The sequence below is a fragment of the Cupressus sempervirens genome, chromosome 6 (assembly GCF_028749045.1).
Source record: "Cupressus sempervirens isolate cs-2001-9-10 chromosome 6, ASM2874904v1, whole genome shotgun sequence".
Lineage (NCBI taxonomy): Eukaryota > Viridiplantae > Streptophyta > Pinopsida > Cupressales > Cupressaceae > Cupressus > Cupressus sempervirens.
In genome coordinates, this window is record NC_143123.1 from 662354802 (window position 1) to 662498980 (window position 144179).

Consider the following 144179-nt stretch of genomic DNA (forward strand, 5'->3'; position numbering starts at 1 on the left):
TCAAGTCGACTCAAATACAAACTAGAATAACCAATATTCATTACCACAGTTGGCTATAATCCATAGGTAAAATAATTAAGCTTTACATGCCAAAATAAGAAAATCCTTTGGTAGTCGACCTAGCTTGGTAGAAATTGATTCTAAAGTGATTTCCAGTGTTAATCAATAGGAGCTATGTTAACACTGTGAACTTACAAAATTCCTTTGGTAACTAAGTAAAATCGGTTAATACTAACTCTTTTCACTTTTCCTTTTGTTAAATGAGTGAGCTCGATTAACACTCTTTTTTGCATAACTTCCTTCGACACTTGAGTGAGCTTGATAGATACTGCCTTCTATTTATAACAAACTCAGGAATGCTTGGTAGACTTAGGAAAACTAACTTCACTGACCAAGTGAACTCGGCATGCATAGACTGTCAACTGATATGACATTTGTGTAACATCAGAGACAACACACAATTAATCAATTATATCCAACAACTTTATCATGTGAACTTTGATAATATGGTTAAAGTGAGTAGAAAAAAGAAAGTGAAAGGCTTACCAAACTTGCATAAACATGATAATGCTATGTGCAAACAACATCAACTTTATTCTATTTCCTACTAGAACTCCATCTGGGTATGGATATTCAAATTATACTTGGTCAATGCCTACTATTTTTATAGGATGATTATTGTTATGCTTATGGAGTCCAAATCTTATGCTTTTGATATGCTCAAATGGTACAAAGAAAGAGTTGAGAAAGAGATTGTAAATAGTTGAAATGTTTGAGATCTGATAGAGGAGGTGAGTTCATGTCTGATGAATTTACTAACTATTGTATTGAGCATGGAATTAAAAGGCAATTATTTATATCTAGAACACCACAATAGAATGGTATTGCAAAGAGAAGGAATATATCTATTGTTTATTGTGCTAGAACACTACTAATTTAAAAAGGGGTAGCACAATATTCTGGAGAGAAGCTATAAGCAATGCTATTTACACCATCAACCAATTTAAATTAAAGAAAGGTACAAACAAGACACCATATGAACTCTAGTATGGTCACACATAGGATATAAGTTATTTAAAAATCTTTGCATGTAGGTGTTATATTCATAAAGATGTAAGAAATGGGAAGTTTGATTCAAAGGGAGATGAAGGTATATTCCTAGGATACTCTACTAGGAGCAAGGCATACAAATATTTGAATAAAGTGCTAATAGCATTATTGAAAGTGAAAATGTTAGAATTGATGAGTTTTTATATTAGAACGATGAGGAGAGCAAGAAAGAACTTGAAGATTACAAAAAAATTGTTTATGTAAAAGATGGAGCACTCGATACTATACTTGAGCACCAAACTAAGTCAATGTAATGGTACATCTAGAAACAAAAAAGAGCAACCAAGATATTTCCTACATTACCCGAGCCATAGATAAAGCACCATGGGCACAATGTTGAGCCCCAACCGACTGATGATAATTTTGGACAACACATAAATGAGCCTATTTAAGTGAAGTATGTCAAAAGGAATCATTCATAAGATCAAATCATTGGACACAAGAGTGTTAGAGTCATGAAAATGAGTTAGTTGAGAGACAATATGTGTTTAGTTATTGAATTTGAGCCTAAAATTTTAAAAGATGCACTTAAAAATGATGGTAGGATCAATGATATGAATGAGGAGATAGATCAGATTGAAAAGAACAATACATAGACACTTGCATCAAGAACTAGAGACAAAAAAGTGATTGGAACTAAACAGATATTTAGGAACAAGTTGAATGAGAAAGGAGAATTTGTGAGGAAAAAAGTTAGACTTGTATGTAAAGGTTATGCATAGGAATAAGGAATTGACTACAAAGAAACCTTTGCACTGTTACTAGACTAGAAGGAGTGAGAGAACTATTGGTATATAAAACTTACAACATATTCAAAGTATATGAAATGGACATTAAGTCTACATTCTTGAATGGAATTATGGAGGAAGAATTCAACATTAAACAACTTGAAGGATTTGTGGAGCCAAATCAGAAGCACTTGGTATGTAAACTTAACAAAGTCTTGTATGGATTGAAATAAGCACTGAGAACATGGTATGAAAGATTGCATTCGTATCTTATCAGAATTGGATTTGTTAGATTAAGAGATAATAGTAACTTGTACTTGAAGAGTGAAGTTGAAGATAAGGTCCTTATAGCATAAATATTTTTTGATGATATACTATTTGGAGGTAATGGTTTATTGTGTAAGTCATTTGTTGATCAAATGAGTAAAGAATTTGAAATGTCTATGTTTGGTGAGATTAATTTATTCATTGGTTTACAAGTTCATCAAACAAAAGGAGGAATATATTTGACTTAGTATAAATACATAAAGGAGATACTGAAAATGTTTGGCATGGATGCGTTAGGACCAGTTAGCACTCCTACAGTTACTAGATGTAAATTGTCTGAGGACAACTCGGCTAAAGTAAATGAGACACAATATGGATCAATGATTGGAAAGTTGTAGTATATAATTTATAGAATAATTAATATTATACATGTAGTTGGGATAGTTGTGATATTTTCAGCCAATCTTAAGGAAGAACATATGACTACAGTAAAAAGACTATTCAAATATTTGAAAGGGACAAAAGATTTTGGATTATGGTATAAGAAAGAAGGTGATTTTGAGATAAGAGACTACACTAATAGTGATTGGGTAGGAAATGTTGATGATAGAAAGAGAAAAAGTGGAGGATCTTTCTTTTTAGGAGAAATATTGGTAACATAGATAAGCAAGAAGCAAAGTTGTATACACAATCTATTGCTGAAGTTGGGTATGTTGCTACTACATTTAATTGTTCAAATATTGTATGGGTCAAGAAATTGTTAGAAGGTATGCATGAGGAAGTCACATAATCAGTTAGTTACTATCTATTGTGATAATACAAGTGGTATAAACATATCAAACAACCCTTTGATGCATCGAAAAACAAAGCACACATCTATAAAGTATCACTACTTGAGGGAGGAAGTTCAAGAAAAATAAGTCAGACAAGAGAATGTGAAGTCAAAGGAATAGATACTAGATATATTCACAAAGCCATTTCCTAAGGATTCTTTTGAGTACCTAAGAGGTAATTAGGGGTCCTTCCCCTATCCAAGATTCATTAAGTGAAGATGCATGTTGCATCAATTCATGGAAGATCAAAATATCTTTATGGAGTTGATGTAGGCATTCACTCTTTAGGAACAATTCATAAAGTTGTAAAAATATTTGTACTGAAGAATATCTAATCAATACATGCAATGTACAAGGTATAATGACAAGGTTTTATAAGTTTCACATTGAAGCTTATAGATACCTTTAACATTTTGTCAAAGGGGGGTGATTGGTGATGTGCATATGAAACAATCTATCAGAGAATCTGAATAAGTTAAAGGGGGAGATGTACTACATGTGAGAGATAAGTAAAGGAAGATAAACAATTAAAGGAGTAGATGTATGTGTACAAAGTTAAGAATAAATCAAAAGAGGAGTATGAAGTCTGGGAGAATGAATGATTTGCAGATGCTACTGAATAATGAAGTATTTCCTAAGGGGGAGCATATGAAGTTGCAGACTGAGCAAGAGAACCTAATGTAGAGTACCTAATGAAGTCAGAGAGCTATAGAAATTTTGTTATTTGATTATTTGTTTCATAATGTCTTAATGTAATATGTAATAATGTGTTGTCACCAATGTTAAAGGGGGAGATTGTTAGCCCCAACTGATAATGTTGTTAATGTATGTGAAAGAGTCATATTAGTTATTATTATTTTCATTGATGTCAAGCCTTAATTGGTTAGACATTATGCTAATTCAGTAAAAGTGCCATATCATTCAATTTATTAAGAGGAGTTGAAGAAATTATAATTATGATGTAAGTTTTGATAAGTGTGTATATTTCAATGGGCACTTGATGATTTGGAGTGACAATAACATGTTGGTTTTATTTTTTTACATAAGTTCATTGAGTGTTGAGATAATGTATATGAAAGATAGTTTGATTGGTGTATGAAGAACCTTAGTACTAAATGAGCAACTACAATTGTCACCAAGCACATATGAATGAACTAAAGGAGGATGTAGTATTAATTGAGTTTAGTAGTGACTAAGAAAATGTAATGTTAACCAAGAAAGGAAAAGAAATCATTTGGAGAAGAATTAATTTGAAGGTTGACATTTGATGAAAATAAAGATTATTCAAGAAGTTTTGAAGATAAGGATAAATTTAGTTATGAGATTTATGCTTGGAGAAATTCAAGGAAGATCTAATGAAGGAGAATTGATGATTTGAATTGAAGCACAAAGTTCAAGGTGAAGCCATGATACCCAATTGTCTAGATTCAATTAATCCTAACTAGATGGAGATTGGAGGATTGTGATGAAGTGGAAAAAGATGGAAGAATTTGATAAAGTGGTAAAAATATTTCTATTTAAGGTATGAATGCATTGTTCATTATTTCTTATCAAGTTGATAGCCAAAGGATAACCAAGCAAAACTACATTGTGAAGATCAAGAAAGAGAAGCGCTAAGTTGAAGTGTATGTGAGTGGATCATCCAGAAGGAACAAAATTCATAACATCATAAGCATTCACTTAGTATACTCATTCAACTTATCAATTAACTCACTTAATCACTTTACTTCAAATTGTTAATTCATTGTTATGTTATAATCGTCTGATAGTAATAAAACTTACTTATTACTAACCATTAACTTAGTTGTTACCTCATTACAATAAAATGAAAATAACATGTAAAAAGACTTGCAACATAACAACATTCACATTTTAGACACAAAGATTTTTAAAGTGGAAATCCTGTAATGGGAAAAACCACCTGGGACCGGCAATCCAAAAAATTTACTCTTTTGAAGTGAGCTTTTCTAGGAGCCAACCTTGATAAAGGTTTACATGCACATTGTTAATGTGACCTTGTTAGAGGATTTACACCAAATATCATCTAGACCTTGTCACTCGTTGATCTTCTCTAAAGAGTGGGCTTCTCTTAAGGATTTATAAATAGAACTAATCGATGTTACCATATAAGATTTCATAGACTTTTTAGGTCCACTCGATTAAGAGATTTTTTTGCTATAATGATTAGAAAGAAACAACACAAATGATTTGTAGGTATAACACTACCTTGCTTATTTGGATATCCTTTCTTCTCAGTATCCTTCTAATCTCTATCTTATGATCTATTTATTATGTTCTCTTGACTAATTGATTCATTCCTTCACTCTTTCTCCTTCATTTCAAATTTGCTCAGTGCACCTGGCTCTACTTTCAACTTCAATAATTTTACACTTTGATATTCTCCCTAGCATTTTATTAGCACCCAACCAACATCATCAACAACTCAATCAACAACCAAAAAACTTGTTGAACTTCTCCTTAAATAGTCATCTTTTTACTTCTAGATTCTTCTTGTTATTATTGCTTAATCATGATCCTCAATCTCATATTTATACCAAATCAAATGTATCTAGACACTTGACAAATAGAACTTTCATAAAAAATTATATATATCCTTATCATTATTCAATCCACATCATTAGATCTTCCTTGCATTTTATCATTCATTGATCTTGTAACAAACTTTGACACATGCCTGCTTCGATTGTTGTGCTGGTCAATGGGAGCTCTACTGAATTTTTTAAACCCTCTAGGGGGCTAATGCAAGGTGACCCATTATCTCTTATTATTTTTACTTTGATGGTTGACTATCTGGGGAGATATATTGGGAAGTTGGTTTCTAAAGGGGAATTCAAGGTTTGATACCTTCGTCTTATCTTCTTATCTATTCTCATGAACAATTTGTGGATGACACCATTTTCCTTAGAAAAGCTGAGGTTAGAGAGGCTAGGAATCTTAAAAAGGCTCTTAACCTTTATTCCTTAGCAACTGGTCAACTGATTATTTGGAATAAGAGTTTATTATTTTTTACTAACACCCCAGCTGCTAGACATGGTAAGATTGTTATCATTCTTGGTTGCTCTATTGGTTCTTTTTCATGTACCTATCTTGGGTTACCTTTGGGATTGAATCCTCCAAAAAGTTTGTAGGAGGATCTTATTAAGAAATTCAACAAGAAATAGGCTAGGTGGAAAGGTAATTTACTAAGTCAATTTGGTAAAGTTACTCTCCTCAAATCCTATCTTCAGAGTATTCCTATAAATGCTTTGAGCCTTTTTAGGATCCCAAGAAAATTTACTAATGTATTTGACAAAATTCAATGGAAATTCCTTTAGTTTGGTATAGAGGATAAGAAGAAAAAGGCTTTAATTTCTTGGGATAAGATTTGTAAACCTAAACTGGAAGGGGGTTTGGATATAAGATCTTCCAAAAGTATGAATAAAGCTTTATTAGCTAAACAGGGTTGGAGAGTCTACCATGGTAACAAGGAATGGAGCTCTATCTGGAAACATAAATACCTTTATGAGGCTCCTTCATTTGCCGATTTTCTTTCCTAACCTATTGTTCCTTCTTCTTCTACAATCTAGAATGTGGTTTAGGGAGCTAAACATATTTTAAACAAAGGTTGTGAATGGAAAGTGGGTAATGGGAGTAAGATCAGGTTTTGGGATGATGAATGGCTTCTAGATCATCCTCTAAATGAGGATTTTGACGATAGGACTTTTATGGATAGGTGCAAACATGTTTATGGTGATTTTTGGAGAATTGTTGGGATCGGAGTAAATGGATCAATATTGATGACATTAATCAGGATTTTTTCAGCACCCAATTGGCCTTGAATGTTGTTAGACTTTACCTTCAAAAAGAAGATGCTTTGGTTTTGGGGATTGAACTGAGAGGATATTTCAAGGTCTCTTCTGTGTTTAGATTAGAGGATAGAGGAAATCCTCCTCTATGGGCTAAAGCTTGGATTAAAGGGCTTACTCCTAAAATCAATGTCTTTTTTGGACTTTGCTTCAAAAAAAAATCTTAACTCTAGATAATTTGCAAAAGAGAGAAGTCTACTTGGTGAAAAGATATTGTCTCTGTAAGAAGGACTTTGAAGACAAGAACCACCTTTTTAAAATTGTTGTTTTAGCTAGAATGTTTGGAACTATCTTCTCAAATACTAAAATTTAAATTGGGTTCAACACAATGATATTGATCTTTGTTTTCAGGGTTGAACTTGTCCTACCAATAATGATGATATTGGTTTTCTTTGGAATATTTCTCTACCTCATCTCCGGTGGGGAATCTAGAAGGAGAGGAATGATAGAATTTTTAGAAATAAGGAGACTCCTGATTGGGTTCTAGGTCATAATATTATCAGAGCTATAAAAGAGAATTTCAAAGCTCAGAGGAAAATGTCTGATGAGATTAAAATAAGTAATCCTATGAATGCCAAAGGAACTACTACCAAACAAAAGGATCAGAGACAAAATGTTAAGTGGAGATCTCCACCTATGGATTGGATTAAGGGAAATTTTGATGGCTTTACCAAAGGGAACCCAGGAAAAGTCGGATGTGGTAATGTTTTGAGAAACCATTACAGTATGATTGTGGATGTCATTGCAATCCCTATTGGGAAGTCTACTAGTCATAAAGCTGAGGCAACGACTGCTCTTTTCACTATAAGGATGCTTGTGGAATCTGGTTTTTAGAATCTTTAGCTAGAAGGAGACTCTCTTAACATCATTAACATGTTGAATAACAAGAGCCCAATTAGCTGGAGTATAGAGGGAAGTATATTGGAAATAAAAGAGTTGTTGATGAAATCCTCTTCATAATCATAACTCAACCTTTCCTCTAGGTGCTATTGTTACATCTTTTGATCAAATCCTCCTCATCAATCAAATAAGTGATAGTGCTTAAATCATATAAGTAGTTGTCTTACCAGTAATTACTAGGTTTGACATCAGTGACAAAACAATGATTAAAACATTCTCAACAATCTCCCTCTTTAATAGTCTTCTTCAATTTGTTTTCAACAATCTCCCTCTTTGGCATTGATGGCAAACAAAACTGATCAACCAAATTAACTAGGTTAAAACAGTGAGACCAACAAAGTACCGAAAAGAAAATAAGTCCTTGTATTGAAATCTCCCTCTATTAGCAACTTCCATCTTTTGAATAGGTTTCAAAACTCTTCCTTATAACTCCCTCTGAATTACTTCTTATATCTCCCTCTTATTAGGTAGATGTTAGGATTTCTCTTTCTTTGTTCTCCTAATCAATAACTATCTCCCTCTTAGGATCAGCTAACATATTCCATTTCTTTGTCTAATCAATAAATATCTCCCTCTTTGACAACAATGCCAAAGACTTGTCATCTTAACATGTAGATATAAGCTTTTTAGTTTCTCCCTTTGTCACCTTTCTTGTGACTGATTTGAAGTTTCAGCTCTTTGACTACTTTAGGTAGCTCCTAAAGTAAGATCCATTGCATCAATCTATAACATATGAAAATCAGCTTGTTTGATGCAGGGCACTCCTTTTGTTACTTAGATAGCCTTTGATATGGGTATCACCCCTTGTTTACCTCTTAGATACTCATGAGCATCCTTAGGTAATGCTTTTGTGAAGATATCAGCAATTTTCTCTTTTGTGTTGACATATTCCATCTTCACCTCTTTATCTTGAACTAACTCTCTCAAGTAATGATACTTGATTGCAATGTGCTTAGTATTTATGTGCATCGTAGGATTCTTTGATATGTCCATAGCACTTGTATTATCACAATAAAGTGTCACTAGTTATGTGATCTCTTCTTTCATACCTTTGAGTAACTGTTTGATCTATACAATGTTTGTACAATTCACAACAGCAACAACATATTCAATTTCAGCAGTAGATTGTGAGGTGCAATTTTGTTTCTTGCTAGTCCATATAACCAGCCTCTTGCCTAAGAAAAATGCTCCTCCACTGGTGTTCTTTCTATCATCAATGTTTCCAACCCAATCAGCATCAGTATAGGCTCTTAATTCAAATTTCTCATTTTTCTTATAGTATAGACCATACTCCTTTGTTCCTGTCAGATATCTCATTATTCTCTTTATAGCCATCAAGTGATTCTCCCTGGGATTAGCAGAGAATCTTGCAACTATCCCTACAGATAATGTAATATCAGGTCTGCTATGTACTACATATTGTAATTTTCCAATCATAGACTTGTACAATGTTTGATTCACCTCAGTTGAATCACCATTCTTTGACAACTTGTGTCCTATCACCAGAGGTGTACTTACTAGTTTGGAATCCTCCAATCCAAAAGTTTTAAATATTTCTTTGACATATTTTGATTGAGTGATGTATATACCATATTTCATCTAATATACTTGCAAACCCACAAAGAACTTGATCTCTCCAAACATATACATCTCTAATTCTTGCTTCATTTCATTTGCAAAAGTCTTACATAAAACATCTTGTCCTCCAAATATGATATCATGAACAAAAAATTTAGATAACAAAATACCTTTGCATTTCTCTGTCTTCATGTATAGATTGTTGTTATCATCAGTCCTTTTAAATCCAATCTTCAATGAAGTCTCTCATACCATGCTCTTGGTGCTTATTTCAAACCATGTAGAGCTTTGTGTAATCTACATACCATGTTCTTATTGTTAACATCAACAAAACCTTCTGGCTGTTCTATGTAAACTTCTTCGTCTAATATGCCATTCAGAAATGCAGATTTAACATCCATTTGATAAACTTTGAAACCTTTGTATGTAGAATAAGCAAGTAAAGTTCATACTCCTTCCAATTTTACAACAGAAGCAAATGTCTCTCCATAGTCAATTCCTTCTTCTTGTGCATATCTTTTGTAGACTAATCTTGACTTGTTCCTTGTGACTTCACCATTTTCATCTAGCTTTTTTTCTAAATACCCACTTGGTGCCAATCACATTTCTATCTTCTGGTCTAGGAACTAGAGTCCATGTTTTGTTTTTCTCAATTTGTTCAATCTATTCTTCCATGGCTTTACTCCAATCTACATCTTCTAATGCATCTCTCACTTATTTGGCTTCCTTCATACTCAACAAACATGTATCATTTCTTAATTTTTTTTTTGACATTGGTCTAGCATCTTTATCTCCAATAATTTGTGTAGCAGGATGATGTCTCTTGACATATTTGGACAATCTTGGTTTAGCTCTAGTTTTTTCATTTAGTCTTTCAACTTTAGAGTCACTGTGTATATCTCTATTAGGTAATTCAACATCTCTTTCATGTTCACTAATCTCAGAATTAGAATGTGCTTCAACTTCATTTTATAACTTGGCATCTAAATGCAGCTTAGTTCCTAAATGTAACTCAACATTTATAGTATGTGACTCCGCAGTCATTGAGACTTGTTGTTGGTTTGTAGCTTGATTTGCAACATCTTCTTCAGCAAGCATACCTTCATAAAAGTATACAAATGATTTGTATTCTTTTGATTCTTTCATAGGTTCAGCCTCATATACTTCTATATATTCATTAAAATTCACATTTGCACTTTCCACAACTTTGTTAGTGTTAGTATTTAAACACTTATAAGCTTTACTTCTTGTGGAATATCCTAAGAATATACCTTCCTCACTTTTTGCATCTAGTTTACCATTCCTGAAGTCTTTAAGAATATAACATTTACTTCCAAATGCCTTAAAATATTTCACATTAGGTGAGTATTCAAAAGGTGTTGAATGAGTACCTTTCTTGATTTGTACATGATTCAAGGTATAGATAATTGTACTTATAGCTTCTCTCCAGTATTTCAAAGCAGCATTTTTCTCCATCATGAGTGTTCTAGCATGGTCCATTATAGATATGTTCCTCCTTTCAGCTATTCCATTTTGTGGAGGGGTTCTAAGGGAAGATGTTTGTCTTTTGATTCCTTTGTCATTATAGAACATCTCAAACTCATTTGATGTGAATTCTCCTCCTTTGTCAGATCTCAAACACTTTAGACTTTTACATGTTTCCTTCTCAACTCTTGCTAAGTACCACTTAAACATTTGAAAAGCATCAGATTTCTATTTCAAAAACATAACTGTCATCATTCTAGAATAGTCATCAACAAGAAGCATAATGTACTTATCTCCTTTGTATCTTTGCACATCAATTGGACCACACAAGTCAGTATGAACAATCTCTAGTATTCTTTTAGAGGTATGAGCTTTACTCTTAAAACTTGACTTTGTCATTTTGCCTAACTGACATTGTTTGCACATTATATTATCAGGCTTCTTTAACTTAGGCCAACCTCTAACTTTTATCTTGTGACTGATACTAACCATGTTATCAAAATTGACATGACACAACCTTTTATGCCATAGCCATACATCATCAAAATTTACAACTAGACAAGTAGCATCCTCTATATCAAGATAGAATAAATTACTCCTAGTTTGATCACCCTTTCCAATCAATTTCCTGTCAGTGTCATATATCTTAGCAAAAAAAAAATTCAAACTCAACCTTACATCTTGAATTATTCAATTGTGACACACTTAAGAGATTATAGTTAAGTCCTTCAACATAGTAAGCATTGTCACATAAAATCTTATCTATGAGCTTGATAGAACCTTTTCCTTTTATCAAACATGGTGTATCATTACCAAATCTTACACTATTTCCATCATAGTAATGAACTTACTTTTATCTCCAATCATGTGATGTGAACACCCACTGTCAATGATCTATTTATCATTTTTTTTCACACAAGTTACAAGTACAGTTGCCTCATCTTCATCAAATTCATCTTTCATTGCAACATACACCTCTTCATCATCATGTTCATCAAATCCATCTCTTATTTCTTCTTCAGTAATATAGCAAGACTTCTTGCCCTTGTCTTTGTAGTCCTTGTTGTCTTCATCTCTTCTACTTTTGTACTTGTCACCACCTCTGTTGTTCTTCTTCTCTAGACATCTAGTAGCAATATGACTAACCTCATTACAATTGAAACAAATGCTAGGTAATTTACCTTTGAACTTTCCTTTACCTCTGTGGAATCTTCTTGCCAGTAGTGCTTCAAGTTATTCTACATCCTCCTCATCTATATCACTATTACTAGACACATACTTTATCTGTTTCTTCTTCTTCTTCTCATCAGGTTCCTTCAATGACACCTTATCTTTGAAAGTAGATTCAATTTTCTCAGGTTTGTAATTATCAAAGTTAGATAACACAAAAACAATGAGTCTACCTACCAGACCTTCAAGTGATAGATTATTCCTTGGTATACATCTTAGTTCTTGAATTGCAGAAACTCTAATAGCATATACAAGCAACAGTTTCCTTAAAACTTTTCTTAGTACAGTCTCATCATATACATTACCAATAGCTCCTCTTATTACATCAACAACTTCTTTTATCCTTGCAACATATTGAGCAATATTTTCACCTTCTTCCATTCTCATATCATCAAACTTACCTCTGAGACTTTCAACTTTGGCTCTTAGAACATTTGCATCTCCTCCATAGATGGTGGTCAAGGCATCCCACATTTTCTTTGCACTGTCAAGACTTTTGATATCATCAAATTCGACATAGCTTAGAGTAGAGGTAATGTCCAGCATTGTCTAGTTATGCTCTTTCTTCTTTTTCATACCCTCAGTTATTGGGTCTCTAGCAAGATCAACATGATCAATGGTAATGGTAGATTGTGCATGATCTCAAAGTCCTCTAAGGTGTAGCTTCATCAAAGTTTGCCATGTAGTAAAGTTATCAATATTAAACTTGGGTACTTCTCTTTTGATATCTTGATCTTTGTGCTTTTAGTACCTTCAAACTAGTAATCTTAAGCAAATGACTCTTATACCAATTGTTGGAATACTTTAGAATAATTGAGAGAGGGGGGTGAATCAATTATCTAAAGTTTGGGTGTATAAATAAAACTTTTCACAGCTTAGTGAGCCCATGAAACATTTATCATCATGCATGCATCCATAAGATTATGCAATCACTTAAAACTTGTAGGTTACTATTAAATCAACTAGCAAAAATGTAAACATGAAACATAACAAATTCATCAACACACTTGACACAATGATTTACGTGGAAACCCAATTTGGGAAAAACCACCAGTAACATGCTACCCTTTTTCACTCTTCTGAAGTGATGCCCTGTGAAAGGCCAACCCTGTTAAAAGTTACAATACACACTGTTAAATGTGACCCTGTTAAAGGATTTCAATCACCCTATTAGGAGTGAGCTTTGTTAGAGGACTTTAGACCATTCGCTTGGAATGCCACCTAGTTAAAGGATTTACAAATGATTGTTAGGTCAACCTTAATCCAAAGGATTTACCCTAGATGAATACAATTATTAGAGAGTAACAATAAGGCTTGATATGATAACAACTTATAACTCCATTTGCATATTACAAATCTCTATTCTAGTCCTCCATTTTGCTTGGCCTTCACACATTTTAGCTCTGATAGCTTGTTCACCCTTCAAGTATTCATACCCTTAAGCCTTCTTGCTTAACATGCCAATGCAAACTCTTCTCTTAGGTCAGCTGATGAAGCAAAACTCTTGACTCCTTGTCTTCCTTAGGTTCTCGCACATGACAACCTTTGCTTCATGACCAGCCATTCCTATATATAGGAAATTAAGATATTTTGCCACTCATTTTCCATTATCCAATTTAGGGTTAAGACAGACTAGGTAGGATTCAATGAATCTACCCCATATTCCATATCTCTTCTAGAAACTTCTCCTTCAATCCTCTTTGAATTCCCCTCAAAATGGTTTACCTTGAATTATGTGCCACTAGCTCATTAATCTTATCTTCTACCTGGTTCACACAATCCAAGAAAACAAATTTGTTGGCTAAGAACCATTGAATTCGTGATCTTTAAAATAATACAGTCACTTGGCATTATCTGGCTTCTAATGCTTGGCACATACTACATTCCTCGATATCCTCTATAAAATCACTTGGCACGAACTAAATTTTACTGGTACTCGACATCAACTAAACTTTACTCCACATCCACTATTTTGTTTGGCATACACTAGAATATACTTTTACTCAGCTCCAACTAATTTTTTCCTTCGCTTGCACTGATTTTGCTCAGCACCTACTATCCACTCGGTCAAGCTTGGTAGACAAACTTTGTGTAACTTGTTCTTCTAAATTTCTTAGTGTAACTAGCCTTTGTAACCTCAAGTAGATTATCAAGACATCACGTTATCATTGTCTCAACTGATTCTTGTACTCCTTTACATAATCATCTCAACCTTTCCTCTAAGTGCTATTGTTACATCTTTTGATCAAATACTAGTCATCAATCAAATAAGTGATAGTGTTTAAATCATATAAGTAGTTATCTTACCAGCAATTACTAGGTTTAACATCAGTGACAAAACAATGATTGAAACATTCTCAACAATCTCCCTCTTTAATAGTCTTCTTCAATCTATTTTCAATAGGTAATTTATGGGCTGACAACACAAAAGGCTATTAAGCAAGCACCTAAGGAAGCAGGTGAAGACAAATAAGAGGAAGAGGTATTTGAAGCAACCAATGATGAATCTATGATGGAAGTACACGATGAAGGCACTATAGAGGCAATAGTTGAAGAAGAGCAACAACAAGAACAGAATGTACTAGAAGTACACATGTCGAGTGCTAGTCCTCAAGAAGATATAGTAAAGGTTAAGGATGTGTCTGACACCACCATTCAAAACATCAATCCCTTAATAGAGGAGGATATGTAGAAGATAATGACTGATTCCACCACCAAGGCACAATTATGCAGTCATCCTATGTTGGTGAGTGAGGATGAGATTAAGAAGGTGAAATTGGCATCTACAGGGGAGAAAACATAAGCATTATCAAGTGCCCCCTCTCAATCTATAAAGGTGAAACCTATAATGTCTATTGTAGTATACCACAGGAAGGAAACATTGCCTTCACATATCAGCACCAAGGTACCAACAATTATAATAATTGAGAAAGAAGGGACACAAGTCCAAATGGGTCAAGACGCCAATCCTACACCTACATTACAAGCAAAAGGTGGAGAAGAGATCAAAGAAAAGGAGAAGGATAGGACTAAAGATTCAGTCTTGACTATGAAGCTAGAGGAAGTAATAGCAATACAGACACTGGTACTCCTACTCATAGCCAAGCACTTCACAGGCCGAGTACTAAAGCTACACCTTTGTAAGCATCAAGGCCAAGTCCAAGCACATTTACTAAGGTTGATGAGGTGACATCCTATGGTGACATCAACTTAGATGAGGTGATTGAGTTACCAAAGTATGATCTTACAACAATCATAATAAATCAAGTGAGCATATTGCAGGATGCTCTAGCAAGGAAGAAACACTAAAAACTACTTAGAAGGGAGAACAAGTAGAAATAAGCACTTCATGGCATCAAGGACATATTTCTAGATGCATTTAGCCTCCCTGCACTTGATGAAGATAAACCAATCATTGAGTATTTTGCAAATATTGTAGAGAAGATCAATGATGAAGACCTAGATACCAATGTCAAATTATTGGAATGGTCTGAGAAGAAATTTCAAACAAAGGTGGATGAACAAATATCTAGTGCCATTGCACTACACCAGGTTGAGTTAGCAACCAAGATTGAGGTGTGAAGAAGATGTTGGAACACATTTTCTTTCTTTACAATAAGTTGTTTGATGTTCCCTTGTTCACACAAGAAGTGCAGAGACATATTGACCATCTGGAGGGAGATCTAACGAAAATAGGTAACATTCTACAACAATCTCCTGGTCAAGGTCAGTCTCATTTCAAAAAAAAATTTCTTAGCACAAGGTCAGTTAGTAGCTTTACATGCTCAAGATGCAAATATTAGGACTACATTGATCAACATCCAATCCATGTTAGTCCCTCACATGGAGGTGTTACATAAGGAACTAGCCTATGCAGAGACATTGTTGAAGAAAGATCCCCATCTTTCTACACATGAAGGCTTAGTCACCCTTGATGTCGAGTTAGACATACAGATAAAAAAATCTCTTGAGGTAGCATGTGATAACTAGGATGCTTTAGTAAAGATAATGATGGAGGTCCATAAATCTTTCTTGGACAAACACACAATTCATGTACAACCCATGACATAAGTGTCAAAAGGGGGACAATGAAGAAAGGGGGAGAATGCATGAAAGTAGAGATAAGTTTTTGGGGAGACCAACTAAAGACTATAGAGATAGAGTTAGCATAACGAATCTACTCAGTAGGAGTATTCAAAATCAAAATCACAATAGAATAATCAACTTAGGGGGACTTACAGAATTTTTTTTGAGGTATGATTATTAAGTCATAAGTGTTTTGCAAAATTTTTGAAATTTTGAAATTTTGCAAAGTCAAGTACTAAAATGGAGATTATCTGAGTTATGCTCAAAGGCTAAGGTTATTCATGCATGACAAGTGCTTTTGCCACTCATGTCAAATGGGGAGATTGTTAATCTTAGATTGGTTTTGACATATGAATGACAACACACTTAAGTCATTTGCTTAGTTCATGTCGAACAAGTAGTGTATGTTGAGCATAAGTTTTCAAATATACAGTATATGCCAAGGTAACTAGTAAGTGCTAAGTCACTCAAGTGTCAAGCAGATAGTAGATGCCAAGTCATTTAGATGTCAAGTGATCAATGGATGTCGAGTCATTCAAAGGCCGAGTTACAACATTGAAGACACTTCAAGTGCCAAGTAAAATAGTTTTGGACATAATTGTTTGTAATGACAGAAACTTCTATCTAAACCATTTTTTAGCCAACTTAAGGATTGTTTTACGATTCTAAGATGATAAGGATGAATCTACATTATGAATCCCTATGCAGTACATGCAGCCAATCAATTGAAGGGATGTTTTAAGTGTCAAAGTGGGTGAACCACAATCGTTGATTCATACCTAACCCTAAAGTCACCTAGGTCTTATTAAGGAGGACAAACTCTAAAGTTTGTATGAATGTGGAAGGAGCAAAGAGAGAAGTTTGCATGTGCAACAGAGAATTCATGGTGGCTAAGGAGTTGTGAATTGAAATACATTATAGAACTAGTTAGAGGAGAACAAAGAAAAGGAATTAAAGGATGGAAGTGATAAATCTGATCAAAGAGGATCAAGTACACATCAGGAAAGAGGTGATCTATTATCTAGCAGCAAAGTGCTAATTGAAGGATCATTGTTGATACATTCTAGCAGATGGATCAGTTAAATCTCTTAACAAAGTAGTCCTAACAGGATGTTGTAAATCCTTTAATAGGGTGCTTACTTCATTGTAAGTTAAAGTCCTTTAATTAGGTACACTTTTAATAGGGTGTTGAAATCCTTTAACAGGGTAAGATCTAACAATCTTGTAAGCTTTTAACAAGGTAGACCTTTCACAGGGTAGATCATAGTTTATGATTAAACATTGTAGCCTTCATTGGATACACTTTATTACTGCAGCAGTGGAGATTTATGGGGTCATCCCTACCCTAGTTTTACCTTCTCATTGGAGGGTTTCTAGGTAACCAAATATCTGGTGTCATATATGTGTTGAATATTATTTGGTTTCATACTATGGATGAATATGTTTAGCTAGCTATTCCAGTTTACATGCAAATTGTGAGATGGATGTGTGGTGAATGAATTTATGGTTAAAGTTTTGAATGACTAATTCACACCCCCTCCCTCTCAGAGTTTAATCTCCTTATTCTATTTCCAACATACAATATTTTAAAAATTGATTGTAGTAGAGACATGCTCAACTTCAATAGTAGAATGCAAAATACAACCCTGTTTCTTGCTTATCCATGTTATTAATCTATCTCCTAAAAATTAAGCTCCACAACTTGTGGTCTTTCTATCATTCACATTACTAGCCCAATCAACATTAGTGTAGACTTCAAGATTAAAGTCATCATCTTGTTTGTACCATAGGCCATACTCTTCAATTCCTTTTAGATATCTTCTTCACAAATATCATGTGTGTCTTTTTTAGATTATATGAAAACCTTGCAACTATACCAACAATATGTGCAATGTTTGGTATATTATATATAACATATTGTAGTTTTCCAGTCATGGATGTGTATTGTGTTTTATTTAACTCTCCAGCAGTGTCTTCCTTTGATTGTTTTACTCTAGTCACCATTGGTGTGTTGGCTAGCTTAGACTCATACATCCCAAAAGTCTTCAAGATTTCTTTTACATACTTAGATTGAGTTACATATATATCTTTCCTTATTTGATGAACTTGTAATCCAATAAAAAATTTGATCTCACCAAACGCTGACATCTCAAATTATTTACTCATTTGATGAGAAAATATCTTACACGACATGTCATTTCCTCCAAATATAATATCATCAACAAATATTTCAACAATCAACACCATATCATTAGATTCACATTTCAAGTACAGATTACTATTCTAGAAAATCTAATCTTAATCAAATAGGAATGTAACTTTTCATACCATGCTCTCAGTGCTTGTTTTTATCCACATAATGCCTTGTTCATCTTTCAAACCATGTTCCTTTGATCAAGTTCAATGAGTCCTTCAAGTTATTCAATATAGACTTTCTCTTCAAGTATATCATTTAGAAATGTAGATTTGACATCCATTTGATAAAATTTGAACTTCTTGTATGTGACATAGGCTAACAATGTTATTACTCCTCCCAAGACTACCATAGGTGCAAAAGTATCACCATATTCTATTCCTTCTTCTTGTGCGTAACCTTTACAAACTAATCTTGCCTTGTTGCTTACCACTTCTCCATTTTCATTCAGCTTATTTATGAAAATCCATTTGCTTCCAATCACACTATTGTCTACACATCTTAGTACTAATATTCATGTATTGTTATTTTCAATCTAATCAATTTCTTCATTCATAGAATTTAACCAAATCTCATTATCCAACACGGCCTTAATTGTTCTTGGTTCAAAATTAGCAACCAAATAGGTATTGTCTCTTAACATACTTCTTGTATGTATTCTAGTGCTTGTGTCTCCAATAATTTGTTTAGGGGAATGATTCTTTCTCATTGTAAGAATTTGCCTTAGGAAAAAATTCACCCAAGACCAAGGAACTCAAACACAAGCACAACAGTAGACCAAAGAGAGTATGATCAGAATGATGATATAATATTCATTTAATATGAATAAAAGTACACTAGGAGTGCAGGTATATAAAGGCCTCTGGAATGCTTCTAGAATGCATAGAAGTTAGCAACATGATAAGTCATACAACCAGGCACATATCCACCAGATATGGGTTATCCTCCATTAAGCACATCAGTAAGTGTGATGATGAGAGGATAAGCCTACAAAGGTGTAGCATGCAAAATAATGTTGTAGACAACATGTGCTAAAATGGGAGTGTGAATAATTGTGTTGTCTACATGACAACTTAGTTAATTATGCAAACTCCAGTGTTGTAAACATCATGTGTTGAATTAGAGTTGCTTACTCCAGTGTTGTCAACATGACAACTCATCAGAGTACGCAAACTCCTAAGTGTAGCACCTAAATAAATAATAAAATAATGCAATATAATAAAATAGTGCATTAACCTAAGTAAACTTAAGTAAAGTGTAAACAGTAAATATGTATTTACACCAACACTCACATATTTGGCTAGTATAGGTTTAGTTCTTTGATTTTAAATAAATTATCCACTTGATAGGGATTCAACTTCTTGTTCAAGTAGTATTGTTTGATGCTCAAGTAAAGAATTATGTAACTTGGGTGATATTGTATGGTTCTTGGTGGCTCTCTATTATAGGTTAGGTAGTGTGTTTGTTGCCTCTTTATACACATACACAAACTTGTTGTAATCTGTAGGTTCCTTCTTACTTTCCACATGGTTCTTCTCTACAAACTCATCAATGTTTACATTTGCACTTTCAAACATCTTGTTAGTAGCTTTTTTCAAACATTCATAAGATTTTATCTTAGATTAATAACCAAGGAATATAACACCTACTTCCAAAGATTTTGAAAAAACTTACATTCAGTGTATGAGGTCATACCAAAGTTCATAGGGTGTCTTATATGTTCCTTTCTTCAACTAAGTATAAACATCAATGCTAACAACTTCTTGCCAGAATATATGAGCAACCTCTTTTTCAATCATCAATGTCCTTACATAATCCACATTTTATCTATTTCTTCTCTCATCAATTCTATTCTATTATGGTGTCCCCAGTGTAGATAACTAACTCTTAATACCATTCTCAACACAAAAGTTAGTGAATTTAATAGACATAAACTCACCACCTCTATTAGACCTCAAACATTTCAAAGATTTGCTATTTTCTTTCTCAACTCTATATTTATACCATTTGAACATATCAAATGCATGTGATTTGACCTTCATGAACATAACATTCATAATTCTAGAATAGTCATCAACAAACAATATGAAGTATATGCCGCCATAATAATTTTACAAACCTATTGGTCCACATAGATCAATATGCACTAGTTCTAGGATATCATTTGAAGTATGTGTTTTGCCTAAAAAAATAGATTGTGTCATCTTACCGAGATGACATTCTTTACACATAACATTCTTGGGTTTTTGCAATTTTGGTAAGCCTCTAACTCTTTTCTTTCTACTGACCTTCACCATGTTCTCAAAGATTACATGACACAACCTTTTATGCAATAATGAGACATCCTCAACTTTAGAAAATAATCACATCTCAACATTAGGATCAAGATAAAATAATTGGGGTCGGGTTAGGCCCCGAGTGGGGTTTTGGGTGCAGTAGCCCCGAAATTTGTTTTGGGGCTATTTTATCAGTTATTTTCCCGTGGGCCGACATGTTGTAGTTATTCTAACCCTTATTTCGTAAGCAACAAAAATCTTCTATAAAATGGCTTAGGGTTAGGAATTTCATAATGTATGATGAGATTGTAGCTTCTTGAGATGGTATTAAGTTGCAAGGGATTACAAATTGTAATATGGTTGTAATCATTGGACAATAAGAATATTAGACTCATTATTTGGTGGACATAGCTAGGGATTGGGTGAACCACATTAAATTTGTGTTTCTTGTGTTCTCTTCTGTGTGATTATTACTTTTTGATATTGGTTATATTTGCATGTGTTATTATTTATGTCCCATTAATCCTAAAAAGTGGTACCAGAGCAAGGTTGTTGTTAGTTATCCTCTATAGGAAGGTCTCACAGTTGAGTGGAAGTGATGGAAGACAAGGATAAGTTAAAGGTTGAGAAGTTTATGTTGGACTAACTGCCAACATTCCCCTTCGAGATTTGTGACATGGCTTAACCACCTCATGTGTTTTATAAGTCTAGTGGTTCTATTGGGCATTGACAGGTCAATCTTTTGGTGCAATGGCAACTCTCTCTTGTAACAAGTGGTATCAAAGCTTGGCCACAGGTTTGAATCTCCTTGGGTAATGCTGAGGGGAGGGATTGTTGGACCAATTGCCAAAATTACCTTTGAAGATTCATGACATGGCTTAACCACATCCTGTGTTCTATAAGTCTAGTGGTTGTATTGGGCATTAATAGGTCAATCTTTTGGTGCAACGAAAACTCTATCTTGTAACAGTTTGATGGGTAGAGCTTTCAGTTATGGAAAATACAAATGGAGGATTATCTTTATCAAAAGGATTTATGGTAGCCATTGGAAGGAAAATCCAAAAAATTGATAACTATGAGAGATGAGGACTAGGATATTTTGGACAAAAATGCAATTGGAAGTATTTGTCTATGCCTGGTGCAATCGATGGCATTTAATATTACAAAAGAAAATATGATTAAAGAGTTGATGCAAACCCTTGAAAGGTTGTATGAAAAACCTTCTACTTCAAAAAAGGTATTTATCATGAAGCATTTATTTAATATGAAGATAATAGACAGTGGACCTATTGTAGATCATTTAAATGAGTTTAATACATTTACCAATCAATTATCTTCTGTAAATGCTAATTTTGATGAATAAATTAAGGCTCCCTTGATTTTGTGTTATTTGGTTGAAAGCTAGAATGGCTTGGTAATGTCTATGAGTGATTATGTTTTTGAATTCAAGGCTTTCAAATTTGATGATGTGATTGGTGTTATTCTAAGTGAGGAAACTCATAGGAAAAGCTCAAGTGGATCTACATCAGGAAGTTTTTGAAGGCAAAAAGAAGTGGCATAATGAATGAGAGAGGAAAGAGGAAACAATTCTGAAAATCAAGGGAAATCAAGAGAAAAATCAAAGGGGAAGAGGTCTCAACCAAGAGGACCAAAAGATTGTTAGTATTGTGGGGAACTAGGGCATTAGAAGAAAGATTGTTGGACTCAAAAGAACAATGGAGACAAACAAGAAAGGAGCAAGGAGGAAATTATGGTAAGTAATAAATCCAAAGAGGATGATTTGCTTCTTTCTTTAGAAAGAGTTGATGATTCTATTAGAAAGTAAAGTTCACCAAGATAACTAAGAGCGGGGGGGTGAATTAGTTATCCAATCATTAAAAATTTATCAACCTTATTAATCCTTAACCATGTGAACAATATAACCAAAAATCATAAGAAGATAAACATACACAATAAAACCAGATATGTTAACTAGGGAAACCCTTTATCAAAGGGAAAACCCCAGTGGGGATGGTACCTACAAAATGATGTACTAATATAAAAGTTCCTTGTATTAGGATAGAATCTATTAGGAGCCAATGAAATGCATTTAGTACATATTAGTCCCTATTAGGAGATTTCCAATCCCTATTAGGAGATTCCAACCTTGTTAGGAGTTGTGTCAACCCTATTAGAAGTTGTAGAAGGTAGATGGACCCATTGTCCACACAACTTCAAGGGAAAGTATTGCAAGAATTAATGTTGATGATATTCATATGGGAGAGTATTGTAGATATGTTACTATGGTGATATGTTACATTCATGACTAAGTTCGTCATTGATGTCAACATAGCAATTTTTGTGGTATCTAATAGAAGAACAGTGGAAAGATCAAGTTGGTACGGATGGCTAGTTGAGTATTCTGACTATCTGAGCTTATGGGAGATACTTTTAGTATTTCATATATACATTTAATGTTGAAAGAAGAAATATAATTCTAGAAGACGTTATGTAAGTTCTGGTGATGTTTGTTTTAAGGTAGAGTTTACAAAGGCATGTTCTGGTAAACTTGTTATATCTCTTAGCAGAGTAGTTATTTTGTGAATCAAGGTTAGAGATTTGAAGATGACATGTTGATGATGATGTGGCTAAGATTCCTTATCATAATATTGTGTGTATGGAAAGATATTCAAGTTGAAAGGTGAAAGATTTATGTTATCACTAAGTGTAACGTGTTCTTAATGTAGTTGTATAATAATTAATTGAGAAGGTCTAACAATTGACTCAGGGAATTGTTTTGAGGACTTGGTATAAAGGAAGGACATTTTACTTTATCAAGTATGACAAGGAATTATATTGATGTGAAGAGATTGTAAGCAGAGAGAGCAAAATGCAAAGTTGAGCAGAGTAGTGTGGAAGTGAAGGAAACTTCATTGTCATGGTTTTGCTGAGTGATCCAAGGTTTGGTATATGGATCCAAGGTTTGTGACTTGGTCTATGAGGTCTGACAGTGATTGGTTTGGTTAATAGAACAAAGGAAAGAAGAACATAATAGTAAATTACATGTTTGAGCACTGAGCTCTTCTTGTAGTTGAAATTGCATGTTTGGGCAATGGGCTCATCTTGCATACATTATACCACAACTACTAATAGGGATTCAAAGTCTCCTAATAGGGACTCTATGTACTAAATGTTGTAATAGACTCCTAATAGGGTCCATCCTCTAACAAGGAATATTTATATTAGTACATCATCTTGTGGGCATCATTCCCACCAGGGTTTTCCCTCTGATCAAGGGTTTCCCTAGTAAACATATCTAGTGTAATTATCTATGTGCATTTTATTATGGTTGTTGTTTACTTTTGTTGAATGGTTAAGTTTGCTTAAAGAAGATAAATGTTTTAATTATTAGATAACTGATTCACCACGCCACCCCCCCCCCCCCCCCCCCCCCCCCACTCCCCCCACACCCTCTTAGTTATCTTGGTGGACTAGAACACTGAACTCATTGTCCAAATGATCTTTGTATTATTCCTTATAGAATAATATAAATGAATGATCTCAAAGTCCTTTTTCCTCTTGACCAGGCCAATTCTCTTAAGATATTTCAATCATTTTAAAATTGCACAATATTGTTGGGTCACAGTCTTTACAACTTCTCACGTGTGACCTCTGACCTTGAGCACTCATTGATGTCATCATCAGGTTGTCCACTATCACTGGCTAACTTCACTCATCATGATTCTATACATGTCAAGAAATACAATCCAAACATCATAAACCACTTATCAGGTACTTTATCTACAGATTTTCTTTTGTAATTCTTAAATAACTCTCGCATATCTTCAACTTTCTATATGTGCACTTGTCCACTTCATCATAACACAATGTAGAATATGTTCTCAAATATGCATGACCTGATCATCAATATGCAATCCATATGACCTCATTCTCTATCTACTTATTTAAGTGTTCATAGAAATAATACTATGTTGACATCAATGATAAATATAGTCATGAATGCAACATGTCAATCATGTTATCTATCTATCCAATGCTTAGAATATTCCCCCATAGGAATACCATCATCATTCATGTTAACAATCTCCCACTTTGGCATTGATGACAACATAGATGAAAAACATCTAAGTTCCAAGAATACCAAATCAAACTCTATTGCTAAAGTTTCTCTCTTCTTTTCAAATCTTCTTCATTAATCAAATCTTAAACTCACATGAACATTGTTTTTTGTATGCTTCTTCACTCTTAGGATTGACATCAATTGTTCACACTCTAACTCATAGTAATAACTCTCCATTCTTATCTATTAAATTACATGGATGGAAATAAATTATTCACATCTTCTCCCCCATTGATATAAACATCAATATTTCTCCCTATTTACATCTATCACTTTCAATAGTGCTTCTCCCCCATTGTTACACATCTCCCTCATGCTATCAGAAGATGTCTTTCGTGTACAAAATATTTCTCCAATCTACAATACTTCTCCCCCATACATAGGAGATGTTTTTCATGCGATCTCTCCCCCATTGACATCAATGAAAAAGGCTTCATTATGCCAATCATCTGCTCCAAGTCTTCAACTAGCTCAAGTGTCCAAATATATTATTTTTTACTAACTACCAAGAGTCCCTGATGACTCTCCTCATCACAGATACTCCCCCATACAAAAAGTATTAGCATTTAATCCAAATAAGAAAGAGTGCTTTGTACCACTAGATTGATGCACTTTATGCATCATCTACTTAGAAGTAGGCAGGGGCATAACCCCAAGCATTCCTCGCAAATACTCAAATGTATCTTTGGGAAAAGGGTTCATAAAGATATATGTAATCTGCTCTTTTGTACTCACATATTCTAATCTAATTTATTTCTCTACAAATTTCTCTCTAAAAACATGATACTTAATGGATATATGCTTAGTCTTAGAATGCAACACAAGATTCTTAGACATACTTATTATACTTGTGTTATCACAACGTATGATAACAGGTTCTAAAAACTCTATCCCAATGTCCTTCAATGTTTGCTTCATTCACATGATTTGATTACAATTTTTTTTGTTGCTACATACTTTGATTTTTCTATACTCTATGAGATACAGTCTTGTTTCTTTCTTAGCCAAGAAACCAATCTTCCTCCAAAGAAAAATGCTCCACCACTTGTACTCTTTCTGTCATCCATACTGCCTACCCAATATACATCAATATATACACATAAAGTAAAATCACTTGATTTTTCATACCATAAACCAAAATCAGGTGTACCCTTCAAATATATGAATATTCTTTTTACTATTGCATAATGTGCTTTCGTATATCTTCTTGAGATATTACTACTATGCCAACTGCATTTTCTATATCTGGTTTGGTGTGAGTCAGATATTGCAAACCTCCAATCATAGATCTGTATTTTTTCTGCTCAAATATAGGTATCTCATCTTTTCTAGATAATGTGTGACTAGTTATCATGGGTGTACCAAAAGGCTTACAACTTTCCAAGCCAAATCTTTTCAATAAGTCTTTCAAATACTTATTTTGTGATAGGAAAATACCATCATTATTTTGCACGATTTGTAGACCTGAGAAATATTTCATCTCACCAATTCTACTCATCTCAAATTCATTCTTCATTTCATCAGCAAATTTATCACTTGCTTAATCATTACCTCCAAAGATTGTGTCATCCACAAATATCACAATAATCAATAATTCATTCTCAATTTCTTTCAAATACAAATTGCTAGATGTCATACCTTTAGCAAATGCCAACTTTGCCAAATATTTGTCCAACCTTACATGTCAAGTTCTAGGTGCTTGCTTTATACCATATAGTGATTTCTTTAATTTATATACCATGTCCTTTTCTTCTATCAAAATTAATCCTTCAGGCTGCTCAATGTAGACTTCTTCTTCAAGTTCTCTATTCAGAAATGTTGACTTTACATCCATCTGATATAATTTGAACTTATTACTTGTTGCATAAGCCAAAAACATCCTTACTACTTCAATCCTAGCAATAGGGGCAAATTTATCTTCATAGTCTATACCTTATTGTTGTGAATATCCTTTGCATATCAATCTTACTTTATTCCTCACAACCTCACCTTGTTCATTCATGTTGTTTCTGAAAACTCATTTAATTCCTATAACATTCGTGTCTTTAGGTCAAGGAACCAATCCCCATGTCTCATTCTTCACAATCTAATCTAGTTATTCCTTCATTGCTTGAATCCAATTATAATTCTTGCATGCCTCATCTACACTCTTTGGTTCAATTTAAGAAATCAAACATAATTCTTCATGTACTCTATTTTTTTTTTTCATAACTCCTTTTTCTTTGCTTCCAATAATTTGATTAGCAAGGTGATTCTTTGCTAAATTCTTGTTGGGTACAGGCGTTACTATTTCAACTCTTGCTTCTTCTCTAGGTTCAAATCTTGGTTCTTCTCTTTGCTCAATAATTTGAACATCATTCTATAAATCATTTTTAGTCTCAAATAAAACTTTAATATTATTTATAATAGCTTTGGGATTATCTTCTTCTTCATTAGAATTATAATCCAACATTCTCTCTTTAACTCCAAACTTTTCATCCACTTTTACATTTTTAAACTCAACAATAGTCTTAGTTCTTTGATTAAAATATTTATAATCTTTTCTTTTCAATGAATAACCAAGGAACATACCTTCATCACTTCTTGCATCAAACTTACCAATATCATCATCTCTCTTTATGTAATATTTACTTTCAAAAAATTTTAAATACTTTACTAAGGGTGCATGTCCAAACTATAATTCATAGGGAATCTTGTTTGTACCTTTTCTAATCTGCACTATGTTCATTGTGTATACTATTATATTGACTTCTTCTCTCCAAAATGTCTTGGGTACATCGTTCTTGAACATCATGGCTCTTGTTGCTTCTATTACAGACTTGTTTATTCTTTCAGCAATCCCATTTTACTTAAAGGTCTTAGGTGTTGACAGTTGTCTCTTGATGCCATTTATTTCAAAAAAGGTATTAAAATCATTCAAGGTAAATTCTCCACCTCTATCTGATCTTAAACATTTTATCTTTATTCACAATTCATTCTCAACTCTGTTCTTAAACAACTTAAACTTTTCAAATGCATCAAACTTTTCTTTAAGAAATGGTACCCACATTATTCTAGTAAAATCATCAACAAAAATCATAAAGTACCTTTCACCATAGAATCCTCTTGTTCTAGTAGGACCACTTGAATTTGTACTAACAATCTCCAATTTTGTTGTGGTAGTGAACTTCTTGCTAGGAAAATAAACTTTCTTCTTCTTATCCATAACACATTCTTTGCACACAACATTAGTAGGCTTCACAATTCTAGGTAAATATCTGACAAAAAATGTACTACTAGCCTTCACAATATTATCAAATTTTATATGACAATATCTTCTATGCCATAACCAACTATTATCCACCTTTGCAACCAAACATGTCATCTTTGTAGGGTTTAATTAAAAAACATTACCTTTAGACCTTGTATTAGTGCCAATCAACTTACCATCTTTATCCTTGATAATGCATGTCTTCTCTATAAATTGTGTTAGTGTAGTTTTTTTATTTCCTAGTGGGTTATTTACTTTTCCCTGTATTGCTAGTTTTTTCCTACACTTTTTAATAATCTTGCTTAGGTTAATAAAGCATGTCTTATTTAGAAAATGGTTGTGAGGTGTTACCTTCCTACATATGAGCATCCATTATCTATCTTAGGAAGATACTTTGCTATCTTTAGTCTGATAGATGGTTGCTCCTCATTGGTTAGTGTTGCCACCTCCTCCCTCTTCCTAGTCTATATAAGCATGCTACCTGGCTTGTATTTGGGATCTATTTCATTTGCATCCTCTTAATGCTATTTTGCTTCCAACATTTGCATTACTCTTTTGGAGACTAACTCTATATTGCTATTTTGATTTTATCTATTGCATTCATAGTTTAGATATCTATTCTTTGCACTAGTTTTTTGGGTTATCAATCTTTTCAGATTCTAACATGGTATCAAAGCTTTTTTATGTGCAAGAGTAGATTTTAATTTCTTTATTTGAGAGATTTTTTTTGGCGGGGGGGCTAATGAATCTTATTGTAGTTTTATAGAAAAATAAATTATGCTCTTCTCTTACATCTTCAGATGATCTTGAGAATTAGAAAAGTTTGATAAAAACATTTTTTCTCTGGGGTTTCAATCTCAAATCTGACAACCAACATGCATATTTGAAGTTTTAAATCAGTATTGCAGGTTCTAACATGCCATTGATGGACTTAGGAAGCTGATCTAGTATTTGCATATCATATTTTGGTTGCTGGGGTCGTTTCTTGATTTTTGGAGCCGTTTTTAACTGTTAAAGGCGTCTGATTTACACTATAGCAACATCTTCTGTACATCAGCAAGAAAATCACTTTCTGGGTTTTGTTCGTAGCACCAAAAAACTATCTGGGTATCTTTTAGTTTTTGCATGCAAGTTCTATATTTTATAGAATCTAGCACGAAAAGCTACAGCCATACCCCTCTCCATTGGCAATCGCAGATTTGAATGCAGTTTTCAAATGTCTCATTCTTGCTCATACGGACTCCAATTTTGATGATTCTTATTATGACCTCGGCTATTTTTTTGTGCTCTATCCACTAGTGGAGTTGTTTTTTTATTTTCATGCATAAATTCTTCAAAAATTGCAGATTCTCGGTCGTGACTGTGCACAATTCTCGTTTTAAAATTTTTGGAGGATCATAACTTTCTCATACAACCTCGTATCAGGGTAATTTTTTTTTGAAAGTGCATGATTTTTCAAGTAGATCGCAGTGGTGCTATTTGTTTCCTTGATTATTGTGCCCAAGTTTTGCTTTCAGCATATGCTCTTCATGAGGGTTTGTAATGCATTGAAATCAAGACCACTAAATATTTCTTTCTAGTGGTAGTTGTAAATGCACTAAAATAAAGTGTCAAATCATATTTCTTTCGGGGGGGGGAGGGGTTCTTTGATTGAGTAAAAAGGGGGGGCATTATCATGGTTGGGTTCTCTTTTTTTGGCATTTCTTCATCATGGATCAAACAAATATGCCCATCCTAACTCCATACAATTAATTTGAGTGGAAATCACGCATGACAATTCACTTAAGGAAAGTTGGATTAAATGGGATAACTATGGACTTGAAACTGAACTTGCTAAAGATGAAGACAAGCCTAAGTGGTTTAACAAATGTGATGAGGCATATGGAACATTGTGTTTGTCTGTTTCTCTTGATTTGCTATTTCAGATTAAATCTTTGAATACACCAAATAAAATATGGTTAAAGCTAGAAACACTATTTGGTACACAAGATTCAATGAGGGTTCATATGTTGGAAAATGAACTAATTAGTTTAAGTCCAGGCAATTTCAACACAATCCAAGATTTCTTCACTAAATTGAAGTCACTAAGGTTGTAGTTAAAACAATGTGGAATTGAAAAGAAAGATGAACAACTGATTCTTAGTATTCTCTCCAAGCTAAGTTCAGAATATTCTATGTTTGTCTCTACCTTCTATGCTACTAAGGGTGCACTTGGTACTCAATTCACCATGCCATCTTTAGATGATTTTGCTGTTAATCTCACTCGAGAACAGGACAAGCTAATCTGGATGGGCACTCTTAAGTCCTCTAAGTCACGTGCCTTGGCTGCTAACCAAGGCACAAACAAACAAAAAGGAGAAAGTAGTAACAACAATAGTAAGGACAAGAAACAAAAGAATAGTAAGGAGGAGAAGAAGGATTAGATACCGGTTGCTTCAAAAGCAACTATTAATACACCATCTTCTAAGGGTGATAAGCCTAAGAAAGAAAAGGTCCAATGTGCCTATTGTAAAAGATCTGGTCATGATGAACATAAATGTTTGAAGAAACAAATTGATCGCTTGACTCACATTCTTGAGAAGAATAATATTAATGTTCCTAAGTCTACCAAACAAAGTTCAAATGAAGGGTCTAACAAGGCAAAAGAAAACAACAAAGGGATAGGAAATGACAAGGCTGTTGTTGCAGTTACATCCTCACCATCCACTTGGATTCTTGATTTAGGTGCTTCACACCACATGGCTTCATCTAAGGAACAACTTGCATCCTTGGAGCTATGTATTATGCCTTCTATTTTGATGGGTGATGACACTCCTATTGAGGTGTGTGGGAGAGGGTTTGTTGATGTGGGGGATGACACATTCCATGATGTTCTTTATGTACCCTCATTGTCAACTAATCTCCTATCGGTATACCAGATCACTCACACAAGTTTAGGCAAATGGGTTGAGTTCACTCCTGATTCAATAGAGATATGCGAGTTGCACAATGATTCTACAATTGTAGTTGGGAGAGTAGATCATCAGTCATGACTCTATCTATTTTCTCACTTTGTTCCTAATCCTCCTTTGATTGTTTTGCTCACTCACTCTAATGATGGGAGTAACTTATGGTATGAGCGGTTTGGCCATCTTAACTTCCACTACTTGCATCAGCTTAACTAGTAGAGCATGGTCACAGGGTTGCCTTCTACTTTGATATTGGAGTCACTTGGAATACATGACAAATCTTTTGATGAGTCAGATTCACTTGAGCAGTCTTTTACCTCCACTTCCAATGTAGAGAGTGATTCAGATGACTCACCTCCTTCCTCTCCAAGTCATTATTCACAGGTTGATGATTCTCCAATAGATTCTCCATCTTCTTGTCCACTTTAGGCTAGACAAACCTTGCAGTCTATAGGTAATTGGGTTAGGGATCCATCAGACACTAGGTAGACTCGTTTGCAATTCCAGGATGCTACACATATCTTTATTATTACTGCCTCAGATCCACTGTATTTTCATGAGGCTTCTAGTATTCTTGAGTGGGATACAACTATGTAGGAAGAGTATAGTTCCTTGAAGAGGAACCACACTTGGGATCTTGTCCTTCTTCTTAAGGGAAGAAAACTTGTTCGATGTAAGTAGATCTATCAGACAAAATTTGCAAGCTTTGTTGGGAGTGCAGGATGCTTCATCTTTTGGGGGGGCCTCTTCCTCTCACTTGGAGTCCTGATTTTTTTTGGGGAGTCTCTTTTCTCTCTCTTTCGGGGGACTTTTATGTACATGGGTACCTCATCAGGCCTAACTTGTTGGGACCCATTTCTACATTCACCTAAGCTTCTCTTATTGGGGGGTGTTAGTGTAGTTTTTTTATTTCCTAGTGGGTTATTTATTTTTCCCTATATTGCTAGTTTTTTCCTACACTTTTTAATAATCTTGATTAGGTTAATAAAGCATGTCTTATTTAGAAAGTGGTTGTGAGGTGTCACCTTCCTACATATGAGCATCCATTGTCTATCTTAGGAAGATACTTTGCTATCTTTGGTCCGATAGATAGTTGCTCCTCATTGGTCGATGTTGCCACCTCCTCCCTCTTCCTAGTCTATATAAGCATGCTACCTGGCTTGTATTTGGGATTGCTTTCATTTGCATCCTCTTAATGCTATTTTGCTTCCAGCATTTGCATTACTCTCTTGGAGACTAACTCTATGTTGCTATTTTGATTTTATCAGTTGCATTCATAGTTTAGATATCTATTCTTTGCTCTAGTTTTCTAGGTTATCAATCTTTTCAGATTCTAACAAATTGCAACTGATAACCTTTATCAACCAACTATCCAACACTCAATAGGTTATGCTTTAATCCATCAACAAAATAGACATCATCAATGTTAGTCTTTTCATCAAGAGTAATAGATCTATTCCCTTGATATGACAAGTTGCATTGTTACCAACTATGTTAATTCCTCCATCATGATTACTAAACTTAACATATTTATTCATGTCTCAAGTCATATGATACAAACATCCACTATCTATAATCCAATCAATTCTCTTTTCAACTTACGAAACTAGGGCTTTCTCTTCTCTAACTTCTTTTTTTGGATTTTCTTCTTTTATAGCTAAAAATCCTAACTCATCATCACTCTCATTCTAAACTCTTTTTTCAGACTCATCATCTTCATTTACATACAGAAAATCTCTAGGATCTCTAGACTTGAAATTATTCTTCTACTTTTTTCACTTGTAAGGCACTTAGAAGCATAATGACCAAATTCATTACAAGTCCAACATTTAAAAATTCTCTTACCATCTGGTTCTCTTCTTACAAGTAGGGCAATTACTTCTTTACTCTTTCTATCCTTCTCATACCTGGATCTGTTTCTACTAGCATAGTCTCCACTAGTACTTACACTTCTTGATAAAGAGAGATGAACACTTAATACACTAAAGGCTATTTCTATTATGGGAAAATCTCCAGATTGCTTCAAGCTCACTTCTACTACTTCCAATCTTCCAAGTAGAGTCTCTTTGGTAAACTTCTCACTGTAGGGTATCACTAGCTCAAGTATCTACATTGTTTACTTGAATGGTGGTGTCAAAGTTTTCAAGATCTTCCAACAATCTTATATTTAGTTTTAGACCCATTGTAAGACTTAATTTCCACAATAATTTCTGATATTCTACCAATATAGCTTCTTATAGATTCATCTTCCATCATCTTAGAATCTTTAAATAAACTTATTCAATTATGTAATCTGATTCTTTTGGCATGCACATCACCTTCAAATGTAGTTTCTAAAGCTTTTCAAATCTTGTGGAATGTGTCTAAGGATTTTACCTAACTGTATTCATTTTCTAGAAAGAACTCACAATAGTACTTCTATGGCAAGCATATTGCACATAAACAGATCCCTTTCAACTTCACAACAATCCTCAAATTTTCTTTCTTTCACAATCTTCTTGCCATTCTTTGTCATCAGCCAATACCCTGGAGCCATACAAACCAAGTGAGTCTTCATCTTCTCTTTCTAGCTTTCATAGTTAACTTCATCAAATTTAGGACTTTCCTTTTTGAAGTGACCCGTCATTGATTTCCTTAAGCCATTGATCTTTTCTTTCAAGGACATGAAGCAATGATACCAATTGTTAAAAAGTAAAGTCCACCGAGATAACTGGGAGGGGGAGGGGTGAATTAGTTATCCAACCATTAAAACATTTATCAACCTTATTAATCCTTAATCATGTGAACAATATAACCAACAACAGTAAGAAGATACACATACACAATAATAGATTTGTTAGCTAAGGAAACCCTTGATCAGAGGGAAAACCCCAATGAGGATGGTACCCACAAAATGATGTACTAATATAAAAGTTCATTGTAAGAGGATGAACTCTATTAGGAGCCAATGAAATACATTCAGTACATATCAACCCATGTTGGGAGACTTTGAAACCTTGTTAGGAGTTGTAGAAGGCAGATGGATCCACTATCTAAACAACTTCAAGGGCAAGAACATCAAACTCACTGTCCAACTAATCTTTTCATTATTCCTTGCAAAGTAATAGAAATGAATGATCTTTAACTCCTTTATCCTCTTGACCAGACCAATGCTCTTCTGACCTCAATACTAGATCACCAAGTTTGCATTCAAATAATCCCTTGGATCGCTTACACCCATTTACCAACTTCACATATTACTTTCTCATTACAAAAATGGAGCACACACTTAATTACAAGGAAAATAACCTTCCTTTATACCACATCCTCAAAAAAATTCCTTGAGTCAACTTGGAGGCTTTCCAAATTAATTATAATAGGACATTATTAAGATATTACAATCATTTTACAATTACACAATACTATCGGCTCACCATCTTTACAACTTCTCACACATGCAACCTCTGACCTTGCATGCTTTATGATGTCATCATTAGGTTCTCCACTATCACTGACTAACTTTACTAATCATGATTTTATCCTTGTTAAGAGATACAATTGAACATCATAAACCACTTATAAGGCACTCTGTGTGTACATTGTCTTCTATAATTCTTGAATAACTCTCGCATATCTTTGACTTTTTGTATTCGCACTTGTTCACTTCATCTAGAAATAATGTAGAATATTTTCTCAACTGCACATGACCTGATCATCACTATGCAATTCATACGACCTTGTTCTCTGTTTACTTCTCTACCAGTCTTCACAAAAATAATTGTGTTAACATTAATGACAAATACAATCATGAATGCAACATGTCAATCACGATATCCATCTATCCAATTCCTATGATACCCCCCAAAGGAATACCATCAAATTCATTCTAATAGATTCATGGGTTTTAGATTCAGGCACTTCGTTTCATGCTACTCTCCATAGAGGTTATTTCCTTGATTATGTCCAAGGGGATTATGGACTTGTTCATTTGGGGAATAATGAAGCCTATCAGATTGTTGGAAAGTGTAAAATTAATATTAAGTTGTAGAATGGGAATCATTGCTTACCACAAGAGATAAGGCATGTTTCAAGGCTGAGTAGGAATTTAATTTCAGTAGGGCAAGTGGGTGATAAGGGTTACATAGTTACTTTTAATGATAAAAATTAAAAGGTTTCAAAAGGTTCCTTTGTAGTAGAAAAATATATGAAAGTAGGCACCTTATATCTTTGTACATGCCATATTGCTCCTTCTACTTTAATTGTTTTAGAGAAAAATGAATATTTAGGAACAATTACTACAGTTGAGCAGGGAGAATAAATAGTTGTTGTAGATTCTAAAAAAATACTATAGCATAATAGACTTGGGCACATGAGTGAGAAAGGTGTGAAATTACTTCATTTAAAGAAAGTTTTACCATGTTTGAAATGTGTTAATATGGATTAATGTGTTGAAAGTTGTGTATGAAAAATAAAAGAGAGAGAGTTTTGAGAAGAGTGGGAAGGAAAATAAATATGAGAAATTAGAGCTTGTGCATACATATGTATGGGGACCATCTTACGTAGCTTTCCGTGGTGGATCTCATTATTATTTTACATTTATTGACGATGCAACTAGAAAATTATGGGTTTATTTCCTTAGACACAAATATGATGTATTTATAACTTTTAAGAAGTAGAAATGCTTTGTTGAGAATAAGACTAGTAAAAGGCTAAAATGTCTCAGATCTGATAATGGTGGTGAGCATTGCATAAAATAATTTTGAAGATAATTGTTCCACTAATGGTATTTGTAGATAGAAAACTATTACAAGGAATCCATAAGAAAATGGAGTGATTGGATGCATGAATAGGACAATAATGGAGTGAGCAAGGAGTATGAGGTTGCATGTTGGGCTACTCTCAAACATGTGGGAAGAGGTTGTCAATACTATTGTATATTTGATTAATAGAGGTCCTTCTACTCCTTTGGGTTGTGGTATTCTAGAAGAAGCATGGACCGGTAAGAAGGTGAGTTATTCTTTTCTTAGAAGCTTTAGTTGTCAAACATTTGCACATATAGATTCTGAAAATAGAACCAAGCTGGAAGCTAAGTCAAAGAAATGTGTATTTTTTGTATATGACATAAATGAATTTGGTTACAGGCTTTGGGATTTTGAAAACAATAAAATTATAAGAAGAAGGGATGTCATATTCAATGAGAAAGTGTTGTATAAAGATATGTTGTTGCGGCATGAGAAGAAAGAAAATGATTATGTAGTGCTAGATGATACTCAAAAGGATGATGTTTCAGTAGTCAGTCATACTCTGCAACAGCTCCAATAACAAATACCACACACCCTAGTGAATGTTAGACAATCAAGATGGATAAGTAGACCTCCAAAAAGATTTTCTCCCTCTTTGTATTCTATTTTATTAATAGATGTTGGTGAACTTGAATGTTATGATGAAGTTGTGTAGATGGATATAAATATTTAGTGGGAGTCTATAATGACAGAAGAAATTGACTCCTTGCTAATAAATCAAACTTGGAATTTATGTAAGTTACTTGCAAGCAAAAGGGCTTTACAGAATAAATGGGTTTATAGGTTGAAAGAACAAGATGAAGGTAAGAAAATAATTAAAGTCATGTTAGTTGTAAAATATTTGCATTAAAAAGTACATTGATTTTAATGAGATATTTTATCCTATTGTTAAAATGACTTCTATTCACACTATTTTAAGTATTGTTGCTACTGAAGATTTATAGTTGGAGCAACTTGATGTTAAAAGAACTTTTTTCATGGTGATTTGGATAAATAAATATCTATGGAACAACCACAGGGATTTGAGGTCAAAGGTAAGGAGAATTTAGTATGCAGATTGATGAAAAGTTTATATTGCTTGAAGCAAACACCTTGGCAATGGTATCTTAAATTTGATAGTTTTATGCATGAGCATGGATACACTAGGTGTCATTCATATCATTGTATTTATTTTAAGATGTTGGATGATGACAACTGCATTATTTTATGTTTATATGTTGATGATATGCTTGTAGTTGGGTCTAATATGGATCACATTAAGGGGTTAAAACAACATTTAACACATTCATTTTATATGAAAGATTTGGGGGAAGAAAAAAAATTCTTGGTATGAAAATTTTCAAAGATAGGAAGAACAAAGAATTGGCATTATTTAAGGTTGATTATGTTGAGAAGGTGTTGCAACGTTTAGACTATGGAGAATGCCAAACCCGTCAACACACCTTTGTCTTCTCATTTAAAAATGACCAAGGAGATTTTTTCAATGACACAAGAAGAGGAGGATAAGATTTCCAAGGTACCTTATGCTTCAGCTATAGGAATTTTAATGTATGTCATGGTATGTACTAGCCTAGATATTGCACATGCAGTGGGAGTTGTTGGTAGGTTTACGATTCATCTTGGAATTGAGCATTGGAATGTAGTCAAATGGATTCTCAAATATTTGAGAGGAACATCTAGTAAGTTTTTATATTTTGGGGGCTCTACTACTGATTTACAAGGTTATGTTGACTTAGATTTGACAGGGAATCTTGATACTAGGTGAAGTACTACATCTTATGTATTTACTATTGGTGGGGCAACAATGAGTTGGGTTTTTTGGTTACAAAAGGTTAATGCTTTATCCATTATAGAGGTAGAGTATGTTGTTTCTATAGAGGTAACTAAGGAGATGATATGGCTTCAATTCTTCATGGAACAATTGGAACATCCATAGAGGGATAATTATCTTATACCGATAGTAAGAGTGTCATTCATCTTGCCAAGGTTTCTTATCTATATTCAATGATAAAACACATACATTTGTGGTACCATTTCATTCCATTATTTTTTGATGATGGACAGTTAAAGTTGGACAAGATACATATAGATGATAATCCAACATATATGTTTACAAAGGCAATGATAAGGGAGAAGCTAAACTCCTCTTCAATTTTGGTTGGTCTTCTTGATTTAATACAATAAAGGAATAGCTGAGTTCAGGATGGTTCGATCCAGTAGGAGCCTCATGGAGTAGCGATATTGCTACAGGATTAGTCTCCAAGTGGGAGATTGTTTTCTAGTGCGAAGCCTAATCAGTCCCCAAGTGGGAGATTGTTAGTTTTTGGACATGATTAGGGAAGTACTGTGGACTTTCCGTAATTCATCGGTAGGGTTCGGGGCCTGGTTGACGGCCCCCTTTTTTTTTGTGTTATTTTATTGGATATTTTCCCATCGGTCAACATGTTGTAATCATTCTAACTCTAATTTTGTAAGTTGAAAAAATCTTGTATAAAAATGCTAAGGGTTAGGGATTTCATAATGTATGATGAGATTGTAGTTTCTTGTGACAGTATTGAGTTGCAAGGGATTATAGATTGTAAGCAGGTTGTAATCACTAGATAATAAGAATATTGGACTCATTTTTTGGTGGACGTAGCCTAGGGATTGGGTGAACCGTGTTAAATATTTGTCTTGTGTTCTCTTTTCTGTGATTTATTATTTCTAATATTGGTTATATTTGAATATAATTGTTATTTTTGTCTCATTAATCCCAACAAATAGTTCCACCATTATCATTTTTTAAAAAATTATCAAACTTGCTTAGCTCACTAGTCATGTAATGTGAGCAACCACTATCTATAATCCATGAATAATTTTTGCTAACATGTGAAATGATAGCAGTTTCACTTTCATACCTCTCATAATTGGGATCTTCATTGATTGCAACATATACCATCTCAACTACTTCCTTCTCTTCATTGGTGTTGGACTCAGTGTGCTCTTCTTAAAAAATGTAACATGATTTATTCACTGTCTTTGTAATCCTTGTTCTTCTTGTACTTGTAATCTTTCTTGTCATTTCTATCACTTGTACTTCTATAAGGGAACTTAGCAACATAATGACCAACCTCATTACTCTTGAAACAAATCAGGGGTAGTTTTCCTTTGTATTTACCTTTACCTCTTGACAATCTTATTGCAATCAATGCCTCAAGTTCATCTTGATCATCCTCAAATTTATATTCACCTCTTCCTTACTTTTCCTTTCTTTATTTGAACTTCCAATGGTTAGTAAATATTTAAAAGAATTTCCAATTGTAACCATACTATTGTCAAAATCGCTCAATTCAAATGTAGTTAACTAACCAACCAAACTGTTAAGTGTCAAAACATTACCAGGCATGGCTCTCACTTCTTGAATTGAAAAAAAAAATGATAGCATAAATAGGTAGAAGAGTTCTAAGAACCTTACTTATAGTTTCATTGTCACTGATAATTCCTCCAGTGGCTCTAATTTTACTCACAACTTCTTTGATTCGGTTCATATATTGTGCAACACTTTCACATTCTTTCATTCTCATGTCATCATACTTGCCTCTAAGACTTTCAACTTTAGCTCTTAATACATTTGGATCTCAACTGTGTACAAGTGCTAATTTGTCCCACATCTATTTAGCATTTGTGCAATTTTTTATGTCATCAAACTCGACATCACTAAGGGCAAATGCAATCTCAATCATCAAACCATTATGGTTCCTCTTCTCAATCATTTGTTCCACTATCAGAGGAGCAAGAGGTGCATCATATTTATGATTTAACTATTGAGTAATATTATGTCCAATTCTAGATAGGTATAATCTCATTTTGTCTTGCCATGACAAGAAATTTCCTTTTTCAACTTTGGTACCTCTCTCTTATACATCTTGTGATAAACTTCTTTCTCCAAGCATTGTGCTATGATACCAAATGTTAGATAACTCAGAGGTTGGGGGGTGGGGGGTTAAATCAATTATGTTTAGTTAACCTACAATCCCTTCAAACAATTTTAGCATATCATAACTTGCAAAATAAAAATGTTGTAAATGAATTGATCTAACTATCAATCACATCCATGAAATGTAAATGCATAACACAAAATATTTGGTTACCCAGAAACCCTCCAAGGTGAAGGTAAAATTGGGATGGGGAAGACACCCACAAATCTTCACTACTATAGTAACAAAGTTAACATGTTAGGGTTACAATTTTTATCACTTTTTATGATCAACCCTATGAGGGGTATGCCTTGCTAAAGGCATTTAATAGTATTAGGTATTACCCTGTTAAAGGATTGTACACTTATAGTAAAGTAAGGACTCTGTTAGGAGATTTACAAAGCTCTGTTAAAACCACTCTATTAAGAAATTTTCCTTGATTCAATCTGCTAGAACTGTCTCATTACCTGATCCTTCAATTTGCACTACAATTGTTGATAACAGATCTCCTCCTTCCAATCTCTGATCTTATCTCCAATCTGGTATAACTTTTCTCATTCCTTCATTGCTTCATAAGGTTGCTAACCTTTGTTCTTCACAATTCTCTCATGCATGCAACATCCAAACTTAAGTTCTTCACTTCCTTCACACACTTTTCAATCTCTTTTGTGATAACTCTCACCACTCATTATTAAAATAAGTTTTGGATCTTCCTATTTAAAGACTTTTGTAGAATCTTCTAGACACTTCCCTTTTGCCTCTTCATCTGATTGGTTGTTCGTTCCTCATAGGGATCGGTGATCCATGTCAAAATGTGTAACAAACTCTACAATCATTAAATATCATGTCCATGTAGGCTTGAAACTATTTACCTCAAAGTTTGTATCATTCTAGACATTTATGTTCTCTTTGTGTTACTTTGCACTCAGTGTTTCTGATGCTCAGTCATAGTTGTTATCTCTATTGTTGCTCAAGCTTAATTGTACTCGACACCTTATATGTAACTCAACATCAATGTGTTATGTTTACTCAATAGTCACTAGGCTCAACTTATACTAAAAATACTCAGTGACCAAACACTTGCTCAACTCCTATGGAGCTCAACATAGACATGATTATTACAAGTATTTACATGACTCAAACTATATAGAGTAGCTCAATCGTAGTGATGACCATTTGAATTTGCCTTGTATATGACTAAGTGTTTGACACTAATAGACAAAAAGATTTAGAGATATCAACAATCTCCCCCTTTGACATTAGTGTCAAAAACACTTTGCCATGATCACATCTTTATAGTACAAGGAATAATTAGTGCCTATGACTTGGTTCCTATAGAACTTCAAAACTTTTTCTTTACAATACAATATGTGACTCAAATAGTCTGATTGTAACTTTTTCATACCTTGTCTACTTTCTATCTTTTCAATCTCATAATTCCCTCATGATCATCTATCCTCCTTTATTCTTTCATCATTAATCATCTATCCCCCTTGTTTTTGACACTTATATTTGTTGCTTTGGTTGCTATGGTTGTAAGGGTGGAATCAAACCATATTTATCAATAAATAGTTTGTGAATTTGGTTGATCATAACAAATACATGATCCCATGTGGTTCTTGTTGATTCCAGAACATGAATCTTCAACTCCAAATTTGTTGCCAAGTCAATCAAGTTGTCAGCAATTGAAAGATTATGATTTTTTGCACTAGATCCTTTGTGGAAATTAACTCTTGTTGCATAACCTCCAAATGAGGTATCAACATTGATTGTATAGAGATCAATTTGGCTCACATCCTGCTATCTATTGTATTTAGCTCAACTAACCTTCCTTGTGCAAACAATAATTTGTTATAGTGCTTTGAGCTTGATTCAACTGATTGAGAGATAGAGCTACCTGATTATTTCATGTCAGCCAAAATCTCTATATGTTTGCCTGGAACTCATTTATGAATCTTGACACATCACAAAGTATGTTTTACAGATCTTGTACTTTCTTTACAAGTTCTTCAATGTTCTATACAAGTTCCTACAACTCAACATTTCTAACTACAATAGCAATAGAAACTTTCTCCAATACTTTCTTCTCAGACCATGCAATTAATTTTTCATTTGCCTCAATATCTTTAGTGTTGACCTTTTCAACAATTTGTACCAACTGGGAGATAATGGAGGCATGCTCATCAATGGTTTGAATAACAAAGGCATCAATAAATGTGTCTTTGATGTCATGTAAGACTTGCTTTTGTTGTTGGTCTCACCTCATTTCTTCTTGCTTTCTCTTCTTTGCTAATATTTCTTGTAAGGTGACAGTTTTCTCAAGAGTGATATTGGCTAGATCCATTTTGGCATATCAATTATTTCATCTAGACTAATAGTAATATTTGGATAACTATCCTTAACCTTCTTTCCTTTACTTTTCTTTGGCATGTTGTTGCTCAACATTGCTAGAGTAAGAATAGCTGATGGGATGTCACCACTCAGTCTTTCTTGAAATTCAGTGCTTGGAACAACAATGGTAGCACTCGACACAATATTCTCTTTCACTATTTCTACTTGTCCAGTCTCCTTATCTGCCTCATTCTGAGATCCTGAAACATGTGGTCCTTCTTGATATATAGTAGAAGTTTCTACATTGGTTTCCTTGTTTGATTTTTCTTGCTCTTCCTTATCCCTTCCTTGTTCCTCGACTTATGAGGTCTTTTTTATGTTCAACAACAAGAGTGTCAGGTGTAGTATCACAAATAGATGATAATTTTCCTTGTGGACTTGGTACACCTGAGCTTTCTTCTTCACTTTGATCATCTTCAATAGTCACTATGTCCACTATTTTCTCTCATTCAACTCCTTTTGTAGTTAACCCAAAAATACTCTTCCATATCAATTCATTTTGTTGTACAACAACCTCAATCTTATTCTATAAAATTGTGAATATTCTGAATTTAGGAACAAATAAGTTCCTATGCTTCTCCAAAAATGTTTTCTTTTGTTTGTTAGATAAATTAGGCATAATCTTGGCCAATGTGCCTTCTCTTATTTGTTTCTCTACTTCTAATGCACGTTCCCATCTTCTATCTAATATGTTATACAAATCACTTGGAATCTTCTTCTTTTACAATTCAGTAGGAGCTAGTTTATTATTAGCCATCATATCTGTCACAGCCTCTTCTACCTTGGATCTATAAACATTACTCAATGTATCATACTTCACATATCTAATGCTTGATAATCCTCCAGAGCTTCTGATGTTGGCACATGCCTCATCAATGTTTCTTGGATATGTAGGTACAATGACTCAGTGATGTTTAGGTTCATTGGAATCTATCTTCTCTACATCTTCCTCTTCAACTTATTTCTTCTTTACTAGCCTTCTCCTCTTTGTCTAGCCTTTAGTATTTGGCACTTTCCTCTTCTCCATACTTGTGCCACTTGGTTTAGTGATTTTAACCACTCCTTTCTTCATAGGTGACTTGACACTTACTATTGTTATTGCCCTAGTCCTCGGTCTTTGTGGTGTAAGAGGGCTTAGGTGATGTCTTCTTCACAATCTTTGTTTCCTTAGGCTTTGTGATTTTCATTGTCTTAGCCTTCTTTGCTAGTGGGGGAACCAGTGCTAGGGCTTTACCCTATTTATTTTCACTTTCTTCCTCTTCCTTATCACCACTGTCATTTTCTTCATCTTCTCCTAGACGTTGAGTCAACATCAAAGGTTATTTTCCTTTTGTCTGTTTTCCTAGTTTACCTTCTAGGTCTTCAATCAATTTCTTTCTCTTCTTATCTGTAGAAGAAATCTTGATATCAACTGTGATTTTGGCCTTTGCTTCTTCAAACTTCCCAAAGGTTTCTATCTCTACATCAATTTCTTCCTTAATTAGTTTAGTAATGCTTGCACTAACATTATCAGCTTCAATCTCATAATCAAAGGGTTTAAGCCATGTTTTCCTAGCCTTAACTGCCTGTACAAATGTCTTAGCTATATCTACTAGAAAACATACATCATTATAATGCTTCATCTCTAATGATGTTGGGATCCTCATTCTCTTTCTCATCTTTTCTTTGAATTCCTCAAAATACTTATCCATAACACTTCCAATTTTTTCTCCCAACTGCTTTATGTACTCACTAATCTATTTTATAACAAGTTTGCCTTGCTCCCAAACAATATTTCCAATAGAAGGAAAATAATTATGAATATAGAAGAAAATTCACATAATTAATGATCCAAACTTACATATAGAACTATTCACCTTCCTAATTGATGTTGTGTTGTCTGCTAATTGTGACCTCTACAACTCGGCAAGATCATATTCATGATCCTTCATTACAATCTTCCATGCTTGGTCAAAGACCATACAAGACACGTTGCTTAGTCTCATCGATTGATAAAATTTATGAGAGATGACTCTCACTGCAAACTCAATCATTGGATCTGTAATGGTTGTAATAGACAATCCTTGTCCATTCCACTTGCCTTTTTATTAGCCTCGATTTCTTCTTGGGTTAGACAACACATAGTCTTCTTCTTATCCATCGCTGGAATATTCTAGTTACATTATGAATCACTTTCTTCAAAATCTCGATAGGTCTATTTTCTAACCACAACTTCATATCATGAATTCTACTTAGAACCACTTTAAATTCAATCCTAAAATTACTTGGAAAATCTAGGGCAGGAGTTAACCCTTTCCTCTCAACGATTTTGAATTCATCCTTTAGTATACCTTCATCACATATTTTCTTGTATGCCACATGTATCTCATAGTCTCCAACTTCACCAATTTTGCACATGTAGAAGCTCTATACATCATGTATCATGATAACCTTGGGTGGTATTGATGATAATGCACTTGTTGAATCTCCTTTCATAGCAATATCCAGAATAGCACAAAACTCAAGTGGAAGACAAGCGCAACTCATCACCAATTGAACATTGCTTACCTCTATTCCTTGATTCTTCACTACAGATGATGAAGATGTCATATTTTCATGTTTAGGGTTTTGAAACTTCACTTTTTGAACTATCTGACACAATTGAAGATCAGTGCTCCATCACTCCTTCACTGGTAGTTCGCTTCCAATCGCCTCACTAAACACTCAAATCATGTTGTGCTCTTGAAATTTGAATGCAAGGTGTGAAAAATACCTTCAAATTTTTAATATACAGCTTCATTCATTCAAGTTAGCTTCTTCATTAATGTTGTAAACCCTGTTAGGTGGAATCCATTTGTCTTGGTCGTTATTGACACTTTAAAACTCAATCTCCACTATACAGCTCGGTCCATTCCATCTAAATCAGCCTATACATCAGTGTTACACTAGAGTACTTAGTCTATATTGCAATGCTCAGTCAATATAGATAATTTTACTGATGTTCAACACCTGTTGTGTAAGTGATTCTTTTGCACTATTCTTTCCATATATCTATTCTAATGCATCTTTTATCATGCTAATATGAACTTTTGCACATTTTTATGTTATGAACCGATGTAAGATAAATCATTAAGCACACATTTCCTTACATACCTTTCTTGATCAGTTTGAGATGATGTGATCACATTCTCCATTGGATCAGGTGACCTTAACTTCATTTGTTCCACTGTCTCTAGTTTCCACATTTGTCTTCCAAGTTTGATTCATCTCTTTTCTTGTTTGTTTAGCATCCACTTTGCCTTTACCCTTGTTGTGTTCATTGTTTGGCATTGGTGCTTGGGTCCTACAATTCTTATTCACATGTCCAATCTTGTGACAATTAGTACAAACTTTCTTTGGTACATTCATATTTGTCCAGTATGGTTTTGCCTGTGATCTACATTCATATGCCCTATGCCCAAACTTTTGACAATTGTAACAATAACCATCAAATCTAGGTGTATTTTTCATTCTTGATCTACACTCATGTATTTGATGTCCTTTCTCATTATAGTAAAAACAATAACTAGTAAACTTAGGTTTAGGGCTTTGCATACCATTCTTGCTTTTGCAAATATTTGCAGTATATCCAAGTTTACCACAATGATAACATGTTGGTTTGCCTTTTGACTTTTCATTCCTCAATTCTCCACTCTTGGATGATTCTCCCTCTTTCGTAAATGAATTTTTCTTTGTGTGTCTCTGTCCAGAGATGTTGCTAGATGACCTAGGTGATTTTATCAGTTCTTCAAAGCATTTTAATACTTCATTGGGCTTCTCCATCCTTTCAATAAGTTCTTTCTCTGATCTTAACTCATTCCTTAGTAGGTCAATTTGTGATCTCAGATTTTGTATCTTCATGTCTTTCCTATTCAATTCCTAATTGCAAGCATCAGTTGATTCATCATGTGTATTGTTTGTAAGTTTTTGCACATTAGATGACCTTTCTTCAAGTTTGTTAGCCACTTGTCTTTTGTCTTTCATAGCTACAAATTTATCTTCTTCAACTTTCTTCTTTTGTTCAGTCACTTCACATAGCCTTACTGACTGGATTTCATGTTCCCCCTTCAATCCTTTGACTTCTTCATTTAGGATATTGTTCTTCTCTAGTAGATTTGCAATGCCTACATCATTCTCATTAGAATCTCCATTGTCAAGCAATCCTTGTGTATCAACATCTTCATAATGTGTATCATTTTGTTGAATAACCACATCCTTTCTTTTTTTGAGGGATTTCCTTAGTTCCTCTCTTGCTACTTCAAGTTGTTGCAGCATGAGTTGGATGTCAATCACCTTATTGTCAATAACCTTTACCATTTTGCAAGCCTCTATCTCTAAAATCCGAACTCATAAGTTGTTATACTTACTTTAAGAGAACCAAAGCTCTAATACCAATTTTTGGAAGTTTGATTGGGAAACTAAGATATTAAGGGGGGGAGGGGGGTGAATCAGGATCTATAAAACTTTTATCGTTCAAAACAACTTTACTGCATTCACCATATTGACCTTCTCATATCTAGTTTATGCATATCATAACTTGCAAAATCAAAATGTTGTAAATGAATTGATCTAACTATCAATCACATCCATGAAATGTAAACAAATAAAAAAAAAAATTTGGTTACCCAAAAACCCTCCAAGGTGAAGGTAAAACTGGGGTGGGGATGACACCCACTAATCTTTACTATTGTAGTAACAAAGTTAACCTATTAGGGTTATAATTTTGATCACTTCTAATGATCTACCATGTGAGGGGTCTACCCTGATAAAGGTAGTTAAGTCTGTTAGGTCTTACCTTTTTTAAGGATTTTACACTTACAATAAAGTAAGGACTCTATTAGGATATTTATAAAGGTTCGTTAAAACCACCCTGTTAAGAGATTTGCCTTGATTCAAATTGTTAGAACTATCTCAGCACTTGATCCTTCCATTTGCACTATAATTATTGATTATGGATCTCCTCCTTCCAATCTCTGATCTTATCTCCAATCTGATATAGATTTGCTCAGTCCCTCATTACTTCATAAGGTTGCTAACCTTTGTTCTTCACAACTCTCTCATGCATGTGACATCCAAAACTTAAGTTCTTTTCTTTCTTTGTACACTTCACAATCTCTTTTGTGATAACTCTCATCACTTATTATGAAAATAAGGTTTGGATCTATGTATCTAAAGACTTATGTGGAGTCTTCTAGACACTTCCCTTTTGCCTCTTCATCTAATTGATTGTTCATTCCTCATAGGGATCAATGATCCACATCAAAATGCATAACAACCTCTCTAACAAACTCTAAGATTATTAAATGTCATGTCCATGTCATCTTGAAATGGTTTACCTCAAAGTTTGTATCATTCCACACATTTATGTTCTCTTTGTGTTACTCAACACTCATTGTCTCTAATGCTCAATCATAATTGTTATCTCTGATGTTGCTCGGCCTTAACCGTACTTGACACCTTATGTATAACTTGACATCAATGTTCTCTATTTGCTTGGCATTCACTAGGCTCAGCTTGTACTAAAAATACTTGGTGACCAAAGACTTGCTCAGCTCCTCTAGAGGTTGACATATACATGATTATTAGAAGTATTTACATGACTTGACCTATATAGAGTGGCTCGGTCATAGTGATGACCGCCTAACTATGCCTTATATATGACTAAGTTTTTGACACTAATAGACAACAAGACTTAGAGATATCAATACGAATCCCTATAAAGGAAAAAAACCACCTATGACTGGCAACTCAAAATTTTCATGCTTATGAACTGAGTTCTACTAAGAGCCAATCTTGTTACAGGTTTACATACACATTGTTAATGTAACCTTGTTAGAGGATATACACCAAAAGATCATATACACCTTATCACTCCTTGATCTTGTCTAAATATTGGCCTACTCTAAAGCATTTATAAACACCACTATTCAATGTTGCCATATAGGTTTCACATACTTGTTAGGTCTACTCGATAAAGATATTTTTTTGCAGAAATAATTAGAAAGTGATAGTAAAAATGATCTATTATGTATAGCACTACTTTCTTATTTAAATCTCCTTTCTAATCGATCTCCTTCTAAAATCTATCCTATGTTCTCTTGAATGGTTGATTCATTCCTTCACTTGTTCTCCTTCCTTTCAACTCTGCTAAGTTAATCTAGCTCTACTTTTAACTTCAATAACTTCGCACTTTGATCTTCTCCTTAGCATTCGATCAACATCCAACCAACATCAACAACAACTCAATCAATGACCTCATCAATAACCAAAAAGATTGGTCAACTTCTCCTTCAATAGTCATCTTTGTGCTTGTAGATTCTTCCAATTATTGTTGCTTAATCACGATCATCGATCCCAGATTAATACCAAATGCAATGAATCTAGACACTCAGAAAAATATAACTTTCATAGATTTTTGTGTCCATCCTTATCATTATTAAATCTCTATTATTAGATCTTCCTTGTTTTTTCTTAGTCGTTGATCTTGTAACAAACTTTGATTCGTGCCTTTGAAACATCTCAAACATTCTTTATTTCATCAAAAGTTGGCCTCATATTTTATCTATATAATTTTTTTCTTATTATTGTTACTCGATGAGCATAACATTTACCTTAGGTGATATAACACTTAGTCAATATTGAACTCACTCGAGCAATAGTGAACTTCCACTTACTTTGCCAACTACTCGGTGAACATTGTAGTCACTCGATGAATATTATCTACCTTCTTTAACCTTGTTACTTGATATATCTTGTATAGATTAATACATTATAATATTTCATGATTGTAAAATAATCAAACAAATATTACATTATCATTGTCCAACTCATCCAAGTGCTCATTGAATTCCATACTTATTAACTCTATCTTCAACACACTTTCTTCGAATCCTTATCATCAATGAACTTGATATAGCACTCTACTGAGTTAGCATAATGTCTACCCAACTAAGACTTTGACATTAATGATAACATGACAACTGATATGAATCTTTTACATACATTCATAGCATCATCAATTACATTATCAGTTGGGGATAACATTAGCCTCTCCAACACTATCTTGACCATAAAGCATTGTATCATCTACAAATTGTTGGTGTGTGGTAAGATTTTAATTAGATGAGGGTTGAATAAATTTGATTAGCTTATTGGAACTACAATTCTCAATTGTCCTCCCTAAAGCTTTTGATATTAGAATAAAGAGGAAGGGAGAGATGACCCCCCCAATCTAAGTCCTCTTGAGGGGGAGAAGAAACCTTTTGGGTTACCATTCAAGAGAAAAACAAACTTAGGTGTTGATATACATTCAACTATAAATTCAATTCATAATTTAACAAAGACAAAGGCCTCCAAAAACTTACAGAGAAATATCTATTACACCTTGTCATAGGCCTTGTTGATATTAAGTTTAATTAGCATTCCTAGAAACTTATCATTTTGTAGATAATGGATAGCCTCCTAAGCAATAATAATACCATAAAATTTTGATTTACCCTGGACAAATCCAATTTGTTCCTCGCTTATCAAAGAAGGGAGGAGTATTAGAATTCAGTTGGCAAGAGTTTAGATAATAATTTATAAAGAGTATTGCAAAGAGTAATGAGCTTGAAATTCTTAAAGCCTTAAACAGTGTATTTCTTAGGGATTAATGCTAAAAATGTATGCTTGTTCTCTTTAAGAAGGTTGCTAGAGTTTATAACTCCTTACAACATGTCAAAGATTTCATCACCTAAGAAATGCCAACATTGTTAGAAGAAATAGGTAGGGAACCCATCTGGCCCTAGAGCTTTATCAAGGTGCATTTGGAAAAGGGATGTTGTCAGTTCCTCCTTAGACAAATTACTTGTTAAAATATTATTCCACTTCTTTGGGATAATTTTAGGGATGTTGTTCAAAAACAAATTTTGAGTGTGTTTAGGACGATCCTTCTAAGTTATTGAGAATGCTTTCATAAAAGGATACTGCTTCATTTGTAATACCAGAGGAGCTGTTCAAAATAGATCCATTAATAGCTTTGATTTTAAAATTTTTGTTAATAGATCTTCTTAGTTAGTGCTATTGTGGATTTTTTTTGTATTCATATCCCCTTCCTAAAGCCAGGGTTCTCTTGATTTCTATCACCAAAAGCTTTCTTCTTTAGCTAGAATATCCTCCAATTTTAATCAGAGGCCCATTTCCTTCAAATATAGAGCTTCATCCATACCAAATCTCATCACTTTGGAGTTAACCTTCAGATTTAAAAACTAATTCTTGGTCAAAGATGTTACCAAACTTCCCCCTATTCCATTGAATGAGTTTAAGTTTGATAGTTTTAAGTTTTTGGACTATCCTATAAAGTTTAGAGCCTGAAACCTCAATATTATTAAACCAATCATTTATCATATTAAGGACTGGACTATCTTTGAACCACATTTGTTCAAATTTAAAAGGGTTTCTAGAAGGGGTACACTTACCTACACTATTTAATAGAACATGGTAGTGGTAAAATCCTTAGAAGGGGAGGGTTTCTACTTCAAAATAAGAAATAGAATCTTAGATGGAAAATCTATCTGATTTCTTAGAAATTTGGCTAAATCCTTTCCTTCTATTATTCTATATAAGAGCATTATCCTTTGTTATAATTTCTAAAAGAGTTGAACTCTTAATCTAGTTAGTAAAGCTAACTGAAGCTTGCTATAATTTAAATGATCCCCTTTATTTTTTGGTTGTAATAGCATTGAAATCATGCCCAATAATACTACATTGAGGTCAACCTCCTACCATAATGTTCTTTTTTCATTATTGTAGGTAGGGCCAAAAATATTGATTAATGAAAATTCCAAGTTCATCTTAAAAAATTTAACCCACCCACTCATCCAATTTCACTCAATGCAAATAGGGCTAATAGATATAATGCTTGGATTCCAGATGATAGCTAACCCTCCCAAGGATCCTACACCAAGTCTTCTAGTCATTCCCCTAAATCCTAATCTCCTTTTAAAGGTGTTCAATTCTTCTTGTTTCATTTTAGTTTCTTGTGATACAAAAATATTTGGTAAATACTTACTAATGCAACAATTTGATAAGTGTTGTTTGTTAGGGGCATTAAGGCCCATAACATTTGATTTAATGACTTTCATTGTGCTTTGGGAAGGAACTTCCCCTTCCCTACATGAAATAAATCAATTAATTTTGCTTTGCCATTGAACTTTGCATCCAAAGCCTTGATTTCATTCAAAGATTTCCTTTCTCTTTTCTTATTACTTCTGTTAAAATTAGGAGATGCTAGTTCTTTCTCAAATTGGTCAATTCCATTTATGTTTTCTTTGCTTTCCATTTGAATCAGAACATTCCTAAGGTGTTATACTATCTAACCCTCCACTCCTAATTCAAGGAGATGCCTAACCAACACTTCCTTATGATGGTTTAATTCCTCACTCACCGCTTCCTCTGTGAAAGCATTAATTAAATCCTTTGTTATTTTCTTACAAAAGGCATATCTTTCCTCATAATTTAAAACTAAAAGGGAGGAATAAGTCTTAAACAACGCGCCAAATTTCTCAGAAACTTCCTTAGGATACATAGGGACTATGGGAGTTGTGGAAGCCATCTTAGGGGCACATGCCTCTTCCTACAAGAAAGCTTCTCTACAAATACCTACCACACCCACTACCCCGTCTTTATCTTGCAATAAGGGATCTATAGAATCTACTTGGCCCAAAATAGGCTCAGATATAGGATTATGCCCTAAATTCATGGGAGAGGATGGGGAATGAGAGGGAGGTACCATTGGGGACTCTTCTCTGTTGATAAGGACATCCACAATTTCCCCCATGCTTCCACTAAAGATTCCAGAGGAAGGTCTGGGGCTTTTAGAGAGCCACTCCTAGGAGGGAAGGACCATTTCCATTAACAACAAAGCCCCCTCCTTAAGGATTGAAAGATATCGAAACATTAATGTTAGATTTCTTAAACCCAATTAGGTTTAATAATATATAATCCTCTTTTAAATGTTACCAAATCTACACTAAGGAGGATACCATATAAGGTTATCAATCAATTCACCCAAAAAGACTTTTGGGTGCAAATAGTAAATGGAATAATTTGTGATAATCCTTGGACATTTCAATTTAGCTTCGGATAACTTCATTTCTACCAAAATTTTGACATCCAAAGAAGAAACACAAATTTCTTTTGAACTCCTTTATATCCCTATTGAATCCCTAATTTGTTTTAAAATATCACTTTATAAGAGTTCTATAGGGAGATTCTTCAATAAAATCTATTTTAAAACTTTAATAACATCAAAAGAGTTAGGGTTAAAATTTGGAGACCACCAAATGAATTTAATCTATTATCCTTCTAAGAAAATAAGATGACAATGTAATAATTTTTCCCCAAGATCAAAGAATTTACAATCTAAAAAGTAAACATTATTATTAAGGGTTAAGATACTTACTTGATAACCAAAGGATGCTTCCAATTAGTCCTTAACTCTGGTTCCCGAGGAATCAAGCCCACACCATTTTGAAAATAGCTCTTTAGATTTGTAATAGTCCCATTTTCCATTAGTAAATTTATTACTCGGGACTAGGGTTTGGGTTTCCTGGGCAGGATCACAAGAAATCATAGGAGGGGATGGTTTGGATCCATCCATAGCCCTAGTCCTTAGTTTGGGTATACTCTATCAAGTACCAACAAGTTTTAGTAACTTGGGAGGAGCAAGAGGAGAGGGAAGACATGTCAGAGTGCCAAAATGAGCTAGAGGAGCACCATTTTCCCTTGTTGCCAAGGGTGATATTTTAGTTAGCAATACCCATAATTTCTTCCCTAGAGCATATTTCCTCTTTTGATTAACACCATAGTTATCTGAAACAACCACATTCTCTCTAGCCTGACGATGCCCATTAGTTGTTTCCTGCATTTAGGACATGAAAGAGCATACTTTGATCCAAGATGAAGCTTAGGGTTTTGTTTGGGAGGTCCCTCCAGATTCTTCGTAGAAGCAGGGCAATGTTCCATTAATGCAACAAAGGAATTCCATGTAGGAATGTCCACATGGGGATGACTATTTATAAGTCCTGAATTTCAAAAGAGAGACAAACTAACCTAAGGAGACAAAGGATCAAGGGAACAAAATCAGGACTGAACTAGTCGAAAAGGCCAAAAAAGGCAAAATAGAGTCGAGCCATTAGCTAATCTTAGATCCATCTTACCCAAGAACAAAAGTTTATTTAATTAGTCAAAAACATCATTGATCTTTGATAGTATATTATTCAATAACATAATCCTGTATTATTATATAAATATAATAATATAGCATTGAAATGATGAGAAATTTCAATTCTAATGGTAGTAAATAGTTGATTATATCATTGAATAAAAAAGAACATTCAGTTCTAATGGTAAGAAATAATTGTAACATCATCAACAAACTACAACAAGGTGTCCATTGATAACAAAAAGTAATTAAGATAATCATGGTTACAAAGACTAATACCAAAAAATTAGAGGCAATGACATATAGGAACTCAATTTTTTTTGATCTGGTATGTCACGAGAGATTATAAGACTTGTACATATTTTTGTAGCGATTAAAGATTTAAATAGAAAAAAAGTGTATTGCAATCTAGTTATAGGAATGATCCTAAAATCCCAAAGGATCATATTTAAGGGATCCACAATTGATTATATTAACAATTAATAGTCAAAGCAACTCACATTAAAAAAATGGAATTTAGTTAAGCATAATAAAAAATTCAGTGACCTTTCAACCAATTGAAGCATAACTAGTATTCAACATGCAAGTAATCACCAAATTCCACCAATCTAACAATCAATGCAATTTGATCCAATTGGTTAAAGTCAATTTAAACAATAACATTACTAGTTACAGTTCAATTATCAAGAAATATGCAATCCTTGTTTCATATCAATGACACTATTCATTCCACATCATCTACCAAAGAATCGACAATTGCCTAAGCCACCTTCAAAGTTATTAAATTATATATTAACAATAGGAATTATGTTGTAAGAGCATAAGCTATTCTCAACATCAATTTTTTCAAAGATATAGCATACTACAATATATGAATATCAGGAAACAAGATAAAAGTTCAGAAAATGTACAAGAAGACCTATATTATTAGAGGAAAGAAGTCAATTTCTAAGGATATCCATATCAGACTAGACCAATGCTCAATCTTAGAAGTGGGGACATTATATAAAATAATCTAAGACCTACTACAAATATTATTCATTTATCGCCATTACAATTCCATAGTACTTATTATAAATACTCTAGCCATTTTATATTCTCTAAAGCCAAAAGCTTTCCTCACTACTCATTAATAAAGCATCTACAAAAATACTAGATTTATTTGATTAATTTTCTTACTGGGGTATGCCCCTTTTATTTTGTGTATAATAAAAGACTTCAGTCTCGGGCTAGACTGGAGGTTTTCTTTCTCTGTTCTTTCCTACCAGTGCTCATCAGAACATATAATCTTGTAATTATTTATTATTTCATTAATATAATTTAAGGCTTCAGCCATTTACCGATCAAAAAATAAATAAAATAAAGCATCTACAAAAAATTATAGTTTGTGCAAGCCCTATTTTATACTTTTGCACACAAAAGAGTCCCCATTTAGAGATGGTGGAAGTGCAACTTTTTCTCTTCTACATCGACAACAATCTTTCCATGGAGAAAATCAATATTGTAGGGCTACATGATTTGAACCCTATCCATTCACCACTTTTCATATTACTTTTACGGTTGTACACATTAGTATTATTTGATTTATAGTGTTAGTTAGGCCCATGCTCGTATACGTCACCTCTAAAGTCCATGCAATGCTCATTAATAAAAAATGCTTCATTTGCCATCACTCAAATTCTCCAACCCATTTTCCTAACACACAATCTATTGTAAATCTCATTTTGCTTGTAATCTCCCTTTTCTTGTATCTTCCCTTAAAAGTTCATACAACCAAGGAAGTTACCAAAATATTATAAATGTTTCCTATAATTTAACATGTTAACTACACAATTTTATTATTATCTTCTAACAAATTTAAAATATAAAATATATATTAACCTTTAATATGTTAATTATTAGTTCCTGCCTAGGTAGGAATACTTATGCTTTCATGTCAATCCAAATATGACATTAACACTATCCAATCAAATCCAAGAATTTAAAAGATTATATGAGATTTCAAATGTTTATATCTTTCAATCATTTTATCTTCCACCTCACACAACATGTCTAATCAATATTAATTATCACAATCTATTAAATATTTTTAATTTCTTATTTTAAATATATTTATAATTAGTTTTACATTGATGTTTATTTTTGACTATTTGATTAACTTGTTCCTAAAACTTCATGTAATGCATAAGTTTAATGTGTGTGTGTGTGTGTGTGTGTGTGTGTGTGTGTGTGTGTGTGTGTGTGTGTGTGTGTTTGTGTGTTTTTAATATAATTTCAATATGTTATATCTTTGTATTTGAATTTCTAATTTTTTTAAAACTTTTCTTTTTTTAATAAAAGTAGTTAAATTATTATGTTATTTTACTTTTATAAAAATAAATTAAACATTAATTATATTTTATAATAGTGTTTGTAATATGTATAATTGATAAGTGTTACAATTTTTAAATTATATTATTTATTATTATTAATATTTTTTATTTAAACAATTTATCATTTAGTTTAAATACATTTAAAACTTAAATATATATTTTAATATTAAATTAATAATTATATTTTATATCAAAAAATATACTAAAGAAATAACCACAAAATAGAAATAATTCAATTCTAAAAAATATATAAATTATTAGTAGGTTTTTATAAACTATCTATTAAAATTAAATAGTTATATTTTATTTATTATTTATTACATCATATTTATTAATCAACATCAAATTTATATCTATTACATCTATTTATTATTTACAAATGTATATATTAAATTATATAGATATTATTTTCATAATTAAAAATTACTTAATTTTATGAAAAATTTGAAAATACAAAACATTAAATAGTAAACCTTCTCTAATTGTGTAAAATTAAACAATTAGTTTTACTTATAAAATATTTTTATATTTCAATACATTTCATTTTTTCTTATAGAAATGTGAGTTCTAATATAAAAATTAAATTCTTAGTTTCATTAATTAAAATATAATATATTTTAATTTCTTATTATAACCATGATTTTATTTTGACTTTTTTTTATTAAGAAAAATAATTATATTCAATTCTCTCACACACACACACAACTTATGTTGGTATCACTCTATCTTACTATTTTATCTCTCTTCCTCTTCCTCTTCTATACTATCTATCTTTTTTTCCTCTGCATATATGTTTATGTTGTTATTTTTAGTTTTTGTCCAGTGCTAATGATTAAAAATGGTGCGAGTTCCATTTGATAATCAAGATGAGAATAATACATAGTTGGGGGAGTTATTCCAACTACTTCTGGTTGTCTAGTAGCATGCACGGTATGCTTAAACATATAATGTGATACTCTAAATGCTTCATTACTTCTTCAAGTTCTATAATTCAAATATTGGTATGGATATCTTTCCTCATTGCACATAATTTAAGTTGTCAATGTAGAAGGTGCAAATTTGTCTAAAGCATATGTATTAATCGTAGTATGATATTAAGTACTTAGTGCCATATTGGAGACTTTGACCTCTTATTCTTGGGCTTAAATGCCCAAAGATATAATAATATAGCACGAGAACTTAACCACAAAATATGAGAAATCTTATCAAATCACAAGCGCATTTCTAGGACGAGAATTTAACAACAAAATATGAGCAATCCTATCAGATCATAAGTACATTTCTAGGCAAAAATTAATGCATTCATAATGTTAATTTAGATTCTCACTCATCTACACCTCTACAACCATTATGCATTAGGCAGGAACTATGACACATTGCGTCTCTTGTTCTCTTCAAATCTAAGTTACCAAAACAAAGGACAACTAAAGGAGCTTAAAACTTTATGGTAGGAAAATTGAGGGAACAAAGCTTCCACAAATAATCCATTGACTAAATTAATCAAAATATTTATCGAGAAAAAAAAAAAACAAAATATATCAATTTTTTATATTAAAAAGTAAATAAAAAATATTTAAAAAATCAAATTTTAGTTTTGATTGGGTAAGGTATTTATCAATGCGATCAGATTTCCACAATCCATCATAGTTTGTAAATCAGTTTCTGGATTAGATTGTGTGGAGATTTTTACCATCAACGTTTTGAATCACACTACGTGATCCATCATCAGGATGAGAGAGCAAGAGATGTCAAACAAAGTAAGTAGCAGATTTAGCAAAGACTCACCAAATAAAGGAGAACAGGAAAAAAGGAATGCACAAACCCCGAAGCTAAACTAAATGATTAAAAATAAATAAAAATAAAATAAAAATAAAAACAAAACAAGACAATAGGGGTGAATGACTAAAACAAAAGGATATCACACAAGAATAAGGAGGTATTTATCATCAATATTTTAGATCATACTATGTGATATATCAAATAGTAGCGATAAAAAATTTACACAATCAAAACATTGAATTTAAAATTTATATTCCAATGGATAGTAGAAATCTAATTACATTAAATTAAAAAACAAATAGATTTCACCATTACAAATACATCATACAACAAAAATATTCAATAGATTGTAGAAATCTGATTACATTAATAAAAAATTATACAAATTTCACCATCACAAACATACCATACAATTAAATATTAAATATATTTTTTCCGCCAAATTAAAATATTTTTTTTACTAAAGGTTAGCATTTAACATTGGTTTTTGATATGGAAGTAAAATGGACTCTTGGCTCTCCCATGCAAGGAGTTTTGCCACTCATCCTTCTAGACATAGCATAACGGCCAGATTTGAATTGATGGGGATCTGAGATGGAGACATCCGAGTCCATACAAAAGGTTAGACTTACCCTACTACTTTGTAGCCCTCACAATTTACTTGTAAGTCAAAAGGGCGCAATGGCATATTCAGGAATTTCTTCATTCCACTTTCTTTGTATAATAAGCCCGCAAAAATAAATATAAATATAAATACCGGCAAACCAAACCCTGCAATTTTGTGGAAAAAAATGATTCCAATTGCTCACAATTTTTATTACATCTCCATTCGTGCAGATTCGAATCGATATAATCTCGATCAGTTTGCGGTGAATTTTGACACATTTCACAGGCCAGAGGACAATTTCTCAGCTTGCGAGTAAATCATTTGCATGGGCTTTAAAAGAAAATAAAAAATCGGATAGAATCTAAGCTGAATAAACGGATGAAGTTCCTGATCACGCGCTTCTACTGAATGTTGTATCGTTATTTCTGATTATCTAGGGCGTTTGAAGGCCAAGTGGATCGCCCGGATTTTTTTTTTTAGGGTTTTGAAGTGAGGGTGGATCGCGCTGGCATATTTTTAGGGTTTTGAAGGACGTAGTTGGATCAGTTTACGATTAATTATTATTTTTTATTGAGCAGAATCAGACAGACAGATGTTATGTGCTTTGATTTGTCCGGTGATAGACAGAAGGCTTTGAATGAACAGAATGGCGGGATCCACGGCCCAATCTCCTGGGCTGAAGGCATATTTCAAAACGCCCGAGGGACGTTATAAACTTTCCTATGAAAAAACTCATCCTGCTGGACTTCTTCACTACAGTCATGGGAAAGCCGTAACCCAGGTATCTATTTAATACCCACTTATTTATTAATTCATTAGCTAATTTAATACCCACCCGTTCATTAATTCTTTCTAAGAATCTCTGCATTCATGTTATCCGGGAAAAACTCAAATGAACTGTTGAAATCAAAATAATCTAGAAATTAATTGCAAAATTAGCTATTTGTATTTTTGTTCGTGGGATTGTTGCAATTTCTGGCGTTGGCATTTAATTTGGTTGAAATAACACAACTGAGACATATAACTGATTACTAGAACTCGCCATTAAAGTAAAACTCCACAGCATCAACTTGCAGGATGGAACGAATGTGTACCATGATGTGCTTTACTTGATTCTGCTTCCTGTTCCTGTTGCTATTTCCTTGACCGAAATAGTGCAAGGCTATCAATTATACTCTCATACAGTCTAATCCGTGATGCTGCACTTGGACAAATCCAAATTTTGGTCCATATAGTTTTTAAACTTTTATTTATTTATTGCGTTTCAAGGTTACATCTGTTTCTTTCCATATATAGCAAGCTCTTTCGTGCTTTTATTTTGTTTTGATAATTAGACAGCAGTTTCACAAGCTCTCCTGACTGTCAAAAACTAAACAATGACAACAACACACCAAATTACCGTGAGCCGAGTAATGCAAAATGGAAGAAAAGAGTTAAGATCAGTATGAGTGCAACCAAAGATCTACACTTAATCCCAATACCATTGAAAATGAAATTATGTAGAACAAACCCCAATATAAATAATCTTATGGGAGAGACTGCCAAACACAGTATAAGGTTTCCTCCCACAGAATTAACCCTTCGCTACCAACAGTGCATCCAGAGAATGGTTGTTTGCAGGTATAGGATGTTAAGTTTTGCCCAGAAAATAATGGTAGTAATAAAATTGACAAAAGACAAATAAATTGTTCTGGAAAACCTTTCACTTGAAGGGAAATACCCAACTACACAAAAAAAAATCACTTTATTGATAAAAGAAATATCCAAGTGGACAATGCCTTTTGCTTGATACAATACATATAAAGAACAAAGGGACTTTTGATTACACAACTGAAGGTCTCTTTAATTTTCAAATGTAAAACTCTTCATATTTCTATATGCATGCCTCTTCGCAAGACACATGGTTCTACAAATAATATTATCTCAAATATAATTACAAATGTCTTCTTCAATCGAAGATGACCATAATGGTCATTTTACTATTTCATAAAATTAGAGATAAAGATCTCTATTGCAGCTACAATCTTCAACACTCCCTATTAGCAAGAGAGAGATCTTTACCATGGCAGTCACACAGCTGAAACCGTAGATGTCAATGATAAATTTTCATCACATGGATCCTAAAAAAACATGTTATCCTAGCTTAACATATTTCATCATAGTAACATAAATTGGAGTCATGCTCATGACTTCTACCATGCCATATTGTAGAGAGTGGAACAAGGACTTTAACTTAAAACTTCTCCCCAAGAAGAATGTATTTCCACCATACCTTAGCGCAAAGGGTGGATCCAAGGGCTTTCACCCCAAACTTCTTCCAAAGTGGAAATGCCTCAGCAAAGAGCGTGGATCCAAGGACGCTCACCTCAAACTTCTCCCAAAGAAGAATGTATTTCCACCATGCCTCACACAAAGGGTGGATCCAAGGGCTTTCACTTGAAACTTCTCCAAGAGAAGAATGCTTTTCCACCATCCCTAGCGAAAAGGGTGGATCCATCATACCTACTTGCAATGGGTGGAACACGAGTTTTCACCTTGAACTTCTCTCATAGAGAAGAACTCATTAACAAGGGATTGCACCTCGAACTTCTCTCACAAAGAAAAACTCATTAACAACATGTATAAGAATGGGTGAGATTCTCTCTTGATAGAGATAGATAGCTGATGTAGCCTCTCTCTAAAGATGAACATCTCCCTTTTGAATCATCAAAGCAACATTCTCATCTCATTGCTTCTTGTTGCACTTTATCTCTTTCACATAGATTCTTGCTAGCATTCCTGAAGCCACCGCAAGGGCTTTTGGAGCACCAACTACAAGAAAGCGAGATTTTGGCAATGGCAACATCTCCTTGGTCACAATGCTAGCCTTGTATTGGATATGAAAAATAATCCACCACAAATCCAAAGGTAGCAAGTTGGGCCAAAAAGAAAGGGAAATTTCTTAGGGGCTGTTTCATACAAGATTTTATTGCCAACATAAATGATACAGTCATTAGTGTGGTAGTCAAATTGACAACATCCATTTCACTCATCATCCTTCCCTCTATAACATTAACGATTAGTTCCTTGCCACGACTTTCTCTGCGCTCCCACCATGGCCTCCCAAAACTCTAAACACCACAGATCCCATGAGTACCCTAATCTCAAAAAGTGATTGGGTAACAATTCTCTTTAGGAGAAAACAACAAGCCTGCATGATAGTTCGGGCAATAACAAATGCAAGTATATTATAGTTTGAATTGTGATGTGATTTAGTGGATTCTCTGATCGTGTGGCAGCAACAAGGGAGCCTCCTCCAACGTTGAAATATCCTAGCCTGCTTAGTCCTCTTACTTCCCATCTCTATGCACGACTGTGGCTGAACAGTGACAACTGATGATGTCATTTCTCATGACGATCACATAGTCTTAACACACCCTTATAACAACAATTTGCAGTTTAAGCTTTGCTTCTTGTACAATATAGAAAAGCTCCTTGCAGCTAGACCAAACATACTTTATATAGTTCATCCTTTGACAATAGCCCACCAACAATTGACCATTATACTATCTACTTTTATAGATCTCAATGTTCTCATATTTTTCCACAAATATTTTGGATCAACCAACTGGCAATGATCGTTGGATCATCACATAAACTGGAATAAATGGTGTCCTGGCAAAAACACTTTCTAGCTTCTTTGGAAGAAAAGCTTGCACCCGTTCATAGTGCATTGAGCAAGCGTCAATAATTCCCTTGTCTTATCACAGTGCATTGAGCAGTTGTCAATTATAAACCCATCTTATCATGGTGCATTGAGTAGTTGTCAATTATAAACCCGTCTTATCATAGTGCATTAAGTAGTCGTCAATAATGCCCCCATCTTATCATAGTGCATTGAGTAGTTGTCCATCTGGTCATCTACTCATAACACAACCTCTCTAGAAGGGAAGTACAAGACAAGGAAAGAATCACAAATATTTAGGCCCTAGCTATATAGCTTTGCCAAAAATGAAACGACAACATTACTTTGCTTAGAAATAACTAAAGACTTATACCATCAATGTCACAAGAATAGAAGTAGATGAATTAGATATAAATGAAATTTTGTCAAAAAGAAACGACTTTTATAAATTGGAAACAGAGGAAGTGCACGATATGTATGATAATGAAATTTTGCCTGTTACATTAAAATAGTTTAAATGAAAAATAAATGAATACTAATCTAACATAGGAGTACTCTCCCGTGAGGTAGCACTTGCATAAGATGGAGAAATCAGATTGCTCTTAAGCCATCTGCCTCTGTGACTCGCAATAGCCTTTGTTGGTCGCTCTTCACCATCCTTGAACAGTGGCCAACTTCATTAGCCTCTTCCATCGTATTATTTGATCTTTCTAAAAAAATTGTTTGCATCACTAGCAAATTACTTGTCTAAACATGAGCAAGGTGATGCATGCAAAATGCTAAGTTGCCGGTTCGTGGTTCGGTTCTGGGTTCGGGTTCGAGAATCAGTTCGTTGGTTCGACAAAATTTTGAAAAGGGGTTTGGGTTCGTTAGTACAAAAACATGTACATTTTTTTTTTTTTTTAATAAATATATATATATATATATATATATATATATATATATATATATATATATATATATATATATATATACATCTTTACGAAGCATGAGTTAGAATTAGAATGTAGCATAGTAGCATAAACACATTTGAACAACAAAAAACTTTAAAACAGCATAAACAATATAGTAGCAAAACACAACGATCATTGGAACCCCTAGCGACTAGATCTCTTCCCTTTCATTTAAAAAATTCATAACTGTATCTGATTAGTTTATGCAGATCAACAGTAAGTTTTAATAAAAATTTCTTCTTTTCATAAATTTATTTACCAAACTCTTATTATGATTAACATAATCGATTGAATGTGGTTAAAAACTAATTAGATCTAGCTTGCAGAAGGTAAATCCCTTTGACCAGCTGAATATTCTTCAATCTCTTTGGGCACAATCTCCCAAGCACTGATCAACAACAGTAAATTGGAAAAAGACCATTCATGGAGGCCTTTGGATAACACAGTCTGACGTCCCAGATTCAATATTCTTTAATACAATTTTTAATATACCTAGAGTAGAAATAATCAGCCAAACAGTGATAGACAATGTTGTAAGTAGCTGCCCCACTTGACCATATTCATGTGACCGTAACTTTCTTCTGTAGGGCAACATTTCCCAATAAAACGTTGTTTATTGTTTAGTGTTTGAAAAATTTATATTGCTACTCAAATAGGCCCTGAAATTCCTCGAAATTGGTCATGGTGGTCGCCACATGTTGAGCATCTTCTCTTGTGGGTGTCTCAAATTTAGTAGCATTTTGATTCAAATAGAAAGTGTTTTACAGCTAAGGATTACTCAACACTAAAAAACTTTGGCATTGTAATGCCTACCAACCTAGACCCAAGATGTATCAACATAAATTAAATTAAAATATGCTGTAATGTGGAAAATTTATATGTGGTTCTCTTGGGTTCGAACCCTGGTCCGAAATTTTATATGTGGTTCTCTTGGGTTCGAACCCTGGTTCGAACCAGATCGAACCAGGCCTCCAAAAACGAATCCAGGTCAAACCTAGGTCGAACCGGAGCAGAACCACGAACCTGTTCAAACCGGTACGTGGTCCGGAGGGGGGGGGAGGTACCCGTGCAACTTAGGCAAAATGATCTCTCTCTTTATGAAGATAAATAGGAAGGGAATCAATAATAATCAACATCATAAAAAGAAAAGAAAACGTTGTCTCAAGTGACGATAAGAGAAAGATGAAGCTCGAATAACAACTTCAATTAATTGATCTTCCCTTGTAGCTACATAAAATTAACACTTATTTGATTTTTATCAGATATACGAACTACAAGCAAAAGGGAAAAAAAAACTTTTTTCATTGCTGTTATCAAACCTGGCTCAAATACCATGTTAAAGTTTTGCCTGGAAAATAAACATAAACATCAATAAATGGTAGTAATAAAATTGATGAAATGCACAAAAACTTTCCTAGGAAAACCTTTCCACTTGAAAGGAAGAACCTAACCACACAACAAAAAAATCACTTTATTGATAAATGAAGTGTTCAAGTGTACAATGCCTTTTGTTTGATAAAATATATATGAAGAACAAAGAGATTCTTCATTACACAACTAAAGGTCTCATAAATTTCTAAATATAAAACTCTTCATATTTCCACATGGATGCCTCTTTGCAGGATATATGATTCTAGAAATAATATTGTCTCAATTTTTTTTTGATAAGTTATAAGGTTTTTTTATTGATACAAAAAGCAAGTTTTACATCTTTCAATATAAAGGGCATAGCCTTGATCATCACTTACACACCCAACCACGTAAACTGCCACCTGAGCAATAACCATGACTTAACATCATACCCAACCAAAACGCTACACAAAACAAGAAAATACATAGCCCTATTACTCAAAATGGGCATGCAAGCTAGACACAACCTCCACCTATCACATATTCTTGAATCCCCATTTCGCCATCATCTCTTCATAGGTTTCATTGAGCATGACCCCACCGACAATCTCCACCCTAGGCTTCTTCCTTCCCAACAGAGGCTGCAACACTTCCTAGGGAATCAGACCTGCGTTGTGTTCAGGGACTTTGCTCGATGTGTGCTTTTGTGTGCGCTTCCTTTCCTCTGCTAACTGCTCCTGGTTGGTTTCCCACTGGTCAATGAAGGGGAGCGGTTACCTCTAGGCAGACCTAGCTTCATCCACTCGCTCAACGATTGGTGTGGCAATACCAAACACCAAGAAGGTTTGGAAACCATTGCGAGCTCCTTCAACGTGACACCATTTACCCTCGGTATGAAAACCTGCTCCAATCTCAGCTATATTTAACCACTGCATCATCTCCAATCTCCACATTGGTACACCACATAGCTCAATAATTTGCAGTGCTTCCTACTTGTTTTCAGCTAGCAAAAAGGACCAAGCGCAAAAAAGGGAGGATATAGCCACGTTGGTGAGTGGATGAAAATCTCCAGCCATGAATTTTGCTCCAAACAACTTGCTCACAATGCAAATAAATTTGTCTTCAACAATTTTAAAGGCCTCACCTAGTCTGCTTGGCGTTACCTCAGACTTAAACCCTAGCGTCTGCTTCATCTTGGGGGTCTCAAGAAAGAAGTTCGCTTCCATGCTATAGCTCTGCAACTTCCCTATGCACTCTGCAAATAACCTATCATTGTTTGTGCCCAAAAATGAAAGTGCGACCTATTTATAAAAGCTCTGGTGCATCTAGATGTTTCTATAGCCCACCACCCAATATTATGGAGACAGAGCACGTCGAGCTGCTCATAAGAATTTACTGGCCTGTCATTTGCATGCCTTGCCTCTACTATTTACCATTTAATGAGTACCTTAACTGCATAGCAACTATGTCAAAATCATCCACCTAAACATAAGGTTAAATTGGCAAGTGGGCATAGTCCTCCATCGTCTCTGAGTTTGGTAACAATCTAACTCTTAGGTTTGTCATGCTATCAACAATTTGATTTCCACTATGTAGTGTATGTGAAATTTTGAAATCCTCAAAGCTTTCCAATAATCTTCTAATGCGATAGATATGTTTACCAAGAAACAATGATTCCATCTTCCCCTTCACAATTCCATTGACTACAATTTGAGAGTCACCTTGTAGATGAATTTTCTTAAAGCCTTTTTGCTTTGTCATCTGGATAGCAAAGATGGCAACAGGGCACTTAACAACAATATTGGTACCATCCAGGAGTGATTTTGCATCTATGGCAATAATGTTCTCCATTGCATCTAAAATGGCACACCCCACATCACTCTTTCCTAGGTTGCCTTTAGATGTGCCATTGAATTGCTTCTTTGACCCACCCTTCACCAAGCTTTTCTAAAGGAACATTATCCACAACCTCGTCCCCTTTGCACCCTTTTGAGGCCTTGAACGGGGCCAATATTATCTCAAATATTATTCCAAATGTCTTCTTCAGATGAAGATGACTATAACTGTCATATTTCTTTTTCATAAAATCAGAGATAAAGATCTCTATCACAGTTACAATCTTCAATGGTGCATTTGATGTAGTGCAAGGTAGGAGAATCCCCAAAGGAGATGTCCAAAGCCCCCAACAAATAACCACACAATGGAAACTCAACAATAGTGCAAGATTTGAAGCCAAATCACAAAAAAATAATCCATAGATATAACGGATTATATGCAATGTGTCGGGCTGTAAGGCCTTCCCATTTACGACCAAATACAAAGCAAGTAATGGTTCTGTAAGATCCCTCAAGATCCAATCCAGACCTTAGCTAGTCCAGATCCACATTCTGGTAGAAACCTACAAGGAAGATCCAAATTGGTTTCGCAAGCCCACCAAGCAATCTCCCTGTTTCCCAAGCCTCAGCTACTAGCCGTTCTCAAAATTTGGTCCTCTACCACATCCTCTTCTCCAAGATGGATGAATAATGACAATCTTGCTGTAAACTGCCTTACGTTCGACACTCTATCCACAGACTCAAGAAAATTTGCCCACCAGCTACTCCTTAGAATCACTACTTCTCCTTCGAATGAATAATGACTAAAGACTTCACCACACCCCCCACTTATACCCAACTAAGCCACAAGTCGGCCTAGTAAGCTGCAAATTAGATATCCCTTACATTAACTACTTGAAGAGCCACAATTCGGCCTCCAACAAAAATTAAATACTAGATGTCTTTAAAGGCTTATAACACTTATTAAATACATCAAATTTAATTAACCAAGACCCAAATAGGTCCACTCAACTCCACTAAAATACCGTAATCATGCAGGATAGCCAACTACCCTGGGATGCTCCTGCATTAGCATCCAAAGATGTTGCATCTAGTGAGCCAGGTTTTGTTTTCATTGCTTTGTATAATATCTTCAACATTATCAGCTAAATTGTTATGTTTGTATTTTTTCTATCACTGCATTTGCTGTTCTGTTAATTCGCAATTTCAGTGAGTGGCATTGGTTTTGAGTTTAATGAAGTACATTTGTTGGTATGCATAATGAAGCTATTACGGCAGCATGATAATTGGTATCAATGGCAATGTTAAAAACTGCTATTCATCAAACGTGAATGATTGTTTGATAATTTGGAAGTGAATCGAATGGTTGATGTGATGTCAATTCTTATAGGATTGAATTTGGACTGTTAATGCATTGCAGTTCAATCCTACTTCTTCCTGAGGTCAGATTCGTTGATTTAATTTCCATATAAAACTATGGTGTTGCTCAGCATGACCTCAAACTCTTCAATTTCTTGTATCCAAGAATTGCTTCCTATAATTTTCAATTATTAGAACAATTGAAGCTTGTCATCTGTAAATTTTATCAACAGAGTATGATTACACTCCATGTTGTTGTCTATGTCACTAGGTTCGAGTTCATGTTTGGCAACCATAAAATTCAGATAAAATTTGACACCACAAAAAAATCAGAAAAAAATTCGACATTAAATTTGCTTATTTACCAAATGTGAGTCTCTTCATATTTCTAAATGCATGTCTCTTTGCACGCTGCATGTCTTTCCATATTTCCAATCATGTGTCTCTTAATTGCAAAGAAGCATGCATCATGTCTACTTGCAGAGGGTTAATCCACCATACCTACTCAGTGAGGTGGAACAAGGTATTTCACATCAAACTTCTCTTGCAGAGAAGAACTCATTAGCAAGGATTTCACCTCGAACTTCTCTCGTAGAGAAGAATTCATTAACAATGGATTGCACCCTGAACTTTTCCCTTAGAGAAGAACTCATTAAAAAGGGATTGCTCCTTGAACTTCTCCCTCAGAGAAGAACTCATTAACAAGAGATTGCACCTCTGGTTCTCTCTGTTAGAGAAGAACTCAGTAACAAGGGATTGCACCTTTGGCTTCTCTCTCTTAGAGAATAACTCATTAACAAGGGATTGCATTTTGAACTTCTTCCTCTTAGAGAAGAACTTAGCAACAAGTGATTGTACCTCAAACTTCTCCTTGTCAGAGAGCTCATTATTGTATATAATAAGAACCTAATGCAGGAGCATCTTGCTTCAGAAAATAAAGGGGGAGGGGAAAGAGAGGGAAAAAAGGAAAAAAAATTGGAGGAGAGAGAAATTGACGAAAATTAGAAGAAAAATAATAAATAAAATTGGAGAAAAGAGGGAAATGCATTTAATAGGTGGCATTAATAAATGTAACTTGTGGCTAAAGGGTTTTTTTAATGCAACTTGCTAAGCCGACTTGTGGCTTGAGGGTTTATTTAATGTAACTTGCTAGTGGCAGATTTGTGGCTTGGTTTGGTATAAGTAGAGGGCTTTGTCATGTCATTATTCATCCATTTGGAGGAGGATTGAGTGTGGAGAGTAGTTGAAGAGCGAGTTTTTCTTGAGTTTGTGGATAGAGCGCCGAATGTGAGATAGTTTATAGTAGGATTGTGATTAATCATCTAGCTTGGAGAAGAGCATGGAAGATGGAGTAGCTGAGTGAGAGAAGATTTTCATAGTGTGTGGACAAAGCGCCAAATTTGAGGTAGTTTACACTTGGGTCTTGGATAAAGTTTGAGAAGAGCTAGTAGCTGCGGCTTGGAAAACAAGGAGATTACTTGGTGGGCTTGTGAGCACAAGTTGAGATCTTCCTTAGAGGTTTCCACTGGAGTGTGGATCTGGACTAGCTAGAGTTGGGATTGGATCTTGAGGGTTCTTACAGAATTACTATTGTAATTGCTTATGTATTTGGCCATAACCCGGAAGGCCTTACAATTGGGCATGTTGGATGTAAATCTTATGATCATATTATGAATTGGCATTATTTTGGATCTAAATATTTGTGTTATTATATATTCTTCCGCTGTGTGTTTGTTTGCTGGGGGGCTAGGACATCTCCTTTTTTGCGCTCTATCAGAATCACTGAATGCTGAGACTCCCTCTCAGCAGGGGGCTGCATAAATTATCACAGTAATCACAGAGGATTTCAATGCTTGATCAAACAAGAATAGTTTGCAGTCACACTGCCACAGGAGCTCGTTGATCCTTTGCAAAGGACATGACACTCTTCATCTGCCACACAAGGTCATCCCTCTCAATCTTAATGAGCCTAAAGAATTCCTTCCTCTTCAGCTCATCAAGCTTTTACTTTATATAATAAATATTTTTAGTCTCAACTTCATTTTTAGTGCATTATCCTTTTGATAGGTTGCCTTGAATTCTCAGAATATAATTCTCTCTAGATGCAATCTCTCATCATTCTTATGCTTCTTGATCTGTCTTGGAAGCATTTTAGAGAGATTAGTAAATACTAGAGGCATACATGATTCACTATTCTCTATGTTATTGCATGAAATAACTACATAGAATTCACCATAAGTATTCTAAGGTATAATCATAAAATACTGATCGCTTAATTGCAGTCAAAGAATAACACCCTCCAGGTGATACTTGTCTCTTAATTGCAGTCAGAATCATTGGGTCACTTGAGCCTATAGCTCATAGGGAATGACACAAAAATGACCTGAAGTAATGATAAAGAAGGTAATGCAAAATCTTAATTTCAATAAATCTCTACACAAACGTTCTGTTACTCTGCATACACACAATATTGCAGCATCAGCAAATACTACTCATAAAAAACTAAACCAACCACGGGGCTCCAATAATCTCCCCTCCAAACACACAAACGGGGTGCTCTCTATGGACACACAGACGGGCTGTTCTCCAAAGAGTCACTAACAGATAATCACACACCTCTGTCAAAAAAAAAATGTTCTTTGTCAAGCCTTAGACAAAGAGAACTGCAAGATGGAAGGAAGAAGCAATCACATACAAGATGTTTACCATTACAATAATACAAGCAACCATAAAATACTAACAGTTGATCATGCCTCTTTGTATGTGCTCATGATAGCAGCAAGGAAACTTCATTGAAGAAGGCCAAAAATAAAGATACAACACTAACCACTGTCAACAATGAGATGCCACTGCACAGCCATAGCGCTCACAGAAAGTAAGACACAAACAGTCTGAGCACAACAAAATACAGCAAGACGATAATAAAGGTTAATGACAGAAGGTCTATGATGGACGATGAACAGCTGCAGCAAAACTGAAACTCCGACCAAACACGACAAGAGATAAATGCAGAGACTCTGACAGAACAGTGTAGAGAATATCATGATTGCTGAAGAAACGACTCACAAACAGGATGAATAAATAGGAACAAGAAATAATAACCCAGCTTGATTATTACAGTCCAGCAAAGTAGAACAATCTCAGAGTGCTCTTGGCAATTATTTCAGGTAAACACAATCTCTATAGAAGCTACAATTTCAACACATATAGATTGCTTGCAAAATACTCATTGGAATCTGCAACAGATACATAACACAAACTAATGAACAAGAGAAACTCCTTATTTGCTGTAATATAACCCCCTTTGTTAACGTGTTAATGTTTTGCCCAGAAATAAAGATAAACAACAATAAATGAAATAAAGAGCACTAAGACATAGAAAGACACAACAATTTATCCTGGAAAACCCCTCCAACTTGAGGGGAAAAACCCAGCCACACTAAAAATATTTCTTTTTTGTTAAATAATAGAGTTCTGAATACAATGCTTCTAACTGAATACATCACTCATCACACAAAACAATCATATATACTTTGAATTGAGAGTCTTTTCATATCATAACCAAAAGTCTCTTCGTTTACCAAACGTGAGTCTTTTCATATTTCCAAACACATCACTTTGCATGTTGCATGTCTTTTCATATTTCCACACATGTCTCTCTTCAGATGCTGCATGTCTCCTCGTATAAAGAACAGCAGATGAATCTGTAGTAACCACGGCATATCATCTCAGTTAGATATTGTCTCTCACAGCTATAAAACTTCAACAATCTGCAGTGACATCCGCAGTGGCCACGTTATCAAGCTATGAATGTTTTTAAAACATAAAATTGATTTTGTATGAATTTATAGGTGAACAACATTGAATTTTTAGAATATTTTTATGTTCACATTTTCAACCTCATGGCAAAATTTGACAGACCTTGTGGCTTAGCTTGAGTGGTAAATTTGCACTGCTTATATATTGTAGTTTCTACTATACTCCACCATTGAGTTCCCATTCCCTTTATTGAAATGTTATAGGGTAAGCACATGTTCTCTTTAACTTGGAGGAATTAAAGCGTTATGGTTGTCAAATGTATCATAGGGGAATTTTTAATCTCTGCATGTAACAATGAATTTGCACCATGAATGTTATCTACCTTTGATCCAATTTTACATATGATGGATATTTGCATGATATAAACTATACGTTGTAATTACGATCTCATTCTGCTTAATCTCGAGACTGAATTTACCCAGAACTTGTTACGTAAATTTCTGTAATATAGTGCAATTCAAGCTTTGTAGTTTCTATTCATTAATTGTTTGTGATTCCATGCTTGTAGGAATAGCTCTGAATTGATGGTATAAGTTAGTTTTGATCCCACCTCTCATCCCGAGAAACATGTTGTTGACTTATATTCTGTTGAGCAATTGCTCTCATGCAACTCCACCTCTAATGGGTCTATCAGATGCATCTAGGCATCACACTAAATAGTATTCTTCAAGCTGGTGCAATTATTAGTGTACCATGGAGATGTGTTCCTCCCTACACCTCCCCTGAAAAAATATACCATGTTTTTGGAATTGGGTTGCAGAAATGAATGAGAGATGCTCTTTTATCATCCCCCACCATCACCACAAGAGGGAAAATGCCCTTATCATTTCACCATATGTGGGGGATGTTTGAAGGATGCCTCCTACTGGGGACATTTGAGGGAGGGGGGATGATATTTGAGAGCTCTTGAAATTGCTAGGGTTTTAAAATAGGTGATTGAGCCCTTGAAATGGATAAGATTTTAGAATAGGGCCACAAAATGTTTAGACAAGATGGCCATGTTTATGCCGTCACAGTTTCATCTTCTGATGGCCTGATATATGCTAGAGCTAGACATGTACAAAGAGCCTTGTAAAGATTCTTCTATCTCACGTAGTGAAGGGACATCTTGTGTCTTAAGGTATAGCTTGCTGCAGTTGCTCCTCACCCACAACGAAATAACCCTACAATTCCCCAAGTTTTAACAAGAACAGGTGCTTGTGATCCATAAGTGGGGTCCATATAGGCTATAATGAATTCTTTTTATTTATAAATTTAGAATTTACATTTAATAATAAGATCAATTTAGTAAAGGCTATTTCAAATATATTAATAACTATAAGCATTTCTGTAAAATAATATAATATATAACCTTTTTCTACCTTTTGCCAAACCAAGGGAGGGCCAAGGGTCCTGTCCTATTATTAATAGATGATAAAATAAAATTACCCTCTGAACAAGGGATATATGACAGTTAAAATCTGTGAATTAGGGAGTCAAGAGTTGATAAATATCCAAATCAAGTAAATATATTGTGCATTTGTTATTTAATCCCTATGGGGGATAAGAACAAAAGCTAAACCAATCAAAACATGTGCAACTTTAATATGATGCAAGATTCTATTTTGCACCTAGCATAGAAAACAACAATTATTATTAACTCAGTCATGAGTAAAAACAGTGACTCGAAACATAATTTCTGGTTTTCAATAATTCCGAATCAGGCATTCTGCATTTTCTGATCTGTAACAGCAGCAGGTGTTTGTAAACAGCAATACATTTCTATATCACAAGAATACCCATTGGCTAACTTTGAATCTCTGTATTTCATCAAATTACTTTCCTTGAAAATCTATATTGTTTATCTTGCATGTTCATTGTGCATGTTTGCCTGTTGCAATAACACATTACGATGAAGCAAAACATAAACAAAAATCAAATCAAAATTAGATTCGATGAATTTCAGAGTCTGGGATATCTCAGACTCAAAACACAAGTTCAGGTTTTCAATAATTCTGAAACAGACATCTGCTACTGAAATAAAAAAAACTTTTGTCACAATTTGTACCTCCTCTTTTAATTAGAGATCTGAGAAGGGTGTATATATGAGTTATCAATAGTCAAACTCATTTTCAAACAGATTGGATGAAAACATGCACTGGGCCCCTTCAAGGGATGGTTCACCTTTTCTTGGACTCTACACCATAACTATAATCAAACTCAAACAAAAGAAAATTAAAGTGAAAAAATGCTTTGATAAAATGTCGTTCTTAGACTAGAACTGAGAGATAACCTTTTCCTAACGCTGTATCCTATGTTTAGGCTTGAGCCTAGTCATAGTTAATTGCAGCTTCCAAAGAAGAATGACTGTTGCGCTTTAAGAAGACTGTTATGCTATGTATTCTGACACTCCCACTTACAATCTCCGTCACTGCATAGTGTTCCTTAGATCTTGAAAGAGACATAGTCAAGATATTAGCTACTCATTGATCTGCTGCAATGTATTCCAAAAGCATAGCCACCTTCTGAACCTTGTCTTGATGAAATGATACTTGCTCTCAATATTGGATTTTCTTAGAGCTTGATGTAACTCTAATTCATAGCAATAGGATCTATCAGCTTTGCTAGCAACTTTTGAAGCCAGATGGCATCATAAGTTGCAGAACTGGCTTCCCTATATTCAGCTTCTGTTGAATTAAGTACTACAGAAGTCTGTTTCATTTTGTACTAGGGAGAATTAATGTGCACCTAAACTGGAGCAACATTCTTAATTGCTCTTCCTACCACTAGCAATGCTTGCCCAATTATTTTTTTCTGTTCTGTTTACTGTCCCTAGTTTGACTGTTATTCTTACTGTATCTTTTGGGGTAGTAGTTGTGGAAAACATCATTCAATGAAATTTTCTGAATAGGTTTTTGTTCGCAGGCAACCCTTGCTCATCTGAAGGAAAAGCCAGTTTCACAGCCCTTACCTTCAATCAGCTCAAGCAGCATCACTGGCGTGAGGTTAGCTCAGAAGCTTTTAGGGGGTGGCAATGGAAGCCGGACACTAAGCTTTGGAGGGGGAAATGGAACAAGTAAAACTGTTGCAGGAAGCAAGACAAGTTCTTCCATGCATGGTATCTCATCTACAACCAATGGGCCAACAACTTCAAATTATGACGGGGAAGGCACATATCTAATTTTTAATGTGGGGGACACACTGTTTATTAGCGATTTCAATTCACATGACAAGGTAGATAAAATTAAAGCATTTACTTTGTGTTTTGCATATATGAAACACCTTGAGATCTATGCAAGCTCTGTCAAATTGTTTTGATTGCCTTAAAAGATCTATGTAGAATATTGTAAGAATGTCTGCTGGGTAGTATATCTGAATCCCGGTGATGGTTATCATTTTTTCAGGATCCAGTTAAAGCAATCCATTTTAGCAGTTCAAATCCAATTTGTCATGCGTTTGATCCTGATGCCAAGGATGGCCATGACCTTATTATCGGTCTGAACTCTGGAGATGGTAGTAATTAGACTCTTAACAATATTGCAACCCAACCTGTTCTATGATTTTAGTTTTTAAATAGTTTTATTTTTCCCTTATGTGTGAGTCAAAATTTTGGCATTTGATTGCATTTTCAAATGTGGTTTGGCAACACAGTGTACTCAGTGTCATTACGGCAGCAGTTGCAAGATCCTGGAAAGAAGCTTGTAGGGACTCAACATTACAATAAAGACGGGTGTTTGAACAACACGTGTGTTTTTCATCCTTGCTCATGATATCTTTTAGTAGTATTTACAAATAAAGTTTTTGTCCACCAATTCCATATTCAGAATGCTTATTGATATATTAATTGTATGATTTATGTTTATTTATTTATTTTGATATGCTTTAGTGGGTTTGCATACACTAGTTGAGAATACAATTCTTTCTTGTGTACACGAATATTTAGTATTTTAAATTTAAGTTTTGCTTGTGTTGGATAACCCTAGAATTCAAAGTGCTCAATCAAGAGATCCATGAAAACTCAACTCCTCGTGCATCATTTTATTGTCATGGCTACTATTTCCAAAGTTTCGAGTTCGCAGGTGTACATTATCAATGTAACTGTAATAAATATTGTGGGAGTCATTGAGTGTGTTCACATTGATTACAAATTTGGTTTATCATCATAAATTATAATGCTATTTTTTTCATTTTCATTCTCAATGAACTAGGGAGTGTGCTATTCTCCAGAAATGCTACTTATCAGGGATCTGTGATATATTTTGTACTATGACAACACACTGCACATTAATTCTAATACATCACACATTGCCATGTATATTTTGTGCTCTCATAACAAGCTGAAAGCTAGTCATTAGAAGCTGTATGCTGCCACTGATATATTTTGTGCCACCCACTCATTCAATTGCTGTGCATTGGTAGCCATATTCTTGAATTTTCCCTTTACAGACTGTGGTTAAGATTTTTGGCCATACACAATTAATGGACGGTTAGAAACATAAAATTCTTCCTCCTTTCTGGAAGCAAGAAAATTTGATATTTTTCTCAGATTTTTATACCTCTCTTCAATATAACACATCATCACTAGAAGATGTTAAAGAAAATTTGATAGAATGCTCACAAATGGTTAAATCCAGAAAATTCAGCTGCTGGGTGGTAGTACTCAAGGATGGTATTGAAGGGAATATTCCACAGGAAAAACACATCTATTGAAAAGATTGATAGGAGCTGGGAGTGATAACTGTTGAGTATGTTGTCATTGATGTCAAATTTTGATGATCAAGGTTTGTATAAATTCCTAGTTATCTGCTTGAGGTGGTTGGTTGTCTGGTTGAGCTACTTAGGTGTCTGCTTAGGTTGGTTGTGTATATACTTTAGCTGCTTGTTTTTCCATATGTCAGATTAATATTCCATGCCAGCATTTATTTATTCTAAGGGTTGACTTGGTTTTAGTTATTGCTGTCTGGTTTTAAATATGCATCGCATATATGCTTGGGCATTAATTATTTCTGGAGTATGCATACCATTTGAGAATTAAATATAAAATCGATGTGCCTCCATAATGCCACTTGTGCATGAGCAGTCAAGGCAATCAAGGTGAAGACAATGAAAGTAACACCTGGATAAAGTAATGGAGTGTGCATATAGAAGAGGAGTGGCACATTAAATGGCTTCAGTTTTTTTATGTATTTATTGCTCCTTCCTATTTAGGGTCAGATGGGCGTTCATAGCTTGGCACTTTTTAAAAAGGATTTGGGATTTTGAGAGCTTACTGTGTGTATTTACTAATGACTGGCATTTTTTATTTTTCCCCAGCTATTTTTCTGGCTTATGTTGTGCAAACAATTAGTGGCCGATGTGTGAATTCTGGGTGGTAAAACTTATTTCATTTTCAGGAAAATGTGAGTTTCCTTTTTGGTCTGCTGGTTTTAATAAATGGCTGATGAATGGTTTTTTATGGCTGAGTGTTTTTTGATGGTGTGCTGGATCATGATGTATGATGCTGTTTTGAATGTAAGCTAAAGTTATCATGTGAGGTTGCTTGCATCATTTTTGGGAGATGGAAGTTTTGCATCCTATATAGATGGATATATGTATAAAGAAATGACATGTGAAGGAGGTTGAAGCTGTATGTGGACTAATGAGATAATATTTGTTTCATATTGGTGCGACATATACAACTCCTTAAGCCAAATATGGTATGTTTGAGGCTAATTTGAAGACAAAGAGTTTTGAAGATATCAGTGATAATTTGTCTCCTTTCTAAGCCACATGCAATATGTTTGAGGTAAATAATTTGTATCTCCTTTCGAGTTACATGAAGTTGTATTTTGTGTGTTGGTGAAATGAAAGGAGCTGGGTGATAAGATAGATAAGATAAGATAGATTTATTAATGTCCAACAAGAGACCAACAAGGGTCTAAGGGACTGGAAACAGTACAAAGGGCAAATGCCAGCAAGGGGAGCACCAAACAATGTCCACGGAAAGAGCATGAAAGCAAAAGAACATGACAAAGAAAGAAAGAACTAGATAGTTCTCATAGACAAGAGGTAGTCTAGGATGGAAGGGTGCGCTATAGGGCGAGAAGGCGATCTAGAATGCTACCTTTGAGGCTTGCTGGAAGTAGGGTGGCATTGTCGAGTGTGATCTCTACGAGTTCTCACAAATCTGGTATGACTCGAGATAGGGTAGAGAGATCGCTTCACCCCTAGTTAGGAGCCACAAGGGTGAAGGGGTTGATGAGATGCTTGAAAAAGTAGAGACCAATATGAAAATAGAGGCATAAAATTTGCAAAAACATATGTGCAATACAAGAACTGATTAGAAAATATCGTACAATACAAGTTTCTAAGTGATGTGGTACAAAATTTTGGCGTGATACAAGGGTAGCTTTCATGCGATACAAACAAGTGATTGTAGGTGATAAAACATATTCAAATCTTCTATTGCGCAATACAATGTACCACTATTTATGATCCAAGCAATTATCTCATGATAAATGACAAAAATAGATCTAAAACGTTGAATAATGCATTGAATTTGACAAAACAAGAGTTGGATTTGGGTGCTTAATAGGTGCGTCGTACTCTCGAGGCCGATGGTGCCTCCTCGTACGCTCGAAATGATGAGATCTGACAGAAATCAACATGGTATCACTCTGTAAAGGTGCTGAACTTTGAAAAGCTAAGTGTACAAATGATTTGAAAATGAATCCTTGGGCCCCTCATATAGCTTTTTGACCTAATTTTCAACTTTTTCCGATTGGTGTAAAATTCACACCCTTGGCTAATTTCAATATCTTGGATCCATTTTTAGGATCAAAATTGAAATTTGACTTCATTTAACTAGTCAAATTAGCCAACCGACCTTTTATATCAAACATAGTTGACCGCCTCCTAAATTACATAGTTTGATGTAAAATGACCCAAATTTTTTAAAGATCTTTCAAATTGACATAATTTGATATTCAAAATCTTTGGTCGACCTCGGCTAACTCCAATCAACTTGGTCAAATTTGGTCAAAATTATTCTATCATTAGTTCTCGAAACTACAAAGCAATTAAGGCTTCATCACTAGGGGCTGCTCAACTTCATCAAACTACAACAAGTTGAGATTCTTTGATCTTCTATACGAGTGATTTCATCCCTTCATATCAAATTGCTCAGGGTAGGTAATCTAAATAGGGGATATTAGGCTCATCACACCAAATTTGTCTGATAGTGTCTAATCTACCAAATCTGTCCTAAAGTTCAATTTCATTGCTTTACATCAAGTTGTACATTCAGGTCAATCTATTGGTCACAAACCTAGGGTTAGTCATTTGTTTTTCTATAGCTTGTTAGCATATGTTTGGATTCCAAATGCCCAACACCCCAAGTTGTATTCCAAGTGCCAAACTTATGTTCATAGCGAGTCACAACCACAACGCTTACTGATTGATTGATGTAGACATCAATTGTCTTATCTTTAGTTTTGATATTGTCTTTGATGAAAAACGATCACCTTTTCAACTTTTCTCATATGTGCAGAGTTCTAATAATTAACTTTTGAAGGCTATTGATTTGGTTGTTGTCTATCTTCCATTTGGTTCACTTGATGGGAGAGACGATTCAAACTCTAAATTTGATGATGCACAATTGAATTTACTCCATATGATGATGCTTGTATTGAACTTGTTCTAGTTATTCCTCTTGCATCCGATGTTGGCTTTTGTACTCTTCAGTCTGAATGGTGGGCTAAAACGATTAGTGATTTTCATCCCGACGAGCTCATCAAGGCTAGATCTTCTAGAAGCAAGAGAAAGTAGCAAAATACAATCAACTTGCACTTATGGCCTCAAACATAGCGAGGTTAAAGGGATTTTTGAGTGGGAATGGCTATGGAAGTTAAACATCATTCTAAAGAATAACTGTTGGGTTATTTTTGATCATTCTCCAAGTAAGAAGCCCTTTAGGTGCAAATAGGTGTATAAAACCCTTGGGAAGCACAAAGCTAGTCTTGTTGCTAGGGGGTTTTCATAGAAAGAAGGCATTGACTATGAGGATACTTATGCTCCTACAACCAAAATGAGTACTATATGTCTTGTCCTTGCCTTAGCAACTTAGTTTTGTTGGGAAGTCCATCAGATGAATGTTAAGAGTGCCTTCCTCAATGGTGAGTTCCAAGAAGAAGTCTACATGGCACAACCTCTTGTTTTTAAGGTTTCTAGAAAAGAACATCAGGTGTATAGACTTGTGAAAGTACTTTATGTCCTAATCAACCAAATCTGTGCTAATGTTCAATTTCATTGCTTTACATCAAGTTGTACATTCAGGTTAATTTCTCTGTTTAGTTGCTCTTCATTTGATCAGGTTTGGAGTCAGTTTCTTATCTAAGAACAATTCATCGCTTCAAAACAGTGGTTTGACATCAACACATTCTTTGACTCAATATGCTGCTTGTACAATGACTCAAAGAGGGGTAAATGTAATCACCTAATTTTGGTTTAGCAAACTATGTGCCTCTATTTTGAATTAATTTAATTAAATCTTGCGCTAGACTTGGTTATGCATAAAAATCAACTTTGCATAGTTAAATCATGAAGTAATCTTCAAATCAAATGCTATCCTAAGTTTGACTACCTAAGTCTTTAATATCTCCTATCTCATTTAATTAAAAGAAAACCCACCTTTTAGTTAAATAAAAGGCCCCACTTATGTGTAGGCATAAATCAATTTCTAAAATCAAACTTAAAAGAAGTACAACTAGAAGGAAAGTGCACATACATTTAGAAGTTTTTAAAACTGAAAGCGCACAGATCAAATAAGGAAACATCTCCACTGTTACCCAACTTTGCATCTAAACCGTTTATCTGATTTTTTGAAATCTATAAAATGAGGCCTCCGCCTTGGTTCAAAGGATCCTACTTTTGCATACCATTATTCTGTCAGTTTATTTCTTGAGCATTTAGCATTCAAATTCTTAGCTTCATTATCTTAATTAGCTTCTTTATTGGCATGCATCTAGCTAAAATCTTTAGTTTAATCAATCTCATTTTAGCCTAGTTTGCATTGTATTCAAGGAACACTCTTGAGAGTTTGCAGACTCCATTGCAATCCTTCTCATAAATCTTCTGTTCTATAGTGCACCTTGTAAGGCCCCCTTGCTCAAATCCAAGAGCAATCTAGCATAGACCTTATGCGCTGTGGTTAGGAAGCCATAAACCGACTTCTGGGGCTTATTCAATAGTTTATTTAGATTCACCTTAGTCTTAAAAATAATGGTTTATAGAAGTGTAGGTGATTAGCTTAGCATACACATTTTCACACACGCAACAGTTAGTAGAACAATGTTGTTGAACATCAAAATTGCACTATAACTAAAATGGCTAAGTCAATGATGGAACAATGAAGTGTTCCTAAGAAATCTTGGGCAAATGCAGTATTCATTGTAGTCTATCTTTTTAATCAGTATCCCACACAAGCTGTTAAGGGGAAGACTCCCGAGGAAGCTTGGGTTGCCCGCAAACCTAGGGTCAAACATCTGATTTTTTTCGCTTGTTAGCATATGTTGGATTCCAGATGTTGTATTCTAAGTGCCAAACTTATGTTCATAGTCACAACCACAATGCTTACCAATTGATTGATGTAGACGTTGATTGTCTTATCTTTGGTCGTGATATTGTCTTTGATGAAAAATGGTGAACTTTTCAATGTTCCTAGTCTATGTAAAATTCTAATAATCAACTTTTGAAGGCTATTAATTTGGCTATACATCTTCCATTTGGTTCACTTAATGGGAGGGATGATACAAACTCTGAATTTGATGCACTACTTGAATTTACTCTGCATGATGATGCTTTGATTGAACCTGTTCTAGTTCTTGTTCCGATGATTCCTCCTGCATCCAATGTTGGCTCTTGTACTCTTCAGTCTGAATGGTGGGCTAAAATGATTAATGATTTTCATCTCGATGAGCTCATCAAGGGTAGATCTTCAAGAAGCAAGAGCAAGTGGCAAAACACAATAAACTTTGCACTTATGGCCTCAAACATACCAAGGTTAAAGGGATTCTTGACTGGGAATGGCTATGGAAGTTGAACATCATTCTAAAGAATAACAGTTGGGTTCTTTCTGATCTTTCTCGAAGTAAGAAGTCCTTTAGTTGCAAATAGGTGTATAAAATCCTTCAGAAGTACAAAGTTAGTTTTGTTGCTATGGAGTTCTCACAGAAAGAAGGCATTGACTATGAGGATACTTATGCTCCTACAACCAAAATGAGTACTATATGGCTTGTCCTTGCCTTAGCAACTTAGTTTCGTTGGAAAGTCCATCAGATGAATGTTAGGAGTGCCTTCCTCAATGGCGAGTTCCAAGAAGAAGTGGACATGGCATAACCTCTTGTTTTTAAGGTTTCTAGAAAAGAACATCAAGTTTATAGACTCGTGAAAGTACTTTATGGCCTAAATAGACTCCTCAGGATTGGTACATCAAAATTGACAAGTACCTTTGCTGATAATGGTTTTTAAAGGATTCCATTTGATTCTAATTTGTATGTAAAAAACATGGTAGTGATATTCTTCTTTTTGTTGTCTATGTTGATGCTCTGGTTATCACTGGTAGTTTGATACTTTTATCAATAACATCAAATAGAGGTTGTGTCAATCCTTTGACATGATACACTCGGGACTTCTGCACTATTGTTGAGATGTTGAAGTTTGGTAGACTGATGTTAGTATCTTCTTATCTCAGTCTCAATATTTTTGCAGTCTGCTTGACAAGTTCTGATGCAAGATTGCAAACCTACACTGACACCTATGGAGAAAGTGGTGAAGCTGACAAACAAGTCATATTCACCTATGGTGAATGAATCAACATTCAGGCAATTGGAGGATAGTCTCATCTACCTTATTGCTACTAGGCTTGATCTTAGTTTTGCAATGAGCTACATTTCACACTTATGACAACCCCTGAGACTGATTATTGGGTAGTAGCGAAATTTGTGTTCCGTTATGTGAACTGCACTTTTGACTTTGGTCTCCTGTATAACAAAATTGGTCTTACAGACTCAAATAGGAAAGGTTCCATTTATTATAGAAAATCAACACTTGGGTATGGTTTTCAATTTGGGACTAGCAAGAAGCAACAAGTGGTGACATTTTCCTCGACAGAAACTGAGGTAACTTGTAAGGCAGTTTGGCTTCAAAGGATGCTTCCAAATGCAGATGTCTCATGCAGTTCCTACTCCCTTGTACTGTGACAAATAAGAGGTGCTCAGACTGGCCAAAAATCCAATCTTCCACGAGAGAATCAAGCATTTTGACCTTCATTATCATTTCGTTCTGTAGCTGGTTAAAGTCAGATTAGTCAATTGCTGTATGTTTAAGCTGTGGACCAGACAACAAATATTCTCACCAAGTTTCTGATCCTGGAAATGTTTGTAAATTCAAGGGGCAACTTGGTGTAGTTGATAGATTGACCATTAAGATAGTGTATTAGAATAATATCTTTATGATACCCTTATTATTTCTTATTTAATGGTCAATATTGTAACTTTGTAAATATTAGATCTGTATAAATTATGATTGTTTCTTTATAGAAATATCATGCTTGGTAACTTTATAAATGATTGTTTGATTATTCATTTAATTCATTAAATTACTTACCAAAACATGAACCATCCATTCCTGTTTATAGTCTTTAAGACATGTTTATAATTGGTGTAGATTCACTTGCAAACAGGGCACAAGCCAGTGATAGAAGCAATCTTCATAGATTGGAGAATGGAAAAAGGTTTTGGTCATTTAAGTCTCCAAGCCTGTAATCTCACTTTTATGCGTGGTTTAGCTTTCTAGATAGTCTTAATCTGCGTAGTTCAATCGATATATGTATTTGGTGATTCTTTAGTTGCAGGATGCGCCTCCTGCAGGCTTGCACCAAATGCACCTAAAAACGTATAATTTTGTTTGTTATTCTGCTCTCAAGTCTCAACATTTTGTCTCCATTTTGAATTTCAATGGGCAGCTGTTTTTTTTTGAAGGAGATTGTTCTTTGAGTGCCAAATAACTTCCATAAGGGAGATTTTATTAACCCTATTCTTTAGTCCTTTGTTGAGTTTTTTCAAGTTTGATTCTTTATTGTTTTTTTTGGATTGCAAGAATGGCCAATATTCAAAACTTGGTAGTTGTGGAAGGAAACCCAAAATACAAAATTGATAAAGGATCTCCTTTATGGAGACATACCACAAGGATTTCATAAGTTTAAGGAGGTTGGGGATTTATTTGGATGTGTAATTTTGTAATACACAATATAATAGCTGTGAGGGATCAAATGAGCAGGGGTTGTACTCTAGACAAATAGTGAGATTCATAAAAGAACAAGAAGATTTTGACAAATTGATTGCAGAAGGAAAACAAAGTGCGCTTATACTTTCAGAAAGAAATAAACAATGAATTTACCAACTGATACAATAGTGGTCTACAAACATCTCTTCTTGCCTACACCCTCTATGAAAGTGGAAGATGAAGCAGAAATTTCTGCCTGCAAGAGTGGTCTATTGGACAAGGCATTTAAGATGGAAGCAAGAGATATTGCTGAACAAAAAATTGCATGTTACATCTGTATTAATGGTCTTCGATTCAACTTGGCAAGATCACCATAGCGGCAGGACATGGTGCTAGCAATCAATAGGGCACCCTTGGTTTCCCAAGTCTTGGAATTGAAAGTGTGCATACTGCCTTATTGCAAAAAGAGAAGAAATCGTTAGAGGCCTCACTGAAACTAATTAGAGATTGTTGGGTTGAATCAGGTGTTTCTATTGTCTCAGGTGGATGGAAAGATTTCTAAAACTGTCCATTGATAAATTTATTGTGGCGCCCCCTAAAGGGGCAATGTTTTTGAGGGTGGCTGATTGTGGACGGGAAGTTAAAGATAGAGATTTTATTTCTTGCATCCTCATTGTGTCCATGGAGATAGTTGGTCATGAGAATGTGGTCCAAGTAGTTATAGACAATCCAAAAAATCATAGGGCTGCAGATGCTTTGGTTGAGGCAAGATATGAGCACATTTTTTGGACACCGTGCACTATTTACTCCCTCAACTTAGTGATGCAAGCAATTGACACCCAAATAGAGTTGGTGAAAGAAATATATCATGAGGGTGAGGACATCCAGATGTTTGTGCTGAACCATAATTTTCAGATTTTTCTTGAGATTGGAATTGTTGAAGATAAATTTTATTTATTTATTTTTAATAAGGAAAATAAATTCTAAGGTGTTAATAACATATTTTTAATGTGTTATTATTAACTTACTATTAACATGATCCGAGGTTGCTGAGAGCCAATTTATATCTCATATGATTGTTAGGAGATGACTTGTGAAGGTGTGAGAGAAATGTTTATTAGAAACCAATCGGGTGTATGGAGGCAGTTGAATTTAGAGAGGGTTCGAAAGGTCAAATTGTTGATCTTGGATGTTGAATGGTGGGCTCGTGTGAAATATGTATTGGAATTTACCGACCCTATCATGGCTATGCTTTGTTCGCTAATACAAATGCACCATGCTTGGGGGATGTCTATGATATCTTGGACACGATGTTTGAGAAAATAAAAGTGGCAATACAAAAAAAGAGGATGATCCTGAAGAAACCTTTTTCAAAAGGGTGGAAGCAATCATTCTTCATCATTGGAACAAGATGGCTGTGCCATTGAATCTCTTTATATGTGCCTATCTCTAAGGTAGTACAACAATGTTGTACTTTCTATTTTAGGAAGAGTACCGCCATATAGAGATTCTGGAGTTAATGTGTACAAGTGGACATTTAGTAGACTCTTCAAAGATCCAAAAGTGGAGACAATGTTAGGAGAGAATTTGGCTTGTTTGTCTGAGGAAGAAATCACACTCCTTGTGTTGAAAATGGATACTACTAGTGGTGGTATCTCTATGGTCAAGATTATATGTACCTCCAACCTCTTATAATCAAGATCCTTTCACCCATTTTTTGTTTTTTGTTTACCACTTGTATTGAAGAATTTAGTACTAAACATTCTTTAATTTATTTTGCATTTAATATTTTTTAGTTTTGCTAGTTTTCTTTCTGGGATTGCATGTTTTTTTGCCCCTAAACGGAAGTGAGGTATATACTCCTTTATCCAGTTAGCAAAGCATAACTGGTTGGATGCAAAAAGAGCTGAAGACTTGGTGTATATTTATTCCAATTTTTGTCTTCTGTCCAAACTGATGCATCTCGCTGACCCATTAAACAATTTCTATATTTTTTAATGCTGCGATGGCTGTGAGCACAGAGTTTATAAAGTCTTGCTTCACAACATGGTCAACATATTCTATATTTACAAACAGCCAGGGCCTCACAGGTTTGTGCTAATTGCGTCAAAGATGGTTGACAATTCTTTTTTTCAAAATGCTTTGATTTTTATAAGTGCAGTTCTTTTGATTCATGAGTAAATCATTTGTGATAGTCAAAATGATAACTTGGTCAGGTTAGGGCACAGACAAGCATTAACATGTTTCCTTTGTGTTATATACTTCAAATTATATCATTTTAAATTTCTTGGAATGTATTTTAAATATTATACTATAATATTTATATGATAGGGATACCATACACTATAATATTAATTACATAATATATTTTAATATTAATATAATTTGTTAAATAGTATATTTAAATATTGTAAAGTTTTATTTATTTATAATATTCATTTGTATCATAAAATTAAATTAATAAAATAGAAGTCTAATATTATATTAGATATAAATCATAATAAATTGTGTGTATCTATATATATATATATATATATAATTTTTTTTGTATGGACAGCAGAAACTTACACATGTTCCCTCCAAAAATTTACCATACTATCATATTGTACCCACGTTCACGTACCTGATTTGGCAACATGGTCCGGACTGACAAAAGATCAGGCAACAATGCTGGTGATTTGATGGTCTATATTGGTGTGCAATTGCACATGAAGGATGGCATCGGGAAGAAGCAGTGGTGGAGTGAGTATCTTTATCCATTCATCAGGATATTGCAGGAAGACATACTTAATGTCCCTATCAGGAATGTCAAAGAGTGTCCCCCACATGAAACTTAGGCTGTGCCTCTGGTATTACTGGCAGCTTGTTGGCTTTCTGGTTTGTGTTGGTGCACTCCATGTCTTTCGTCCCTGTCTTCTGCTTGTGGCCATTTGTGGTTGGGTGTTCTGTTTGGATTCTTGGATTATTTGGGTTTTTTTAATGTTTCCTGGATCTAAACCAGATTTTATTTACCAAAAGACAAAAATAGTAAAATAGAAGTCTAATATATATTAAAATATAAATAGATATTATAATATATATATTTGGTGGATGGACACACCTTAAATGTACCCAGCTTTCCTCCAAAAATCTATCTTATTGACATATTGTACCCATGTACATGTACTCGATTTGGCGACTTAGTTCCTAACTGACAAAACTACTTATCTTCAGAGCCTTGCTGTGCCTTTTGTAGGAAGTCCATTGGCATATGTTTCTATGGACAACAAGGCCTTAAAATCTTCTTGGGGTGACAGTTTGCAACATTAAGTCATCATGCCTTTGCAATCCTTTCAAATGGGGATATAGTTTTTTCATTTTGTACACAACATCAACTGGATGACATCCTCTATGTTGTCTGGTAAAGTTAATAAGCTGTTTTAAATCTGCTTGTTAAATATTGAAAGAAATTACCATTTTATATTGTTCTGTCGAATTTTCTGCATGTATGTTATGTTTTGGATAATCTAAATCCATTATTTTCTATATTTAGTAGTCATATGGAAATGGAGTGAAGGACATGTAAGAAACAGCAGAGTAAAACTGAACTTCAAAATGAAAACAAAATGAAAAGATTAAGCTCTGGCATGCCGAGAGATGAATGCAAAATCAATATTTTTTTCAGATTGATTTCTGAAATTATGTAAATTATAAATATTTATGTTTTTGTTAATCTAATCGCTTTGTAGAGAAAATGCAATGAGAAATAAATAAATGATTTTATAAAACAGATGCAAAGTTGTGATTAGCTATTTGGCCACTTGTTGAGTAAATGAATTGTCATGGTTCTTGAAGCCAATTAAAATGCCAAACTAGATCATTACAAAGGCGATTTAGCCTGCTCTATGTAGACATATTTACAACAAATCAGGATTAAACATACTCGAAGAAGTAAATAAAATTATAAATTGATATAGCTACACTCTTAGAAAGAGAGAAATAGAGCTGAACTGAGTGCACTTCAGTAATGGTTGCTTCCATTGCTAGAGGTAATTATCCAATAGCATGATGGGGCCTTGAACACACCTCGGTAGCAGTATGCTATGAAATTGGGTTTGGAATCTATTTTACCAAATGATAAAAATCCCTGTTGTAGGGTTCTGGGCTATATACCACATATGGATGTATTGAATTGTCCCTGCATTTTTTGCTGTTTGGTACAAATGAATTTGAACCATTGGTCTGATTCTCCTTTTCAATCATTATTTCTTGAATATTGTTTTGCAATTATTGGAGTAAATTTCCAATAAATGGTGCAACACGGTAAATCCACTACAAACTTACACCTGTTTCTGCAGTCAGTTCCCACACTTAAATATTGACTTCTTGACTCATTTTCATCAAGAAGTTCCCAGTCTACTTGCTTCTGAATGGATGACATTGATACCACTCTCCCAGGCATGACACATAACAAATGGTTTCCCAAAAGGGATTTGATGACAGTGTCAAACAAATTTGTAAAGGTTTTCTGAAGCCACTGTAATTGTCTTTCTTCACTAGTTGTGCTATAGGCAATTAGCACATTATTGTATTCACATATTTAATGATAACAACTGATTCTAGAAATCTATTTATTCTGCTAGGTATGTGAGACCTGGATCATATTGTCATGGCCTTGATCTTTGTTGTATCCATCTTAATGCTGTTAACTTCAACCATATGTGGGAGCAATTCCAATTCCTTACCAACTATGTAATTGTTTTTATTTGCAATGACATGCTGCTCTTATGATGTTGAATCTTGTTAAAGATTTGTTTAATTTTCTTTCTATGTTTTGCTATGAATGTGATATAATCAAAGGAGGCTAGTACTTTCTGTGATTGCCATTTGAAGTAGCTCTTCATAAGTTAATATATGAATTAATTTTTCTTCTACAAGTGGATTGACCTGTTAGTCTTGAGAGTATCTGCCCAAAAGGGATTCATATTCCCCTAGATTCTTTGAAAATCCCTTCTGAAATTTGGCAACTAGTACAAATTGCTAAATTGAGAAACACCTAAAAAAGTTTCCTTTAAACTAGAGAATTTTGAACCAAGCCTTTCCACACTCTTTTCATTTAATGCTCAATTTTCATTGATCCACACACACACAGAGGTAAACACTAATCATTCTTCTAGACATTGGTTGAAAAACTTCACATTGTTTCTTGGAGTTAAATGGGTTAGGTTCAAAAGAACAATATATGGAAACTTCATATTACCAATGATTGAGGTGATGCTGCTAGCATCATAAGAATGCTAGAGAAATCTTATCATGAGAATTTTTATATGAAAATGCTTGGAATTTGATGGGATAGGAATTATGAACCATCAAATAGACACTGGTAGTATATTATTATATTTTCTTATTCATAGGATCTATGAAAAGCTTTGTTTGATTAGTAATGAAACAGATATAGACTATTGGCATGATCTTCTCTTTGCCAATTTGTCACATTATAGCTAGTTACTCAACTGCAGCATTATGTACTTACATATCTTTCATGTTGTATTTTAGGTTCAATCTTCTTAGTTTGTCATCATCAAATGTTAAAATCTGGTAATTATTTTGTTCTTCTGCAGCCGATGTAGTGCTGTTGCATGGTTACCTGAAGGAGATGGTGTTTTTGTTGCAGCACATGCAGATGGAAACTTATACGTATATGATAAGGTAAGCTTCTCTGGTCAACCTATAAATCTTATTTGTTCTCAGTAAACTAGGTAGACCTTCAAACATTAGTTCTAGACGAAGATCTGAGAAAATTGGTGTGCTTTGTCTTGGTGTGTTTTTATTTTTAGAACAAAGATGGAAGTGGCGATTCATCATTCCCAATAATCAAGGATCAAACTCAGTACTCTGTTGCTCATGCACGGTCCAGTAAGGTATTCATATTATTTAGTAATATCCTTCCATTATCATGGGAAAAATAAGAACTTACCTTTCATTGGCACAACTTGAAGAAAAGCAAAAATAAAATGGATCAAATGTTAACTTTTCAACTTGAAAATTTGCATGAATCAATAGATGAGAGTTTATGAAACTTCTGATGGATTGGTAACCTTTCTGCAATGTACTTGTGTTTCTTGCTAGTCAAACATAACATTGGTGTGCCTGAGTCTCTGTGTAACACAACATATTGAAATTTCTTGAGGTATATGGTTTGAACTATGAAAGTAGATTTAGAAAAATGAGTTTCAAAATAAGCTTAATTATACAACAAAAAAGTTTTATTGAAAGCATACACTTTTCTTTTTTCGTAACAGCATTGATGTGTTATCTAATGCAATTTTATCCGGTTAAATGATCAGAAAACTGATTTTGTGATCATGAGGTATTTGTGTAGGTTTTGCTTCCATACACTCTAATATTTTTGCAGTTATTGAATGCTTGAGCCATTTTGAGAAAGATATATATTGGTACGTTTCTGTTACAAGATTCAAGAAGAGTTGGCAGATTAACGAATTTTCGGATGATTCATTGATAGATTAACAGAGGAACAAATGTGTTCCTTATAAAGAATTACAAGGACGTTGTTTCTAAAAGAAACAACGTAGACTGAAGACGGAATTAGAAACAAAACTAGAGACAGGATAGGAAACATTCCTATCTGGACTGAAGAAAAAAGAGACGGGATAGGAAACATTCCTATGTAGACTGAAAGACAGACTGCAGACAAGTAGTTGACTATTATAGAAAGTATAAGATATTATCTTAATACCCTCCCTTAATGGTCAACGTACGGATGTCGGAACATTCTGGGATAATTGAGACCCTCCCTGGATCTACAGGATGTTGAAACCAAGAAGCTTTGCCAGAAGAGTGCTATGACTCAAAATAAGTTGCAATTACACAACTTCGTTTTTGTGGAAAAAACAGTAAAACCCAGAATCTCACGCAACCTTGCGTATTACAGACAACTTGAAATGATTTTTGAGGAGAAAATCAACAAACCCATAAAAAACAGAAATAGATTCAGAAGGCGAAAAATGCAGCTTCACCTTGATTAGGACCCGGAGAAGTCGGACATTGCCTAACACCCTGAACAAGTTGATCGGTGTTTCGATATTCAAAGATTGCGATGATGCACTGCTTCCAGGTTCCATAATTGCGACCATTGAATTTGGAATTATGTTCAAGCAAAATATTTGTCAGAGATGCCATGGCACGTTTTTCAATGAAAAATTGTGAAAATCTATGAAGGCACGTTCTTCGAGGCAAAAATACGAAAGACCCAGAAGAATCAAAGAATGACCCAGAAGAGAGCTCGAAAAACCCATAAGGAATCTGCTGTCGTTTTCTGGATCCGCTGGCTCGAAAATCGAGGCATCCAGAACAAATAGATGACAACCCAGTTGAGCTCTCGAAAAACCCACCAAGAATCTACAAACAAAATATTTTTTCGACCCCAAAAATTAGGGTTTCGAAAAAAACACGGCCCTAGCTGAAAAAAGCTTGAAAAAAGTTCAGATTTCTTGATAAAAAATGGCAGATTTTTCTTCAAGGATCGATGTGCATGGACGAATGGGGCTAGAGTGTGCTGAACAAACACAGGTAGACCCGAGTTAGGGAATTTCTCTAGGCCGAAAACCCTAAGCGGGTTTTAGAGAAATTCAACAGAAATAATTTTGAAAAAATTTAAACAAATAATTTCGCGAAGAAATTATAAATTTTTTCGAAAAAATTTAAGTAATAGCTCTGATACCATGTTACAAGATTCAAGAAGAGTTGGCAGATTAACGGATTTTCGGATGATTCATTGATAGATTAACAGAGGAACAAATGTGTTCCTTATAAAGAATTACAAGGACGTTGTTTCTAAAAAAAACAACGTAGACTGAAGACAGAATTAGAAACAAAACTAGAGACAGGATAGGAAACATTCCTATCTGGACTGAAGAAAAAAGAGATGGGATAGGAAACATTCCTATCTAGACTGAAAGATAGACTACAGACAAGTAGTTGACTATTATAGAAAGTATAAGATATTATCTTAATAGTTTCTACATAAATTCCTAATGGAAAACTGTTGCGTTCAAATAAAATATGTCCAGCACACAATGGATATTTTTGTTTTGACCTTTCATTGAAGATAATCAGCATGATAAATCTGATAGTCATTGTCTTCATCCTTTGGATAGATATTGCTTTGAACATCTTTCCTGCTTTACTTTTGATTGCCTTCAACGTACCATTTTTGTGGAACAAAATCTTTACCTTTATTCCATCTATAATCATTTCATTATTGGGGTAGATACGAGGAGTCTTATCTTTTTCTTGGAGGCTACAGGTATAAGGGTGGTTTCCATCTCCTTGTACCCCGAGTTCACTGGTGATTACCATATCTGTGGCATGGCTAGAATATGATTAAACCTCCTTGCATCTGGGATTGAACCTAATTGAAAAGTAGCTTGCTTTTTCGTGTAGAATGGTGGGTCGACTCAGTCTGGTCGATTCAGTCTGATAGGCAGAGGCTACAAAGTCTTGTCTTCCAGGCTGACTCTATTTAGTTGTTTTAAATTCCAGTGTTTGCTTTTAAACATTCCAAGGGGGTTCAATTTTAGAAGCTTGGGTGGATTTTGTGGATAATTCTTTGCTACTAAAAATGGTTATTCTGGTTAACTTACCAACAAGTGGTGGGCGCTGTCTACGGGGCAACACATATGCACCATTATTCAATGGAAGTATAAAAGACTTCCACTATTTAACACTTGGGAGGGGTGCCTATATGTTGCCCCATATCCACTGGCCAAGTGGTATAGCATTATATCTGACAACAATCTCTGGAATTCCAATTAGCACCTGCAATATGAAATTCAATTATTTTGAAGGAGCTTGCCGAAAATCAGTGTTCTAAACTTTACATTTCCTTATTCTGAAGTTGTCATTTTTCAAGGCCTTTCACAACCACAGGTGGATTGCTTGTCTAATGCTTTGGTACAAAATGGGGCTATTTTGGTCTTCATATATAATTAGTGCATCATTGTATGTGCCAATAATCTGTGAAAATTCAACTAAAAGGTTTAGTGGTGTCTTCTCACTTGAATTCTGTATAAAGTTTTGTTTGCCAATGTTTCAGGTTTTAACTTTGTGTGAGTTATTTTGTTCACATTTAATTCCAGAAATACTAATGAACAATATAATGGACTGTGGAAATCTAATGTCTTTTAACACAATAATCCTCCTTCAATACTTGATTGCTTAACTTTCATTCATTATAATAGCATTTCATCTTCAATTTTAGATAAATGCCTTATTGCTTTTCATATTGCTTATGAGTTTTAGTTATTCAATTCATCCGAATTTCTTTTTGAAAAGAGTCATAGTATAGACTAATGAAATCAAGTGCTGCATAGTTCCTCGAAAATATTGTTTATCTTATTTGCAATCATTGAAATTTGGTTGAGTGAGCATATCTAGTTCAACTTTCTAACAAGTAGTGGTTTCTTGTTAACATGTTACAACCCACATGCAATTACTCCCTACTGCTAGTTAGATAATTGATAATTTATTTTATAATTGACAAGTTTTATGCGGCGCATATCCAATCACCTTTCTAATTTGTATCTATACTCTGCATAATCTGTGCAAAGAACAAATGAAATCTATAGTATGTTGGTTAGGATTTACTTAATAAAAAAACTATCATATCAGGCAATCTGATTTTTTTTGTTTCTGTAAAGTTTATTTTCACTTATTCAATTAAGCATTTTCCACTTGTTATGGTAAAATATACACTTGCTCTGGTTTTATCATTTGCTTTCTAAATACTTAGTCACATTGGGCAGATGATCTTTATTGTATCCTTGGGTGCTCTAGGAATAGACCATAATAAATTTCAAGAACATGGAAAAAAATGTTGACATACACCTCACATGTTCACTTCCTTAGGCTCACTAATACAACTTCTTTACCAATGTGAATGACAACAAATAAAATTCAGTGTTTGTTGAGATGTGGAATATGTATGTCCTCAATGCTCATTTTATGGTTTCTCTATTCAAGGGAATATTTCAAAGAAAAGTGTTCATGATTTAACCCCTTTATCTGATCAAGTGTGTTTAGATGAAGACTTTACAAAGATACTGTAATCAACCACATGAGGAAAAATATAAAAGACCAGTTAAGGAAGAGGAGCATAGAGATCTAGTTTTTATCTTATTGGAAAGACATAAGTCACCTCTACCTCATGGCTTCCCAAGTAATTTCTTTTGATACTTTTTAAAGTTGGTCTGTCAAAGGCCATAGAGGAACTGTGAACTGCAAATAAAATATAATAAAGTTATAATAGCACAAATATTGTTACTTATTCCAGGAAAAGCAGATGTAGGTTTGGTCAAAATATATTGGTTGATCTCTCATAGTATGGTTTATAAAACAATATTAAAGGTGATGGCAAAAAGAATTCAGTGCAATTGCCTAAAATAATCTCTTCAGGAACAAACTTTTTTGGTAAAACAGAGATAGCTTTTTGATAGTGTTATAGTTCTGCAAGAACTACTTTGCTCACTAACCAGCAGAGGAAGCAATCAGTACGATATTTTTTCTCATTTTGCTGTAATACATTTCTTCTGTGGGATGTGAAGAACATAGAGCAAATACTGTATGCATTGAAACCATCATCAGAATAATTTAGTAAAATAAATATTCTTTTATTACACAGCATGAAAAAACATGATAATACTCAGAATTGTGGGAGGATTCAAAGAAACACGTTTCAAATGTCTAGCATTCTCACATTGTTTGCTTTGGCAAAATCAGTTCTCATGGAAATGGTCAGTATCTGCCATATACAGAAAATTACTGTGCAATCCTTGAATACAGATGTTATGATTCAGGTGAGAGTGTACACAAAACACACACAAGACCCAAACAAAATAATGGAGAAAACATGAATGGCAAGATCAGAAAAGAAACATTCTTTAAAATAAAACACCAACAACAAATTGTTCAATACAAGATAATGAGTGATACTGATAAACTCATCTATGAAGCACTCTGGTAAGTATTGGAGACCAGCCTAGTCTATGAAGAATTTGATCCCAATTTTGTACATATTATTTCCTCTTTGTCCTTACTCTCAATACGCTTCCATAACCTCGCATGACTGATATGTATATCCTTAGGACACTTTTTGCAAGGTATACATCATTGTCGTCTCCTTTGCAAATATCATTTTAAGAAGTCAAGGCATGAATTGCATACATGTACACAAAATTTGCATTTCACTTTCTTTGTGCCTAGACCAACATGACTCTGGTACACTAAAAGTCTCATGGGGTATGATGTAATGCCCCGCCCCGAGATCCTTGGAACACAAGGATAAAACACGCACTGAATTTTTTTTAAAGATAAGTTACTTAACAACAGCATAAAGTAACCAAGTGCAAGAGTGAAGCATCAAAACAAGATGATAAAAATAGGGAACATGGCAAGACTCACATGATCACCTACACCAATGAAAGTCTTACAACTACTTCCAAAGATCTCCAAGCTCTAAACCGCAACACATGAACCAAAGACCACACGAATCATGAGAATATAACAAGGGGATGTTTTTGTTCAATCCCAAAGTAAAAGCTCCTAGCACGATTAGACATACAAGTCCATATCCACTAATCATACCATAATCAAGAATCACAAGCAGAGACCAATAACAGTCATGTAGAAGACGAGGTCTCAAAGTTACAACCACTCATCTACTAAACACCATGTTGAAAGATAAACGCTGACTCCTGAAATTTGGCTAAGTCTGAAACCCTGAAGCCTTGAAATTCATAGAATCTTTATCCAAACTTGGAGAGTTCTGGAAGCTATCTCAAATGAATCGTTGCATATATTAAAATATATCCAAGTATAAGGAATATGTCAACTTGTACTTAAGCGATATATTTTAAATCCCATAGACAAATTGCTGAACTAGGAAGGTGTGCAACCCTAAAGGGTACCCAAAACACCCGTCAACTCTCAACCGATAAGTCCGGAGATACTTTCTGTTTGCCCGAGCAGGTTTTTGCAAGAAATCAGGTGACACTTTGCAACAACTAGGTGATATTTCTTACTATAGCTAGACGATACTTCTCAATATGGCCAAGCGATAATTCATAGTATGGCTAGGTGATACTTTACCAATGTCATACTATATTTTTCACTATTATGGTGCGACACTTTTTTTGTATCGTCCAATGTTGAACAAATATCACCGAAGTTCAGCAAAACACTAAGTTTAGAAGGCAAACAAGGTAAGAAAGTCCACACTTGGGAGTGCCGAAGCCACTGTAGTTGAGGGAACATCACCTGAAAGCAAGAAATACAAGACAAACACAACTATCCATCTAATCCATAACAACATATGAAGGAACATGTGGAAAGCAACATTGTAGTGTACATACATGGTTTGTAAACCAAACATCATGCGAAGGAAAAACATGAAATCAAAGCACCAACACAACTAAAACTCGTGCATGGTTCCTCGCAACTGTAATAGCATCATGGGACTTCAAAGGCCCTAATCATCCCTGCGTGTAACATCCCAAACTGCCAACTAGATAGTCAGAACTGTCTTATGAGGGCGTTACTACTACAAAAGTCACTAACATCATAAGAACAAGAAGATCTAACATGCTAATCCATCAAAGCATAGATACTCCAACTAGTAGTGAATCACATCATCTAACCATATGTTGAACATCATAATAAAGGAATGCATCAAATGAAACTAACATCATCTAAACATGATATCTAAGCATTCCAATTAAAGCATAAATCACAAGGAAACATACTCCGAAAACTCGAAATACCAAGTGAAACATCATGCATCGGTCTCAATTGGAAATAGACTATCTCTGTACACTGGTCCCTAGCAATGGTATAAGTAGTTACGCCTCCCAATCACGTGGAACCGTAGGCCCACTCCTGTTGTGCTGATGGAGATAATGATCCAACCACAAACACACATAAAGAAAATGTCCATGGCTAACACTCACGCTAGACAGTAAAGAGGACCGTAACCAAGATCACGAGACAATGGAATTACAATAGGTCCTGGTTAGAGGCTCTATGGGTCAACCATGTAGGGAGTATAGTGGATTGAGTAGGGTCAACTATCGTACCGAATCAACTCCCTCGGGGAGGCTCACGCATTGTGTCCTCGAACTAAATTTGCTGCTCACATTTTAAGTATCCTCAAACCAAATTGGGTGCATACTTATCATGTGTCCTCAAACCAAATCAGGTGCTCACTTTACTTTTTATTATCTTAGATTTATTACCCAATAATTTAGTAATTATCACTTATTTAAAAACTTCTGCACGCCAACTCGAGAAATAGTCACCAAGGTTGCAAGAGAAGCCCCTCCAAGTTGCTACCCTACATACCCAGGCTCATCACATGATGAGTGCCTGTAGGCAATGAATATTACCAACCCAATCCTAATGAACATAACTCCACTGATAACATCTGGGAGATCGGGCCTTGCAAGCACCCAACAAATGCATGTGTACGTGCTCATGTGTGGGCGCAGTAACAACATGAAGATCATAAAACAAGGCCTGGATAAGAACACAAGCAAAATAACAAGTATAACAAAATCACTCAATTGGCCTATATCTGGGAGCACAAATTCTGAACGAATCCCAATAGACAATAAAACTATACATCATGAACTCACTCAACTGGCCTCAATCCGGGAATATGGATTCTACATGAATCCTAGCGTCCATGAAAACAAGGGTTTGATAAAAAACAATAACCTCAAGTACAAATCACTCAACTGAACACCTAGTCGGGAGTACGGATTCAACATGAATCCCAATGCAAACATAAAGATGCAACAATGATCGGATTGACATCCTATGGATAATCTAAATCCATGACCAACACCATGCCAAAAAAACCAGAGAAAACTAGATGGCGCACAAATTGAGGTGAAAACCTCAAAAAACCAACATTGACGAAAATCAACGAAAATAAAACCCCTTCACCTCAAGGATGAATAAGCGACAAAAAACCAATAAAAATCAAGTTCAGACATCGTATGCAAAAACGACCAGCATAACGGTACGAAACCCCAAACCCTCATCCCGAAAATCAGGGAAATGTTCATACTCGACCAATCAGGGAGAACTAGCAATCAGAAACGGAGGGGAACACTAGTTCTCAACCTCCCAACAAACGGCTAACAAAAAAGGAAGCAAAAACATAGATGAAATAATAAAACATGAGAGCCCTACCTTGCACCCAAAAGGGCAAATTCGAGAACTTGAATAATAAAATAAAAACCTCGCAGAAACTTCCGAAAATCACGACAATCCAAAGTCTCTTCGAGTTGGATCCAACGACACCAACCTCGTGATGATCCCATGCCCGTAGCTCCTAAAACGAACAGATTAGTATTTCCTCTTGAAGAGGATTTGGAATTTGCTCTCAATTTTCTATTTCAAAAAGTGAGAAGTGAGGAATAAAATTTCTTTTTGGATATTTATTCACTTTTCGAGTGAATAAAAGATTAGGGTAAATAACTAGTTCACCTAGTTAAATCCTAAATGTACCCAAATGAAAACATGCTATTACAAGTAGTTGGAATTCAACTATGGCAAAGCTGCCGAGAATTAAATAAAATAAGATAAAGACCAAAATTCCCTTAAACCAAAATTATGGAATTCCTTAACAACTTTCGTGACAATTGCGAACCTCTAAATGCACACACACATTTACGGGTCTAATCACATAATGCAAATGAGTTTGGATTTATTAAATCACTGAAGGTTTTAATTTAAACAATTAAATAGGATACGTCGACCATATAGGGACGACATTGGCTAGATATGAACCGCTAAATCACTTACTCCATGTGCCACTGCCAGGGACATAAATCTTGCACACTAAACAACATGATCAAGTGCAATTGCATAACAATATAGCAGAAGCAATAAATGCATTAAATCACATTAAATAACCATTTATTTAATCACATTGAAATCATCTATTTAAACAACCCATTTTGCATAAATTATCAAAATTAGCAAGGTAAATATCCGTAGCACAAAACCAATGAATCCAACATGGACAATTCATTTGTAATTATTTAAGCATTTTATAATGGTTGTTACATAAAAAGGCACTTAAAGCACATAAGCGAACATGGTCAAATACATGACTAACCACTGCTACAGGAACCTAGTCCAATGTAGCAAGAGAATAATACACAGTGCAATCTCTGCACACATCTTAGGGTAATCATGGAACAACTTAATGATACCACATCAATCCTGGTAACCACTGTCACAAACCTCAGCAAAATCATCTAACACATCATATTCTCATAAATCAGCCATAAGAAAAATCAAAGCAATTGATACGATTACATAAATCTAATCACCTCAAGGGTGTAGACCACTCATGGTCCCAATCACGGTCACTTCTCAAAAAAAGATCAACAAGGTTGCATCCATTAGGATGACTTACAAAAATCACATGGGAGAGGCACTACATATGATGATGATATTAATCGTGTGGGGTTCCCTACTATTCTATGGGCGGGTGGGAGGCTATAGATTAGGGTTGATGGGAGAGTAGTCCTCACCTAAATGGTTGTGATGCAGCAAAGGTTATGGGCCCTTCCAAGATATAGATAGGGGGGCAGACATGTTACGTCTAGAATCAGCCTAATAATTCTAACCACAAAAAAAATACAGCATTGATGATGGTTATCACTTTTTTGTTTTCTGCATTTAGGGCTGGGCGTTGGGGCATTTGCAATAGAGACATTTATTAATATTTATTACTCTTTTATAAATTAAAATGAGGATTTGCATTAAAATAAATCTCAAACTGAAGGACAAAATGCTTCAAAATGTTTGAAAATGTTCTATTTCAACTTAAAAGCCCATGAGAATGCACTGGTTCAACATAAAATCCCAATGAAAATATGTAGTATGTAACTTTTATCATAAAAATAAATAATTAACTCAATTTTACATTAATACAGAAACAAAATGAAACATTATAAATACATATGAGTTACATAATAATATCACATCCGGGGATCCCACATGTAAAAGTAACCAGTCAAGAATATAGAGTACATAAAAATTATTTAATAATGAAATACAAGGAGGTGTCTTAAGTCGTCATGCACATCTTGTCACCACTATATGATAATGTTAGAAGAAACATGATTGTGGAGTCCCTGACTGACAATAATCCAATAGTCATCTGCAATCCAAAAGACAAGAATATGGTTCAAGTGCCTATTTGCCCAACCACAGAGTTCATGTTTTCTCAGTTTTATTCCTACTCAATGGATATCTGACCCTTCATGAGTAGCTTAGTAATCTGGAAATGATATACAAGATAAAACTTCACATATGAAAATCCCATGTCCTACTATTAGGACATGGTAGAGAATAAATAATAAAATCACATCCATCTATTTCAATGGTGCACACACCTTTAGCCAAAGAATTTAAATCAAAAAACGGTAGGTAGATCTAGTAAAAATGATCTACTTCTGTGTTAGTCCATATTCCTCACCTGGTCTGGAAACAAAAACCAAATCACACATAGAAAGAGGACTACTTTCTTTATCAATAAGATATTTTTGAGGAAAGTTGTTTTCTTTATATGTGATTTGACTTTCCCTAATTGGATGGCTGTTGAATGCAGGCTAACAGAGGGAAGTAGATTTTTTCAAGATAATCTTGCTATTTTTTGGTATAAAATATTTGGCCAATGCAGTGTGTACCATTCGAATAGACAGAAGATTATTTCATGTTTTTTCTCTGTCATATCTTAATAGTAGGGCATAACATGTTCATATGTGAAATGAATGTAGATATGTCAGTTTGCATCAGAGTCCATCTTTCTGCCCATTTTCTGGTTGGGTTTTTTTTGAGTGGAGGAATTCCAAGGAATGAAGATTAAAATCATGAAAGCAAAGACCATGGAAATAATGGCGCTGGCTAATTTCCAGACAAAATGCACCAAAGACAAAAAAAAGTCAAATATGATTCTTTTTCAGATTCACAAAAACACAGCGAAATTTTCTCAAAGTTTTTGTTGTTTTCAATCACAAAATACACAGATAATGAAGATCAAATGATGAAAATTTCAAAAAATTTCATTGTGTTTTCGTTTTTTTGAAATTTAGTCAATGGTGAAATTTGTAGGGAGGATTGCCGTGTCCGGAAATGATAGGGAGCTAGAAATAAAGAAGAATTGGGTAAGCACCTCAAGAGGATTGACTTTTGATGGCAAAACCATGGTAAATGGAGCACATTTTTGGATTATTGAGATGGAGAAATATTTTGAGCTTGGAAATCTTGCCAATGAGACCAAAGCTATGTGTGTTGGACATCAACTCATTGGTGAAGTAGCTACTTGGTGGAGTGATGGAGAATTTGAGAAGTTGCTGCCAAGTTGGACAACTTGGGAACACTTTTTTACCCATTCATATTTATTTGGGAGGCACATACATTTGTCATACACAATTTTTTTAAAAAAAATTAAGAACAATGATTAAATCATATAACATGGTCGTAAAAGATTTTAAATGTTTAACTATAATGAAACTAATTAGTTCGAGAAGTTTTAAGTTCAGATACTGAGGGTACTATGAAACTAGATGCAAGTTCACCATTGATTTAAAAAGGTTACAACATAGTTTGGACATTTTGTTGAAGAGATTATTAGGGTAAACTGAGAATTTCTTAGTAAATCAATTAATTAAAATTAAACAACTAATCCATTCAACTAAAGTCCTAATCCATCAGTTGTTTTAATGATTCATTAATTAATTACCTTCTAAGGATGACAAAGATTAACACAACAACTTACTCGCTACGCCACAATTACCTATTAACTAGAGTGACATCTATCTCTTAATTACATAACCCTGTTAGCATCAATTTAACTAAGGTCAATAAGTCACTAACCTCATGGTGAACGAATTAACTAGTCCTTTCTATTAGCTTAATAACTTGGTCGACATTACAATTTAAATCTTTTGAACATTAAGAAAATTTGAGACTCTAAAAGATCAATTAAATTTAACTATTCAACGCAAGCTCACTATGTTTTAAAACTTTAATCCAAAATCCAATTCACCTTAGATGTACACATACAATAGAGATAAACTTTATCATCGAATTATACTATCTACATCCAAATTAATTTTTTTCTCTAACATACTTAAAACAATCTAATTTATTAATTTATTGTTCACGATTAAAATTGGAGACTAGAATTATTTCAATTAAATCTATAAGTAAGACTAAACTTTATTTAAAACTATAATAAATTTAAGTCCACATTAATAATGCCAATATTAAAGTCAATCTAACTGATCTCTATTAAAACACAATGATACTAACACAAAATATACCTAAAACTTGAATATACTAATTAAATTTGCTACTGAGTTAAAACTAATTTCTAGGTAATACTAATTTCAAATCTGACAATTTCTATGTAAAATTTATACTTCTTCAATTAAATTCTAACACAAAACTATACAATTCACCACTTTTAATAATAAATACTAAAACCTACAATATTCTAACGCATTTTGGGTCCTAGCTCCCTTACTATCACACACTTAAACAATACTAAAATCTAACAATTATCTTAATTAGAAATATACTAATTTCAATTCAAAACTTCTAAATTTTAACTATTAAAATCATCTAACAACTAAGTTACCATTCTATACTAACATCATTTAAACATTAGATTTAAAACTTAGCTGAACAAACTTAAGTAAATATGTATAAAACAATAAACACTAACTACAAGCACCTAAGAACATTATACTACTTCCTAGTAACCTAACATATCTACTGATCTAAATATTACATTAGTGCTAATCATGATTCAAAATAACAATAATTTATAACTAACACCAACATATCCTATACTAACCTAGTCTACCCATCTAACCAACATCCCTTAACCTAACAACTATACTAACAAACAACAATTAAATAAAATAAAATGCTAAAACTACTAACCTAAATCTTACCCCCCAACCCCTAAGTCAAGTGACCCTACTCTACCCCTCGTGGGTCCCACTTCCCAAAGGACTGCGCGCTGCTCGAGGTCTGCGCGCTGCAGGCCTTGTCCCCCCCTTCACGTCCACCTTGTGTGACTCAAGATGCAAGCAAGGATAAATGCATGAAAGGGAAGAGATATGGGGTGGGTGGAAGGTAAATGAGTTAAGGTTTTATAAACATTACTTTCCCCCCCCCTCCCTTCCATGATATGACATGTCAGAGTGACATGAGATGGCACCAGTACCCCTGCTCATGCCTAGCCCTAAAATGGGATAGGTAAAAAAAAAAAAAAATAGAGAATGGGGAAAGATAATTTTAGTGGGTAGAGTTTAGGTTTTATTTTGATTTAAAAATTAAAATGGACATAAAGTCCTAGGCTAGTGCCTTGCCTCCTAGCCTCTAGGGATTTAATGCAAAAGTTTTATGGTTGAGGAATGTCAACAAGACATGTATTTAATTATTTTAATTTCAAATGTAAATGATTTATATTCCTTTTAAAAGATTTAATATTGATTTTTAGTTGCAATTCAAAGAATAATTCAGAGAATATTCTTTGTGACCTAGGGGGGGAATTAAAATTTTTCCCATATGTTTTCCAGAGAGGGTTTTCACTCCTGGAGATGCACATTTTTATTTGAAAGCCAATTTTGACCAAGTGTTGGCATGTTTTCTTTGCTATATACATATTTATACAATGGGTGATTTTTAACCTAATGAAACATTGATTCCCCCTTTTTAAGCATGTTAAAACATGGATGTGAGAAAGGTTATAATTTCTTTTCTCTCCTATAATTTATGTTTTATAAATCCTCACATAGCAAGGTATATGTTCCTTTATATTCAAAATTCAAGGTGGAGCCAAAATTCTTAATCAAATTTGAATTTGTCAACTATGAAACTTAACAAGGAGAGAGATAACTTTGTGATCACAATGTAGGATTTTTATTTCCTCTTACTACTTAACATCAAATTTGAAACTTCAACATATCAATTTGCTTTTTTATTAACATAATTGACAACTTGAAAATTCGTAATTCAAAGTCATTATCTATCAATCTATTTGCTCACAACATATGCAAAACTTGAAATCACATGAGAGCAATAGAAGGAGGATTTCATAATCTTTTTCTTTCTCTATTATTCATCCTGGTTCAAGGTTCAATTGGGAAAGAACCAGTAAGAAAATCCGATGTCTTTGCCAATATATCAAAATTCAAATACATTTTACATAATATTACAATTCAAAAATGAAATCTCTTCAAAATCCTTCACAAGTACTCTCTTCCAATACCTTCAAAACTTCAAGGAAATACAAGGAGAAGACAAGAGCTGACTCGGGGTGAACATCACAACATCAAGAGCAATTTTAAGCATACACCCCAACCCGGTTTTGCACAATAGGTCCAAACATAGAACCTGACTAGGGGGGAGGTGGATTTTCCCAATGGGATACGTCAATCACCATGCCATAACATAGCCCTTTCTGGGCTAAAATTTCAAGAACTTCCGTTCTTCTACAAGGCCCTTTCGAGGCTAATACCACAAGGATTTTCGTTCCTTTCTATATTCAAGAATTCACAATATCAAACAAGGCATGTGATGACAAGTAGGGGCCTATATACCCTACCCTCTTTCCATCGGAGACTCTACACCATTGAGGTCCAACTAAGGCCCTACCCTCGTACATGGCCACTTCTTCTCTATCCAAGGGTGAGTAATGCCAAAACAATCCCCATGAAATCCCCTCAAAAACAAATCATCAAGACAAGCATAAGAATGCATCAAGAAGAAACAAAAATCCCTCCAAATCCATCCCAACACACAAGCAAGCGAAACAAGAACAACACAATACTTTATGCAAGATTCAAACATGAACAACATGAAGAACAAAACCAAATGAGTGAAGAAATCCTACCTTCACAAAGAGTTATGGTAAAATGGTAAGTTGAGAAGAGCTTTTCCCTTTTCTTCCTTCAATCTTCCACTTTCTCTAAAATTAGAGATTGGGTAACAACCCCAAAACTACTCCAAAATCCTCTAAGTATGATCCTTAACTAGACTTCAAGCAAACTCAAGATGGAGCTTGAGTCATCAACACATGGAGGAGACAATCAATTTTCGCAATCAACCAAAAATAGGGTTTTTGAGTAACCTTAAAAGTCAAACAAGGAGGCTAAGGGGGTGGAAAGTACTCCCCACCCATACCCTTACCCTTAGGGCACTTAAATTTAATGTTTTTAGGCTTTAAGGGCTTAATAGGAACAATTAAAAGCTAGGAGAATAGTAAGACCAAATAACAACCTTCAAAGAGAAACAATGCAAAAATAGCACAAATTAACAAGGGGTTTAGTTCCATCTTTCCATTAGGTTTCTCGGCTACATATCCTGCATGCTCATTGCACACATCAGTAGGTTCAAGAAATCACATGCATTATGTAATTTACGTATCAGAAAAATCATATAAATTAAAACATCCATTTTTCTAATAATCAATTATTTATCTAATTCTACTCATATTTTCGACTGTTAAAATTTCATAATCAAAATGTTAGTTTTGCATTCATTTACTTCATCATCATACATGTTCATAAAACATTAAATGACGAAATCAAATATCTAGAAGGAAAGATCACACATCATAAATAGCATAATAATGTTCAGTGCATCAAATAATGTTCTGACATATTGAGTCATAAGTATCAAAAATCATAATGTATCATTGATGCTAGGATGGGTCAGGGCGAGGCCTCACAACATTTAATTACTAGATCTAGCATGGGGGCATGCACATTTGTCTATGAGGAAAGTAGTTTTTTTCCTATGTCTATTTTGACTTTACCTTCCAGGTTGGATGCCAAATATGGGCTAATAGAGGGATGTGAGATATAATATGCATTTCACATATATTGATGCTGTAACATTTCATTTTCATATTTATGTGAAATTGAGTTGCTTATTTAGATTTTTGATATAGTTAAGGGTCACGTCCAAAATACTGGAAAACTTCTCTGGTTTAAATTAAAAGTCTATCAAAACGAGAAAATGAACTGCCCAAAAATTGCTTAAGATTGTGATAAACTTCTAATTGTGTCTTAAATGCCAAATAATTGGAGAAAACCTAATGCATGATTTGTTAAATCAACCATAGAAGTAATAGGCTTCTCATGTAGGGTTAGGTGTCCTTTACGTAGGAATGATTCCGAGGAATGTGTAAGTTTTGCATTTGGGCAGAAAAGTGCCCAAACCATATTCTTGTCTCTTGATTTGCAGATGTCTGTTGGGCTAGTGGCAGTCGCGGACCTCCCTAATCATGTTACTTGTATTCTGATATCTTTACTTGTATTTTCGTTTCAAGATGAGCATGAGAGCCTAAGTTACCTTCTTTATATTTCATATTTCATGTTTGATATACATCATATTCTTGACTACTCCTTTACATGTGAGATATAATGTGCAATTTATATATATTGATGGTGTTCCATTTCATTTACATATTTATGTGAAATTGAATGGCTTATTTAATGTTTTGATATAGTTAAGTGTCACGTACCTTACAGAAAGTTGCTCCTGCTCAGCTTAAAATCTCATTGAAAATCAATACCATTCAGCTTAAAATCTTGTTGAAAATGCTGGAAAATCACTCAGTTAAATTAAAAGTCTATCAAAATGAGAAAATGAACTCCACAAAATTGCTAAAGATTGTGATAGATTCCTAATTGTGATTCTACAAACAATTGAATGCCAAATAATTGAGGAAAACCTGTGTGTGGTCTGTTAAAAAACTCAGTGAAAATTGGCCAATTGTTTGAAATTTTGTAAAGATTTTTGCATTTATTATGAAGGGTTCATGTGGGACACAATATACGAATCTAGTGCTTATTTTAGCAAGGTCCTTTTGGCAGCAGACATAGCTAGTTTTTGTTTTGTTAATAGAGGTTTTCTGGCTTAAATGCTAGTGGAACTTCAAGGGGGGCTTCGTCATTGGAATTTCCATTCTAATTGATTGGGCCCTCGTCACAAATATGTGACAAGGGTAATGTTTTGTCATGGTTTCCTGCTTTCTACTTCATTGAGGGGTTCTCCCCTGACAAGTTTATTTGTTTCTTTGCTATGGTTTGGATTGAACTGCTTTAGGTTAACCATTCTTGTGAGATTTTCATTACTCTAGCATTTAGTATTTAACTACTTTTGATGGATAGGGTCTTTGAACTTCTAGAGTTTAACCAACCATCATTGTTCATCTGTGGACATTAACGTACTCTCTCTTTGTAATACTATGTGTGCTTTACTTTCACAGATATGTGTACTTTGTACCATTCACATTTTTGTGTGGTTGTGTGTTATTTATGGATATTAGAACTCTAATGTATCCCAATTCTCAGGCAAGGCACTAGGAAAGGGTTGATCTTCTCAAACAAAACCATTGATTGTTTGTTTTAGTTTGTGCATGCCTCAGTTTGTGTAACTGGTTGTATGTTGATGTTGCTATTGGTGTTATTTGCAGAGCAACCCTATTGCCAGATGGCATATATGCCAAGGTTCTATAAATTGTATTTCGTTTTCAGTTGATGGAGAGTTTCTAGCAACAGTTGGAAGGGATGGTATTACTTTTTTCCAACAACCTTATTTTCATGTTTTCTTCAAAGCTTCTTATGGTGTTTATGGATGATTAGCATTGACCTAATTTTCCATGTGTTGATGGATAAGAATCTTGTTTTATTGCAGGCTATTTAAGAATATTTGAGTTTACAAAAGAACAGTTGATATGTGGGGGTAAAAGCTATTATGGTGCACTTCTATGCTGTGCTTGGAGGTAAAACAACTGTTAAAATAGAATAGATAGAGTCAACTAGCATTAATCTAAATATCAGCATGAAAAGATTCTGAATTAATTACTAAAATTTTGATTTTCTGTAATAAGCATTCTTCTGTGATCAGTGCTGATATTAAATTTTAGCAACATGTGTCAAACACCATTTGGGGTTTGAGAGCAGACAGTATTATAATAACCTGGGTTTTGTTTTAATTTGGATTGGAAGTCTGCTCTAGTTGTTCAAAGTGACTATTGTAGCCATTCATTTTAGATGGAATATTTGGCATAGAGTAGATCGGAATTTGGAAGGGCCATCTTCTGTATATTAATTCTCTAGAGTCTGAGTGGAGCAGAAGAGAGAGGGTGACATATGTTGCCTTATGCAGACACAATGAGTAGTGTGTCCTCTCACCGAGCCTTTTAGGATGTCCTTGGATTGTGAGATCTTCTTCTTTTTCTTATTAATTGTCATAGAATGCACTGCACCAGTCTTCCTTTAATCATAAAATGCCTTTGGGGTTATCATTCAAGTTTGAGACTCATAATTCAAAAGGTTTGATTGGTTGGAGTTGAATGGGTATGGCCTGTCTCATTTGTGTCTATTTGTCAAGATATGACCAGGAATAGATGCTCTGCATCAGTCTTCCTTTAATCATAAATTGCCTTTGGGGTTATCATTCAAGTTTGAGACTCATAATTCAAAAGGTGTGATTGGTTGGAGTTGAATGGGTATGGCCTGTCTCATTTATGTGTCTCTGTCAAAATATGACCAGGAATATATTTTAGCATAGCCACCTTGTCTTGAAACTGCCAGTGCCATGTTCATGATTTGGCTAGGAAAATAAGTGCCATTTAAGGAAGAGGATAAAGTTAACTGCGGAGCTAAAAATAGAGGTGCCAGGAAGGAGTTGTGTCAAAAGGGAGAGTAGCCACCAGTTATCATTTGAAAAGCTGCCAGGAGAGTATCCAATAATCATCTAGAATATTCTGAATCAACAGTTTGCAACCCAAAGAAGGAATAAGGCTCAAATATTCAACATGAGTCTGTTAAACATCTTTCCACATGACCTCTAGGAGCAACATCCAGGAGCAATAAGGTAGGCAAATGGTAAGTCAAGCCACAGGAAAGACATACAGGCCAACAAAGTCAGGAAGAAATGTAAAACTTGTTAGAAATTTATCTTTAGGTGTAAAATTCTGCAGGAGCCATGGAATGCTTTATGTCAACTCTGTAGGTAGAAGAAAATGTGGTGTAAGTCTTGCAGCACACATTTCAGAAATTTAGGAAATGGAAGTCCATGTTTGGCAACATCTGATATATGCATTCAAGTTGCCTATGTTCCTTATTTCTCCAGTTGATCAAATACTCCTTGTACTCTTTCCATCTTGTTGTCAATGATAGTGTCATTTTCATCTTTCTTGCTTTCTCAGGCAATTGCTATATCAATTCTTCCCTTTTTTTATTAGGATCTGCACATTCTTTAAAATTCTGCCCTTTATACTAATGGTACAAATCAGCAAATCCGCTTGTAGGGGGTTTCCCAACCAATTAAAAAAATTTAGCATATTCTCCTAAGATCAACATTGTTTATTATTTGTTTATAAATACTTTTTTCCAAATTCCTCTTGCCTTCCCGGTGTAACTTGTGTATATAGTCATCAAAGTTCTTTTGCTAGCTAAAAATGTGTCTGCTCTCCTTGAGCTGTACCCATACACAATTTGGAAAGATTTTTAGCTGTATTTCTGTTTATTGAACTGTTGTGAGCAAATTCAGCTTGTGCTAAAACCAAATCCCATTGATTTGGCTTCTTTTCAATCAAGCATTTTGTTAGATTACCCAATCTCCTACTACTTATCTTTGTCTATATACAATCTTGATAGGGTATTGGTCGTGCTTCTTTTTTGGTATCTAATATTCTGTATGCTGTATGCCAAAAGTGGCTAGCGAAGTTTGTGTTACTGTCCAGGACTAGACTCTTTGGTAATCCATGGAGCCTTTTTACTTCAAATCATTCTAGTAATGAGTGACATTATTTGATTTCTTACTTCAGATAAATTGTCCCATCTGAGAAAATCTATGGAAAACTGCATAATTAGAATTATTAATTTTCCGTGATTTGGCAGCCTAAGAAAAAAAATCCATACATCCTCCATGGCTTTTTTGGGCCAGTTAGAGGCTGACATAATTTGATGTTTTGGCTACTCCATTTGGCATGTTGAAATTATTTGCAATGCTCCACCATATATTTCAGATCCTACCTATCTCAGGCCAATAATGGTTCTTGTTCAGATGTGCTATTGTTCCATCCACTCCAAAGTGGCCAGGTATGCCCCTAGAATGCTATTCCCTTGTTAAATGCTCCTCACAGATTGTTGTTGTATACATGAAGATTTTCCTTGGAGTAATGGTCTCCCTTGGATGGAATAGTCCACCCAAGGTGTTTTGTTTTGTTCCATTGGACTCTTAGCCCATGCTCTCTTAAAATTTGCACCACACTTATACAAATCCCTTGTGGCATAAGTAAATGATCTGAAATGAAAAGTAAACATCATGAAACCCTAGCCAAGGGGAAAACCTGTTGGGGATGGTACCTACAAGATAATGCACACATACCGTGTTAGGAGTGTTGACCCTTTTAGCAGTCTATTGCATTCATTTAGTACACCAGCCCTTTAGAAGACTATACCTTATTAGAGGTCTCAACCCTGTTAGGAGTTGTATTACAAAAGGAGCTCGCTGCTCATACAATGATATGCAATCTATACAAGAGTTATAGATACTATACAAAACTGATTTTATATCTTCAATATCTGATTTGTCCTTTGTGTATCTTTCATTTGATCATGCCCATGAAACATCTAATCGCATCTAACCCTCCAAAAATCATCATAGCATCTTACATAAAGTTTGCATAACACAATCATAGCATAGTATTACTTCCCATAACCAAAATGCCTTCTTATATACCCTTTACATTTCTCCTGTCCAGTCGATCTGATAGCAAAACATGTAAACACTTATCCAAAACTTATTATCACAAAATGCTAACTGAGTGTTAACATCTAGGACGTTGTCCCTACAATGCCAAGTAATTAAATTGTCAAGACAATTCAATTCTTTAGATAAAATATCCGATCTCTGTCTTATATTTTGACATTGCAATAATAACCTGTCTTCATGTTTTCTGACCAATAACTGTTATGCTAATACCAGAAAACATAAATAGATCATCTACAAACTCTATTGTATCATATTCCAAAATTGTGGTCAATTATATTCTTTCAGTGAAGCTAGCTGACTAAATTTGCACCTCTGCTGACAGTTATCTTCTATTGTACTTAGAAAATTTTCTTATCAATCAAATCCAAAACTGAACTTAAACATCATGCGACCTATATGAGTGTTGCCATAAATGACAACATTCATGTATCCATTCTGGCCAACAGAACTAAGTTTTAGTTGAAGTGGAAATTTGAAGATCAAAGCTATGCTTTTGTTGCACATTGTGAAGCTAAATCTTTAGAAGTGCCAGCAGTTGATATCCATTGAATAAATAGCATAACTCTCCTAAGTGATTAAGAAGTTTTCTGGATTCGATTGTGTGTGTTTTTTTACCATCAACGTTTCGGATCATACTACATGATCCATCATGTTATTTCATATTGTGATCTCCTAAGTGATTACCAAAATATCATGTTATTTCATTGTGCGAGTATCCACGGTTAAAGGATCCACGAAGTAATTTCATTATCTTACAATGCAAGCTTAGCATGAGAGAACGACCTTATATCAAGAGAGGATTGAGTAGTTGATGTTTCACTCCAAAACATTAACTATTTGATTGTATGTTGTATTAGAATAAAACTCACATCAATAGTTTCTTGCGTTACTCATTCTTCTATTGTTTTGCTAACATTGGGGAGACTCAAAAGCTTTGTGTCCAACTTTGCTCCACATATTTAGCAACCAACAGGTCAATCCCTCATCTCTTCCTTTTCCATAGTGTCTTCTTCTTCAACCTCCTCATGTATCTTGGTTGAAATGATCCTGCTGTATTTCTTCTCATTCTCATTAGTCCGACCACTAGCTTTTCCTCTTTCTTTGGAGGACCATCCTCTCCCACTTAAGTTATTCTAATTCTTTTTGGCCCATTTTCTTCAACCATAAGGCATATTAATACGCTTCTTCCATTGAACTCACTTGGACCATGCAGAACTCATCTTCAAGTGGTATTCAAGTACATTGATATAGTTTGCAATCTTATCAACATCATTTTCTACATGATTAATTCAAACATAAAGTTTTTAGAATTCCTGTGTTGTCCTTGAAATTAATTTTTTGTTTCAAATTTTGTAATCACTTTGATAGATTCAAGTGATAATTTGTTGGTAAGAACTTAGCCTTACATTTTGCAATAATTTGATCGTATCTTCTCCTTAACTTTTTTTATAATGAAGCATATTTTCAGTGTCTATTTCTTATGTTTGACATAGCTCTAAATAATATTTCATTCATTTTTCTTGGCCTACTTTTTCCTTGTCTTCATTTACATCTTTAACAGGATCAGCTTTCCTTTGTTTCTACTACCAATTTTGTTGCCACGACCTTCAACATTTTTTCCATATCAATATTTCTACAATTGTTTTGGCTTCCTCTATAATCTTGGCATTTCACTTCAGCTCTCTGCATCATTCATAGGATCCTCACAATTGCAAACAACTTCTTAAGGCTTTCCAAGACTAACTCCTTCAGGCACTTCAATGATGCAGTAACTTATAGCACTTGATGCTGGGAGTCAGGTGCTTAGCAAAAAGAAGCCAAGCCTTCCATCAAATCGAAAGCTAATACCAGGTGTAGGATTGGGGGCAGTAAAGATTTTTTTTAATTTAATCAGCCAACTGTTTAACCGCATTCAAAATACTGAATCAGGTTATCTACAGTAATGACCAAAAACTCAAAAAGACACATCCAACATTCAGTACGTACTCTAAAATGTTAGTACCTAGCCTTACAGCCTGCTGCAATACATACATATATTTGTATGTATGCATGTCTGTTGGTAGGTAGGTATTTATATACAGGTATACATCGCACACATACACACCACTGCACCTCCACGCATAGACACATTCGCACACCTGCACACCCACACATAGAGCCTTAAAATTGATCTCAGCCATAAAATTGAATAAACTTGCTGAAGCACTAATACTTGTTGACCTCCAAGATTATGCAGTAGAGAGGGCCAAAACTAAACTACTATTTTTGAGTGGTGCGTGTAAACCTGGATGCTCCTGCATCAACAAGACTGAAAGAGAAGAGATGGCCCAATGCAATATGCATTAAGCAAAATCCCCGATACATATAAAGGCTTAGAGCACATTCAAAGTGAGTGGAGTTCATATAGATAAGAGGAGACAAATACAACCAATAAATGAGAAGTAACTCCAATTGGCAAAAGTAGATGCAAGTTACATTCATAGAAGATGCTATCTCTTATTAATGATCCATTCCTGACATTTTAAGCAAGCTTGAACTGTCATTTGCCATTGCACCAAAAGCTCAAACTGTCAATGCACATTATAAATGCAAGATTTAACCCGACCCACTGGAGGTGGTTAACCATGTCGCGAATCTCCATGTAGATGCTGACCACCTAGTCAACAACCTCCACCCCAGCATGGATTGAGCCTTCAGCACCCACTGAAGGGACACTCGAACCTGTGACCCAAGACTTTGATACCAATTATTTGCCATTGCGCCAAAAGCTCGAACTGTGAATGCCAGTTACTCATGTGGTTCTTTTGTATTAGCACTTTGATTTGATATTCACATTTCTCTGTGTTAGTTTGTGGTGACTGATTAGGGAAGTACTGTACATACTTCATAAAAAATGAAATTTGGGCCGTGGCCGATGTATGGCCGACATATGGTCGACATGTTGTAACCCTAAAGCGGTAAAAATACTTGTATAAAATGGCTTAGGGTTAGGTTTTGTTTCATTATTGGGATGCGAAAATTGGTTCTTGTGGCAGTATTGAGTTGTATGGGATTATGGATTGTAATTAGGTTGTAATCATTGAATCGTAATAATGTTGGACTTGCTGTTTGGTGGACGTAGCCTAGGGATTGGGTGAACCACGTTAAATCTTGGTGTCTTGTGTTCTTTTTTGTGTGATCTATTATTTTTTGATATTGTTTATATTTGCATGTAATTGTTATTTTTGTCTATGGTTTAATCTTAACAAGTGTTATCAGGGCGAGGTTGTTTTTTAGTTATTCTTTGCAGGAAAGTCTCACGGTAGATTGGGAGCGATGGCAAACGAGGGTAAGCTAAGGGTTGACAGGTTTAATGGGTAGAACTTTTAGTTATGGAAGATGCAAATGGAAGATTATCTTTATCAGAAGGATTTGTGGAAGCCGTTGGAAGGCAAAACCAAGAATCAGGGATCTATGTCAAATGACGACTGGGATCTTTTAGACAGAAAGACACTTGGAAGCATTCGGTTATGCCTGACGTCATCAGTGGCATTTAATATTACAAAAGCAAAGACGACAGAAGAGTTGATGCAAACCTTAGTGAAACTGTATGAAAAGCCCTCCGCTTCAAACAAGGTATTTCTCATGAAGTGTTTATTTAATATGAAAATGGCTGAAGGTGGATCTATTGTGGATCATTTAAATGAGTTTAATACTATTACTAGTCAGTTATCTTCTGTGGGTATCAATTTTGATGAAGAAATTAGGGCTCTCTTGATTTTGTGTTCTTTGCCCAAAATTGGAATGGTTTGGTGATGGCTGTGAGTAATTCTGTTCCTGGATCTAGTACCCTAAAATATGATGATGTGATCGGTGTTATTTTGAGTGAGGAAACTTGTAAGAAACCCTCAGGTGGATCTACATCAAGAAGTGCTTTGAATGCACAAAGCAGAGATAGAATGACAAAAAGAGGAAGTGATTCCGGAAATTGTGGGAAATCAAGAGGAAAGTCAAAGGGGAGGAGGTCTCAATCGAGAGGACCGAACGACTGCTAGTACTGTGGGAAACCAGGACATACAAAGAAAGATTGTTGGACTCGAAAGAAAAATGAAGGAGATAAACCAGATGGAGACAAGGAGGCAAATGTGGTAAGTAACAAATCTGAGGAGGATGCTTTGCTTCTGTCTTTAGAAAGTGTTGACAATTCATGAGTTTTAGATTCTGGGGCTTCATTTCATGCTACACCTCATAGAGGTTATTTAATTGATTATGTCCAAGGGGATTTTGGACTTGTTTATTTGGGGGATAATGAACCTTGTCAGATTGTTGGAAAGGGAAAAGTTAAGATTAAGTTGCAAAATGGAAATCATTGGCTACTATATGAGGTAAGACATGTTTCAAAGTTGAGTAGGAATTTAATTTCAGCAGGGCAACTTGGTGATGAGGGTTGTGTAGTTACTTTTAATGATAAAAATTGGAAGGTTTCAAAAAGTTCCCTTGTAGTAGCAAGAGGTGTATATCTTTGTATCTTTGTATAGGTCATATTGTTCCTTCTACTTTAATTGTTTCAGAGAAAAATGAATGTTTGGGAACAATTGTTGCAATTGAGCAGGGAGAACAAATAGCCGTTGTAGATTCTGATACAACACTGTAGTACAATAGACGAGCATATGAGTGAGAAAGGTATGAAATTACTTCATTTAAAAAAATTTTTACCAGGTTTGAAATGTGTTAATATGGATTTTTGTGAAAGTTGTGTGTATCGAAAACAAAAGAGAGTGAGTTTTGTGAAGTCTGGGAAGGAAAATAAAAAAGAGAAATTAGAGCTTGTGCATACTGATGTATGGGGACCGGCTCAGGTATCTTCCCTTGGTGGCTCTCATTATTATGTTACATTCATTGATGATGCAACTAGAAAAGTATGGGTTTATTTCCTTAGACAGAAATCTGATCTATTTCAAACTTTTAAGAAATTAAAATGTCTCAGATTTGATAATGGTGGTAAGTATTGCAGTCATGAATTTGAAGATTATTGCTCCACTAATGGTATTCGTAGATAGAAAACTATTCCAAAGACTCCATAGGAAAATAGAGTGGCTGAACGCATGAACAGGACTATAATGGAGTGTGCAAAGAGCATAAGATTGCATGCTGGGTTGCCCTTACACATGTGGGCGGAGGCTGTCAATACTGCTGTATATTTGATTAATAGAGGTCCCTCTACTTCTTTGGGTTGTGGTACTCCAGAGGAAGCATGTACTGGTAAGGTGAGTTATTCTTTTCGCAAAACTTTCGGTTGTGAAACATTTTCTCACATAGATTTTGACAATAGAACCAAGCTGGACGCTAAGTCAAAGAAATGTGTATTTGTTGGATATGACATTAATGAATTTGGTTATATGCTTTGGGATTTTGAAAATCATAAAATTGTAAGAAGCAGGGATGTCATATTCAATGAGAAAGTGTCGTACAAAGATCTGTTGCAGCAACATGAGAAGAAAAAAAATGATTATATAGTGTTGGATGATACTCCAAAAGATGTTCCAGCAATTCCTCATGATGTGCAACAACTGCAACAACAAATACCACAAAACCCTGTGAATGTTAGACGGTCAACAAGGCTAAGTAGACCTCTAGACAGATTTTTTCCCTCTTTGTATTCTATTTTACTAACAGATACTGGTGAACCTGAATGTTATGATGAAGCTGTGCAGGTGGATACTAAGATTTAGTGGGAGTCTGCAATGAAAGATGAAATGGACTCTTTGCTGAAAAATAAGATATGGGATTTATGCAAGTTACCTGTAGGTAAAAGGGCTTTACAGAATAAGTGGGTTTATAGGTTCAAAGAAGAGGCTGGAGGTAAGAAAATATTTAAAACCAAGTTAGTAGTAAAAAGATTTGCACAGAAAAAGGGCATTGATTTTGATGAAATATTTTCTCTTGTTTTTAAGATGACTTTTATCCGTACTATTTTAAGTATTGTGGCTATTGAAGATTTGCATTTAGAGCAGCTTGATGTTAAAACAACCTTCCTTCATAGTGATTTGGATGAAGAGATATATATATGGCTCAGCCACAGGGATTTGAGGTCAAAGGTAAGGAGAACTTAGTGTGCAAATTGAAAAAAAGTTTATATGGCTTGAAGCAAGCACCTCAACAATGGTATATAAAATTTGACAGTTTTATGCATGTGTGTGGATATGGTAGGTGTCATTCAGATCATTGTGTTTACTTTAAGAGGTTGAATGATGATAGCTATATTATTTTATGTTTATATGTTGATGATATGCTTGTAGTTGGGTCTAACATGGATTAGATTAAGGGGCTGAAATGCCAATTAGCACATGCATTTGCTTTGAAGGATTTGGGGGCAGCAAAACAAATCCTTGGTATGAAGATTTGCAGAGATAGGAAGAATAGGAAATGGACGCTATCTCAAGCTGATTATGTTAAGAAGGTGTTGCAACATTTATTTATGGAGAATGCTAAAGCTGTCAGCACACCTTTACCTGGTCATTTGAAGTTGACTAAAGAGATGTGTCCCAAGACACAAGAAGAGGAGAAGATGTCAAAGGTACCCTATGCTTCAACTGTAGGAAGCTTGATGTAGGCTATGGTATGTACAAGGCCAGATATTGCACATGCAGTAGGAGTCGTTAGCAAGTATACAAGTCATCCAGGAATTGAGCATTGGAATGCAGTCAAATGGATTCTTAGATATATGAAATGAACATCTAGTACTAATTTATAGGGCTATGTTGACTCAGATTTGGCAGGGGATATTGATACTAGACGGAGTACTACAGGTTATGTATTGGTGGGGTAGCCGTGTGCTGGGTTTCTAGGTTACAAAAGGTTAATGCTTTATCCACTATAGAGGTAGAGTATGTTGTTGCTACAAAGGCAACGAAGGAGATGATATGGCTTCAGTTCTTCTTAGAAGAATTGGGACACCCTCAAAAGGATAATTATTTGTTTACAGATAGTCAAAGTGTCATTCATCTTGCGAAGAATTCAGCTCTGCATTCCAAGACCAAACACATATAGTTGTGGTACCATTTCATTTGGTCCGTTTTAGATGATGGACAGTGAAAGCTGGACAAGATACATACAAATGACAATCCAATAGATATGTTTACCAATGTAGTGACAAGGGAGAAGCTGAATTCCTCTTCTGCTTCGGTTGGTCTTTTAGACTAAACAAGAATAAAAGAACAACAAAGTCCAGGGTGGTTTGATCCAGTGGGAGCCCCATGCAGTAACGGTATTGCTTCAGGATCAATCTCCAAGTGGGAGATTGTTGTCTAGTGTGGAGTCTGATTAGTCTTTAAGTGGGAGATTGTTACTTTATGGTGACTGATTAAAGAAGTACTGTACATACTTTATAAAAAAAAATTTTGGGCCGTGGCCAACGTATGGCCAACATGTTGTAACCCTAAAGCGGTAAAAATACTTGTATAGAAGGGCTTGGGGTTAGGTTTTATTTCGTTGTTGTGATGTGAAAATTGATTCTTGCAGCAGTATTGAGCTGTAAGGGATTACAAATTATAATTGGAGTGTAATCACTAGATTGTAATAATATCGGACTTGCTGTTTGGTGGACTAGCCCAGGGATTGGGTGAATCACGTTAAATCTTGGTGTCTTGTGTTCTTTTCTATGTGGTTTATTTTTTCTGATATTTTTTATATTTGCATGTAATTGTTATTTCTGTCCATAGTTTAATCCTAACACTCCATTCACTTGTTTCTGCCTATAAAATATCTGAGTTTGTGTGGAGTCTGTTATCTGCTGGGTACACTTGTGCCCTGGATCAGTCATACTTATTTGCACTCGGTTAAAAATATTGTTCTATATAAGATTCCTAACATGCATGTCTAAGAATTTAGTATGCAGCATATAAGGGGGTAGCTAGTTAATTGTTTTGGATCAACTTCTGTGCCTTCACGATGTTTCATATTTGGATACGGTTTGTAGCTAACAGAATATATCATCGCACTTATTTTCATATGGTTAAAAATGTTGTTTTATATAAGATTGAAGACATGCACTGTCCAACTATAGCATGCAGCACATAAGGGGTAGCTAGTTAATTGTTTTAGTTCAACTTCTATGCTGTTATGATGACTCATATTTTGATAAAGTACATGGTTGACATAGTATATTAATGTTATTTCTTTCTGTATATGTGAATGGCACCTCAGCCCTGATGGCAAATACGTCTTGACGGGAGGAGAAGATGATCTAGTCCAGGTGTGGAGCATGGAAGATCGTGCAGTTGTAGCATGGGGTGAAGGTCACAATTCATGGGTAAGTTTTGGAAGTATCTAATTTTTTTATTTTATTTAGGTCTCCTCTGCAAGCTAATATGCCTAGGTGTTTTGTTCCCCTCTGCAGCTAATAAGCCTAGGTTGATGTAACAGGTGAGTGGTGTTGCATTTGACTCATACTGGACCCCACCTTCTTCAGATGTTACTGGGGAAAATGTCATGTATCGATTTGGATCAGTGGGACAGGTACCCATTATATCCAACTTCTAATATATTAACATTCACATTTTATTCAACATGTAATATATTTACACACATTTTGTTCAACATGTAATATATTTATAATATCATATTGGGAGGCATAGAGAAGTTCAAAAGTTTTCTTCCTGTCAGATCTTCTATGCTATTTTTTGAGCAACACAATCTTGGAAATGGAAAAATGATAACTTTTGTCTTCAAAACCAATCTTGCAATCTGTATTATGTTCATAATATGCATGGCTATAAAATAACCAAATCTACTTTAAGCACCTGGACGTGCAGATAATTCACATAGAAGACATAATGCATTCATGAAGTAGGAAAGAGTGGATACAAACAAAGATTTATTAGTAGGAGAAGTTAATTCAGAACACTTGCTTGGATTGTAGTGATCTCTTGCTGTGAATTTCTGGAGTATAATTTTTACAGGAAGTCCAAGTTGATGGTGTTGGCTAGTTTCGTTCAGGTTCAAGTAGTCTGCATATTTTCAGCTTACAGTAAACATCATTACTTGTTACACTTCATTGCACTTATAGTTGTTAGTCAGTTTGCATTGTGGTTATCTGTGTGATGACTTAAAGCTTCCTTTTATTTCTCACCGAGTGAAGATCGTAGTTACTTTTTTATTACCTTTGCCTCAGCAATGTTTAATTTTAGATTCTAACATCTTGAGGAAAATGGTCTAATCCTAGTTTTCCAAGGAATCTAAAAGCCAGTTGTTGATGAAGATGTTGGTATAGTTGATTATCCCTTTTTAAATTAAGCTTACTGCTTATAATTGAGAAGGCAATCCATTGCAAAATGAGTAATGATGGTTATAGTCGGTACTGATATTATTGAGTCTTTTCAATAATTTGTCTTAATGTTTGCAGGATACACAGTTGCTGTTATGGGACCTGGTAATGGATGAAATAGTTGCGCCAAACCGGAAAAGTATTCCAGGGGGATCTCCTACATTCAGTGCAGGCAGTCAATCGTCTCTTTGGGAGAGTTCACATGCATTTGGAGTTCTCCAGCCTGCCCCAAGTATAAGGGATGTTCCAAAGCTGTCTCCTGTAATGGCTCACCGGGTACATGCTGAACCATTATCTGGTTTAAGTTTCACAAAAGATTCAATTATAACTGTTTCACACGAAGGTCATTTGAAAATCTGGGCTAGGCCAAATGGTGAGACGTCTAGCAATTCAGATGCTTCTCTTGGTGGTACTAAGGAAAAGCAATTAATGGGAAAATCTTCAGGTCTAAGTTACAAGCAATAGTGATTATTTTATCCCTCCAGTTTCAATTACCCTGTCGGGAAATTGTGAATTGCAAATACATTCCCCTATTTGTCACGCCTTTTGCCAATTTCACAGCTGTTTTGGGTTAGTCTTGAGCATCATCTGTACGTAGAGAGGCTTGGGATGTGCGGGAGTGTAGCTGGTTGTCCTTTAATTTTCAAATGTTTATAAGTTAAATACCTGCCTTTTTGCGGGTGCCTTTGTACAACCAGTATGCTTGTAATATCATATATCATAGAGAATTATCATTCTTGTCATTGACGGTATTTTTAGTTTCTGTAAGGCAATATATATGGAATAAGCCAGTTGGTTTCTTTTATGTTGCACCTTGGATAAGGAAGGAATTAATTTGTATCACAATGGAGTTGTCATCCTAAGTGGAGTGGCTATGATGCAGAACTGGCTTTAGCCATAACAGTTTTCTTTGAAGCTATGGTTCATCAATGCTCTTAACTTAGTTAAGCAGAGTGAAAAGGGGAAAAAAGACTAATGCTATGCTATATGTGTCATACAGGTTTTCGGGATTCTGCTATCATTTCACATTTTTCTGTTTAATATATGCAAATATTTGTTGTGCTTCCCAGCTCGATTGATATAGCCACTTTGTTTTTTAAAAAACACATACAGTTGATTATGTGATTGAATGAACAAGTTCCGTCAAACATGCATCATTTCGATGCGTTTGATACTGATTAGGAGATTTTATTGATGTGCTAGACTAAGGGAGGACCTAGTGGCAAATCTTGATCATTGACTTATGTGACATGTATTAGGGCTTTTTTGTTTGAATTTGTTAATGGGTCTCTACTGTGGTGCTTTTTGTTTGGAAAAAGTGGTTTACTCGTATGTAGCCGCAACCTTGGACCAAACCAAGACTATTCTCAGATTGATAATAAAATTCATAAACTTTTCAGTAATAAAAATAACTAAATACACAATATTTAATCATACAATTGTTACCATTATCAAACATGTTTGTCATTGATGTCAAAAAGATGATTTATAAATTTACAGGTTTGTCAATAACCAATGTAAAAGGTAGATGAAAAAACTTAGATAAAGAAAACATATTTGAAAATGCTATTGCGCATATACTGGTCTGTAAAGAAGAAATGATTTATTAGAGTCAAACATTTTAAGTATTGGCGTTCAAAAAAAGTTGAATATGTGTAAATGACGATCCAATTTAATATTATTTTATATATGCTCCTTGTATGGGGGGCCACTCAAAATTACAAGCTCGAAGGACATGAAATATTACAAATTGATCTTTACACTTACAAAATAACCTTAATGTTATTAAATTTTTATATATTTTGTCGATGGAAATGAAAATGGAAGGTGATATATATTTGTCGATGCTTAGTAAATTGTAGTACAAATCTTTGAATAAGCTTGGATTATGTTCTTGAAGAAATTGGAGAGGCCTCCAGGGACTTCCTAATGGGTGATTCAAATTCTTTCAATATATTTCATTCTATCTATGCTAGGATTCTTGTTGATAGATGCTTCTAAAGGCCTTCTGACTGAGAGTAAACTATGCACTCCAAAGGGTTCCTAGATTTAGAATTTAGTTTACGAAGGTCTTCCTTTTAGATGTAGAAAATAATTTAAGAGTGGGCATATTGCGGCAAAGTGTGAGATTGAGAAAACCAAAGCTAAGAAACTTTCCTCATGGTGGAAGGGTGCCTCGTCGCAACACCACAATGCAGTGAAAAAATCCTCTCATGTGGAGGAAAGTATTGCATAGGCTACCGGTTTAGATTAGGGACATGAAGGGGTTGTCGGTGTTGTGCTAGAAGATGCTTCCATCCAAGGGTGTTCCATCCAAAAGGAGATTGTGGTGCCTCTTGGTTTCAACCATAAGGTGGATGTGGTCCCTGTTGGTTATGCTCAAAGTAGAATTTTTGGTTTTTGAAGGCTCTGGTCAGCTTAGTGCTGATGGCGCTCGTGCTACTAGTGGTTCTGCTCAACAATTTGTCGGTGGTAAGTTGTTGACTTTTTGGTAGACGTTGGTCGTGTTGTATTTGATATGGCTAATACAACAAGAGTCACTAGTGTTGGTAATCACCATGGGTCTATTTTTGGATCCTCTATTTTGGATTCTCAGGTGTGGTAGTTTAACGCTGCTATGGTGGAGGATGGATGGATACTGTTTACTAGAAAACATTATAAAAATGCCCTTCCTCAATTTGACATGGCTTTTCATTCTCAGAAGAAGGGAGGTAAAGGAATATCTTAGCTCTCCCTATTGGGTGGTAGGTTGTGGGTTCTTCTTGTTAAAAAACCTAGTTAGACAATGCGGATGTAATGTATATCTTTATACCTTGTCCTTTCTTTTTGGCTTAGGGTAATGATTTTGATTAAGTAAAACAAGTTTTAATGGGTGTCTAAAAGCCATCGGTTTACAAAAGAAATATACATCAAGTCTTGAACCAAAACAAACAACAAAGAAGCAATGAGCCAAAGAAGGTTGCAAGAGCCATACAAAAATGGACAACCTCTAAAAGAGCAAGTGAGCAACAGGTTTTGAAAGGACATGAAACCTTATAGAGTACCAACCATCAAGATTTACATTTTGGTCCCATCTTTTGAGAACGTAAAGACATCAAACGAAGGTTTGGAGGACTTGACTTTTTTTTTTCTTTTACTAATGTCCATCCATCCTCCACCTTCCCAACAACCTTTTGCCAATCAGGGCATTTAGCCCCACAACCAACCCCCAACATCCTCACTGTAGGAGATAAAACATATGAAACAACACCAAAACTCGTGTTCTAAACAACTGAAGATGGGACAACACCACCATTCTGAAATAGAGCCGCTAGAGGGACAACATTTGAATCAACAATTTCAACAACATGTGAAGGGACAACTGCAACATTCTTGGTCACGGCCATAGGGACAACATTTGAATCATCAGAGACAACAATTAAATCGTCCACCAAAGAAAAATCATTCTGAGAAGAGCTATCCAACCCATCCATAACTATGGATACTTCCTGTATTGTGTAGCGATCATCCAATACCCCCAACCACTAAGCAAGTGATTTCTTCGATCTAATCTTATTAGAGCATCGCGTAGCGAGATGACCGATCTTATGGCATTTCTTACATTTGAGGGGAATACCCTTATAATCAAGAAGCTGAATCCAAGAACCATTTGGAGAGGCCAACTTAATCATTTCAGGGAGCCCCTTGGAGACATCAATCTCTATAAGAATGGGAGCATACATTGTCCTATACACATTGGAAGACACTAAATCAACCAACAAGAAGTCCCCAAGGGCCTCACCCACAGCCTCCAGGACTAAATCCGGCTACAAGTGAAGGGGAAGATTCAACAACTTTACCCAAAGAGGAATCTTATTAAAGGATTCAGACATCGGGTCAAAATCCTTATACCAAGGTTTGGCCATCAAGGGGAACCTCTCATTCCAAGAGAAACCACGACACAGGATGGAATTTCTATCTTTAGCATTTGCAAATTTCACAATAAAAAAGCCCCTTGCCAAAAGGTAAATCTAAACTAAATCTGGAATAATAGGTTCCCAATATTTGGATATCCAAGTGTGCTAGAAACTCCTAAAACGAAAAATAGCAGTTGAAGAAGAGTAGTCCACATATGTGGAAATCTCATCAACAATTTTTGAATCTAGATGAAGCACATGTGAGTTACTTATAGAGATAGGCACAACTGAACGAAGTTGCGACTTCATAGTAGGACCCAACTTCATAGTAGGGCCCCCAATACCTACCTCAAAGGCAACCACATCAACATAAGAGATAGCGGATCTCCCCACAACGACTCGAGACTGAGCAACAGGGGAACAATGAGCCTCAACAATAGGAGCCATAGGAGTGGTACTCGTGACAACCCTAGCCGCATCAGAGGGACGGAAAGCATCCACCGCCACAGCTTGAGAACGAACATCATCCCCAATATCTGCTAGAGAAAAATGGGTGGGAGAAATCAAAGATTGAAACCTAACAAGAGTAGTGCGAGCAGGAGTGGAAGTGGATGTGAGAGCGAGAGACATTACAATGTGTTGGATTTTTTTTATGGCTTAGGGTAATGTTACTATCTGCTTTTTTTTGGTTTTGTTGGGACTACTAGACATTTTTTGCTAATTTGTGGCAACTTGTGGCTTGTTCTGGGACCTTGGTTTGAGGTTTTAGGTCCTCTCAAAATCAACTTGTGGGTCTCGATTGGATGTTTGGGTAGTCTTTGACTATATTTTTCTCCAAGATGTAAGGGGTTTTCGGTCTTTCAAAACCTTTTTTTACCTTAACCCAAAACAAAAGCTTGAATGTCTATATAAACAATACTATTCATGATTCATGAAGGATCTTACTGTTGATCCCTAAGTCATGTTGTTTACGAGTGTCAAACACACTAATTTACAATGTAGGGTTGTTTGATCATTACTGCGATTGAGTCATTCTATATAGGCCGAGCTTAGTATTGAAGACTTGTATATATTTCAAGTTATGTGTCGAGCAATAGTTAGTGCCAAGCAAGCTAAAGGCCGCCAAGTACTACAATGATTATTGAGTTTATCAAGGACAATTGATGATGCCAAGTGATACAGAGGCCAAGTAATTTAGTTCATGCTAAGCATGGTTGAGGCTGAGGGACAACATGATGAAATAGTTTATGCTAAGCGTAAGTATGGAGTAAGTGTTGAGTAACACAGTTTCACATATTTGTTTGAAATGACACTAAATCTTATGTTAATCGTTTTTATCAAGCTAAAGTGTGTTTCAAAGATAGAGGAGGTAATCAAGGAAGTGATTACGTTTTAAAGGGAAGATCATTGATCCCTATGTGGTACAATCCACCAATTAGAAAATTGCATGGACTAAGTGACAAAATAAATGAATCTAGATCGTTGATTGAGATCTAGAAGGTTCACCTAAGCAGTTATTTGAGGGCCTATGACCTAGTTCGTGTCTGTAAGTATGTATGGATGAAGAATCTGATTGCATACAAAGTTTTGGAGGTGAATCAAATTGTTAAAATAGAAGAGACTGAGTATTACAGTGACCAGTTTCAAGAAGAGATAGAGAAGAACACTCACAAGGTGATATTATATGGCATAAAGGAGATATGATATCAAGCATTTAAGTGCTAACCAAAGGATCAGGAATTGAACATTTTAATGGGTGTTTTAGGGTTTTTTAATTTCTTAACAAAGTTTTCTTAATAGGTTTTTGTAAATATCCTAATAAAATACTCACTCAATTGTGATGTAAAATCCTTTAATCAAGGTAGAACCTAGCAGTCCTTTTATCTTTTAATAGGGAAGACCCCTCACAGGGTAGATCATTAGAAGTGATCAAATCATGGTAGCCTTAACACACACAACTTTGTTGCTGTAGTAGTGAAGATTTTGTGGATGTCATCCCCACCACAATTTTACCTTCATTTTGGAGGGTTTCTACATTATCAAATTTGTGTGTTAATGTGTTATGTGTTTATGAGTTCTCATTCATGCAGTTAGAAAATATATATGATGTTATGTTTATGTGAATGGTTACATTGATATGCGATAAATGTTCAAATGAGAGTTTATGTGGTGATATCAAATTTGGTTCATATTGAAGTGTAAGAATTTTTATAGATCTTGATTCACACCCCTCTTAGTATCTCACTTTACCTATTAGATTTCCAATAATTGGTATCAGAGTTGTGTTCTGAAGTCTGACCACTTGAGAGTTAAAGATCTTGAAGATGGAAAGCTTGCAAACTAGGAAAGATCGTTGAGATTTAGAAAATTGATGTTCAACTTGCTTATGAACAAGTCAAGGTTGTAAAAAAGACATTAGGGAAATCCTTGAAAAGAAGGAAGGAGATGACAATTCAACAAAATGACACTCAATACAAAGAAGAGATTGTGAATAACTATTTGATGAAGGAAGGTCCAGTGAATCAGATGTAGCAGTAGTAGATCTATTGGAGAGGAACAATAATTTGAATGAGGAAGTCAGAGCATTGAAAAGAGAGCATGAGATGCATTCAATAAGACTGTGAAGTCATGGAACAAAAGAAGAAAGTTGAAGATGACAAGGCAATGACTGATGAATGCAAGAGATAAATGGCTACAAGGCTTGATGGAAGGATCAATGAAGTACAAAAGTTGATCCATAATCAGTTTGACATGACCAATCAGTTAAAAAGTGCAAATCATGAGATTACAAGAAAGGAGTTAGAGATAAGATAAATTTATTTATGTCCAACTAGAGACCAACGAGGGTCTAAGGGACAAGAAATAGTACAAAGGGAAAACACCAGCAGAGGAGAGCACCAAACGATGTCTACAGAAAGAACGTGAAAGCAAAACAACAAAAGAACTAAGAAAAGGAATAGCAACTAAGAACTCCTTACAGACGAGAAGTAGTCCATAATGGAAAGGTGGGCATTAGAGAAATCAGGTACTCTAGAAGGTAGCTGCTGAGTGTGATCTTTGTGGGATCTCACAGATTTGGTGTACTCTCTGAGATAGTACAGGGAGGCTGCTTCAATCCTCGGGTAGGGATTGTAGGACTGAAGAAAGAGGTGATGAGCTGTGTAGGGGTCAATGTCAAGCAAAGCTAGAGCTATGTAGTGTGCTCGCGAAGCTGCATTGTCTCCTAAAGGTAGAGTGCAAGAAAATGCTGGTCAATATATCTAAAGAATGAAGAGACTGACACTCTCTGAACAAACAATAGAATCTCCCTTTGATCTTATAGTAAATAGGACAACAAAAAATAAAGTGAGATAAAGTGAGACTCACACTCAACCTCCCCGAGGTGACAAAGTCGACAGATCCTGTCTTTCCTATCAATCTGGTGATTAGTCTGAATACGTAGCCAGTGAGATTCCACTCTAAAAGATCCCAAAGAGATGCAGAGTGTGAGTCCAACAACAAGTGAGGTACCAAGGACTTAAGATGATCCCGTCCTAGATATCAAGGAAGTGCTCAACATAGAAGGCCATATGTGGGCAAAGCCCACCAGGCGGTTCCTTCAGGTTGTGATAACATACAAGTCTAATGTGCTCATTCAACTCCCACTGAGGTGGAAGAAGATGGGCTAGAGCATCCAGAGAAAACTAAAAGGGGGGAAGATGATCCAAACTAATACCAATCGAACCCAAGAGGGCAGAGACTTGGGTGTACTAGTAATGAGACCTTTGTCCAGAGTCTGAACCCGCAACCTCCATAGAGGAATAGTAAGCCAAGTAGGAATATTTATGACAACCATCAGAGGAATCAACAAAGTTCTAGAGTTGGTGAAGAAGCCAAACTAAATCAAAGATGGTCCCCAATCTGAAGGGGTGAGCACCAAACTCTGTTAGAATGATGCTATGCAGTGTGGATCGATGACACCTAATAATGCGTTGAAGGAAAAGAGTTTGGACTCTCTCGATAGAGGCCCAGTTAGACTCCAAGAGGGAGGGCCCCCAAACAGTAGAGCTGTAGAGGATAGTTGACTTGACCAGGGAGTCAAGAAGGGACATCTTAGTTGTGGTGTCCTGGAAGTGATGTCAAAAATATTGTTTCTCAAGAATAGCGAGGGAGTCGAGCCCCTTGTTCACTTTGGGCTGCATTGTTGGTCTCAGGCTGAACCGAGGTCCATAAAACTTAGCCCCCAAGCAAGTATATGAAGATGCAATCTTAGTCTTGATATCATGGAAGTAAAAATGGAGGTGTGATGTCCTCAAACAATTGAAGACCATAACCCGAGTCTTGCCCAGATTTACAAGAAGCTCACGTAAGTCACAAAAAGAGGCCAAGCCATCAAGGAGTTGTTGAAGACCATCGGGGGAAGATGCTAGAAGAATCACATCATCAGTAAATAGGAGAGTAGAGATCAACACCTAATACTAATAACAACCATTGCCAGGGAGAGAGCAATCATGGAGAAATGCCTCAAGCTCGTCGATGTAGATGCCAAAGAGAGTGGGGGAGAGAGGGTAACCTTGTTTCACCTCGATAGTGCTTTGGATAGAGTCAGAGGAGTCTTGTGGAGTCCTGAATCTTCCCATAACACACTCGTATAACCTCATAATAGCTGTAAGGAGAATCTTTGAGATCTCGATGTCCCTAAGACGCTAAAACAGAGCCACTTGAGGAACAAAGTTGAAGGCTTTGCAAAAGTTAACAAAACAACAATAAACTTTCGCTAAGATTACAAACCTAAAATATGAGAATGATAGATTGGTGAATGAGTTGTAAGCTGAAAAGGAATTTGTTGAGAGGTTGAAAAAACCTAAAGAAGCTATGAGATTTCCTAATGAATAGATGAATGCACCAAGGAGACCTCATGACACCTTTGGACTAGCAATGTCGAGTTCTTATCAAGTACCGAGCAAGGGGAGTCATCAAAGCAAGGGGAACAAATGAATGAGAATGCAAAATCAAAAAACAAGAAGCTCACATGCCATCACTATGGAACACCAGGCTGTACAACAAATGTTTGCTGGAGCAAGATTGGTAAGTTAAACCGTAAATCTAAATTCAATGGTTATTGCTTTAATTGCAATAAACAAGGTCATTAAGCACATGAATGTAGATCAAAAGTCAATAAAGCACCAACTACTTCTAGATTTGAAGGTTACTATCATACATGTCAAAAGTATGGTCATAAGGCACAAGATTGCAAATCTAAAGCAAAGATCAATTGGACACGTAAAGCGCAAGGCAAAGCACCTGAGCAAGGCAATACCATAAATGAGATTACAATACTTGGGTAAATTGTCAATATTGTGGAAATTATGGACACATTGCAGAAAATTGTGCTAGGATACATCTTAGAGGGAGATATGGGAATTGGAGAAATTTTGGAGTAGTATGTTTCAATTGTCAGAAGGTTGGTCATCTAAGAAAGGATTGTATGAACCACACATCAACATCAACTGTTGAGGTCAACAATGGAAAGACAAAGGTCAATGTTGAAGAAGTAAGGAATGAAACATGAAAAAATAAGTTAGATGGAGGCAATAGTACAAATGGCGAAGTTGTGATCATAAAATCCAATAGATTAGGTGATTCCCCCAACCCAAACTAAATGATAAGGTATGTATGGAACTATGTTTCAAATTGATAAATCATACATTAGTTCCTAATATTTTATGTATGTAAATCCAAATCTATATAATAGATGTACAAGGACAACTCTAAGTTTGAAAATAAAAATGACTTTTGATGCCAATTTGAAAATTTGGTAGAGACTGAGTGCTAGTATTAAACGTTAGTATGAACCAAGTTATGATACTGATTGAGCGAAGTTGAAGGATGTGGTTGTGCCACATTTTACTGAGTAAGTCAATGCACTCAGTATGCACTAATAAACGTAATATCATTTATGGAGACCAAAATTGACCATTTGAACCTATATAGAAAATTTTGAAGCTCATTCAACTCACAAGGTTTTTGAGAATTTGTAGAGAAAAGTATTGAGGCGATTGTAGAGTGAATTTGTGGGAAGATTCAAAATATGCAAGTGCATGCTGTCAACTTCACCGTTAAATTGTGCAAAGTTGTATTTGAACCGAGTTGTGATGTTTTTTAAAACCCTTGACTGTAAGATGGCATCTACTGCATCTGCTAGCGAGGAGGCATTGAAGGATAATAATACACAAATTATTCATAATGAGACATGTCCTCCACCAAATTTTAAAGCATAAACAAAAATCACGTTGACTCTAGATTATTCAAGGGCGTTGTTTATGATTCCACCCAGGGTAACCATGGTTCATGATGTTATGTCGTGCTACATGTGCAAAATTAGAGAGATCAATGATTTCAAGCTGAGGTGTGCTTATGATAAGCTATGTGATAATAGAAGGTTGAGAGATAAGCATAAGGTTGTGGCCGAGAAAGGCTAACTCTTTCCTTAGAGTTTCCAAAGGTTTTTAAGGTAGAGTAGGTAAAGATTGTGTTGAGCTATATACACGATGTGAAATTATCATTGGAGAACAGACCAGTAAGAATTAACAAGTCAATAATTCATCATATGATTGGATATCCTATTCTAGATAGGGTAAAGACTATTCAATGTCAAGGAAGGGATGTAATTGAGAACAACACGAAGGAAAAATGGAATGACAGAGGCATGTCAATCAACACAATTGAAGACCCTATGATCGAGTTTGTTGTTCAAGTTATTACACACAAGTTTTATCAGTACGACTGAATAACATGTCGTGTGTTATTGTTAATATGGGCTACAAACTTGTTAAGAAATATCACAACTAAGATCTAGCCGAGATACAACTTACCCAATTGGCATAGAACCTAGAAACGATAAGGAATGTGAAGAATATCTCATGTAAGTTCCATTCTCTCATTATGTGTATATTGTTTTATGTACAAAATTTATTTCCCACTATAGGAGATGTAGTATGGGATAGAAAGAAGCCAGGTACCGAGCAAATAAATGATTTTATTAGTCAAATATGAGATAATTTTGAAACAATTATGGATGAGCATTTTGAGAACTTTAAGCAGAAGATGAAGGACAGGTTCAGGATCCCCAAGTCGGTAGTTGATCAGTACTACAATGACATGTTTCTTAGTAGATACTAATTACACATATGCTCAGGTTGTAATTCCTAGAGTTGCATGGCTAAGACCTCTACATTATGAGGTAAATATTGATGAAGTTTCAACATCCATCACAACACTATTGGCTGAGGAGATTGATAAGAATGCCGAACCTTTTGGCACATATGAGACAACACAAATTAAAATGATGATGCAAAAAAGGTTCCTAAGATGGACAGAAAAAGGAAGAAAACGATCCAAGACTTAGAAGGTAAACTTGGTGATACACCAGGTGAATGATTTAGCATTGAGGAAGGAGATGAAGGTGATGAAGAAGAAGAACATGAAGGCAATGTAAGGAGCTAGTTGTTTCCGAATCCAAGGCAATAGAAAAAAAAGAAATAATTGTAGTAGAACCACAGGTAAAGAAAAGTTTGAAGAAGGGGGCTACCAAGTCCACAACCCCACCACAAAGGATCACTAGACATGGATCCAAGGCAACTAGTCCTGTAATTGTTGAGCCATTAAAGAAAGGAGTTGTGAAAATCACAAAGCCCATTAAAGGAAAAATTCTTAGGAAGAGGACATCCGACAATATAGGAGCCGAGAAGAACTAACAAAAGAAGAAACCAAAGAAAAGATTGGTAGTAAAGCCCGATGATGATGAGGATGAGTAAGAACATAGTGAGTCTGATGACTTCAGTAAATTCCAAATTGTTCCACAAAAAGAGCATCAAGATATTGATAAGGTATGTGAAAATTTGAGTTCACCAGGGTTATCAGAATTTAGTTACATAAAATATAATGTATTGAGCATACCTGATAAGGAAAAGATAGAACAAGAAATTGTAGATATGATGGCAAATTTTAAATATACAACAATTGAATTAGGTTAGGAATTACAAGATGAATTGTACAATAGGATTGATGGTAAGTGGAAATTGACACTAACCATAGAGAAACAAATGTGAGAGGCTACATTAGCCGAAGTTATGACTTATTTATGTAAACAACACGTCTATAGCTATGAAGGAATACAATAATAAGTTTGTGCCAAAAAGAAGGGCACACATGATTTTGAAGAATGAAATTAAAAAAGTTGTACATGGGAGCAAGATAATATGGAAGAAAACTATTAGTCTAATGCCTGCCAATGAGGAGAAGGAAGATAAGGAAGAGAAGGATTCATGAGAACTAGAGTTGGACAATAAAGAAGACATCTATGATGATGTTGAGCAGTTAGTAGATACAATACATAAAATGACACAAGAAAGTGAAAAGAAAGTTGAGGTAGTCACTATAGAGGATGAAACTCTAGAAAATTCAGTGCCAGATGTGACTATTAATAAACATGGTTCAGAAAGGACTGGGTTAGTGGACACCAATCTAGTAATTGTGGAGATCAAAGAATATCCTAATATTGGTGATCAACAACAATCTCAACATGTAATAGTAAATATAATTAATACATCTATAGTTTTTTGATTAAGTAAAATAGGTTTTAACAAGTGCCTGAAACCCTACAGTTTACAAAAGAAATAGACATTAAATCCTGAACCTAAACAATAAACAAAGAAACAACAATCCATAGAAGGCCAGGAGATCCTGACAAAAAGAAACAACCTCTAAAAGAATAGGTGAGCAATGGGTTTTGAAAGGACCCAAAATTTCGTTCAAGACAAACCATCAAGATTTACATTTTGGTCCTGTCTTTTGAGAACATAAAGACATATCAAACGAAGGATTGGAGGACTTGATTTTTTTCCCTTTTACTAATGTCCATCCATTCTCCACCTTCCCAACAACCTTCTTCCAATCAGGGCAATCAACCCCACTAAAGCAACACCAACAACAATGTTTTGAATAGCAGTAGAATAAGGGACAAAAAAACCAATTTGAATTAGAGCCACCAAAGGGACAACATTCGAATCAATAGTTTCAACAACAGAAGAAGGGACATCAACAAAATTTTGAGTCACCAGTGTAGGGATAACATTTGAATCATTAGAGACAACAACATAATCCTCTACCAAAGAAAGATCATTCTGAGAAGAGCTATCCAGCCTATCCACTACTATGGATACTTTCTGAACCATGTTGTGATCATCTAAAACCCCCAACCACCAAGAAGGTGATTTCTTCAATCTAAATTTTTTAGAAGAGCATCGCACAGTGAGATGGCTAGTCTTATGACATTTCCTGCATCTAAAGGGAATCCCTTCATAATCAAGAAGCTAAATCCAAGAACCATTTGGAGAGGCCAGCTTTATCTTTTTAGGGAGCCCCTTGGAGACATCAATCTCCACAAGAATGTGATCATAAGCCATCCTAAACACATTGGAAGATCCCGAATCAACCAACAAGAAGTCCCCAAGGGCCTACCCCATAGCCTCTAGGACTGAATCCAACCAAAAGTGAAGGGGAAGATTTGGCAGCCTTACCCAAAGAGGAATCTTATTAAAGGATTCAAAAGTCGGGTCAAAATCCTTATACCAAGGTTTGGCCATCAAGAGGAACCTCTCCTCCCAAGAGAAACCATGACACAAGATGAAATTTCTATCTTCAACATTTGCAAATTTCACAATAAAAAAACCTCTTGCCAAATGGTAAATCTAAACTAAATCTGAGATGATAAGTTTCCAATATTTGGAAATCCAAGCATGCCAATCCGAACGAGAGGGATAGAAACCCTTAAAATGAAAAATAATAGTTGTAGAAGAGAAATATGCTTCATCAAATTTTTTTGAATCTAAATGAAGCACAAGTGGGTTACTTATAGAGACAGGCACAACCGAACAGAGCCTCGACTTCACAACAAGACCCCTAATACCTGCCTCAAAAGCAACCACATTAGCATAAGAGATTGCAGATTACTGCATAGTAATTTGAGACTTAGTATCGGGAGAACGGTGAGCCGCTACAATAGGAGCAACTAGATCAACATCCACAGGGATCCAAGCCACTTTAGGGGGATGAAGATCATCCAAGATGCAGTTGGAGAATGAACATCAGCCCCAACAGTAACCAAAGGACAATGGGCAGGAGAAACCAAAGTTTGAAATCTGGCTTGAGCAGTGCAGACAAGAGTGAGAGTGGGATTGAGAGCCATGTATTTGGAAAGTGTTTTGCCATTAATACATCTATAGTTACTGTTGATGCTGATGTGCAAATGTTAGGAGAGGAAAAAGGTGACATTGCTACTATGGAGCAACAGAGTGTGTTGACAAATAGAGAAATCTATTGCTGACAACTATAGGCCAAATTCTTAGGACCTCAAATTTCGGGGACAAAGGAGATAGTTTAGCCACGTTCCACAATTGAACTCAAAATGACTGAGGATCAGAAACTAGTAGAAGAGCTAAAGGGTGCCAAGGTCATTCAAAGACTGAGTCTAGAGCTCCAAACTCAAAGTTTTTAATTATCATTACCAAGATGTAGCACTCCTACTTCTAAAAGAAGAGGATTCAGAAAAAGAAGGTGAAGTCACCTGGGAAGCCAATGACTTTAGATGAAGTTATCATGATTCCTAATTGGGACACAAATAACTTAACATATGAGCAGATGAAAACTTTGCAAGATTTATTGGCAAGGAAGACAAGGCAAGAAGAGCTAAAGAGAGAACAACATAAATAGGTATTACATAAGATTAAGGATATTTTCCTAGAAACTTTTGATGTGGAAAAGCTTAATGAGAAAGCACCTATAATAACTCAATTAGTTTAGATTATAGAGAAGATAAATGACCTTGATATTGATGCAAATGAAAAGTTAATGCAATGGTTAGAAAAGAAGTTTGAAAAGAGAGTGATGGAAAATGTAGTAGCTGAAATTGTTGTAGGACACGTTGAGCTGTCAAAACTTCTAACTAATTTGGGACAAGTTTCAAAGTACATATAATGCTTAGAAAATTGTATGATAGGTCAGCATACACAAAGGACATTAGAGAGAGGATGGATAAGTTGGAAGCAGATTTGTAGTATAGTGCCAATGCACTAACCATAAATGTCGTTTCTAGTGTCATGTACTTATCCAAGGTCAATTTTCAAAAGGAAAGAGTTACAAAATTGGTTGTTGAGTATAGAATAATTAGAAAAAAATTGATTTCAATTCAAGCCATGATGACACCTCATCTTCATGTAATACAGATACATATGAAGATTGCGAATGAGTTAGTCCAAGTAGATCCAAAATTGTCATTTTTTGACTGCTCGATGGATCTTGCAACAGAATTGGAAATAGAGATTTATGCCATTAAATCCATAAGGATTAACTAGGATAGTAACTTAAGCAACATTTCGCAAATTCACAAACCATTTCTGGATAAGTTTGGTTTGACTTCCCAACCTCACCAAACATAAGTGACAAAAACAAGGGGAAATGAATATGATGAGTAAGAGTAATAAAGGGGGATAGATACTGATCATGATTCAAGATGATACTGATGTTGAATAAACATGATCAAAGGGAGTTTTGAATTTTTTTAAGATTTGAAGCTTTAAACATGTATATATCGAGTGCAGAACAAGACCATGCATAATGTGTACCAAGTTAACATATGAATTATATTCTAAGGGGGAGTACTTGTGTTTTAGTTTTGTAATGAATAGTTTTGATCATGACAAATTGTTTTTGCCACTAATGTCAAAGGGGGAGATTGTTGATCCCTAAGTCATCTTGTCTATTAATGTCAAACACTTAGTCAATTAGTTCGATCATCATTGCGATCGAGTCATTCTATATAGGCTTAACTTAGTACAAGTATGTGTCTAGTAATAGTTGTAGAACAAGAAAATTAGCATGCAAATAACATTAAAATTTTGAAAATATTCGCAAACTAAAACCATGCTGACATATAAGATTAGACAAAGAAGGTAAAAAGATAGTGCAAACCAAAGGGAGACACTCCAAAAGCCTCCTTGATCATGTTAATGTGTCCTTGGATGGATATGTGTGCTCAAATGTGCTTCAAACTTCAATGGAGGATATGACTCAAAGTGGATTTGTAGATGGATTTTGCCATTATGATGGTATTTTGGTAGTTTTTAGGCTCTCAAAATAGCATGATAACTTTATCATGAGTGGATGATATTTTGTGAAGGATGAAGGGTTCAATTTATAGGCCAAGGATGTGAGGATGGAGGGTCAAGATGTAAAGATGAGGGATGGATAGGATGAAAGGAGAGGGAAGCACATGGATTGTACTTTCTCAAATCCATAGCCTTGTGACAAGTGTCACAAGGAGAGAGGATGTGAGAAGATGGGAAAAATAGAGGGAAAGTGGGGGAACAATGGAGTTATGAGGGGGATGGTGTGTGTAAGAGGAATATAAGATAATGTAAGGGATGTGTAAGGAGCCATTAATTCTCTGTAAGAGCATTTAATGTATGTGGGTGGGGGTGTAAGAGGGGTTTGATTTTGGTTTGGCTTAGGAATTATTAATCTAGGATTAGAGTTGTGCACATGATTAGGGTGAGGATTAGGCTTGGATTAGAGGGCGGGATTAGGATGCAAGTGGGTTAAGTACTCAAGTGGGTTTAATTAGTTGGTTAAATAGGATTAGCATGGGTGAATGGGTTGGATTTAGCAAAGGATAAGGATTTAGGAATAGTTAGGGGTTAGGGATTGATTTATTAAATGAGATATTTTAACAAAATGGGGATTAAATTAAATAGGCAAAGTGCAATTATTCAATTAATAGGAGAATAGGGATGTAATTGATAATTTAGAATTTAAATTTATCAATTGGAATATAGTTAATTAAATGAATTAATTAAGTAGGGGATAAAAATAAATAAATAAAATATTAAATACTTAATTGATGATGCCTTAGGAGATGACTAAATAGGATTACTTAAATGATGTAATCAGATTTAGGTGTCTACAATAGTTACAACCAAGCAAGCTAAAGGTCACCAAGTACTACAATGATTGCCAAGTTTATCAGGGACAATAGTTGATGCCAAGTGATATAGAGGCTGAATAATTTAGTTCATGCCAAGCACAATCAAGGCCGAGGGAAAACATGATCAAATAGTTTATGCTGAGCGTCAATATGGAGTAACTGTCGAGTAACACAGTTTCACAAATTTTGTTTGGAATGACACTAAATCTCATGTTAACCATTTTTATCGAGTTGGAAGTGTGTTTCAAAGATCGAGGAGGTAATCAAGGAGGTGGTTACGTTTTAAAGGGAACATCATTAATCCCATTGCAAGGTCTAAGCAGAAAAATAAATGAACCTAGATCGTTGATTAAGATCTAGAAGGTTCACCCAAGCAATTACATAAGGAGGGTCTATGATCTAGTTCATGTGTGTGAGTATGTATGAATGAAGAGTTTGATTGCATATGAAGTTTTGGAGGTGGATCAAAATGTTAAGACATAAGAGATTAAGTATTGTAGTGACTAGTTTCAAGCAGAGATAGAGAAGAACTATCACAAGTAAGGTGATATTACATTGCATAGAGGGGATCTGATATCAAGCATTTAAGTGCTAACCAAAGGATCAGGTATTGAACATTCTAATAGGTGTTTCAGGGTTTAAATCTCATAACAGATTAGCTTTAACACGATTTTATAAATATCCTAATAAAGTCCTCACTTAATTGTCATGTAAAATTATTTAATTAAGATAAAACCTAGCAATTATTTTATCCTTTAATAGGGGAGACCCATCATAGGGTAGATCATCAGAAGTGATCAAATCGTGGTAGCCTTAACATGCATAATATTGCTGCAGTAATGAAGATTTTATGGGTGTCATCCCCACCAGAATTTTACCTTCACCTTGGAGGGTTTTCGCATTACCAAATCTATGTGTTAATGTATCATGTGTTAATGAGTTTTCATTTATGCAGTTAGAAAGTAGAATTGATATTATGTTTGAAGGATATGAGCAATACAAATCCACAAAACCTAGAGAACACATACATGCAAGAACTTGTCACAGAGAAGAAAAGACAAAGAGAAGACAAGGGTTTGGTTCTTAAAATATGAAAAAATATATTATCAGACTGAAGGAATGAAAATGAAATTTACAATTGATCAATCCTTATAGAAGGAGATTGTAAAACCTAAAAGGGAAACCCTAAGAGGTAAATGACATTTAATAATTAGTATTTAATTATTAAATAGGAATCCATGTACATAAAGGGAAATCTTAAGAAGGGATTAAAGGCAATTTAATAAATGAAATTAAATTAACCCTTTACTCTAAGACCTCCTTAAGATGAGCAAAAATGCAACTACAAATAATGCATGAAAAAGAAAGGAAACTACAATACTGAAAGCAAACTTGGGTCCTATCAACAAGGCCTAATGAGGTACCCAATCACAACCAAATCTCTATGAAATAGGGAAATAGGGAAAACCACATAGAAAAAACCCTACTCCAAAAAGGGATAGAAAGGAAAATGTAGAAATGACATGTCTCAAGAGACGCTCTCACAATCATAAGTACAATGAAACCCCCCATGATAAAGGATTGAGACTCCGTAGCCCCCCTAGAATGGTAGAACTTCTATGTCGATGAACAAACCAATGTTGCTCCAATCTGAAACAAATGCATTGGACAAGGAGGAGGAAACCCCTGAATGTAAGGTGAAGCTAGAAGTCCTAATTGATGCTCAAAGGAGAATGCATGAGAATTGTGAAAAGGGATCTCTAATGGAGCTGGGATAATATTTGTGTTGAATCTGTCATCTGAGAGGAGATCTGTGCCCTCTGATATATCGTCAACAATTGCACTAGGTGGCTTGATGACTGGAGCTATAATGGTAGGCAATGCTAAAGAGTAATCTGATGCAATAGATGGAATCCAAACATGAGGTGGAGGTGTAGAAGTCAAGAAATTGGTCTTAGGAACAACACATAAGTTCAAGTGACCTGACTTCACCTCAGTAGTCTCTCGTGAAGAAGGAGATTGAGTCTCTAATAGAGGAGATGGTGGAACAAAATGAGAGAAAGAGTATAAGTGGGAAGAATGATAAAAAATCCCTATAGAAATAATATTTCCTATCTCACTATCTCTGATGTGCATTGAATCTTGTGTAAACTCTACTGTCTTCCCTATCCCACTGTGCGTAATATGATAAATAGAGAAGGCTAGAGGACAAAGATGGAACACATAGTACATCATGAAATGAACCACATCAATGTCATAGAACCTTTCTCACATACAATCATAACAATGTTGTTCCCTATCAAAATGTGTGGAGTAGGAGAAGCCTTGAAAGAAGAGAAAAAATCCTAAGAAGATGCCATATGGTGTGAAACACCTAAATCCAGTTAATTTTAGAAGAATGTGAAGTAGTAGTTGCACATAGTGCATGACCCTTTCCTATGTATTTACCATCTAAATGAAATGATGATAAAGAAGAAGATCTATGAGAAGTAGAAGGAATATCAATGTTGCACTTCTTAAGGAGAGTTCTTGAATTTGAAACCTGTTTGGCATAGCCATCTAACTTCTTCTCATAGCAATGTGACTCATCATGATTGGGCTTATTACAATAAGCACACTTTAGACTATCAAACTTTGGTTTATTCCCCTTAGGAGGAGGTGGGCTTAATGAGATGTGAGGGCTAGAATCAATTAAAGACTCAGTAGGATGTAACTTCTGTTTCTTCTCATTCTTTCCAGAAGATGTCCAAGCTACCAATGCACAAGTCTATGAGCCTGCGAGAGAATCCAATTGAGAGAGTTTAGCTTTTTTGTTTCAAGTCAAATGATCATAAAAAACCTCGAAGGATGGCATGGTAAATCTAGTACCCAAAGCATCCATGGTGGAATGGAAGGTTGAAGAAAAAATTTGAAAGTTTCCATGAAGCTTAGAAAGAATCAAGTAAATGTACTAAGTGTTAATCTTGGTTTTGCCACAACCCTGCAATCAAGATCTCTATTGTTTGAACTTCATCAAGATGTCCTAATGGAAGGAAAAGAATATGGTACAAGAGAGGTAAGCTCTGTCTCAATCTGAAGTGCCTTGAACTCATTCACTGTACCAAACAAGCCGTCAAGCTTGGTCCACATAGCTAGAGGGGTATTGCACCCATCAAGATGAAACTACAAACTGTCAAATGCCTGTAAAGCAATCAAATTCAGTTCCTCACTCCTCTTGTTCCTTTTTTACATGACCTCAAAAGACCTTTATAAAACTGGCTACACTATGTCTAAACAAGATCACAAGCCTTTTGACTGGAGAAGCCATGTCATCAGGGACTTCCATGTGTGATAGTTATGAGGGGTCAAAAGTTTCAAACAAGAAGAGGTCTTGGCCATTGTATTAGAAGGTGTTGGATTGTTTTTTGAAAAAGTTCCCATTTACGAATGTAAATGACAAACAATAATATAAAACACCCCCCATAATGCAAAAAATTGAACCCCAGCTACTAAAGGGAATGCGTATACAAGATAAGAGAAAAAAAGATTCAATTTGAGAATCACTTGAACCCTTGAAAATACTGATGAAAATAATAGAGAATCTAGATAATTCCTGAGAAGAGATTTGCGACGGTCTTTCAAATAAAAAATGAAGCTAAAATGAGCAAGTTATGCCCCTTGGAAGATAGAAATCATTCGACTTCGAGCAAGAAAAGGGGACCAAAATGGAAAAAAATACAAAAAATACCTTCACCATAATGTCCACTTAGAATCAAGTTTTTGACATTTCCAAAAAATGATACCGTATGCTCAAGTTGGAGCCAAAAAAATGACAGGGCCTCTAGAAGTGCAATAAAAAAAATTGAAACCCAAAAAAAATTGAAGGGGATTAAATTTTGACCCCTGGCCTCCCATAGGACCGCAGGATGGGAGGTGGTGGCCATGCGATGGAGTAGAGGAGGCGCGCATAGGCAGAGGTGGTGGCCATGCGATGGAGTAGAGGAGGCGCGCATAGGCAGAGGTGGTTGGTGAGCGGTTGCAGAGCGGAGGTGAGTTGGGTGGGGCGATGACGACAGGTCAGAGCAGTGATGACGGTGGAGCTTGGTAGTGGCAATGGTGGAGACTGTTGCGATGACTGCTAAAGGTTTATACAAACTGCCAACAATTTGTGTTATCGCTATGGTCAAAATTTAACCATTGCACTTTTTAAAAGTGTTTTTAAAAAATGGCAAAAAAGCACATTGAAATGCGTGCCAATGTTGTACAACCCTAGTATGCAAAATTGTTTTTGCCTCCCAAGTCAACATTGTCCAAATTTGACAAATTTTATATGAAAATAAGGGTTTTGATGTCCTCTGAATCCAACTGTGAGGTCTGTTTGGCCTCAAAGTGGTCTGACATTTAGAGACCCCACTATTTTCACAAAAATACCTGAAAACAATTAGCTTTGATTCAATAAACCCTTGTTCTTGCTTTCTTAAAAAAATGAACAAGTTACAATAGATCCGACTTTGATACAATGAAAGATTTGAGCAGTACAAATCCACATAACTCGAAGAACACACACATGCAAGAACCCATCATAGAGAAGAAAAGACAAAGAGAAGGCAAGGGTTTGGCTTTGAAAATATGAAAGAATATATTATCAAATTGAAGGAATGAAAATGAAATTTACAATTGATCAATCCTTATAGAAGGAGATTGTAAAACCTAAAAGGGAAATCCTAGGAGGTAAATGACATTTAATAATTAATATTTAATTATTAAATGGGAATGCATGTGCATAAAGAGAAATCTTAATAAGGGAGTAAAGGTTATTTAATAAATGAAATGAAATTAACCCTTTATTGCAACAATGTTGATGTGAATAGTTATGTTGATATGAGATAAATGTTCAAATTAGAGTTTATGTGGTGATATCAAATATGTTTCATGTTTTAAGTGTAAGAATTTTTATAGATCTTGATTCAACCCCCCTACCGACCCCTTGTCTCAATATCTCACTTTCTCTATTAGACTTCCAACACTTACATAGTGAATAAAATGAATGTGTCTTGTTTATAAAATTTTTGTTTTCAGATTGAAAGAAGACATTTTTATAAGAAGATATTATGAGAGAAAAGATGACTTACACCTAGGCCTAAAGGTATGATGAATGTGTGAAGATATTTTATGTAGTAGGTGAGTGAAAGATATGTGATAGAAGTGAAAATTAAGAAAAGGTCAATTAGAAGGCTCTATGAATGAGGAATGTAGTTAGTAAAGGTTGAAATATAAGAGTGCAAGTGTTGATTTGGTACGGTAATTTTTAGATCAGTTTAATATTGTTTTGTGTTTTTTGTTAAGCATGACTTGAATGTCCAATGTTGATTATTCATTTTGAATAAAAAATGCTATGAATATCCAATGGTCACTAAAATAGTAAAAGCTCTTGCAAGATTAGATAATTATATTGGAATTGAAGTTAGAGGTTTTGTGATCAGTTTTAATTTGCAAAATACTACTCAATTTGTAGGAGATTGTTTGGAGAAAGACCTCGATGTTCTAGTGTGTAACATTATACAAAGTGTCTAAGGTTGTCAAATTGTGAAAATCTATTTGCATACTTCTAATGTTGTAAATTTTTTTAATTCTAAAGTTTAAAGCAATAACATTTTGTATTGATGTCATTCTTAAAGTTGGTGATTTTTATTGAGTGGGTGCACACAAACATGGGTTTGGTGATACTTTAGGGTTGATGTTGTAGTTGAATATTTTTGCAAGGATGAATTATGATAGTAGATATATTTTTTATAATGGAGGTCCTTTATGAAATCTATTTAGATATCCTATTCAAGATAATAGGCCTTACAACTAAATCTCTTCAACTAAGAGCCAAGGACTAAGGGGTATCCATTTCATCAAATTCACTAGGGACAAGATATTGTGATTTTTTTCATCCTAGATTTCTAATTATAACTTTGTGCATTGCCTTTCCTTGTGTGGTGATTCTTTTAAGTTTTCACTTTGGTGCTTTCATTTTAACATTTCATCAAAAAATTAATTGGATGAAGTTTGAAGATCTATTTGCTATTGATTTTGTCCCCTCTAGTACTACAATTGTTTTTTACAACAACATATTTTTATAATAAAAAAGAAAAAAAATATAATTATAATTTAGACATTGGTTTATACAAATATAAAATAACTTTTTTTTATAGTATCCAAATTAACTTCTTTTTTGTTTAAACAAAGCCATCATTTCATAATGCATAAAATATTTTTTGAATTATTTTAATCAAATTCATTATTATTGTTTTGTTAAAACATAGACATACACCATGGTTGAAAAACTTATTGTGATATTGCTATCAGGATTTAACTGTGAAATTTTGAATCAAACTCATTGACCCATGTTTCATGAGTAGTGATTCAACATGAATCCATCTCTCATGAGAATAAATGGAACACTTAGCACTCATTGGATCTAGGTGATGCTCAGAGGGGTGAAGCATCGAGACTTGTTGGGAGGTCACCCATCCCAGTACTACTCCAGCCTGAGCGCGCTTAACTATGAAGTTTCCTCCATGGTTAAACCCAAAGCTTGCAAACCCATTTGCAAAACCTTCACCAAGTGTTGTGCCTTATGAAACATTCATTAGAAATCCCCTTAAGCTCATCAATTGATAAGTAGGAGATAATTTCCACAGCAAGTCAAATTGTGATATTGCTATTAGGATTTAACTGTGTAATTTTGAGTCAAACTCATTGACCCATGTTTCATGAGTAGTGTCAACATGAATCCATCTCTCATGAGAATAAATGGAACACTTAGCACTCATTGAATCTAGGTGATGCTCACAAGGGTGAAGCACCAAGACTTCCCGAGAGGTCACCCATCCCAGTACTACTCCAACCTGAGTGCGGTTAACTACGAAGTTTCCTCCATAGTTAAACCCAAAGCTTGCAACCCCATTTGCAAAACCTTCACCAAGTGTTGTGCCTTATGAACCATTCATTAGAAAGACCCTTAAGCTCATCAATTGATAAGTAAGAGATAATTTCCACAACAAGTCAAATTGTGATATTGCTATCAAGATTTAACTGTGTAATTTTGAGTCAAACTCATTGACCCACGTTTCATGAGTAGTGATTCAACATGAATCCATCTCTCATGATCTAGGTGATGCTCATAGGGGTGAAGCACCAAGACGTCCTGGGAGGTCACCCATCCCAGTACTACTCCAGCCTAAGCGCGCTTAACTACAAAGTTTCCTCCATGGTTAAACCCAAAGCTTGCAACCCCATTTGTAAAACCTTCACCAAGTGTTGTGCCTTATGAACCATTCATTAGAAAGCCCCTTAAGCTCATCAATTGATAAGTAGGAAATAATTTCCACAGCAAGTCAAATTGTGATATTGCTATCAAGATTTAACTGTGTAATTTTGAGTCAAACTCATTGACCCATGTTTTATGAGTAGTGATTCAACATGAATCCATATCTCATGAGAATAAATGGAACACTTAGCACTCATTGGATCTAGGTGATGCTCACAGGGGTGAAGCACCAGGACTTCCCGGAAGGTCACCCATCCTAGTACTACAGGGGTGAAAAACTTATGTTCATTAAAAAGTAAATGACTATAATGATCAAATGAAATATATTCAAAATTACATAGGTTTCAAAGTGTATATCAAGTAATATTATGTTTCAAATTATCTTGTCAAGTTGATTCCATTTGAAAGTCCAATTATGGTTTGTAAAAATTTATGGAAACAAAACTATGACATACAATGTGAGGGACCATCCAAGGACCTCTGAACAAAGATGCGAGCTTAATTCATAGGTGCTTTCATTTGAAGATCATTTTGGTTGTTTTTAAAATAATTTTAAAAATATTACTTTGAGACATTTATGTTC

At 34.9% G+C, this 144179-nt stretch overlaps 1 protein-coding gene across 1 annotated transcript; it reads left to right on the forward strand.

The window, feature by feature from the left end:
- The first annotated feature begins 58152 nt into the window (after positions 1 to 58152).
- LOC149553925 (putative catabolite repression protein creC) lies at positions 58153 to 120451 on the forward strand. The gene is made up of 11 exons (XM_089789262.1): positions 58153 to 58759; positions 73863 to 74171; positions 74342 to 74450; positions 74589 to 74682; positions 88799 to 88886; positions 89015 to 89098; positions 106768 to 106864; positions 106989 to 107076; positions 118263 to 118368; positions 118482 to 118574; positions 119461 to 120451. Exons 1-11 carry the CDS (start codon positions 58616 to 58618, stop codon positions 119845 to 119847), a joined length of 1599 nt encoding a protein of 532 aa, XP_089645388.1. The 5' UTR covers positions 58153 to 58615; the 3' UTR covers positions 119848 to 120451.
- The last annotated feature ends 23728 nt before the right edge of the window (positions 120452 to 144179 follow it).

Coding starts and splice junctions, on each gene's coding strand:
- LOC149553925 (XM_089789262.1), top strand. CDS start 58,616: ATGAACAGAATGGCGGGATCCACGGCCCAATCTCCTGGGCTGAAGGCA. Junction 74,172..74,341: donor ATTTCAATTCACATGACAAG/GTAGATAAAATT, acceptor TCATTTTTTCAG/GATCCAGTTAAAGCAATCCA. Junction 89,099..106,767: donor CTCATGCACGGTCCAGTAAG/GTATTCATATTA, acceptor TGTTATTTGCAG/AGCAACCCTATTGCCAGATG.